This window comes from Rhinatrema bivittatum, chromosome 5 (genome assembly GCF_901001135.1).
Source record: "Rhinatrema bivittatum chromosome 5, aRhiBiv1.1, whole genome shotgun sequence".
In the NCBI taxonomy this organism is placed as follows: domain Eukaryota; kingdom Metazoa; phylum Chordata; class Amphibia; order Gymnophiona; family Rhinatrematidae; genus Rhinatrema; species Rhinatrema bivittatum.
The window spans coordinates 3,904,774-4,048,600 of record NC_042619.1 but is presented as its reverse complement, the minus strand read 5'-3'; the positions used below and the strand labels follow the sequence as shown (position 1 = coordinate 4,048,600).

General features: G+C 47.5%; 1 protein-coding gene across 2 annotated transcripts; it reads left to right on the top strand.

Moving 5' to 3' along the window:
* The first annotated feature begins 65,511 nt into the window (after positions 1 to 65,511).
* On the top strand, positions 65,512 to 140,860 carry SMPD1 (sphingomyelin phosphodiesterase 1). 2 transcript variants are annotated; one of them, XM_029601914.1, is made up of 7 exons: positions 65,512 to 67,236; positions 90,431 to 91,194; positions 95,907 to 96,078; positions 97,641 to 97,717; positions 116,571 to 116,716; positions 117,504 to 117,569; positions 135,830 to 135,966. In XM_029601914.1, the coding sequence occupies exons 1-6, from the start codon at positions 67,033 to 67,035 to the stop codon at positions 117,560 to 117,562; spliced, it is 1,422 nt and encodes a 473-aa protein (XP_029457774.1). In that variant the 5' UTR covers positions 65,512 to 67,032; the 3' UTR covers positions 117,563 to 117,569; positions 135,830 to 135,966. The 2 variants fall into 2 exon arrangements, with proteins under 2 accessions (XP_029457774.1, XP_029457773.1); XM_029601913.1 differs by lacking the exon at positions 117,504 to 117,569 and having other exon boundaries at positions 135,830 to 140,860.
* The last annotated feature ends 2,967 nt before the right edge of the window (positions 140,861 to 143,827 follow it).

The window sequence follows — 143,827 nt, the reverse complement described above, 5'->3', positions numbered from 1 at the left end:
TAAATAAATAAATTTTGATGTACAGCATTGTACGATATTGCCGTACATCAAAATGGCGCCATCCACTGGATCTCAGGACCATTGCTGCAGTGATCAGACTTGTAACCTTGGGAGGGGGAAAATCCCTGGATAGCTGCAAATAAAGGCTCGTGGCATAAACATCTGACTGAGATGGAAGTAAAAGAAGAAAGGAAGAACTACCAGGCCAAAAACAAAATGTGTCCTCTGGCTTTTCCACAACAAAAGCTGCAAAAAGTTGGGGGAAATGGTTGAAGCCCTTCCCTTTTTTCCTTTCAGTGTTGCTAGGGCAAGTACTACCAGGTTTGCAAACCGTGCGCCAATATCTGATTGCAATAATAAGAAGTAATCACCACACAGAAGCCTCAAGCCCCTCGATAATAACAGCATACAACCAAAGAGAGGAAACAATTCGTTTGTTATCAAACTATCCTTGTATTTTATTTAAACCAAGAGAACATCATCATCAGAACTTGGTGCAGATATTTTAATCCACTGGCTCTCGCCACGCAATGGGCCACAAACAGTATCGGCCGTTTATTCAGCACTTTACTGTAATCATTTGACGACGTATCTCACAACTCACCCCCACATTTATTTTATTAATTTAAGAGACCCAATTACCCTTTGCCCAAAGAGAATTTTATTAATTTTATTACTAATTACTCTGAATAAAAATACTTAGCTCCCACTGTAGCGTTCTAAACATCGCCCCAACATGGACCATGTTTCGGCTGTCACGAACCTTCATCACCTCATAGTAACAGATCCTTAAGACGCCTCTGTTGTTCATGTGTTAATCCTAAAATAAACACAACATTTAAAAACATTCTCACTTCACTCAAACCCACTACACAACACATCCCACATGGTAGTTTACAATCCTGTGCAAATACTCACTATGTTGACCTTGATTCTTTAAGGAGAATATTTCTATTTTCTTTTTTCTTTTCTCAATTTATACGTCATTCCCTTTCACAGCAACAATGGCGCCACAGAGTTCAAACTAACGCCTTCACTTCCTCCAAGGCTATTTATATCCATTCCCCACCCCGGAAGTGTAGCCTGTCAATCACTTTAGAAAAAACTCAACCACCCACAGCAAATAGTTTTATTCAAAAAACCAATCGACCGTCTTGAAAAAATATATACACTTTTGTTCTTTCTGTAAAAGGAAATTATCAAAATCCCCACCCCTTATTGATGGCTTTGGTTGTTCAATAACTGCAAACCTTAGGTCTGTAAACTCGGCCTCCTAAATAAACATTTAAACCCCCCACCCTCCTGACCCCCCCAAGACTTACCAAAACTCCCTGGTGGTCCAGCGGGGAGTCAGGAAGCCATCCCTGCACTCGTTTGCGGTTTCCTCACGGCGCCGATAGCCTGTGTCACAGGGGCTGCCGGTGCCATTGGTCAGCCCCTGTCACATGGTCACCGGCGCCATCTTGTGCTCCTACCACGTGACAGGTAGGTCATGTGGCAGGAGGTCGCTCCGGGACCCTCGTTGGACCCAACCGGAACTTTTGGCCAGCTTGGGGGAGCCTCCTGACCCCCACAAGATTTGCCAAAAGTCCAGCGGGGGTCCGGGAGCGACCTCCTTTCACGCCGTCCGTCCGATCCCAATACTCAAAATGGCGCCGATCGCCGCCATTTTGAGACTCAAAATCGCCATCCCGCCAATACTCAAAATGGCGCCGATCGCCGCCATTTTGAGTATTGGGATCGGACGGACGGCGTGAAAGGAGGTCGCTCCCGGACCCCCGCTGGACTTTTGGCAAGTCTTGTGGGGGTCAGGAGGCCCCCCCAAGCTGGCCAAAATTTCCGGTTGGGTCCAACGAGGGTCCCGGAGCGACCTCCTGCCACATGACCTGTCACATGGTAGGAGCACAAGATGGCACCGGTGACCATGTGACAGGGGCTGACCAATGGCACCGGCAGCCCCTGTGACACAGGCTATCGGCGCTGTGAGGAAACCACAAACGAGTGCAGGGATGGCTTCCTGACTCCCCGCTGGACCACCAGGAAGTTTTGGTAAGTCTTGGGGGGGGGGGTCAGGAGGGTGGGGGGTTGTAGTTAATTTAGTAGTAACGTATTTACAGATCGACAACTTATTGAATTCGCCATGCGTTCGCATTGAACGGAATTGACCCCCCACGAATACGTATCGCGTACGCAACGAAAACTTTTTGCCTGCACATCTCTAGAAATTGCCATGCTGGGTCAGACCAAGGGTCCATCAAGCTCAGCATCCTGTTTCCAACAGAGGCCAAACTAGGCCATAAGAACCTGGCAATTACCCAAACACTAAAAAGATCCCATGCTACTGACGCAATTAATAGCAGTGACTATTCCCTAAGTAAACTTGATTAATAGCAATTAATGGACTTCTCCTCCAAGAACTTATCCAAACCTTTTTTAAACCCAGCTATACTAACGGCACTAACCACATCCTCTGGCAACAAATTCCAGAGCTTAATTGTGCATTGAGTGAAAACAATTTTTCTCTGATTAGTCTTAAATGTGTTACTTGCTAACTTCATGGAAAGATCCCTAGTCCTTCTATTATCTGAAAGTGTAAATAAATGATTCACATCTACCCGTTCTAGACCTCTCATGATTTTAAACACCTCTATCATATCCCCTCTCAGCAGTCTCTTCTCCAAGCTGAAAAGTCCTAACCTCTTTAGTCTTTCCTCATAGGGGAGCTGTTCCATTCCCCTTATCATTTTGGTTGTCCTTCTCTTTACCTTCTCCATCGCAATTATATCTTTTTTGAGATGCGGCGACCAGAATTGTACACAGTATTCAAGGTGCGGTCTCACCATGGAGCAATACAGAGGTATTATGAACATAAGAGGAGCCATGCTGGGTCAGACCAATGTCCACTGAGACCAGCATCCTGTTCCTGACAGTGGTTAGTCCAGCTCACAAGTACCTGGCAGATCCCCAATACTTGATCCATTTATTGTACCTCACGCCCAGGGATAAGCGCAGCCTTTTCCCAAGTCTACCTGGCTAATAGCTGTTTAGGGACTTTCCCTTCAAAAACCTCGCCAATCCTGCTTGGAACTCCATTAAGTTAGGTGGCTTGGCCACATCCTTTGGCATCAGATTCCATAGCTTGATTGTGCGCAGAGTGAAAAAAATGCTTTCAACAATCTATTTTAAATTTGCTGGTTGCTAGTTTCATGGAGTGTTCCCTCGTTCGCGTAATGTGAAAGGGTTAATAACAATTTCCTATTTACTCATTAAGAACACAAGATACGCCATACTGGGTCAGACCAAGGGTCCATCAAGCCCAGCATCCTGTTTCCAACAGAGGCCAATCCAGGCCATAAGAACCTGGCAAGTACCCAAAAACTTAGTCTATTCCATGTCACCATTGCTAATGGCAGTGGCTATTCTCTAAGTCAACTTAATTAATAGCAGGTAATGGACTTCTTCTCCAAGAACTTATCCAATCCTTTTTTAAACACAGCTATACTAACTGCACTAACCACATCCTCTGGCAACAAATTCCAGAGCTTTATTGTGCGTTGAGTAAAAAAGAACTTTCTCCGATTAGTTTTAAATGTGCCACATGCTAACTTCATGGAGTGCTCCCCTAGTCTTTCTATTATCCGAAAGAGTAAATAACCAATTCACATCTACCCATTCTAGACCTCTCATGATTTTAAACACCTCTATCATATCCCCCCTCAGTCATCTCTTCTCCAAGCTGAAAAGTCCTAACCTCTTTAGTCTTTCTTCATAGGGGAGTTGTTCCATTCCCCTTATCATTTTGGTTGCCCTTCTCTATACCTTCTCCATCGCGAGTATATCTTTTTTGAGATGTGGCGACCAGAATTGTACACAGTATTCAAGGTGTGGTCTCACCATGGAGCGATACAGAGGCATTATGACATTTTCCGTTTTATTCACCATTCCCTTTCTAATAATTCTCAACATTCTGTTTGCTTTTTTGACTGCTGCAGCACACTGAACTGACGATTTCAATGTGTTATCCACTATGACACCTAGATCTCTTTCTTGGGTTGTAGCACCTAATATGGAACCCAACATTGTGTAATTATTGCATGGGTTATTTTTCCCTATATGCATCACTTTGCACTTATCCACATTAAATTTCATCTGCCATTTTGATGCCCAATTTTCCAGCCTCACAAGGTCTTCCTGCAATTTATCACAATCTGCTTGTGATTTAACTACTCTGAACAATTTTGTATCATCTGCAAATTTGATTATCTCACTCGTCGTATTTCTTTCCAGATCATTTATAAATATATTGAAAAGTAAGGGTCCCAATACAGATCCCTGAGGCACTCCACTGCCCACTCCCTTCCACTGAGAAAATTGTCCATTTAATCCTACCCTCTCATGATTTAATAAATCTCAGTGCTATCCCCTCTCAGCCATCTCCTCTCCAAGCTAAAAAGCCCTCATCTGTTTAGTCTTTCTCCATAAAGGAGCTTTTCCATACCCTTGATGTTTGGGTAATTGCCACGTTCTTATGGCCTGGATTGGCCACTGTTGGAAACAGGATGCTGGGCTTGATGGACCCTTGGTCTGACCCAGTATGGCATGTTCTTATGTTCTTATTTCATGCCTAAAACACTTCACCAGAATCTCAGAGGGTGACAATACTCATGGGTTTCTCCCATTGTAATCTCAAGAGCTGTGTGGATTCATGTGATGCTTCCTGTGTAAGGTCATTTGATTGTTTGAAGGCATTTTACCTATTTATGATGGTGCTACAGGGGGCTACAGGGGGCATTGTGTGATCATAAATGTGGGAGTGAACTCAGGCCCAGCTACTGTTTGTGGAGGGGCCATGTACAGGCCTGCTCCTGCTGTGCTTGTGTGACACAGCTCATGCTTAACATTATGGGAAAAAAAGTTTGCAGTCTTGGATTCTGCATACACATTTCCAGCCATAAATATCAGATGAATCATATAATGTGAAGTCAGTGTTTCTTGCATGTTTCAATTGATTGGAACACGAATGATATCCCTAAAGTCTGTTTGTGTTGTAAGGCAATAAAGTGACTTTCCTCATTAGTGATTAAGATATGATAAAACCCACGGGAATACACAGCCTACAGTAAGTGTGACCAATGCAGAGTCCCATGGTGTGCGGCCCCCATTCATTAACACAAGGTTAAAGCTTGTCTTTCTAATTAGTCACCAGGCACCATCCTAACAAGTCTGACCCTTAACAGACTGATGTACTGCTAATGAGAAAACCTAACTCTGAGACAGCAATAATTGCTAATTGGAAAGCTAACAGACAAACACAAGTGTAAGGAATGTGGCATTCCCATCATTAAGTCCCAACCCAACACAAGGGTGGGTTCTCAGCAGAAAGAAGCAACATTACATTGCAAACTGTTTAAGAAGATTCATTAACCCTTTCTCATCCCACAAGTCATCGATAAGATTTCCTCTTAGATGACTTTCAGTCATTTCCAATATTTTAAAATGTTGTCTAATTTCTGATCCTCCATCTCAGGCCTGTCTGTGATCTCATCTCAGATGTTCATCTCCATTGTTCTGTAGGCCCAACTCTGACTCTACCATAGAAATCCTTTCTGATCTGTCTCCAGTCCCATATGGGACACTCAGAACCTTAGCTCTGATGTCTGCGGCCTCATTTCCAATCTTTCTAAAACCTCATCACTGACATCTGTGTGTTCCACTCTGACCTGTCTTTAACTTTGTCTCTAACCTCTTTCTAAGTCAGTTGCTAACTCACTTCAGAACTTCCTGCCAGAAATGTCTTCAAAACAAAAACTATGTCATCAAGCCTTATCCATAACTCATCCCCATATCCTCTGTACCCAAGTCTTATCAACAAGCATGCCTTATCCATAACCAACCCATTACATTTGACAGCTGTAGGGGTTGCCAACTTTTCCATAGACCAGGACTGGACACTTGAGGGCTTGGGGGGGTGGGGAATGGTACCCCCTCATTTGCATACATTTTAGATTCTGCTAGTAAATGGCCCATGTATCTGCAGAACCACTGGAAGCTGAGGGCTGTGCTGTCCAATCACAGTATGGGAAAGGAGGCAGTGATATGGCACAGCTCTCCTCCGATAGGCTCCGACCTGCCTTTCTCTTCCTCCAACTAAGAGGCTGTGGGAAAAAGGAGGATCCACCTGCAAAGCTGGACATTTAGCATCTGGTTGGTACCTCTGACTGGACACTGTGCAGAATGCCTGAAAACCTGGCTGTCTGGTCCAAAACTAGACAGTTGGTAACCCTAGGCAGCTCGCAGGATGGCTCTGCGAGCATGCTTTACTCATCCCCAATGACAGCAGATCAATTTTGCAGCAAGAACACCGTGCAGCACAGGATGCCACCAGCTGCTGCTACCATGGACATGCCATAAGCACGTATGCACCTGAACGGCCCGGCCTTAAAGGATCTGTAGCAGGAAACCTACACCAGTGCCTCCTGATGACATCATCAGCACTCTCATACATAAGGCTCCTCAGAGGAGCCTCAGACGCCTCAGCAACAGGTCCTCCTCACTTGACTAGTACATGTTGCCAACATCCTTCATCATCTCTCCAGAGTTATCTCTCCTCATCCAGCCTTGCCTTGTCTCTCCCCCGTGTCCAGTCTTGTCTTATCGAGTCTTCTCGTCCGCCTGCCTGTTCTGTATCGGTCCTCCCTGTCTCTTGTCTTTCTTTCAGACTGACCACCAGATCTAACCCTTTGCCTGGACTCTGACTACTCTAAATGCCGCCTATCTCTGACCCTTGCCTGGCCCTGGACTTCTGTCTATCTACAAAAGGCCATCGCCTAAGTCCAGCCAGCCCAAGGAACACAAGGCTGCAGGGAAAGAGGTTGGTGTAGGTCAAGCCTTAGACCATTCTCTTGCCAGCCAACTTTTACCAGCCTTTGGTGTGGACTATGGGGTTCGCCCAATAGGCTGCGTCAACCTCACTCCAACCCCAAGGTTCACAATGCTTACATAACTTTCAGACACATCCCCATATCTTCAGTACCCCTGTTCTATCATCAAACATGCCTCATTCATAACTAACCTCTAGAATCCAACCCTGCTTCTCCCTTCACTACCCCCAAATCCATTACTACTCAGGTCCTATTATCAAGCATACAATAACTAACCTTTAGCTTCATCCCACTGTACCCAGGTCCTATCATTCATCAAGCATGTCTCATTTACATTAAATATCTAGGGATGTGCATTCATTTAAAATGAATGTGCAAAATCTAATGAATAATGGGAATTTGTTTCATTCAGAGGGCCCTGCAAAAAATCAGTGCCCCCTCCCCAAATATAACAAACCTTATTTGTTGCACTCATTTTAAATGAATGCATCAGGCCTAGGTGTAGGCCCTAAAGCCGGAGCCTCGCTTTTGGCATAGACTGAGGCCCAAAGCAGGGGTCGCAGGCTAGGCCTGACCATGATGCTAGGGTCTCAGCTTAGGCCCAGGCCAATTGCAGGGCCTGAGCCAAGACTTGAGCCTCCCTCCAAACACTCACTTACCTGATCTCTTGGGTATCCATGGAAGCAGCCAGGCCGGGTCCTGATGCCAGGGCCTCGGCCCAAACCCAGGCCTTATGCTGGAGCCTGACCTAGAGGATGGGTCCTGATACCTGGCCCTCAGTTTAGGCCAGAGCCCGGGCACAGGCCCGATGATGTGGCCCAGCCCAGTTGCCAGGGCCTGGCCTGGAGACCAGATCAAGCCCAGGGCTGGACCCCAGGCCTCAGAGCAGATCCAAGGGATCTGGCCTGGCTCTGATCCTAGGCTGAGGCCCAGGTGTCAGGACCAAGTCCCCAGGCCAGGCTCTGGCATTGGGCCTGGGTCCAGGCCAAGACACAGCCATCATACCTGGGCCCAGGTTGTGGTCTAGGCTGAAGCACAGGAATTGAGACCCGGCCTCTGATCCAAGCCAACCACATCAGGACCCAGCCTCTGGGAATGGGCTCCATCCTAAACTGAGGCCCAGGTATTGGGATCTAGCATCAGGCCTGAGTTTGGGCCAAGGCCCCAGCATTGGGACCTTGCCTCCCGGGTGGGCCATGGCGTTGGGCCTGGGCCCAGGCTCTGGCCTAGGTCAAGGCATCAGCCTTGCATAGGCTAAGGTCAATTTTGCAGCGATCTATGATGTCCTCAGCCTACGCCAAGGCTTCGGCCTGGGCCTAGGCCTCACCGGTAGATCCCCTCTGAATCAGTGAAGTTAGGGCCGGGGGGGGGGGGGGGGAATCCTGGCCCCAGAATTTATCTGGGTGAATGGGAGGAATGGATAAAAGGCCTTGGAAGGCCCTATTTTCATTTTTTGTCTGTTTTGGGGTTGTTGTTTTTTTAACATCTTTGATTCATTTTTTTCACACAATGAAACGAATCAAATATTCCATGAACCGAAATTCATGCAAAAAAACTTGAAAATGAACCGAAAAACAAAAATGAAATTTTCTCCCTGTATATCCCTATTAACATCTACAATCACCCATAAGCTATCTCTCATCCTTGATCTACCTGTCTTTCATCCTATCCTCCCCTTTATTACATCTCATCCAAGACTCCACCTGCTCCCAGACATTGATCATGTAATGCTGAGCTTTAGTTAGACAGACTGCCGTGGGCGAGTAAGTGGCACTAGCACGAATATTGTCTCTTGAAATAAAGAGGTGACACAGGTGCACTAATTCAAATCCTGAAGGCCAAAGCACTAAAACCTGTGGTGCAGTTAAAATTTCCAGTCTGTGTTTCTTTGTTTGGAACATGTCCCATAGGGATGACTGAAGAAGCATCTTTCATGAGCAGACTGATAATGGGGCCATCAGGGCCAGGGTGTTTCCAGGGAACTCTAACATTAGGACATCAGCTCTTGGTAATATATTCTTTGGTGAATTCAGGTTGCATGTGTTGGCCACAGGCACAATAACTAATTGGTCACTGTGTGTGTTGAGTCTTTTGGGGAAAGGCCAGAGAGAAGTAAAAACAAACTTTTGTGATAATTAATTTTACCTTGTTCTGAGGAGGGGAAATGACCTTCCAAGCACAGGTATATGCTCACACACAAACATGCATGCACACGCATGCTGGCACACACAAAACATTAGAAGTGCAGTGCTGGGTCAGAGTACGTTCCATCAAGCCCAGCATCCTGTTTCCAGGTAATAAGTACCTGGCAGATCCTGTAAAGTAGCACTAATTCCTGTTACTCATTCCCAGGAATGGAAATAGCCTTCTTTAGTCTACCTGGCTAATAATGGGTTATTCGCTTTTCCTCCAGGAACTCGTCCAAACCTCTTTTAAACCCCACTGTGCTAGAGGTTTGGTCAAGCACCAGGAAGAAAAGTCCATAAATAATTATTAGCCAGGTGGATATCACAATCACGTGTGCACACATAAGGACACGCATGCCTATGCTCGCACACACGCAGCTATATTCATTATCATAAATAACAAACAGGTTCATTATCACAGGGTTTAGACTCTTCACTTTGGGATTTAGGATTTAAAATTTTTATCCACCTAACATCAGACCTGCAGTTGACCCATTCTAAGCTATCTGGCTAACATATAGGTCGATTTAATATCGTTGTGTAAAAAATGTGCGACCAAACCGGGTGCATGTTTTTTTGAATGCGCGCATATCCAACTCTCCTGGGCGATGCAATTCGCAAATGAGCTGCCGTGCTAAAAGGGACGCGCAATGGGCAATTTGTACATCCCTAGCGCTCTGCATTGGGTGCCCAGGAGTGTGGCTGTGCCGCCACAACAGCCTGGCCATAGCTCCCTCCCCATTACCCCATCAGGGCTGCTCCTGATTGGTCCTTTTCACTGAAAGGGGATTGGTCATTTCACTGCCGTGTGACAGTGAATGGACCAATCAGCAGTACGTGAAGGAGTGAATAAATTAATATTAAGTGCCCGACAAATGTTAATTTATTCACTCCTTCAATAGGGCCAGAACCTGAGGTTAATGCATTCTGTGGTTCTTCCTGCTGTATCACGACGATACAAATAGGAGGAATCCCAGAAAGCAGGATTTGGGGATTTTTTGTGAGCCCTTGTGCGCGGCATACTTTAACTCCAGCTTCCAGGCAGGCGTTGAATTTGCTTTGTTAAAATGGGCATCTTGGTCGCGCAACAATTTTTGCATTGCAGGGTGATAGCTAATAGCCTCATCTACATGGAATTTGCATGTGCAGAGAGCTATTAGCTATGAGCTTAATTGTATGCACGTTTTGGATGCGCTAATCTCCGTATTCATCAGGCATAAGTCTAGCGCATCCAAAACGAGCGTCCAACCACATCTTAAGGGGCGCGCTGACCTGAGCACCCTATATTGCATTGGCCTGATAGTCGGAAAAGCTTAAACATCGCTTCTTAACGCTACCTATTCTGCTTCTCCCTGAAACATCCATTTCCTGCCCACCAGATATTCAGTTGACACCATTTAGCCGGAAAAGTCCTTACTTATCCAGCTAAGTGGCACTTAAATATTGGCCTTTATATAGTGACGGGCTGCCATGGAGCAGAAGAAAAGGTGCTAACACTGTTTTCCATCCTAAATCCCATCAAAACTTGTAGTATTTCAAGTTCCAAATCTAGGTAAAAGAATAGCAGGCCTAAATTTAGGTGAATTTCCAGCTGAATAGTTAGGGATCTAAGTTGAGTTGCCGCTGGGTTTCTTGCTTATGGCCTCATTTCCTGGGCATTTTACCCATAGACACAGAATGGAAGATCAGGGCCTCAGGTGCCTGTTCCATTCCCTTTATCATGTTGGTTGCCCTTCTCTGTACCTTCTCCATCGCAATTATATCTTTTTTGAGTAGAGGAGGACTGGAAGGTTCATCTGCATACTGCTCCCAGCATCTCCTAGGAGAAGAGTCCAGAGGTCATCCAAGCGATCCAGGGATTGACATCCACAGCCCCAGCTTCTAGAGGCCCCACACCCTTTGCAGTAGAGGAGGACCAGAAGCGCGCCATTCAAACCCTTTAATTAACTGAGTGAAGATTAATTTAATGGTGGTTAAAGAGAATTGGTAAGTATAGCTTTCAGAAATTTTGGGGCTTATAAAAGTTTGGTGAAAGGTGAAATTAAGGGTTATATTCTTTAGAGTTTGTGTGTGTCTGAGGTAATAAGCAAGCCAGAGTTAGTTAATTCTAGTGTCTGTCTTTCCCACCCACTCAACTCTTGATTTTTAGGCACGAGACACTTTCTCATTAAAAATCAATCAGGGTCTTATCTAAATCATACTATTGTACCATCCCTTCTTGAAAGTTTAATCATCCCCTTGTAGGACACTAGCTGATTAATTAGTAAATTCACCTGTAAATTTAAAGTACTCTCATTCCAACTCCCTTAGTATCCTAAACTTAACTAGGAACTCAATAAAACTAAGATGAAGGCAGCAGTCCAGCAGCAAGAGGGGGGCTTTCCAGTCTTTTGCATTGAGTGTCACATGTATGATTTTTTACCTAACAGTAAGAGATTATACGTGTGCACTCGGTGCAAAGATCTCCCGGCTCTCAGAGAACGAATCCGATCTCTGCAGGCTAGAGTAGCAGTCTTGGAGGAGCTGAGGCAGAGAGAGAGGTACATTGATGAGACCTTCAGGGACATAGTAGCCAAGTCCCAAATCCAGTCTGGCAGCCCCAGTGCTGCCTTGGATCAGAAAGGTCTCCCGGTTGGAGAACATCACCCTGGTGTAGCAGGAAGTGATCCTGTAGCAAGGACCTGCTCTCCAGGTGATGTATTGTCCTCTCACACTGAGAACAAGTCTCCCAGGGCTACTGCCCAGGAGGGAAGGGTTAGGTCAGCCATCATAGTTGGTGATTCAATTATTAGAAATGTAGATATCAGGGTGGCTGGTGGACATGAGGACTGCCTGGTGGCAGACCTCCTGCATTACCTAGATAGGATTTTAGACAGTGCTGGGGAGGAGCCGGCTGTTGTGGAACATGTGGGCACCAACGACATAGGAAAATGTGGGAGGGAGGTTCTGGAAGCCAAATTTAGGCTCTTAGGTAGAAAACTAAAATCCAGAACCTCCAGGGTGGCATTCTCTGAAATGCTCCCTGCTCCACGCGCAGGTCCCCAGAGGCAGGCAGAGCTCCGGAGTCTCAATGCGTGGATGAGACGATGGTGCAAGGAAGAGGGATTCAATTTTGTAAGGAACTGGGGAAACCTTTGGGGAAGAGGGAGACTTTTCCGAAAGGATGGGCTCCACCTTAACCAGAATGGAACCAAGCTGCTGGCACTAACTTTCAAAAAGGAGATAGAGCAGCTTTAAACTAGAACAAAGGGGATTACCAGCTGACTAGCACCAACTTGCTGCCTGCAGCTCCGGTTCCCTTTCCCAGTGTTAGTGAGATTGTTCCAAGTAGAGAGGGCAGATTCTGCGTTTGATAGGTCGAGTTTATCAAGGGCACTAGTGAGGGAAGTAATTAAGTCATCTTTGTTGCAGGGTTTTCTGAAATGTATGGTATTGGTGTGTGGGTTGGGGTGTAGTTTATTTATTTATTTATTTATTTATTAACTTTTATTTACCGACATTCGTGCAGCACATCATGCCGGTTTACAATGAACTCAGGTGGAAAATACAGTGTAACGATAAAACAATATTTATAATAATGATAGTAAATAAATAACTGGCAATAACAATTAACAATGTGGGGATGGGGAAGAGAGGAGAACAAAGGCAGATAGAGAGATGAGAAGTAAAGGAATGAAAACTATAGGAATAGAGGGAAACTATGTACAGATGACGGAGTGCACAGGTCTCATTAACTTGAGTATAGGTATCAGTAACTTAAGTACAGGTTTTCCTTATGGATAGTTTGGTTTTTATGAGTGAGTGGTCAGACCAAGGGACGGGGTGCAGGAAGGAGTATCAGTGGAGAGTATGCATGAGAGTTTATAAAGATTAAATCTAGGGAGTGGCCTGCTTTGTGTGTAGGGGAGGTGATAATTTGTTTAAAGCCCATGGCATTAATAGAGTTTAGAAAGACTTTGCAGGTGGAAGACAAAGGGATGGAGTCTACGTGGAGGTTGAAATCACCAAGTATAATGGCTGGGATGTCTATATCTATATTGTCGGTTATGAATTCGATGAGGGGGAGAGGTTGTTATCGAGGAGACCTGGGGGGTGTAGACTAGGCATACTTGTAGTTGAGATGATTTGAAAAGACCAATTTCAATCTGGGTGAGATATTGACATTCTGGGATATTAGTCTAAGGTCTTTCTTAGCTGCTAGTAGGAGACCTCTGCCTCTTTTTTTGAGCCTTGGTATAGAGAAGATGTCATATAAGTGTGTAGGAAGTTGGTTTAAGAGAACTGAATCTGTTTGTTTGAGCCAGGTTTCAGTTATGGCACAGATGTCGGGATTGCAGTCTAGCAGGAGGTCATAAAGGATGGGAGACTTTTTAACTAGGGACTGCGAGTTGAAGAGTATAAGGAATAAGGCCGTGAGGCTGAGAAACAGTGTGAGCGGGGATACCATGATTGGTAGAAGGGATTTAGTGTATGAGGGTAGGCATAGATAAACGGGGTTTTCTATATTTGTGAGTGAGATGTTCAAGTATGGGGATAGAGTATGCTAGCATGGATTGGTTGAAGGGGGAGGTGTATAGACTGCGGAGGGGCTGTTAGTGAGGGTAGTATGGTGCGGATGAGGGGATGAGGATGAGTGGAAGGAGCTGGCTATAGCATGGGTTATTTTTCCTTATAAACATCACCTTGCATTTATCCACATTAAATTTCATCTGCCATTTGGATGCCCAATTTTCCAGCCTCACAAGGTCTTCCTGCAATTTATCATAATCTGCTTGTGATTTAACTACTCTGAATAATTTTGTATCATCTGCAAATTTGATTGCCTCACTCATCATATTCCTTTCCAGATCATTTATAAATATATTGAAAAGCACCGGTCCAAGTACAGATCCCTGAGGCACTCCACTGTTTCCCCTTTTCCACTGAGAAAATAGACCATTTAATCCTACTCTCTATTTCCTGTCTTTTAACCAGTTTGTAATTCACGAAAGGACATCGCCACCTATCCCATGACTTTTTACTTTTCTTAGAAGCTTCTCATAAGGAACTTTGTCAAATGCCTTCTGAAAATCAAAATACACTACATCCACCGGTTCACGTTTATCTACATGTTTATTAAAATTTATTTATTTATTTATGGAGTTTATATACCGTCGTTCGGTTTCGCCATCACAACGGTTTACAAAGTTTTGATGTTTAACAGAGTGTTCCAAAATTCATACGCTTAACATAGTTTTCTTAAACCCTTCAAAAAAGTGAAGCGGATTTGTGAGGCAAGACTTCCTTTGGGTAAAGCCATGCTGACTTTGTTAATTAAACCATGTCTTTCTTTATGTTCTGTGATTTTGATCTTTAGAACACTTTCCACTATTTTTCCTGGCACTGAAGTTAGGTTAATTGGTCTGTAGTTTCCCGGATCGTCCCTGGAGCCCTTTTTAAATATTGGGGTTACATTAGCTACTCTCCAGTCTTCAGGTACAATGGATGATTTTAATGATAGGTTACAAATTTTAAGTAATAGATCTGAAATGTAATTTTTGAGCTCCTTCAGAATGCTGGGGTGTATACCATCTGGTCCAGGTGATTTACTACTCTTCAGTTTGTCAATCAGGCCTACCACATCTTCAAGGTTCACCTTGATTTGGTTCAGTTCATCTGAATCATTACCCATGAAAACCTTCTCCGGAATGGGCATCTCCCGAAGATCCTCTTCAGTAAACATCGAAGCGAAGAAATCGTTTAATCTTACCGTGATGGCCTTATCTTCTCTAAGTGCTCCTTAACCCCTCAATCATCTACCAGTCCAAATGACTCCCTCACAGGTTTTCTGCTTTGGAAAGTTTTTACTGTGAGTTTTTGCCTCTACAGCCAATTTTTTTCAAATTCTCTTTTAGCCTGTCTTATCAATATCTTACATTTAACTTGCCAACATTTATGCTTTATCCTATTTTCTTCTGTTAGATCCTTCTTCCAATTTTTGAATGAAGATTTTTTGGCTAAAATAGCCTCTTTAAGCTCAGCTTTTAACCATGCCGGTAATCGTTTTGCCTTCTTTCCACCTTTCTTAATGTATGGAATACATCTGGACTGTGCTTCTAGGATGGTATTTTTTAACAATGTCCACACCTCTTCTACACTTTTTACCTTTTAGGGATGTGAATCGTTTTTTAACGATTAAAATTATCGTCCGATAATTTTAATATCGTCTTAAATCGTTATAGAACACGATACAATAGAAATTCTAACGATTTATCGTTAAAAATCGTTAAATCGTGTTAGTGCGCACTAACGGGAGTTAGTGCGCACTAACTCCGAGTTAGTGCGCACTAACTCGAGTTAGTGCGCACTAACTGAAAATGATACAAATTGACACTTTCCAGGTCAGTAAAGGTCAGTTAGGAATGAATATGTGTTCCTATTGGCTGGCTGCCCTCTTATCTATTGATGTTAACCAGGTTCCCACTGAGGTGATGGTTGGGGGGATGGGAAATGGAAATGGAAACTCAGGAACACTAACAGAAAATGATACAAATTATTGACACTATCCAGGTCAGTAAAGGTCAGTTAGGAATGAATATGTATTCCTATTGGCTGGCTGCCCTCTTATCTATTGATGTTACCAAGGTTCCAACTGAGGTGATGGTTGGGGGGATGGGAAATGAAAACTGTTGGTAGTTGACAAAAAAAGTAATGTGATCAGTCAATATGACTAGAACCTGTGCCCTATCCCTGATACCAGTCTGAGACAGCTCCCTCCCTGCATTACTAGTGAGAGGCTGGCTTCACAGCAGGGGGGAGCTGCCTGACCCTCACTCCTGACTTCCCCCATGTCCCAGCTAGTGAATGGTGTGTGGGTGAGGGGGGGGAGGATGGTGAAGTCTGAGACAGCTCCCTCCCTGCATTACTAGTGAGAGGCTGGCTTCACAGACAGGGGGGGAGCTGCCTGACCCTCACTCCTGACTTCCCCCATGTCCCAGCTAGTGAATGGTGTGTGGGTGAGGGGGGGGGGAGGATGGTGAAGTCTGAGACAGCTCCCTCCCTGCATTACTAGTGAGAGGCTGGCTTCACAGACAGGGGGGAGCTGCTTGACCCTCACTCCTGACTTCCCCCATGTCCCAGCTAGTGAATGGTGTGTGGGTGAGGGGGGGGGGAGGATGGTGAAGTCTGAGACAGCTCCCTCCCTGCATTACTAGTGAGAGGCTGGCTTCACAGACAGGGGGGAGCTGCCTGACCCTCACTCCTGACTTCCCCCATGTCCCAGCTAGTGAATGGTGTGTGGGTGAGGGGGGGGGAGGATGGTGAAGTCTGAGACAGCTCCCTCCCTGCATTACTAGTGAGAGGCTGGCTTCACAGACAGGGGGAGCTGCCTGACCCTCACTCCTGACTTCCCCCATGTCCCAGCTAGTGAATGGTGTGTGGGTGAGGGGGGGGGGGGAGGATGGTGAAGTCTGAGACAGCTCCCTCCCTTCATTACTAGTGAGAGGCTGGCTTCACAGACAGGGGGGAGCTGCCTGACCCTCACTCCTGACTTCCCCCATGTCCCAGCTAGTGAATGGTGTGTGGGTGAGGGGGGGGGGGAGGATGGTGAAGTCTGAGACCGCTCCCCCCCTGCATTACTAGTGAGAGGCTGGCTTCACAGACAGGGGGGAGCTGCCTGACCCTCACTCCTGACTTCCCCCATGTCCCAGCTAGTGAATGGTGTGTGGGTGAGGGGGGGGGGAGGATGGTGAAGTCTGAGACAGCTCCCTCCCTGCATTACTAGTGAGAGGCTGGCTTCACAGACAGGGGGGAGCTGCCTGACCCTCACTCCTGACTTCCCCCATGTCCCAGCTAGTGAATGGTGGGTGGGTGAGGGGGGGGGGGGAGGATGGTGAAGTCTGAGACAGCTCCCTCCCTGCATTACTAGTGAGAGGCTGGCTTCACAGACAGGGGGGAGCTGCCTGACCCTCACTCCTGACTTCCCCCATGTCCCAGCTAGTGAATGGTGTGTGGGTGAGGGGGGGGGGAGGATGGTGAAGTCTGAGACAGCTCCCTCCCTGCATTACTAGTGAGAGGCTGGCTTCACAGACAGGGGGGAGCTGCCTGACCCTCACTCCTGACTTCCCCCATGTCCCAGCTAGTGAATGGTGTGTGGGTGAGGGGGGGGGAGGATGGTGAAGTCTGAGACAGCTCCCTCCCTGCATTACTAGTGAGAGGCTGGCTTCACAGACAGGGGGGAGCTGCCTGACCCTCACTCCTGACTTCCCCCATGTCCCAGCTAGTGAATGGTGTGTGGGTGAGGGGGGGGGGGAGGATGGTGAAGTCTGAGACAGCTCCCTCCCTGCATTACTAGTGAGAGGCTGGCTTCACAGACAGGGGGGAGCTGCCTGACCCTCACTCCTGACTTCCCCCATGTCCCAGCTAGTGAATGGTGTGTGGGTGAGGGGGGGGGGGGAGGATGGTGAAGTCTGAGACAGCTCCCTCCCTGCATTACTAGTGAGAGGCTGGCTTCACAGACAGGGGGGAGCTGCCTGACCCTCACTCCTGACTTCCCCCATGTCCCAGCTAGTGAATGGTGTGTGGGTGAGGGGGGGGGAGGATGGTGAAGTCTGAGACAGCTCCCTCCCTGCATTACTAGTGAGAGGCTGGCTTCACAGACAGGGGGAGCTGCCTGACCCTCACTCCTGACTTTCCCCATGTCCCAGCTAGTGAATGGTGTGTGGGTGAGGGGGGGGGAGGATGGTGAAGTCTGAGACAGCTCCCTCCCTGCATTACTAGTGAGAGGCTGGCTTCACAGACAGGGGGGAGCTGCCTGACCCTCACTCCTGACTTCCCCCATGTCCCAGCTAGTGAATGGTGTGTGGGTGAGGGGTGGGGGGGAGGATGGTGAAGTCTGAGACAGCTCCCTCCCTGCATTACTAGTGAGAGGCTGGCTTCAGAGACAGGGGGGAGCTGCCTGACCCTCACTGCTGACTTTCCCCATGTCCCAGCTAGTGAATGGTGTGTGGGTGAGGGGGGGGGAGGATGGTGAAGTCTGAGACAGCTCCCTCCCTGCATTACTAGTGAGAGGCTGGCTTCACAGACAGGGGGGAGCTGCCTGACCCTCACTCCTGACTTCCCCCATGTCCCAGCTAGTGAATGGTGTGTGGGTGAGGGGGGGGGGGTGTGGGTGAGGGGGGGGGGAGGATGGTGAAGTCTGAGACAGCTCCCTCCCTGCATTACTAGTGAGAGGCTGGCTTCACAGACAGGGGGGAGCTGCCTGACCCTCACTCCTGACTTCCCCCATGTCCCAGCTAGTGAATGGTGTGTGGGTGAGGGGGGGGGGAGGATGGTGAAGTCTGAGACAGCTCCCTCCCTGCATTACTAGTGAGAGGCTGGCTTCACAGACAGGGGGGAGCTGCCTGACCCTCACTCCTGACTTCCCCCATGTCCCAGCTAGTGAATGGTGTGTGGGTGAGGGGGGGGGGGGGGAGGAGGATGGTGAAGTCTGAGACAGCTCCCTCCCTGCATTACTAGTGAGAGGCTGGCTTCACAGACAGGGGGGAGCTGCCTGACCCTCACTCCTGACTTCCCCCATGTCCCAGCTAGTGAATGGTGTGTGGGTGAGGGGGGGGGGGGGAGGATGGTGAAGTCTGAGACAGCTCCCTCCCTGCATTACTAGTGAGAGGCTGGCTTCACAGACAGGGGGGAGCTGCCTGACCCTCACTCCTGACTTCCCCCATGTCCCAGCTAGTGAATGGTGTGTGGGTGACGGGGGGGGGGGGGGGGAGGATGGTGAAGTCTGAGACAGCTCCCTCCCTGCATTACTAGTGAGAGGCTGGCTTCACAGACAGGGGGGAGCTGTCTGACCCTCACTCCTCCGGGGTATTGTGATCTTCCTGCACACAGTGCCCTATCCCTGATACCAGGGGTGTTGTGATCTTCCTGCATGCAGTGCCCTATCCCTATTAATACCAGGAGTGTTGTGATCTTCCTGCACGCAGTGCCCTATCCCTATTAATACCAGGAGTGTTGTGATCTTCCTGCACACAGTGCCCTATCCCTAATACCAGGGGTGTTGTGATCTTCCTGCACACAGTGCCCTATCCCTATTAATACCAGGGGTGTTGTGATCTTCCTGCACACAGTGCCCTATCCCTAATACCAGGGGTGTTGTGATCTTCCTGCACACAGTGCCCTATTCCTGATACCAGGAGTGTTGTGATCTTCCTGCACACAGTGCCCTATTCCTGATACCAGGGGTGTTGTGATCTTCCTGCACACAGTGCCCTATTCCTGATACCAGGGGTGTTGTGATCTTCCTGCACACAGTGCCCTATTCCTGATACCAGGGGTGTTGTGATCTTCCTGCACACAGTGCCCTATTCCTGATACCAGGGGTGTTGTGATCTTCCTGCACACAGTGCCCTATCCCTATTAATACCAGGGGTGTTGTGATCTTCCTGCACACAGTGCCCTATCCCTAATACCAGGGGTGTTGTGATCTTCCTGCACACAGTGCCCTATTCCTGATACCAGGAGTGTTGTGATCTTCCTGCACACAGTGCCCTATCCCTATTAATACCAGGAGTGTTGTGATCTTCCTGCACACAGTGCCCTATCCCTATTAATACCAGGGGTGTTGTGATCTTCCTGCACACAGTGCCCTATCCCTAATACCAGGAGTGTTGTGATCTTCCTGCACACAGTGCCCTATTCCTGATACCAGGAGTGTTGTGATCTTCCTGCACACAGTGCCCTATCCCTATTAATACCAGGAGTGTTGTGATCTTCCTGCATGCAGTGCCCTATCCCTGCTACCGGGATGTGTGCAAGAAGATCCCAACACCCCCGGTATCAGGAATAGGGCACTGTGTGCAGGAAGATCACAACACGCCTGGTATTAGGGATAGGGCACTGTGTGCAGGAAGATCACAACACTCCAGGTATTAATAGGGATAGGGCACTGTGTGCAGGAAGATCACAACACCCCTGGTGCCAGGGTTAGGGCACTGTGTGCAGGAAGATCACAACACTCCTGGTATTAATAGGGATAGGGCACTGTGTGCAGGAAGATCACAATACCCCTGGTATCAGGGTTAGGGCACTAGGGATGTGAATCGTTTTAGGACGATTAAAATTATCGTCCGATAATTTTAATATCGTCTTAAACCGTTATGGAACACAATACAATAGAGATTCTAACGATTTATCGTTATAAATCGTTAGAATCGTGAGCCGGCACACTAAAACCCCCTAAAACCCACCCCCGACCCTTTAAATTAAATCCCCCACCCTCCCGAACCCCCCCCAAATGACTTAAATAACCTGCGGGTCCAGCAGCGGTCCGGAACGGCAGCGGTCCGGAACGGGCTCCTGCTCCTGAATCTTGTTGTCTTCAGCCGGCGCCATTTTCCAAAATGGCGCCGAAAAATGGCGGCGGCCATAGACGAACACGATTGGACGGCAGGAGGTCCTTCCGGACCCCCGCTGGACTTTTGGCAAGTCTCGTGGGGGTCAGGAGGCCCCCCACAAGCTGGCCAAAAGTTCCTGGAGGTCCAGCGGGGGTCAGGGAGCGATTTCCCGCCGCGAATCGTTTTCGTACGGAAAATGGCGCCGGCAAGACTGCAGGAGGTTGTTCAGCGAGGCGCCGGAACCCTCGCTGAACGACCTCCTGCAGTCGATCTCCTGCCGGCGCCATTTTCCGTACGAAAACGATTCGCGGCGGGAAATCGCTCCCTGACCCCCGCTGGACCTCCAGGAACTTTTGGCCAGCTTGTGGGGGGCCTCCTGACCCCCACGAGACTTGCCAAAAGTCCAGCGGGGGTCCGGAAGGACCTCCTGCCGTCCAATCGTGTTCGTCTATGGCCGCCGCCCTTTTTCGGCGCCATTTTGGAAAATGGCGCCGGCTGAAGACAACAAGATTCAGGAGCAGGAGCCCGTTCCGGACCGCTGCCGTTCCGGACCGCCGCTGGACCCGCAGGTTATTTAAGTCATTTGGGGGGGGTTCGGGAGGGTGGGGGATTTAATTTAAAGGGTCGGGGGTGGGTTTTAGGGGGTTTTAATGTGCCGGTTTTGCGATTTTTTGATTTTTAGATTTTTCACGATTTTTCACGATTTTTCACGATATTTTACCCCCCCAAACGGCAACAATACGATTCCCTCCCCCTCCCAGCCGAAATCGATCGTTAAGACGATCGAGGACACGATTCACATCCCTGTAGGGCACAAGTTCTAGTCACATTGACTGATCACATTACTTGTTTTGTCAAGCTACCAACTGTTTCCATTTCCCATCCCCCATATACTGTCAGTGGGAAGCTTGGTAACATGAATAAATAAGAGGGCAGCCAATAGGAATACATATTCATTCCTTAACTGACCTTAACTGACCTGAAAAGTGTCAAATTGTATCATTTTCAGTTAGTGCGCACTAACTCCCAGTTAGTGCGCACTAATCGGAAAAAACGATTTTTAACGATTTTTTAACTGAAAAATCGTGCCTAACACGATTTTCTTGCCCTGCCACACGATTTCTATCGTTAAGACGATATGGAAAACGATTCACATCTTTATTACCTTTGTAGCTGTTCCTCTCAGTTTTTTCTATTTTTCTCATTTTATCAGTTTCCCTTTGGAAAGTTTAGCACGAGAGCTGTGGATTTACTTATTGTCCCCCTTCCAGTCATTACTTCAAATTTGATCATATTATGATCACTATTGCCAAGCGACCCCACCACCATTACCTCTCACCAAATCCTGTGCTCCACTGAGAATTAGATCTAAAATTGCTCCCTCTCTCATAGTCTCCTGAATCAATTGCTCCATAAAACTGTCTTTTATTCCATCCAGGAACTTTATCTCTCTAGCATATCCCGATGATACATTTACCCAGTCAATATTGGGGTAATTGAAATCTAAAACAAACAATGTGCAACCCAACAAATTTTTAAATTATAGCCTAAGAAGGTGTCAGCAAGCCTGACGTTGTGTGACTTCTAAATAAAAGACATCAACCGGTCTTCTAATCATTCACCTTCATCATCTTTTAATGCTTCAAAAATATTTTTATGACATTTTTTCAATTTTTCTTAAAATAGTCCTCCATCCATAGAGATTATCACAAACCAGACTCTTGAAAATGATTGTTTACATAGCCCAACACCGCCAGTGTTTCGCTTAATAGCTTCCTCAGGGGCATACGAAGAATGTTTAAACAAGAGTCTTTAACACTTTTAACGGGACGTAATGTCTCGACCATCCGAGCAGCAGATTTCCCTGATGAGCAGCAGATTTATAACAGTACCCCGGTATAGCACTGTCCCATTGGTTATCCTCCTTCCACCATTTCTCTGAGATGCCAGTTAAATCAATGTCATCATTCACTGCTATACACGCTAATTCTTCCATCTTGTTAGACTTCTGGCATTAGCATACAAACATTTCAAAGTGTGTTTTTTGTTTGTATGTTCATTCTGCTTTCTAATTGATATGTATAAATTGGAATTTTTTAGCTCAAGTGAGTTTTTAGTTAATTTTTCTAATTATTGGAACCTCACTGTCGGGGATGCCCTAATTCTAATGCATCATTAGTATCCTTTGAAGATACCTCCCTCCGAACCATGCGCTGCTGAGCGACTGTCGGCTTTCCCCTTTGTTCTAGTTTAAAAGCTGCTCTATCTCCTTTTTAAAAGTTAGCGCTAGCAGTCTGGTTCCACCCTGGTTAAGGTGGAGCCCATCCCTTAAAAGACTCTCCTTTCCCCAAAAGGTTCCCCAGTTCCTAACAAAACTGAATCCCTCTTCCTTGCACCATCGTCTCATCCATGCATTGAGACTCCGGAGCTCTGCCTGCCTCTGGTGACCTGCGCGTGGAACAGGGAGCATTTCAGAGAATGCTACCCTGGAGGTTCTGGATTTAATCTTTCTACCTAAGAGCCTAAATTTGGCTTCCAGAACCTCCCTCCCACATTTTCCTATGTCGTTGGTGCCCTCATGTACCATGACAGCTGGCTCCTCCCCAGCACTGTCTAAAATCCTATCTAGGTGACGCGTGAGGTCCGCCACCTTCGCACCAGGTAGGCATGTTACCAGGCGATCCTCACGCCCACCAGCCACCTAGCTGTCTACATTCCTAATTTTTTTTTTATTTAAAACTTTTTATATACTGACGTTCATACTTCACTTTCAATGCATATCCAGCATAGCTCTCTGCTTCAGCGGCAGGAGAGAAAGTCTGATACTTCACTTTCAATTCATATCCAGCATAACTCTCTGCTTCAACGGCAATGGGGAATGAAGAAAAGTGGCTCTATATACAGACAACAACCAACAAGGACTGAATTACATAGTCTGGGTAAACAAATAAGCATGGGTGTAGCTTGCTTATTGCGGTGGTTACTACCCCTAACTAATTAAGCTAGATGTTTCACTTAGATGCAGCTCCAACACTGCTCTCTGCATTAATGGTGGGGGTGGAAGGGAAATAGAACCAAAAGGTTATTTAGAGCCAAGAGTAACAGATAAGTATGAGGAAAAAAAACAAAAGTGCAAAACTTGCTGGGCAGACTGGATGGGCCGTTTGGTCTTCTTCTGCCATCATTTCTATGTTTCTATGTTTCATATACATATCACATCAGTTTACAAATAACAGGGGATAAATATATTGAAACTGAGAGGGAAATATAAAGTTACATGTAACAGGGGTATAAATAACTTGGAAGAGTTGAGGAAAATGGTCAGGTGACCTAGGCGAGAAGAGTTAAATAGATAGAACAATAACAATAATATCATTGTTTGTATAGTTCTGAAGGAGGGTGGTAGAGAGGGATGGAGCTATGGTTGGGGGAGCTAATTCAAGTGAAGGCTTGTTCGAAAAGCCACGTCTTAAGATTTTTTTTTTAAGGTGGCAGTGCAATGTTCTAGGCGGAGATCTGGTGGCATAGAGTTCCATAGAGTTGGACCTGCTACGGTTAGTGCCCGTTTTTTGGGCAGGAATGGCTAAGATTCCTTCGTAAGCAGTTCTGGAGGGTCTAATGGAAGTGCGGTATTGGAAGGCTTTATTTAGCCAGGTAGTGTTTTGATTGTTTAAGGTTTTGTGAATAATTGTAAGGCTCTTATAAAGGATTCTCGAAGTGATCGGGAGCCAGTGGAGGTCTTTGAGGATCAGAGTGATGTGTTCTGATCTGCGTGAGTTAGTTAGGATTCTTGCCGCTGCATTTTGCAGCATTTGAAGGGATCTGATTGAAGTTGCTGGGAGGCCTAAGAGAAGAGAATTACAGTAATCGATCTTAGAGAAGAAGGTAGCTTGGAGGACTGTTCAGAAGTCATTGTGGTGTAGTAAAGGTCTTAGTTTTTTTAGTGCCTGCAATTTGTGAAAACAGTCTTTGATAGTGTTAATATGTTTTTGGAGACTGAGGTGGTTATCAAGAGTAAAGCCTAAATCTCTAACTTGTTGGGAGAAAGTGAAGGGATGCACTGAGGGTGGTTGGTTAAAGCGAACTGTGGAGATAAAAAGCAGCTCTGTTTTCGATGTATTTAAGGCCAGCTTGAGATTGGTGAGGAGGGAGTTGATTGAAGAAAGGCAGTTGTTCAAGGTTTTAAGCGCATTAGATACAGAGTCTGTGACAGGGATGAGTATCTGTACATCATCAGCATAGATGTAATGTATGAGACCAAGGTTGGCAAGAAGTTGGCATAAGGGCAGCAGGTAAATGTTAAAAAGGGTAGGGGAGAGGGAGGATCCCTGTGGTACGCCATGTGTTAGATTAATGGGGTTCGATTTGTGGTTGCCCATTTTGACTTTATACTGGCGATTATTTAGGAAAGATGCAAACCAGCTTAGGGCTGTTCCTGATATACCTATGTCAGTGAGGCGTTCAATAAGAATATTGTGGCTGACAGTGTCGAAGGCTGAGGAAATGTCTAATAGGGCGAGAATAAATGATTGACCCTTGTCCATACTCCTAAGGATTGTGTCAGATAAGGATAGTAAAAGAGTTTCTGTATTGAAGAATTTCCTGAAGCTGAATTGGGACGGGTAGAGGAGGTTATTTTCAAGATGATCAATGAGCTGTAAGTTTACGACTCTCTCCAAAAGTGGTTGGATGTTGGATATTGGTCTAAAGTTAGCTGGGTCTGAAGTGTCTAGGTTTGGTTTTTTTAAGATGGGTTTGAGGATGGCTTGTTTCAGAGCAGAAGAGACTTGTCCTAGGGTGAGTGAATAGTTAATAATCTCCGATAAGGGTTTGGCAATTGTATCAGGAATGGAAAGGAGGGCTTTAGTAGGAATAAAGTCCTCTGGGTGTGTAGAGGGTTTCATTTTCTTTAGTAGGTTGGATATCTCTGAGATGGAGGTGGTGTCGAAAGAGTCTAGGGAGATGCAGATATTTTCATGTCTAGTATGTGGGGGAGGAGGGGAGGGTGGGAATTTTGCAATGAGGTTACTTATTTTGGTGTGGAAAAAGGTTGCTAGTTTGTTGCATTTGTTTTTTGCCTCATTATCTGAGAATGGAGTGGGGGTTGGTTTTGTGAGAAGCGAGACATAGGAAAAGAGAGCTTTGTCATCGTATTGGTAGTGATGGATTTTTTGAGAGTTGTAATCTTTTTTAGTTTGTAGGATTGAGATTCTGTAGGAGTGGAGGGTGTTTTTGTAGTCTGCTAGGAGGGAGGGGAAGGGTTCTTGCGCCATTTCCGTTCTTTGGTTCTTAGCTGTAGTTTGAGGGACTTAAGTTCTGCTGTGAACCACGGGTTTTTTGAATTATGTGGCTTCATTTCTCTAGATAAGATAGGACAGACTTTGTCCGCCACGTCTTTGGTTATTCTGCTCCAAGAGTGGTGGGCAGAGTCAATGTTGGTGAGGTCCAATTTTCCAAGTTCGGATGTGAGGGAGAGGGTTAGATCTTCTTGAGAGCATGGTTTCCTGTAATAAATGAGGTTGCTTTGTTTTATGTTGGGGCATGGATTTTTATTTAGGGTGAACTTGGAGGTTATAAGAGAGTGGTCAGACCAGGGAACTGGGGTGCAAGTGGGGGCTTCTGCAGTGATGATGTGGGAGTTAGTAAATATTAAGTCTAAAGTATGTCCGGCTTTATGTGTAGAGCTGGATATGGTTTGGGTAAATCCCAAGGCTGTGATAGCGGATAAGAAGGATTCACAAGTGGGAGAATGGGGAATGCTGTCCACATGGAGATTGAAATCACCCAGGATACAGGCTGGAATATCCATGTCTATCTTCTCTGCAATAAATTCAATGAGTGGGGAGGGGTTGCTGTTGAGGAGACCAGGAAGAATGTAAATGAGACAAATTTGAAGCTATGGGGATTTGAAGAAACCTATTTCATAATTATAGGGAGGGGTAACAACCTGGGGGATTAGTTTCAATTCTTTCTTTGAGGCCAGTAGACGACCTCCTCCTCTTTTTTTGAGTCTAGGAAGGGCGTGAATGTCGTAGAGGTCTGTGGGGAGTTGATTCAGAAGGGCTATGTCCGTTTGTTTGAACCATGTTTCTGTAATAGCACAGATGTCTGGCTGAGTATCTAGTAAAAGGTCATTAAGGATCGGGGTTTTTTTAGTTAGTGATTGGGAGTTGAAGAGGAGGAGTGATAGTGTGCCTAGATAGAGGAATTGTGTTGGGGGGGGAGATCATAATAGGTACTAGCGCTCTCAGATTGGAGGGAGCCGTAAGGGGGTAAATCCTTTTTTGGGTATAGGGTTGGTGGTTAAGTATAGGGATAGGGTAAAATTCCATGTTGAGAGGAGGGGGAGGGGGAGTTAAGTGCAATTTGTATGTATGCCTAGCTGGGCCTCGGCTTTTACCCCGGTGGGTGTGCACCGAACGCACGAGCCTTTGTATTAACAGATGCTGCTTCGTGGTGTTGGGTCAGTCCTTTAGACGGCAGTCCTGTCTGGTTGCAGTAAATTGGTCAGGTTGGGGCGCATGCAGGTGTTGTTGGTCTAGTTGGGTCGCTGGCCGGACGCAGGAGGATCAAATCACCAACTATGATGGCCAACCTAACCCTTCCCTCCTGGGCAGTAGGCCTTGGGGAGATATCCTCAGTGCGAAAGGACACTGCATCACCTGGAGAGCAGGACCTTGCTACAGGATCCTTTCCTGCTGCACCTGGTTGGGGCCCTCCAATCATGAGACCTTCTTCCTCCAAGGCAGCACCAGGGCTGCCAGTCTGAAGTTGGGACTTGACTACTATGTCCCTGAAGGTCTCATCTATATACCTCTCTGTCTCCCTCAGCTCCTCCAGGTCTGCCACTCTAGCCTCCAGAGATCGGACTCGTTCTCTGAGAGCCAGGAGCTCTTTGTATCGCATGCACATGTACAACTTCTCACCGGTGGGTAAAAAATCATACATGTGACACTCGATGCAAAAGACTGGGAAGCCCCCCTCTTGCTGCTGGACTGCTGCCTTCATCTCAAATTTGTTGAGGTCCTATTTAAGTTTTAGGTTGCTTTGGGAGCAGGAATGTGTCTAATTAATGTCCTTGAAATGTATTAATATATTCACTTTATGTCTGGTAGTGGCCTACAAGGGAATGATGAAACTCTCAATAAGGTGTGGGGAATTCGTGAAGTGAAGTTAAAAGGCTGATTTTTTTTGTGTGTGTGTTAAAGTGGCACATGCTTATAAATTAAAGGATGAGCTACGGGTGGGTGGGAGAGGGGTGGGAGGGTTGGGAAGCAAACACGCTAACTTGTTTATTAGCTGCTTTAATGACTATTTAGAAAACAAACACTAACTTCTGTTTATAAAGACACATGAGTACATGCACAGCCAGTCACGCACTCAACATAAAATACACTCTGCAGGCACTGGGTATAAATTTGTTTCTGCTAGACCTTTTGCTTTCCTGATTTATTTCTTCATCTCCCTCACTTTCACCAGATATTCTTCCCCGAGTTCCTCTTTTTGGGATCCTTTACATTTCTTCAACGCTGTTCTTTTTGTCTTTATTTTTTCGGTCACCTCCTTAGAGAACCAGATCGGTTTCTTACTTCTCTTTCTCTTGTTTACTTTTCTCACATAGAGATTTGTTGCCTTGGTAATTGCTCCTTTTAACTTGGCCCCACCTCTCCCATTTTCTCCAGTTCTTCCTCCAAGTACAGCCCCAGTTTGACAAAGTCTGTGGTTTTGAAATTCAAAACTCAGGTCTTCGTGTGACTTCTCCGTATCTTATTTGCAAAAGGGAAGCCCTGCGACTGATGATCCCTGGTGCTGAGGTGAGCTCCCACCTGAACATTGCAGACATTATCACCATTAATAAGCACCAGATCAAGTATCAAACCCCCTTGTGGGATCCATTGCCATCTGTTTGAGCAGAGCCCCTTGAAGAGCATCCACTATCTCTCTTCTTCTCGTAGATTTCATAGAAGGGATGCTCCAGTCCACATCCGGTGGATAACTAAAAACCTAACCAGCTGTGTCTGAATATCGCTGGCCAGGTGCTCAATGTGCCCGGATAGTGCACTACATTTCTGGCCCTCCCCTCCCCGTGGGGAAGACATATTTATGGGAGGGGATGGGGTTCAGGAGGGAAGAGGGGAAGGCAGGCTGAGCTCCTTTTAAAAGTTTAATTGAGATGGGGTCTGACTTCCAATACCGGGCAAATCGTGACATTTTTAAAAGGTTTAAGGATGGGGGGAGGGGTTTAAAGTATTATCTAGCGCTGTGATTATGCTTTGCTGGGAGGGAGGGAGGGAGGGGATGGCTCTTTTACTTTTGTAGATGACAGCGCTACTTAGCCAGATATCATTTCCAGATATCCAGCCACACAAGGCCGCATAATTTTAAACCCCTCCTCGGAATGCCCTCCTAACTCCCCTTTTCTATCCAGCTGTAATCTAGCCATCCAACTAATTACCTGGATAAGGGCTAAATATAACCAGGAAAGCTATTTAGACATAAGAACATAAGAAATTACCATGCTGGGTCAGACCAAGGGTCCATCAAGCCCAGCATCCTGTTTCCAACAGTGGCCAATCCAGGCCACAAGAACCTGGCAAGTATCCAAAAACTAAGTCTATTCCATGTTACCATTGCTAATGGCAGTGGCTATTCTCTAAGTGAACTTAATAGCAGGTAATGGACTTCTCCTCCAAGAACTTATCCAATCCTTTTTTGAACCCAGCTACACTAACTGCACTAACCACATCCTCTGGCAACAAATTCCAGAGCTTAATTGTGCGTTGAGTGAAAAAGAACTTTCTCCGATTAGTTTTAAATGTGCCCCATGCTGACTTCATGGAGTGCCCCCGAGTCCTTCTATTAACTGAGAGAGTAAATAACCGATTCACATCTACCCGTTCTAGACCTCTCATGATTTTATAGATCTCTATCATATCCCCCCTCATCCGTCTCTTCTCCAAGCTGAACAGTCCTAAATTCCTTCGCCTTTCTTCATAGGGCACCCATTCCGTGCCCCTTATTATTTTGCACAGATAACTATTAGGTTATTTATCAAAATTACTTTTGATTATCTACCCCTATTAAAGCAAGTCTTTCCTCCCAGTCCATGCATATTAATCTTTCACTTCCCAATCGCATGCAGCTCTTTTGCATTGCACCCCAGATGCATGACTCTATACTTCTTGGCATTGAATTCAGCTGCCAAATCTTCAACCACTCTTCAAGCTTTCTTAAATCTCTTTTCATTCTCTCTACTCCTTCCGGAGTATCCATTGTGTTGCAGATCTTAATATCATCCGCAAATAGACAAACTTTACCTTCTTTCCCTTCCGCAGTGTAACTCACAAAGATATTGAACAGAGCCGGTCCCAAAACTGATCCTTATGGCATTCTACTTAACATGGCTCTCTCTTTAGAGTAGGTTCAATTTACCATTACCTGCTAATTCCTGTCAGTCAACCAGTTTTTAATCCACACCATTTGGTGATCACTCCCAAGCTTCTCATTCTATTCACAAGCCTCCTATGCAAGACCGTATCAAAAGCTTTACTGAAATCCAAGTAGATCACATCAAGCGCTCTTCCTTGATTCAACCCTCTAATCACACATTCAAAAAATCAATCAGATTTGTCTGACAGGAGCTTCCCCTGGTGAATCCCTGCTGCCTCAGGTCCAGCAACCCACCAGATTATAGATAATTCACTATCCTTTCCTTCAGCAGAGTCTCCATTAATATTCCACCACCAAAGTGAGGCTAACCAACCTGTAGTTTCCATCCTCCTCTCTGCTCTCACTCATGTGAAGTGGGACATGCCACTCTTCTCCAATCCCGCAGCACCACTCCCGTTTCCAGGGATCTATTGAGCAGGTCATGCAGCGGACCCGCCAGCCCATCTCTGAGCTCCCTCAGTATCCTGGGATGAACCTCCTCCACCCCAGGGCTTTGTCCATTTTCAGTTTGTCTAGCTCCTCCCATACATTCTCCTCTGTAAATGGAGTTTCATCTACACCATCTCCATCTATGGTCTTGTCAACCAGCAACTGCCATTTCTTCATCTCTCTATCATATAGATTTGTTGTCTTTGTAATTGCTTCTTTTAATTTGCCCCACTGTTGATCCACCTTGCCCATTTTCTCCCAGTCTTCCAGTTCTTCTTCCAGGAACATTCCCATTTTGACAAGTCGGTATTACTGAAATTCAAAACTTGGATCTTTGTGAGACTTCTTTGTATCTTATTTATGCTATCAAACCATATTGTCTGATCACTGGTGCTCAGATGGGCATTTACGCGAACATTAGAGACATTATCCCTATTTGTGAGGACCAGGTCAATTATTGTACCCTCCTATGTGGGTTCCATCATCATTTGTTTGAGCAGAGCCACTTGAAGAGCATCCACTATCTCTCTACTTCTTGTAGGTTCTGCAGAAGGGACGCTCCATTCTACAACCAGCAGATTAAAATCTCCAACGTGCAACACGTCTCCCTTCTTTCCCATCTTTTGGATCTCTTTAACAGATCTCTGTCCAGTTCTTCTGTTTGAGTCTGAGGTCTGTAGACCACCTCGATGTAAATGGAAGCACCATCTTCTTATTTTAGGACCATCCATAATGCTTCTTCCCTTCCCCACATCCCTTGCAGTTCAGTTGCATGAATATTGTTTGTGACTTAAAGAGCTGCTTCTCCCCCTCTTTTGTCTTCTCTGTTCCTCCTTAAATTATAGCCTGGGATGACCGTATCCCAGTCATGAAGCTCAGTGAGCCACGGCTCCATGACAGCAACAATGTCCAAGTCTGCCTCCAACATTAGAGCCTGCAGGTCTGGGATTTTATTGCCCAGACTACGAGCATCTGTGGTCATTGCTTTCCAGCTTCTCTCCCTCGGGGCCTGATTCACTAAGACTTTTCTCCCATTTTGTGTCTATGGATCAGTGAATCAGACCCTTGGTTTTGCTGCTCTTCCAAGTCACGTTTTTCTGCTTTTTGGATCTGATTGATTTTTTTTATTTTCTCCTTCCACTTCCTGCATTGCTTGGAGGTGAGATGCTAGTTTCACTGAGCACCTCCTGCCACCCTGCTTAGTTTAAATGCTTGATAATGTGTGATCTGAATGTTTCACTTAGCATCCTCTTTCCTGCTATTGAAAGTGTAGGCCATCATTACTGTATGACCTTCTACTGCTCCAGTCATGGCCCTAGCCTTCAATGTATCCAAATCCTCATTCTTTACAGCAGGGTTTGAGCCATAAATTGAAGTTTTCTATACGGCTCAGCCTTTCCTTGGGCAGGTTTTTATTTATTATTGATATTCCACGTTTCAGCACTTCAAAGCAGCATGGCCCTCTCACCTCTCTGCAGTAACTCCACCTCCTGATTCTTCGTCTCTGGTGGTGGTAGGTTGCCAGCTCTGTCCTCGGGCCTCCCCTGGTGCCTCCAGCTCAGCTACAGTACCCTGGCGTTCCCGGTCCAGTCACCACTTCCATTGCTTCACGTCGGGCCTTTCCGTGTGGCCCGCAGAGAGACGCTGCTACTTGGCGCCGCGCCCCTCCCTAGGCGCGCGCATGCGTATCACCAATGCTTAAGTAGGGACCGCGGTGGGAACCGACCCGCAGCCCCAGATGATGACGTCAGCGGAGCACTGTAAGCTCGGGCTCCGCTCCCTAGTGTATGTTATATTATCCACTGACTTTCTGAAGTTCCTCATCTCTGCTGTATTCAAGAGACTAAAAAAAACAGAGGACTCTGCCTCCGTGCTGGAATGCAGCCAGCCAACACCCCAGACCCATTAGCTGATTGGTCTAAAACATTCTCAAATGAAATGCACTGCACTTAACTAGAATCAACACTTGACATATGCTCTGATTGGTCAGTATGAAAGGTATAAAAGATTATGCACCTCATGGGAACTTTGGGGTGGCTGGGTGATTGTACAGTTGTATGGACCTGTCGCCCCCCAGAACAAACTATTTCCTCGTGCTTTGTTCTGTTTCCTCTCCCTATTCCCTTTGTTTCTGTCTTTCCCTAATAAAGTCTCAAGTTACCTATTGCAGCTGTGTTTCCTTTAGAATTAACATTATTGGTAGCAGAAGGACAGGGTTTTCTTTTGCAGCTGTACTTTGACTCTCCTGACTGATTGGACCAGATAGTTGACCTTTTCCCTGTGCTAAGGCCCCCGGACCTGACGGAAGGGTCACCAGCCTCCAGATTGGAAAGTCTTAGGGACTTCGTTTGGTGCCTTTGCAACAGGGTCTCCTCACTGGTCGAGTACTCGTTGCCTCCTGAGAGATTCATCTCACTCCCGTGTTCCTGTTCCTCGCTGTTCCTGGTTCCTGATTCCTTGCTTCTACGTTCCTGCTCTTCACCTGTTTGCCTACATGGACTTTGACTTTGCTTCGCCTGACCACGCTATTGACTCTCTCCAAGCCCAGACCTCTACTTCGCCTGACTACGCTGTTGCCTCTCTCCAGACCCAGACCTCAGCATTATTTGACTACGCTTGACCATCTCCGTGTTCAGACTTCAGCCTTGCTTGCCACTGCTTCCAGATTGCTGCCAGCCCTGACTCAAGCCTGTTCTTTGATACCTCTTCAGCCTACTTCCTGGACTTGGTCTATTCAGTCTTCGACCTGCTCTTGCTCAGGCACCCCCTGTCTGCCTACGTTCCTTTGGCACCCAAGTCTCCAGGACACTACCTCATCCAGTGTAAGACAGTACCATCTCCCTTCTACTGTCTCTGGGCTAATCACCATCTCCTCATTGACGACATACAGAGGCCCACCTAAGTCCAGCCGACCCTGGCACCCAAAGGCTCAACCCACGGGGAACAAGGGCTGGTATTGGTGAAGCTCTAGCTGGTCTCTGTTCATCAGCCCACTCCACCTGCTTACGGTGGGAACCCGTAGGTCCCTACCTATGGGTTGCGTCAACCCCACCTTGGCGCAAGGGTCCACCTCCGGCACAACAGGTTGTAATGGCCATGGACTCAGCAGAGCCACGTGCCCTCCAGGCCATTCCTGGCCTGGCATCCAAAGTAAAAGAACAGCAGCAGTTTCTCGAGGCACTGGCCTCCTCCATTGAGCATCTCCACGCCTGGCTTGATGCCCTCACCAGCAATATGGTTCCAGTACTGGCTCCTTCTCATTCACAGCCATCATCTTCTACGCCGCGAGCCATGTTGGCCTTACCAGCGCCCCCACATGTCAACGGTGACTCCAAGCTCTGCAGAGGGTTCATCAACCAATGCTATATGCGGTTTGCTCTGCAGCCCTCCGTCTTCCAGGATGAATTAACCAAGGTCACCTTTATCTTGTCTCATCTTGAAGGGAAGGCGCTGACCTGGGCTTCTCCCTGTGGGAACGGTCAGACTCCCTCCTAAGGGAGTTGTCCCGGTTCATGGCTGTGTTTCGAAAAATCTTTGATGATCCAGGGCGGCACGCCGTGGCAAGCACTAGTTTGTTACACCTTTGTCAAGGTCAAAGAATTCTTTTTGACTGTACTATTGAATTGGACTTTGGCTTGTGAACTCACTTGGCAGGAAGACTGCCTACAAGCTATCTACATGGATGGACTTTCCACGCAGTTGAAGGATGAGCTGGCTGCACGGGAGCTCCCTTCCTCTCTTGAGGACCTTATAGACTTAACGGGCTGAATTGATTATCGTCTCCAAGAGCGTCACTGGGAGAGTCGAATGCCCAAGAAGCCCTCTCGGGTTCGATCCCGTTCACCACCAACCACCTGCCCCTGCCTCCAGTGGGGTCCCTATTGTGGCCAAGATGGAAGAGCCCATGCAGCTGGGCCATGGGCAGCTGACCCCGGAGGAGCGCCTCCGGCGGAGACAAACCAGTCTGTGTCTGTATTGTAGAGCACGTAGCCACCATCTACAGACCCATCCTGTCCGTCCAGGAAAATTCCTGGCCTAAGTTCAGTAGGAGTCCTGAACTTGGGTGCAACGTCTACGGCCCCTCAATTGCTGTACCAGTCACCCTGATCTGGGACTCCCGGTCCTTTCCAGTCCTTGCTCTGGTGGATTCCAGAGCAAGAGGTAATTTTATCCTCAAGGAATCTAGTTCAACTCCTGGGTATAAAGACCCATCCTCTGGAGACTTCCCTGTGCATAGCTTACATTTATGGGGAACCATTACCTGGTCGAATATTCCTCACTACAGAGCCAGTTCTATTATGCACTGGCGCTCTCCACACTGAAAAAAGTGAATTACTAGTACTGGAGAGGATCATCCGGTGGTCTTAGGACTACCCTAGCTCCAACATCACTCTCCCCAATTTGATTGGGGTTCACTTCAACTGGTGGAATGGGGATCCACCTGCCACCAGTTCTGTTTATGCAAAGTGGTTCCGCCACCTGTGGATCCTCTGGCTGCCACTTCTTCTGGTATACCCGCTCCCTATGCGGATTTCGAAGACATATTCTCCAAGCAAAAAGCAGACCTTCTCCTACCTCTTCGGAGGTTTGAATGTCCGATAGACTTCCTACCTGGGACCTTGCCTCCCAGAGGGCGTACCTATCCTCTGTCTCTTCCCGAGACAAAGGCCATGATGGAGTACATTCAAGAAAATCTTGCGAAGGGATTCATCCACCCCTCTACATCTCCTACCGGAGCAGGATTCTTTTTTGTGGTCAAGAAGGATGGGTGTCTCAGGCCATGTATCAACTACCGTGGCCTGAATTCCATTATCCATAAACACAAGAACCCTCTGCTGCTGATCTTGGAACTATTAGATCGCCTGCATGGAGCATCCATATTCACCAAGTTGGATCTACACGGGGCATACAACTTGGTATGAATCCGTCCTGATGATATTTGGAAGACAGCTTTTAACACCAGAGACAAGCATTACGAATACCTGGTGATGTCCTTTGGTCTTTGTAACATGCCCGCAGTTTTCCAACGAATGATGAATGCAGTTTTCAGAGATTTGCTGTATACCAAGGTTGTGGCGTACCTGGATGACATCCTTGTCTTTTCTAAAGATCTGGCAACACACTGCACTGATGTCCATACCATCCTCCAATGCCTTCATGAGAATCACTTATCTGCAAAGCTGGATAAGTGTTTATTTGAGAAATCCAGTCTGCCTTTCCTCGGGTATATTATTTCCCAATGAGGATTCTCTATGGACCCTGCCAAGTTAAAAAGAATCCGAGACTGGCCGCAACCTGTAGGTCTTAAGGCTCTCCAGTGGTTCTTAGGATTCTCAAATTACTATCGCCATTTTATTCCACACTATTCAACCTTGGCCGCCCCTCTGACTGCATTGACTTGCAAGGGCCAAGACACTCAAAATTGGACACCGGAAGTCATCACAGCCTTCCAATACCTTAAAGAAGCTTTCAAGGCTGGGTCTTGTCTTCATCACCCTGACCCAAACCGCCCCTTTCAGATAGAGGTGGATGCCTCTGTGATTGGAGCTGGGGCGGTCCTGAGCCAACGTACCACTTCTAGATCCATATTTCTATGTTTGTTCTACTCTCGCAAGTTCTCATCTGTGGAACAAAATTATAGTATCGGAGATCGCGAGTTACTTGCCATCCAACTGACCCTTGAAGAATGGTGCCCGTGGCTAGAGAGTGCTCAGCACAAATTCATAGTATTCACTGATCACAAGAACCTGGAACATTTGAGCCATGCCCAACGTCTCAAATGTTGGGCATTATTCTTTTCCAGGTTCAACTTTGACCTTCGATATCATCCAGCTGAGAAAAACCTCCGGGCACATGTCCTATCATGCTCTTTCGAGCCTGCGGATACTCCGGAAGAACCTGGCCATATAATAGATCCAGCTTGTATTTGCTTGTCCACTACTCACCCAGTCCCTACTGGGAAGACTGTTGTGCCCCGATGATTCTGAGAAAGAGTCCTCCAGTGGGTACATGACTCAAGTTTGCCGGTCACCCAGGGTGAGCACGAACCTTGGCGATTCTCCAGTGGTTCTTCTGCTGGCCCACTATGGTCTCTGATGCGAAAGCATACGTCAAATCCTGTAACATTTGGGCGCAACAGAATCCCCCGGTTGGTCGACCCTGGGGTTTGCTTCAGCCATTTCCAGCTCCCAAGGAACCATGGACCCACCTGTCTACGGATTTCATCGTGTACTTGCCTCCATCTAAGGGCCATACCATTATATGGGTAACCATAGATCGATTTTCAAAAATGGCCCATTTCGTCCCTCTACCGGGCCTACCATCTGCTCCTGAGTTGGCACGCCTATTCTTTCGTCACATCTTCAGATTACATGGCCACCTCAAGGACATTGTCTCTGACAGGGGTCCACAATTTGTTGCTAGATATTGGTGCACCCTTTGCTGAAAATTCGGCACTAACATCAGTCTAACAACCGCTTACCACCCTCAAGCCAATGGACAAGCTGAGCATATGAACCGCTCTTTAAAGGCTTTTCTCCGTACCTACATAAACGATCGCCAAGAAAATTGGTTTGAACTTCTTCTTTGGGCAGAGTTTTCTCACTACTCCCATATCGCCACTGCTACAGGCACGTCACCGTTTTCCATCGTCTATGGGAAGCAACCACGACCTCCATTGCCCATACCATTAAATAAACGTACTCTATCCACAGCAGGCCCCGCGCTATGGAACGCTCTACCACCATATCTCCGGAAAGAACCTTGCCCTATCACCTTTAAAAAGAGACTCAAAAACTTGGCTATTCGAACAAGCTTTCTATCCATAACAATAATTTTCCGCTTAATCTTTCCAAATATGTGCACCTTGTACCGTGACTCCTTTATTTTTAGCCAGGTCCTTCCTAGAACCTCATTTTTTATTGTATTCTTTGTTCTTTAATCCCCAGTTTACTTGATCCAAGTTTATCCACCTGTTCGATGTAATTGCATTCGGTCATGCCTGTTTAATGTTATAATGTAAACCGAATTGATATGTAACTTTGCTACATGAATTTCGGTATATAAAAATGTTAAATAAATAAATAAATAAATAAATAAATAAATAATCAGTACCTTCCCCTGTTGCGCAGGCTACAGCTGATGCCCTCAAGGCTTTATGGGAACAGACAAACCTTCACTTACGTCAAGCCGCTTCCTGGGCCAAGAGATCTGCTGACAGTCTGGTTGAGCTCTTGGTATATCGGACTCAAGATACCTTCTCAAAGGTTCGCTCCAAGGTACATTGGACCTTTTTCGGTCACCCAACGCATTGGACCATTTACATACCAATATTGGCTGCCACCTACACTGGGAACACACAATACATTTCACGTATCTCTTCTAAAACCAGTGGTCTTGTCCTGGCCTTCCCAAAAGGCTCCGGAACCACCTCCATTGGTGGCTGAGACTGATACGACCTACAAAATACATGAAGTCCTCGACGTCCGCCATAGGGGCCACCGCTGGGGAGGGTTACAGTCCTGAAGAAAACTCGTGGGAACCAGCTCGAAACATCCTGGACAAAACACTCCTCCTGCACCTTCATCGTGCCTATCCAGGCAAACCCTGACCTCCAAGGTGGGGGGTACTGTTATGCGTGCCATCCGTGGCAGACCCGCGGCACAGCCTTCTCACCTCTCTACAGTAACTTCAGATCCTGGTTCCTCGTCTCTGGCGGTGGTAAGCAACCAGCTCTGTCCTCGGGCCTCCCCTGGTACCTCTGGCTCAGCTACAGTACCTGGAGTTCCCGGTCCAGCCACCACTTCCATTGTTTCACGTCGGCCTCTCTGTTCTCAGCGCTGCCCCCCTCCCTAGGCGTGTGTGCATCACCAATGCTTAAGTAGGGCCCGCAGTGGGAACTGGGAACCGAGCCGCGGCCCCGGATAACAATGTCAGCAGAGCACCGGTACTTAAGCCCAGGGTCCGCTCCCTAGCTTTGCCTTTGCAACAGGTTTCCTCGCTGGTCGAGTACTCGTTACCTCCTGAGAGATTCGTCTCACTCCCGTGTTCCTGTTCCTCACTGTTCCTGGTTCCTGACTCCTTGCTTCTATGTGCCTGCTCTTCACCTTTCCTTGGTTTGCCTACACAGACTGACTTTGCTTTGCCTGACCACGTTATCGACTCTCTCCAAGCCCGGACCTCTGCTTCGCCTGACCAAGCCATTGACTCTCTCCAAGCCCAGACTTCTACTTCACCTGACCACGCCGCTGACTCTCTTCAAGCCTGTACCTTTGCATTGCCTGACTACACTGTTGCCTCTCTCCACACCCAGACCTTTGCATTGCCTGACTATGCTGTTGCCTCTCTCTAGACCCAGACCTTTGCATTGCCTGACTACGCTGTTGCCTCTCTCCAGACCCAGACCTCAGCATCGTTTGACTACGCTTGACCATCTCTGTGTTCAGACCTCAGCCTTGCTAGCCACTACTTCCAGATTGCCACTAGCCCTGACTCAAGCCTGTTCTTTGATGCCTCTTCAGCCTACTTCCTGGACTTGGTCTATTCAGGCTTCAGCCTGCTCTTGCTCAGGCGCCCCCCTGTCTGCCTACGTTCCTTTGGCACCCGAGTCTCCAGGACACTACCCTCGTCCAGTGTAAGACGGTACCCATCTCCCTTCTGCTGTCTCTAGGCTAATCACCATCTCTCTTCGATGACATACAGAGGCCCACCTAAGTCCAGCCGGTCCAGGCACCCAAAGGCTCAACCCGCGGGGAACAAGGGCTGGTATTGGTGAAGCTCCAGCTGGCATCTGTTCAACAGCCCACTCCACCTGCCAATGGTGGGGACCCATAGGTCCCTACCTATGTGTTGCATCAACCCCACCTAGGCCCAAGGATCCACCTCCGGCGCAACAGTATTTCTCTGTCTCCAGAGGGCTCACAATCAAACAGGCCGATACAGTATGGTGCTCTCGGCCGAGCGCACTGTTTAGCATGCGACTGGCTGCACATTTTTGTTGCACGTCTGTTACCCCTTATGCAGAAAGGGGGTTAGCACGTTGAAAATGCATGGCCAACCCCCCTCCCCCAATAACTAATAGCGCTGATCACATGCAAATGCACGTTGATGAGGCTATTAGTTAGTCCCCAGGATACTGAAAGTAAAATCCACGGCCAAGCTGCATCCCGGAAAAGTGTACAGAAAAGCGATATTAAGTCGGAGGAACCAAAAATTTAAAAAAAAAAAAAAAAAGCTGCCTACCGGTGCTTACAGAATGTGTGCTAAGAATGCCCATGAATTTTCTGGGCCTGATTTTCGGTTTTACACAGATAAAAGGGCTTTTAGAGACTTGCACGAGGGCTATGCATATAAGGCATTTCCCATGTCAATGTACTGTAAAGAGGAGCTGCTGGGCAGAGCTGAGGCAGGGAATCCATTTCTGTGCACACTTAGCATTTTTAAATCATGTGCACAAATGTCCATCTGAACATTTATACCTGCTCCCAAGTCGCACTGCATTCTGCATGCTCTCTGCTAATTTTCAATGAGGATTTATACGCACAAGTCTTCTTCGAAAATTCGGGCTGAAGTCTGTATACTTTCTACACATGGACATCAGCCCTATGCGGGCCGTTATAATATTTCAAAATGTCCCTCAGTATTTATAATTGTCCACAGCACTGTACAGTCATAGGGCAGTGAATATAGGAACCACCCTGCCCAGTACCTCCCCTCTGTACCTGAGTACCAGAAGCATGGAAAAAGGATGGAGTCACACGGCCTTGCAGGCTAATGACTCGTGCCTGCAGTTTCTGATTTCCTCACCAGGTGGCACTGCTGCTGCATGCATGGAAGTGACTGCTGAGCTCTGCCAGCGGAAAGCAAATTCTCTGCCAGGTTAGAGGGAAAGTAACAGGAGCGCAGTAATATGCGCAATTTTCAATAAATGCACTTTGGGCCCGAAGCAATACCTTGTGCAGAGGCTAGTGCATGATTTAACACATGATTGGACGCATAACCCCCCCGATGCAACACGGGGATTACTGCGTCCAAATCACCGCATAGCTAATAGTGCTCGTTACATGTAAAATCCATGAGGCTATTAGCTAATTCCCGCGATGCAAAAAAATCTCTTGCATGGCCAATGCACCCATTGCAACGTGGCAACGTTAATGCCAGCCCGGGACTGGAATAAAGGTGTGCCACATTCAAGAGTGCATTGAAAAAACGAAAAATCCTGCTTTTTGTGATTTCTCCTAATAGAGTCATAGTGATGCTAAATTAGAAGAACCAAATAAAGCAGATTTAGTTTAAAAAAAAAAAAGGTTTTGAAAAAAACAAATTCTGGATGCCGACTATACACACAGGCCGTGTATCTCGTGCGTCCTACGCCATGAAGCAGAAGAAAACGGATGCTCGTAGACTGAGCGCCCATTTTCCCAACCCGCTTGACAGCCCCCTCTCCTGTGTGCCTGATGCCGAGGAGCGCTAGGGACGCACACATTTTCCCTAGCGCCTCCTTTTTTGCACGACCCCTAATCTAAATATTGCTTTGCGCACCCAGGAGAGGTGGCTGGGCACTCAACACTGAGCGCCCGTTTTCTGCATTCAAATATTGCATCGTCCCCTTCGTGACTACTGGGCTAAGTTTAAAAAGGGTTGGTGATCTGTCAGATCTCATGTTTACTGGTAAGGCGTCATGGTCACTGGAAGGATGGTGAGATCATTTTATCCTGCACATGCATTTAAAAACAGAACTATAAATGAATAGGAAGTAACCAGCGTGACTGCAGAATGAAAACGTGGGCTTAGCAACCCAGTTCATCTCTGTACAGAACGCTTGCCCAAGAAATGGTATTGGTTCTGCTCCTTTCACAAACTGCACTATCTCAGTGGGGCAGGCCATGCTTTCGCTAGCTCTAGATAAATGGAAGGCACCTGCGCGTGTGGGAATTCACCATGGTTTAATGATAGTGCGAGAGAAAAACGTGTCAATTGTGCAGAGCTGAGCGACAGAAGTGCACTCGGCTATTTCCATCCTGAAAATCGCACCGTTTCCCCTGGCTGATAACCGGAACTAGAAAGAGAAATTCTTCCTGTGAATTATTTCACACTGTAAACAAAGTGCTGCCAGCGCCAGCCCTTCCAGTTACTGCGAGGATATTGACCTTAGTAGGAAGTGCGAGCAGCTTGCTGACTGTTGCAATCAGTAAGATCAGTGCCGGATTTCCTTCTGGTTGCGATGCGCTGCTCTGTACTCAGTGTGCGATGGGACAGTTACGCAGACGTGCCCTGTTCTGAAGTGATCCTATAGGTCTCCAGATTAAATAAATCCTGCTGCACATTAATATATCAAAAAACAAATCGGAAGCCGATCCAAGGTTGCTGTGTAGCAGTAATTGGGCTAATTTCAATAAAGGTCTCTTTTATATACACCGATCTCCACCATTAATATATCAGTTAATACATCAATACATCAATGCAATCAATAAGATCAATGCCGGATTTCCTTCTGATTGCAATGCGCTGCTCTGTACTCGGTGTGCGATGGGACAGTTACGTAGATGCGCCCTGCTCTGAAGTGATCCTAAAGGTCTCGAGATTAAATATGTTATTTATTTATTTGTAGAGTTTTATATACTGTCGTTCGGTATTGCCATCACAACATGGTTCCATTAAGTTAACAATTTTATAAACATGCTATGTGCAAAGTTTTGTTAGAGGAGTCATGGGGAAGTTAAAATTAACAGCGGTCTAACATGTTGTTGGTTAGGAGGAGGATTTGCATAGTAGTGTTGCTTTCATAATGAGCTCGAGAAGTTGTAGTCATGCTGTTATAAGAATGAAGATAGGGGTTAGATAACAGAGTTAACAGCGTAACTTAGATTATTAGTGGACTCACAAAATATCGATGTTTTAACAATAAGTTTGAGATCTATTTTCGTAGATATATGTTTGGAGTGTGGGTAGGGTAGATATCTGTGGATTTGCTCAGCTAACAAGAGAGTTGCGGGTGCTGGTTGAGGTTTATTGTGTGCCATGATAGGCTTTAGTAATCAGCCAGGTTTTGAGGTCCTTTTTAAATGTTTTCCGGCCGGGCTGTAGTCTTAGTTCTGTTGGTCGTGTGTTCCAGAGTTTGGGACTGGCAAGGGAAAAAGTGTGCTCGTTGATTGAGGTGAGTTGTGTGGAGCGATGGAGTCCTTTCTTGGCAGATTGTAAGTTTTTGTGAGGTACGTGGGGCTTGATAGACACGTCTAGCCAGTCGGTTTGTTCCTGGTGTATAACATTGTGTAGCAAGGTTAAAATTTTGTAGTCTGTTCGGAATTTTATAGGTATCCAGTGCAATGACGTAAGAATTGGAGTTATGTGATCGGATTTCTTTGTTCCTGTTAGTATTCTCGCTGCTGAGTTAATACATCAATGCAATCAGTAAGATCAGGGCCGGATTTCCTTCTGATTGCGATGCGCTGCTCTGTACTCAGTGTGCGATGGGACAGTTATGTAGATGTGTCCTGCTCTGATGTGATTCTGTAGGGCTTAAGAGTAAATAACTCTTGCTGGACATTAAGGGGCGTATTTTAAAAGGGATACACGCGTAATGTATGCGCGTAACCCTTTTAAACCCCTCCTGCGCGCGCCGAGCCTATTTTGCATAGGCTCAGTGACGCGCGCATGTCCCGGGGCTTGAAAAAAGGGGCGGGACCAGAGGCCTCTGAAGGCCCACTCGGCCGGCATGTACAACCTACACCTGCCCGGAGGCAGGCACAACTTAAATAATAAAGGTAGGGGGAAGATTTAAGTAGGGCTAGGGGACAGGTTAGATAGGGGAAGGGAGAGGGGGTGAAAGGAAAGTTCCCTCCAAGGCCGCTCCAATTTTGGAGCGGCCTTGGAGGGAACAGGAAAAGCCATTGGGGCTCCCCTTGTGCGCGCCGACCCCGGATTTTATAACATGCGCGCGGCTGCGCACGCATGTTATAAAATCGGGCGTAGATTTGTGCACGCCGGGTTGCACGCACAAATCTACGCTTGCACGTAGGTTTGAAAATCTGGCCCTAAGCTTCTACTCAATGGTGGTTATTAAATCGATTCATAATGAGATAGGGGAAGTGTAAATTTATCATTAACAGAAAGGTTCACTTCCATCACATCTCAAGCTAGCTTATAAAAACGCTGATTGCTGCCCACCCTGAACTCTACTTGGCCACAGACTCTCACTCCTTGCCCTGTGGGACCACTGCCTAATCCTGCAGGTCCCCCAGACTCCAAGTGCTCAACCTGCAGGGGAAGGGGTCGGCATAGGTGAAATTCCAGACCAGTCCCGTCCCAGGGTACGTCACCAGCTATTGGTGTGGGCTTAGGGGCTTGCTTTCTAGGCTACGCCAAGCACACTACAGTACAAGGGCCCACTTCCTTTACAGGGAGTCAGTTGGATTATTAGATGATTGAGGGGTAAAAGGGGCGCTAAAGGACGACAAGGCCATAACAGAAATATTTAATGAATTCTTCGCTTTGGTCTTTACTGAGGAAGATGTAAGGCAGATACCCATGTCATAAGTGATATTTAAAGGTGATGAATCAGAGGAACTGAAAGAAATCTCAGTGAACCTGAAAGATGTATTAGGGCAAATTGACAACTAAAGAGCAATAAATCACCCAGACCAGATGGTGTACATCCCAGAAATGAATTTGCAGACTATTGTTGGTACTCTATAACCTATCATTAAAATCAGCTATGGTATCTGAAGTTTGGAGGGTGGCCAATGTAACGCCAGATTTTAAAAAGGATTCCGGGAGAGGTCACGTGATGCGCTAGCCCGATAAGCCGCGCTTCTCAGGGCTCCGGGTGCTGGCCTGCAAAAAGCTAAAAATATACAGTGTCACACCACTCGAAATTGAGCAGGAAGGGTACTAAAAGGCAGCGGAGCAGCTCAGGACGCCAGCGAGCCAACTTGTAGGCTGCTGAGAATGTCGGCGAAAACACCCCGCAAGGAAAAGGAAAAACCTAAAGGCAACGGGGCTGAGCAGAAAATGGCGGACGGCGGGAAACTGCAGGACACAGCGAGCCTAGATGAGGCGGCGATCTCTCGCATGACTGCTGCGGTGGTAAAAGCGTTGGAGCCCAATTTTACCGGTATCACGGACAATTTTGCCACGCTTAAAGAATCGCTCATAGATATTGGGCAGCGGATTGACGGTACAGAGAGTCGCATAGCTGCAGTGGAGGAGGAGCAACAAGCCCTCGTGGCGAGAGTTACAGCCTTGGAGACAGCAGTAAAATCAGCTGATGCCAAATTGGAGGACTTAGAAAATAGAGCTAGGCGGAATAATTTGAAGTTCATGGGACTACCAGAAGAGATCCAGGAGGGTGAGATACAATCTATTCTTGAATCATGGCTACCTGGAGCCTTAGGTGTGGAATCCCTAGAGGGCCGGCTCACCATTGAAAGGGCACACCGGTTGGGCCTGCGGAGAGACACAGACACCCGTCCCCGCCTTGTGATCGCGCGCTTCATGAACTGGGCGCAGCGGGCTGCTATCCTTGCGGCATATCGGAAACAGAGAGACTTAAAGTATAAAGAACATAAAATAGTGATTTTTCAAGACTTTTCAGCGGCGGTGGCAGCTAAGAGACGGCGGTTTTCGGCTACGTGTAGCGATCTCTACAATAAGAACATCCGATTTGCGCTCCAGTATCCGGCTATACTGAAAATATGGCGGGACGGTAAGATGAGCACCTTTGATGCCCCGGAAAAAGTTACAGCTTGGCTGGGTCTGCCTGGTAATAATAAATAGGTGCAGAGGCCTGTGACGGGAGTGTTTCCAATGCTGCGGGAGGACGGCTGTTTTCTTGCACAGCGGCGGCTGCATGATAGCGAGTTGTGCAGAAGCGAGAAGTTTCATCTGTGGTGGATGACTATGGAGCAGCTCTTGTTTTGTTTTGTTTTTTTTTTTCTGGCTCCTGGAGGGGAGGACGATGACTACTATGGAATGGCTCTAGTACCCTAGTAACAGGCATGATTTCCGTATATAGGGGGTGGAGCCGCCAAAGAGGACACGAGCATAGGCCACGTGCACATGCTACATGGGTGATCCTGGCTGGTACCTAATAAGCTGAGCCTATGGCTGGACAGGATCTTATGAGTACATGGATGTCAAGTGACTGAGTCCCTTTCCCAGGAGCGGAACTCGGACCGAGTACAGCCAGGCCGTGGAGTCTTTTTATGTTGCTGATACTAGTTGGTTATGCTTCGTTTAATTACTGTATTTCCTACATAGGATTGTATGTTGGTTCTTGGGTTGCAAAAGGTTAATATGTATAACGTGTATTGGACTACCCATGTGATTAGGTGTCTTAGGCCTTTGGGATCTGAAGCTCGTTAGGAGGAACGTGGGCCAGCACCTGGTCGCATCGTACTACGGACCTCTAGCCCAGTGATGTGGGCCGGATGGAGTATACTGTGTATAGTAGTGGGGGGGATGCGGGGGGGAGGGACGAAGGGAAGGGGTAGAGGGTGGTGGGGGTATCAAAGGGGGGACATGCATCACACCAGAGTACAGGAATGGATAGGTAGAGTCATTACGGGACTTGAGGTGGGGGTGGTCCAGGCTGGGGGGCCGCTGCCCAGGCATTCAAAACCAAGGATTCATTGGTATGCGACCGCCCTTGCCACAGGATAGGTTACACAAGATATATATCCTGGAATGTCGGAGGCATTAGTACGCCGGTCAAGCGAAAGAAAATACTTAATGCCTTACAGAGACAAAAAGTGGGGATTGCTGCTTTGCAGGAAACGCATCTGTCCTCTGCTGAAAGTCTTAAATTAAAAAAGCAATGGGTGGGACAGTGTTTTTATAACCCAGCTCTAGGTCGTAAGGCGGGGGTTGCGCTACTAATCCATAAAAGCATTAAATTTGAATTAATTAAACAGGAATCTGATGCTCAGGGCAGATCTCTCATTCTGGTGGGCAAATTGAATGGCAGGGAGGTAACAATTTGTAGTATATATGCGCCAAATGCGTATTCCCATGCGTTCTTTCAGGAGCTGGTGGGACGGTTACTTGGCATGGCTAGGGGTGCTCTCATTCTATTAGGCGATTTTAATTATGTAGGTGACCCTAGTGTAGATCGCTCACGACCAGCCATACATACCCCTAACCTGTTGGGGAAAGGTGTTTCCTACCTCTGTGCCGAATTACAGTTGTTAGATATTTGGAGGACGCTCCACCCGACAGAGCGCGATTATACTCATGTGTCGAAGGCGCATGCGACTTTGTCCAGAATAGACTATGTGTTGGTCTCGTCCTCCCTACTACCCAAGATAGGACAGGCGACAATTGGTCCTATAGAAATCTCGGATCATGCAATTATTTGGGTGGACATTGGGGATGGCCTTGAGGAGCCGCCCTATCGGATCTGGAGGTTCCCTGGCCATTTACAAGGGGATTCTAAATTCCGGGATTTTCTAATAACTAAATGGGACGACTTTGCGCATCACAACAGGGAACATAAAACTGACCCATGGTTGTATTGGGCTACCAGCAAGGCCGTGATGAGGGGAGAAATTACATCTTACACAATAGCACAATCCAAAGCGATGGCTAAAAACATAGTTAGCTTGGAAACACAGCTGAAACAGGCTAGGCGCCGGCTGGCGCAAAAGCACTCCCCCCAGGCCCAAACGCATTATAATGAAATCTTACGTACACTGAATGGGCTACTCCATGAGAGAGCACAGAGGAGCTTGCAACGGGGGACACATCGGCTTTTCCGATTTGGAAATAAGTCGGGGAAGATCTTAGCGAATATGGTTCGCTTGGCCAGAGGGAGTACTGTGATTGATAAGCTGAGGAACGGAGGTGGAGTGCCCTTAACAACTGGGAAAGAGATATGTGCAGAGTTCAGGAGCTTTTATGAGAGGCTCTATTCCGAAGATAGAGGGGGGGGAACTGACCAGGAGGAGGAGTTTTTTCGGGATTTGCGCATCCCAAAAATAGATCCACTAAAACTTGCCATACTTAATAAGCCTATTCAATTAGAGGAATTAAGGAGCACTATTTTGGCTAGCAAGGCTAACAAGGCCCCTGGACCGGACGGCTTTAGTGCTGAGTATTATAAATGTCTAATCTCACGGGTAACTGAAGACTTGCTTCTTTTTTACAGAGAGGCTCAAAGGCGAGGGCGGTTCCCCGAAGAGACTACGAGAGCCGTCATTACGGTTCTTGAGAAGCCGGGGAAAGACTTAGCCTCCCCAGCGGCGTACCGGCCGATCTCCCTCTTAAACTTTGAAGCAAAGGTCTTTGCAAAAATAATGGCGGACAGGTTAAGTGAGGTTTTCCCGGATCTTATTACAGAAAATCAGGTGGGTTTTGTTAAGGGTCGGGCAATTAGTACTAATATTACAAAATTGATAATAGCGATGGAGGAGTGTCGTCGGCAGGGAACTCCGGCGCTTCTGGTGGGCTTTGACTCCGAAAAAGCCTTTGATAGGGTGTCTTGGGACTACATGTTTTCAGTCCTGGGACGATATGGCTTTACTGGAGAGATAGTACATAATATTAAGATGCTCTATCATGCCCCTAAGTCAGTTATTCGAGCAAACGGGCAGGTTTCTGATGACTTTAGATTACATCGGGGTGTCCGTCAGGGATGCCCCTTGTCGCCCTTATTGTACATTCTTTCCATTGACCCGCTCCTGAGGAAAATAGAAGCAGATCCGGCAATTCAGGGGTTCCGTCGGGGGAGGCAGGAATTTAAAGTATCTGCATTTGCCGATGACGTTCTGGTGTGTCTAACCTCCCCGCAAAGTTCTCTTGGCCAAGTGTTAGCACATCAGAGGCTGTTTGGGTCCTTTGCAGGGTTGAAAATAAATGTGGACAAATCTGAGGCTATGGATCTTGGGATGGCGGTCCGTAACAATTGGTCGGGGGCTTTTCACCTGAAATGGGCAGGTGACACCATGAGGTATCTGGGGATATTGTTGACCAGGGACGTGGCGAAGCTTCGAGAGACGAATATACGTCCCCTATTACAAAACATGGCTAAGAAATTACACATGTGGAGATCCTTGCCGCTGTCTTTATTAGGCAGAATTGCGCTGCTAAAAATGTTGGAACTGCCTAGATGGTTGTATGTCTTACAACAATTACCAATATGGCTAACTAAGGCAGAAATTGTAGGCATCAATAGAGTTATACGTACCTTCCTGTGGGGGGGCCGTAAACCTCGATTAGCCCTAGCAACGTTGCAGCTTCCAAGGTGTCAAGGTGGATTAGCATGCCCCAACTGGAGAGCATATAATCTGGCGTGTGTCCTACGTCATATCCAGGACTGGTTGGATGGCACTGGAAAGTTTACTCCACGTGCCTTTCTTTTGGAGTGGCTTCATCCCTATACGCCGGAGTCCCTGATGCAGGTTAGGGGAGCTCACTTCCCGGCTATGTATCGGGGATGCCTGCTTTTGATGTCGGGCCGAAAAGCTTGGTGGTTTCTCTGTACGCATACCCTTAGATTACCAAGTTATATTACTCCTTTCATGCCGTTCTGTGGCAATCCCATGTTTCCCAGTGGTATGATGGGAGCGGTTTTCAAACAGTGGGAGGCGAAGGGGATACGACATATATATAATATGTACGAGCCAGGGTCTCGAAATTTATGGTCTTTTCATGACTTCCAACATGTTTACGGGGTCCGTTCAAACGATTTTTTTGCATACCTGCAGGCACGACACTATGCGCATAGCCTAGTCGGCTCGTACACCATAGGATCGGTGTGGGATTCCTTGAGTGCATTTTTTATGCCCCAGGGCAAGTCAGGCCACTCCTGCTCCACCTTGTCTAGGGCTTTGCGAGAAATTTCTATTACGGAAGCAAAGATGGTAATCCAGAATAAATGGGTACGTACAGCGGATATTTATTTGGCAATGTCAGATATCGAGGATATTCTGGTAAACTGTAATAAAATATCAGAAAATGTTGTGCTTCAAGAGCTAGGCTTTAAAATACTAAATTGTATGTATATTTCCCAGGCGCAGAGATATGCAGCCCACCTTAGTGAATCTGCAATCTGTCTTAAATGTAAAAAGGACGTGGGGACATATCTGCATGGGCTATGGGAATGTTCTGAGTTGGAGGTTTTCTGGTCCGAGGTGTTGATGAGCCTGGAAAGGATACTTCGCACTTCTGTTCCCAAGGACTTGAGACTGTGCCTGTTCAGATTACCCTACGGTGCCCTGACAGAACTGCCGGAGGGTGAGGCGCGGTTCCTGGGAAAGGCACTGATGGTGGCGGTACAGACGATCATGTCCCAGTGGATATCTGAAGACCGGCCCTCGGGTGGGCAATGGCATGCTCGTCTGGTGTCGCTATTACAACATGAGTTTTGGACAGCACACACGCAACCGATGACAAAGCAGGCCCTGTGTGCAGGGGTTTGGAGCAAGTTTTGGTGGTCCCTACCTGGCTCTACAAGAGACTTGATTCTTAAGGTTACTGGATACAAATACCAATCTTCGGGTGCGACTGGGTGCTAAGTCTCGAAGGACACTGAAGGGTCAGTACTGGAGCTCTACGAAGCTTGTGACATGTTTATGGATTGTGGTGCATGTGGGGGGGGGGTTGGGATGGGGAGGGGGGAGGGAGCTTCCTTGTGTTCTAATGTTCTTTAGTGTTTGGTGTTTTCTTGTAAAATTCTAATAAAGAAAGAATTAAAAAAAAAAAAAAAAAAAGGATTCCGGGGTGATCCAGGACACTACAGAACAGTGAGCCTGGCATAACTGCCAGGAAAAATGGTTGGAACTTATCTGAAGAACAAAATTACTGAACATATAGACATAGTTTAATGGGACAAAGTCAACATGGATTTAGGCAAGGGAAATCCTCACTAATTTGCTACCTTTTCTTTTGAAGGCATGAACAAACATGTGAAAAAGCTGAGCCAGTTGATATAGCACTTCTGGATTTTTAAAAATGGCGCGGGCCAGCCAATGCACCTACCATGTGACAGGGGCCGACCAATGGCACCGATAGCCCCTGTCACATGGTAAGAGCAAAGGGCCATCGGCACCATTTTGATTAGTGGCAGCCAACGGCCCGAGCATGGGAGAATGCTCCCTGGACCCCCGCTGGACCACCAGGTATTTAAAAATATATTGGGGGGGGGGGCGGAGGGTGGGGGGATACTAACAAACTCATTTTAAAGGGTCAGGTTGTGTTTTTAGGTTGTGTCCTTTCTTCCCGCCCCCCCTCCCCCATAACAATAAGAAAACCCACTAAATTAATCATGGGGTTTCCTATCGCTATCGGGGACCCCCCGATATCTGACGATATTGAAAATAGCGGACGATATTTTCAATCATAGAAACATAGAAACATAGAAACATAGAAACATAGAAATGACGGCAGAAGAAGACCAAACGGCCCATCCAGTCTGCCCAGCAAGCTTCACACATTTTTTCTCTCATACTTATCTGTTTCTCTTAGCTCTTGGTTCTATTTACCTTCCTCCCCCACCATTGAAATATCTAGCTTGATTAGTTAGGGGTAGTAGGGGTAGTAACCGCCGCAATAAGCAAGCTACACCCTTGCTTATTTGTTTTACCCAGACTATGTTATACAGTCCTTATTGGTTGTTTTTCTTCTCCCCTGCTGTTGAAGCAGGGAGCTATGCTGGAAATGCGTGAAGTATCAGTTTATTCTTCTCCCCTGCCGTTGAAGCAGAGAGCCATGCTGGATATGCATCGAAAGTGAAGTATCAGACACATTTGGTTGGGGTAGTAACCGCCGTAACAAGCCAGCTACTCCCCGCTTTGTGAGTGCGAACCCTTTTTTCTTCTCCCCTGTCGTTGAAGCAGAGAACTATGCTGTATATGCATTGAAGGTGAAGTATCAGGCTTATTTGGTTTGGGGGTAGTAACCGCCGTAACAAGCCAGCTACTCCCCTCTTTGTGAGTGTAAATCCATTTTTCCACATTTCCTCTTGCTGTTGAAGCTTAGAGCGATGTTGGAGTCACAGTAAGCATGTGTATGTTTATTGAATAAGGGTATTGTCTCCAGGCAGTAGCTGTCATTCTGGTGAGTCACCCACTCTTCATTGGCGGCCTCTTGACTTTATGGATCCACAGTGTTTATCCCACGCCCCTTTGAAGTCCTTCACCGTTCTGGTCTTCACCACATCCTCCGGAAGGGCATTCCAGGCGTCCACCACCCTCTCCGTGAAGAAATACTTCCTGACATTGGTTCTGAATCTTCCTCCCTGGAGCTTCAAATCGTGACCCCTGGTTCTGCTGATTTTTTTCCTACGGAACAGGTTTGTCGTTGTCTTTGGATCATTAAAACCTTTCAAGTATCTGAAAGTCTGTATCATATCACCTCTGCTCCTCCTTTCCTCCAGGGTGTACATATTTAGATTCTTCAATCTCTCCTCGTACGTCATGCGATAAAGATCCTCCACCTTCCTGGTCGCCCTTCTCTGTACCGCTTCCATCTTGTCTTTGTCTTTTTGTAGATACGGTCTCCAGAATTGAACACAGTACTCCAGGTGAGGCCTCACCAAGGACCTGTACAAGGGAATAATCACTTCCCTTTTCTTACTCGATATTCCTCTCTCTATGCAGCCCAGCATTCTTCTGGCTTTCTCTATCGCCTTGTCGCATTGTTTCGCAGACTTCATATCGTTAGACACTATCACCCCCAAGGTCCCTCTCCTGCTCCGTGCACATCAGCTTTCCCCCCCCCCCCCCCATCGAATACAGTTCATTCGGATTTCCACTCCCCATATGCATGACTTTGCACTTCTTGGCATTGAATCTGAGCTGCCATATCTTCGACCACTCTTCCAGTTTCCTTAGATCCCGTCTTATTCTCTCCACTCCTTCCGGCGTGTCGACTCTGTTGCTGATCTTCGTGTCATCCGCAAAAAGACAAACCTTACCTTCTATCCCGTCTGCAATATCGCTCACAAAGATATTGAACAGGACCGGTCCCAACACCGATCCTTGCGGTATACCACTTAAAACCGCTCTCTCTTCAGAGAAGGTTCCATTTACCATCACACATTGTCTTCTGTCTGTCAGCCAATTTGCAATCCAGGTCACCACCTCAGCCCTCACTCCTAAGCTTCTGGTTTTATTCACCAGTCTCCTGTGCAGAACCGTATCAAAAGCTTTGCTGAAATCCAAGTATATGATATCAAGCGCTCTTCCTCGATCCAATTCCTTGGTTACCCAGTCAAAAAAGTTAATCAGATTTGTCTGACAGGATCTTCCCCTGGTGAATCCATGTTGCCTCTGGTCCATCAATTCTCCGGACTGTAGATAGTTCACTATTCTCTCTTTCAGCAGTGACTCCATTACTTTTCCCACCACCGAAGTGAGGCTAACCGGTCTGTAGTTGCCAGCCTCCTCCCTGTTCCCACTCTTGTGAAGCGGGACCACCACCGCTCTTCTCCAATCACTTGGCACCACTCCCGTTTCTAGGGATCTATTGAACAGGTCACACAGCGGAGCTGCCAGAACATCTCTGAGCTCCCTCAATATCCTTGGATGAATCCCATCAGGCCCCATGGCTTTGTCCACTTTCAGGTTCTTTAGCTCTTCCCACACATTTTCTACTGTAAAAGGATTTATATCCATTCTACTTCCCTCCAGTTTCTTGTTGTGTAGAGATGGTCCTTCTCCAGGGTCTTCTTTAGTGAACACAGAGCTGAAGTATTCGTTTAATATTTCTGCCATTTCTTCGTCTCTCTCCACACATTGATCATTACCACCTTTCAATTTCACTATACCACTTTGGACCTTTCTCTTTTCGCTGATGTATCTGAAAAATGTTTTGTCACCATTTTTTATCTCCTTGGCAATCCTACATAAGAACATGCCATACATCCCTACATAAGAACATGCCATACTTGGTCAGACCAAGGGTCCATCAAGCCCAGTACCAGAGGCCAAACCAGGCCACAAGTACCTGGCAAGTACCCAAACACTAAGAAGATCCCATGCTACTGATGCAATTAATAGCAGTGGCTATTCCCTAAGTAAACTTGATTAATAGCCATTAATGGACTTCTCCTCCAAGAACTTATCCAAACCCTTTTTGAACCCAGCTACACTAACTGCACTAACCACATCCTCTGGCAACAAATTCCAGAGCTTACCATCCCTCCTCCTGCTAATTCAAAACAATCTCAGGGCACCTGGATATCAAATGTTCCCAGGTATGGAGAGCAGAGCATTTTTTTGTATCCTACTGGGCCTTTGTGTCTGCTATTTTGAAATATTTTATTGGCATCCAGAAATTTTTGATATGAGTTTTTAATTGTTGGATATTTCATTCATCAGCTGTTTTGAAATAATCTGTTCTTTTTGTTAGGATGGTTTTGCTGCTATTGATTTTATATTTCTTGATTTGTTTTATGAGGACTGGTGATGTTTCTCTTTTTCCTTTGTTACACTGCATACAGTCGCTCTGGCTTGTTGCAGTTTCCAGTTCAGTTTTTGTCTGCATGCTTCTAGTTATGCGTTTTGGTCTCTTTCTTCTTTGTTAGGTGAGGGTCAGCACATGTGACTGAGGTGAGGTTTTCTGCTGGCGTGTAGTTTCTGTGTGGGGCACTAGAGCAGACTGGCTTGGTCCATTTTCCTAATAGGAGGTGTATTGGTGTCTTAAGGCCTGGTGTAATATTTTCAGTGTTGCCTTTTCTTAGGTAAGGTGGTTACTGTTTAAGTGCTGGAAATTGGTGCTGTTTTGGTGTGGGATGTTTACTATTTATGCAATTTCTGTTCAGACAGAATACGTATCTTTCCCTTGTGTCATTCTTAATAATAAAAATAATACTGGGCCTTTAATTTGTATTTCCGCCGTGAATTGTAATGAGCAGTGTGTCACACACGTGTGAGCGTGGCCTGTCAGGTGTGTCATGGTGGGAAAAAGGATGAGAACCGCTGCTTTAGAGCAGCGGTTCTCATCCGGTGTGTCGCGACCCACCAATGTGTTGCCAAGCACCGGCAGGTGTGTTGCAGCTGTGCTTCCCTTCTCCCCAGGGGCAGAGCCAAAGAATGGAGAGATACTGCGCACTGCTGCCGGTGGCTGAAGAATGGAGAGACACTGCACGCCACCGGAGGCCAGGCCAGCGGTGGCTGATAAGTGGAGGCCAGGCTTATTGGGCCAAACAATGAGAAGAGGCTCCAAGTGAGCTTGTGTGTGTGTGTGTGTGTGTGTGTGTCTGTGTGTGTGGTAGAATGGGTGCCTGGGTGTGTGAGTGGCACTTTGTGTGTGTGTGTGTGTGGGGTAGAATGCGTGCCTGGGTGCGTGAGTGGCAGCTTTGTGTGTGTGTGTGTGTGTGTGGTAGAATGGGTGCCTGGGTGCGTGAGTGGCAGCTTTGTGTGTGTGTGTGTGTGTGTGGTAGAATGGGTGCCTGGGTGCGTGAGTGGCAGCTTTGTGTGTGTGTGTGGTAGAATGGGTGCCTGGGTGCGTGAGTGGCAGCTTTGTGTGTGTGTGTGTGTGTGTGTGTGTGGTAGAATGGGTGCCTGGGTGCGTGAGTGGCAGCTTTGTGTGTGTGTGGTAGAATGGGTGCCTGGGTGCGTGAGTGGCATCTTTGTGTGTGTGTGTGTGTGTGTGTGTGTGTTAGAATGGGTGCCTGGGTGCGTGAGTGGCATCTTTGTGTGTGTGTATGTGTGTGTGTGTCTATGTGTGTGTGTGTGTGTGTGTGTGTGTGTGTGGTAGAATGGGTGCCTGGGTGCATAATTGGCAGCTTTGTGTGTGTGTGGTAGAATGGGTGCCTGGGTGCGTGAGTGGCAGCTTTGTGTGTGTGGTAGAATGGGTGCCTGGGTGCGTGAGTGGCAGCTTTGTGTGTGTGTCTGTGGTAGAATGGGTGCCTGGGTGCGTGAGTGGCAGCTTTGTGTGTGTGTGTGTGTGTGTGGTAGAATGGGTGCCTGGCTGTGTGAGTGGCAGCTTTGTGTGTGTGTGTGTGTGGTAGAATGGGTGCCTGGGTGCGTGAGTGAGAGCTTGTGTGTGTGTGGTACAATGGGTGCATGAGTGGCAGTGTGTGTGTGGTAGAATGGGTGCCTGGGTGCGTGAGTGAGAGCTTGTGTGTGTGTGGTACAATGGGTGCATGAGTGGCAGTGTGTGTGTGTGGTTGTGACAGATTATATGTGAGCTTATATGTAAGTGACAGAGCATGTGTGTGATTGAGAGAAACAGACTGGTCAGAGGTGATATTTTTCTGTGAGAGAGAGACTGGTCAGGAAGATGACTGGCTAAAAGACAGGAAACAGAGAGTAGGATTAAATGGACAATTTTCTCAGTGGAAGGGAGTAGGCAGTGGAGTGCCTCAGGGATCTGTATTGGGACCCTTACTGTTCAATATATTTATAAATGATCTGGAAAGAAATACGATGAGTGAGATAATCAAATTTGCAGATGACACAAAATTGTTCAGAGTAGTTAAATCACAAGCAGATTGTGATAAATTGCAGGAAGACCTTGTGAGACTGGAAAATTGGGCATCCAAATGGCAGATGAAATTTAATGTGGATAAGTGCAAGGTGATGCATATAGGGAAAAATAACCCATGCTATAATTACACAATGTTGGGTTCCATATTAGGTGCTACAACCCAAGAAAGAGATCTAGGTGGCATAGTGGATAACACATTGAAATCATCGGTTCAGTGTGCTGCGGCAGTCAAAAAAGCAAACATAATGTTGGGAATTATTAGAAAGGGAATGGTGAATAAAACAGAAAATGTCATAATGCCTCTGTATCGCTCCATGGTGAGACCGCACCTTGAATACTGTGTGCAATTCTGGTCGCCACATCTCAAAAAAGATATAATTGCGAAGGAGAAGGTACAGAGAAGGACAACCAAAATGATAAAGGGGATGGAACAGCTTCCCCACGAGGAAAGACTAAAGAGGTTAGGACTTTTCAGCTTGGAGAAGAGACGACTGAGGGGGGATATGATAGAGGTGTTTAAAATCATGAAAGGTCTAGAACGGGTAAATGTGAATCGGTTATTTACTCTCTCAGTTAATAGAAGGACTCGGGGGCACTCCATGAAGTTAGCATGGGGCACATTTAAAACTAATCGGAGAAAGTTCTTTTTTACTCAACGCACAATTAAACTCTGGAATTTGTTGCCAGAGGATGTGGTTAGTGCAGTTAGTATAGCTGTGTTTAAAAAAGGATTGGATAAGTTCTTGGAGGAGAAGTCCATTACCTGCTATTAAGTTCACTTAGAGAATAGCCACTGCCATTAGCAATGGTTACATGGAATAGACTTAGTTTTTGGGTACTTGCCAGGTTCTTATGGCCTGGATTGGCCACTGTTGGAAACAGGATGCTGGGCTTGATGGACCCTTGGTCTGACCCCAGTATGGCAATTTCTTATGATCTTATGACATTGCCACCTATCCCATGACTTTTTACTTTTCCTAGAAGCCTCTCATGAGGAACTTTGTCAAACGCCTTCTGAAAATCCAAGTATACTATATCTACCGGTTCACCTTTATCCACATGTTTATTAACTCCTTCAAAAAAGTGAAGCAGATTTGTGAGGCAAGACTTGCCCTGGGTAAGCCATGCTGACTTTGTTCCATTAAACCATGTCTTTCTATATGTTCTGTGATTTTGATGTTTAGAACACTTTCCATTATTTTTCCTGGCACTGAAGTCAGGCTAACCGGTCTGTAGTTTCCCGGATCGCCCCTGGAGCCCTTTTTAAATATTGGGGTTACATTTACTATCCTCCAGTCTTCAGGTACAATGGATGATTTTAATGATAGGTTACAAATTTTTACTAATAGGTCTGAAATTTCATTTTTGAGTTCCTTCAGAACGTGTGTGTGTGTGTGTGTGTGTGTGTGTAAGAGATACTAATTAGGGAAGTTACTGGTCTGTGTGAGACAGAGACTGGTTGTGGGCCCTAAGGAAGAGGACTGTGAGGACAGAGCTTCAGCAGCCCTTGCTGCTTCTGGTGAGTGCCATTGGCCTGGAAGGGAAAGGAGTAGGAGAGTTGCTGGAGAGGGTAAGTAAAGGTGGCTTTTTAAGTTTATTTTTCTTGATTGGCTGCCATTTTAATTATTGGGTATTATGTGATGTGTCTGCTGTTTTGAAATATTTTATTGATATTTGGATAATTTTTATGAGTTTTTAATTGTTGGCTGTTCTGATCATTCGTTGTTTTGTAACATTTATTAGTATAATTTTACAATTATTTCTGAGTGAGGATCTATCTATAGCAGCTTGGCTTGCTCTGTTTTCCTAATAGGAGGTATATTAGTGTTTAGGGCCTGGTTAAATATTTGTAGTGGTAAATTACTGTATTTTCATAAGGAGGGGTATTGTGCCTGCCAGTAAAGAAAGTTTGTTTTGCTTTTACTGAGATGTCATCAGAACCAGAATATCTTGTACGGTGAGTTCTACGGGTAATGCCCTAGTTTTTATTTTATTTATTTAATGTGTTTTGTATACCGTCATTCAGTTTCGCCATCAGAACAGTTTACAGTAGTCAAGAAATAATACATTGGCTACAAACATCAATGCAGCAAACTTTCATATTGAAGGAAAGTTTGGGGTTTGAAAGGTTAGTTAATTACACATAAAATTATTATTACATATTATCAATCTTATATAGCAGCAGAGTTACTACATACGTTAATGTTGATACATATATATAATAAAAAAAAACTGTTGTTATATATAGGTTAGGGGTAATAAGTGAGGTCAGTTGCACATTATCTTAACTGTTCACATGGTGGGCATTATTTAATTAATAGAGGGACGGAGCATTTATCTTGGTGTTGAGTTGCGTGGTTGATTGCTGGTCTGGTTGACTGAGTGGGTTTGAGTAGGCTCTGGTGAATAACCAGGTTTTCAGGTCTTTTTTTGGAAATGTTGATATTTGGTTGATTTCTTATTTCGATTGGTATTGAGTTCCATAGAGTGGTGCTGCCGATAGATATGGCTCTCTCACGTGTTGAGTTCTGGCGTGAGGGATTTTGAGGAGGCCTTTGTTCACTGAACGTAGGTTCCGTTTAGGAGCGTGGGTTACGATGAATTTGCTTAGCCAGTTGTTTTGCTGTCCTTGGATTATTTTATGCATGATTGTAAGTACTTTGTATTCTATACGGTATTTTATTTGGAGCCAGTGTAACGAGATGAGGGTTGGCGTGATGTGCTCATGTTTTTTTGATCCAGACTGAATTCTGGCGGCTGTGTTCTGCAGGATCTGTAGAGGGCGGATGGTAGCAAGTGGTAGGTCAAGGAGTAGAGCATTGCAGTAATCCAGGTTCGAGTTCTCCTCTGCACCCATTTTTGGGGGGCGAGGGGGTTCCTGAGGATGCAGAATGTACACAGTATTTAAATTTTGCCCCGTGATGGTCACATGTTCAGTGTGTCACACATGTGAGAACCATCTGTCAGGTGTGTCCTGGCCAAAAAAAGGTTGAGAACCACTGCTGTAGAGGATAGGGGAGCTAGGACAGACATTAAGAACATGAGAACATAAGAAATTGCCATGCTGGGTCAGACCAAGCCCAGCATCCTGTTTCCAACAGAGGCCAAAACCAGGCCACAAGAACCTGGCAATTATCCAAACACTAAGAAGAACCCATGCCACTGATGCAATTAATAGCAGTGGCTATTCCCTAAGTACAATCGATTAATAGCCATTAATGGACTTCTCCTCCAAGAACTTATCCAAACCTTTTTTGAACCCAGCTACACTAACTGCACTAACCACCTCCTCTGGCAACAAATTCCAGAGCTTTATTGTGCGTTGAGTGAAAAAGAATTTTCTCCGATTAGTCTTAAATGAGCTACTTGCTAACTTCATGGAATGCCCCCTAGTCCTTCTATTATTCGAAAGTGTAAATAACCGAGTCACATCTACTCATTCAAGACCTCTCATGATCTTAAAGACCTCTATCATATCCTCCCTCAGCCGTCTCTTCTCCAAGCTGAACAGCCCTAACCTCTTCAACCTCTCCTCATAGGGAAGCTGTTCCATCCCCTTTATCAGTTTGGTTGCCCTTCTCTGTACCTTCTCCATCGCAACTATATCTTTTTTGAGATGCGGCGACCAGAATTGCACACAGTATTCAAGGTGTGGTCTCACCATGGAGCGATACAGAGGCATTATGACATTTTCCGTTTTATTCACCATTCCCTTCCTAATAATTCCTAACATTCTATTTGCTTTTTTGACTGCTGCAGCACACTGAGCCGACGATTTTAAAGTATTATCCACTATGATGCCTAGATCTTTTTCCTGGGTGGTAGCTCCTAATAAGGAACCTAACATCGTGTAACTACAGCAAGGGTTATTTTTCCCTATATGCATCACCTTGCACTTGTCCACATTAAATTTCATCTGCCATTTGGATTCCCAATCTTCCAGTCTTGCAAGGTCCTCCTGTAATGTATCACAGTCTGCTTGTGATTTAACTGCTCTGAATAATTTTGTATCATCTGCAAATTTGATTACCTCACTCGTCGTATTCCTTTCCAGATCATTTATAAATATATTGAAAAGCACCGGTCCAAGTACAGATCCCTGAGGCACTCCACTGTTTACCCTTTTCCACTGAGAAAATTGACCATTTAATCCTACTCTCTGTTTCCTGTCTTTTAACCAGTTTGTAATCCACGAAAGGACATCGCCTCCTATCCCATGACTTTTTAGTTTTCGTAGAAGCCTCTCATGAGGGATTTTGTCAAACACCTTCTGAAAATGCAAATACACTACATCTACCGGTTCACCTTTATCCACATGTTTATTAACCCCTTCAAAAAAATGAAGCAGATTTGTTAGGCAAGACTTCCCTTGGGTAAATCCATGTTGACTGTGTCCCATTAAATCTATATGTTCTGTGATTTTGATCTTTAGAATAGTTTCTACTATTTTTCCCGGCACTGAAGTCAGGCTCACTGGACTATAGTTACCCGGATCACCCCTGGAGCCTTTTTTAAATATTGGGGTTACATTGGGCACCATTCAAACATCCCCAAGGTTTCCATGCAGAGGCGGGGAGCATTTTTCAATGAAAGGAGACTCTAGAATGAGGGGTCATGAGATGAGGGTGAAAGGGGGCAGACTCAGGAGTAATCTTAGGAAATATTTCTTTACAGAGAGGGTGGTGGATGCATGGAACGGCCTCCCAGTGGAGGTGCTGAAGATAAAAATAGCATCTGAATTCTTGAAAGCAGGGGATGAAAACAGAGGATCTCTGAGGGAAGAGATGGGAATTGTAAAGCTGATATGGATTGCAGATTAGATAGGCTATGCGGACGTTTTCTGCTATCACATTCCTATGCTTCTATTTCAGGGAGATAAAGGCACTAAACCCTGTAATGATGAAATGATAATTATCTTTAAAAGAAACTGCAAAATATCATCCAAACAAATTCTTGACCAAATTCTCTGTACAAGGGAGAAGATATCCCAAGGTAGCTTAGGTTTTGCACGCGTCAACAGTTAAGGAGAGGACGGAAATGCTTCTCACATTCAGTACTTCTGTGCTTACTGAATTAAATATTGTTAAAACTTCCCCAGCCAAAACAACCTTTGTTTCTCCAAATCTCCAAACTCTTGACTGTTAGCGATTCCTTTAAATATTTTCCTGCAATAACTTCACTTCCTAATGATTTCCTTGCTATTGAAAACATTGCCCTTTTCCTCTTGTCTGCTTTATTAAGGGCAGTATAAGAATTCTACTTCATCTTCGAAATCTCCTTTATAAAATGTTTTCTACTGCAGCACAGGGCTGTAGTACCAGGGAGCACTGCAGAGAGTGGGGGATCCTCACTTAGGGTTGTAGTACCAGGGAGCGCTGCAGAGAGTGGGGGCCCTCACATAGGGCTGTAGTACCAGGGAGCACTGCGGGGAGTGGGGACCCTCACATAGGGCTGTAGTACCAGGGAGCACTGCAGAGAGTGGGGGATCCTCACTTAGGGTTGTAGTACCAGGGAGCACTGCAGAGAGTGGGGGCCCTCACTTAGGGTTGTAGTACCAGGGAGCGCTGCAGAGAGTGGGGGCCCTCACATAGGGCTGTAGTACCAGGGAGCACTGCGGGGAGTGGGGACCCTCACATAGGGCTGTAGTACCAGGGAGCACTGCAGAGAGTGGGGGATCCTCACTTAGGGTTGTAGTACCAGGGAGCGCTGCAGAGAGTGGGGGCCCTCACTTAGGGTTGTAGTACCAGGGAGCACTGCGGGGAGTGGGGACCCTCACATAGGGCTGTAGTACCAGGGAGCACTGCAGAGAGTGGGGGATCCTCACTTAGGGTTGTAGTACCAGGGAGCACTGCGGGGAGTGGGGACCCTCACATAGGGCTGTAGTACCAGGGAGCACTGCAGAGAGTGGGGGATCCTCACTTAGGGCTGTAGTACCAGGGAGCACTGCGGGGAGTGGGGACCCTCACATAGGGTTGTAGTACCAGGGAGCACTGCAGGGAGTGGGGACCCTCACTTAGGGCTGTAGTACCGGGGAGCACTGCGGGGAGTGGGGGTCCTCACATAGGGTTGTAGTACCAGTGAGCACTGCAGGGAGTGGGGACCCTCACATAGGGCTGTAGTACCAGGGAGCACTGCAGGGAGTGGGGGATCCTCACTTAGGGCTGTAGTACCAGGGAGCACTGCAGGGAGTGGGAGATCCTCACTTAGGGCTGTAGTACCAGGGAGCACTGCGGGGAGTGGGGGCCCTCACATAGGGCTGTAGTACCAGGGAGCACTGCAGGGAGTGGGGACCCTCACTTAGGGCTGTAGTACCAGGGAGCACTGCAGGGAGTGGGGACCCTCACATAAAGCTGTAGTACCAGGGAGCGCTGCAGAGAGTGGGGGCCCTCACATAGGGCTGTAGTACCAGGGAGCACTGCGGGGAGTGGGGGATCCTCGCTTAGGGCTGTAGTACCGGGGAGCACTGCAGAGAGTGGGGACCCTCACTTAGGGCTGTAGTACCAGGGAGCACTGCAGAGAGTGGGGGATCCTCACTTAGGGCTGTAGTACCAGGAGGCACTGCAGGGAGTGGGGACCCTCACATAGGGCTGTAGTACCAGGGAGCACTGCGGGGAGTGGGGACCCTCACATAGGGCTGTAGTACCAGGGAGCACTGCGGGGAGTGGGGACCCTCACATAGGGCTGTAGTACCAGGGAGCACTGCAGAGAGTGGGGGATCCTCACTTAGGGCTGTAGTACCAGGAGGCACTGCAGAGAGTGGGGGATCCTCACTTAGGGCTGTAGTACCAGGGAGCACTGCAGAGAGTGGGGGATCCTCACTTAGGGCTGTAGTACCAGGGAGCACTGCGGGGAGTGGGGACCCTCACATAGGGCTGTAGTACCAGGGAGCACTGCAGAGAGTGGGGGATCCTCACTTAGGGCTGTAGTACCAGGAGGCACTGCAGAGAGTGGGAGATCCTCACTTAGGGCTGTAGTACCAGGGAGCACTGCGGGGAGTGGGGACCCTCACATAGGGTTGTAGTACCAGGGAGCACTGCAGAGAGTGGGGACCCTCACTTAGGGCTGTAGTACCAGGGAGCACTGCAGAGAGTGGGGGATCCTCACTTAGGGCTGTAGTACCAGGAGGCACTGCAGGGAGTGGGGATCCTCACATAGGGCTGTAGTACCAGGGAGCACTGCAGTGAGTGGGGACCCTCGCTTAGGGCTGTAGTACCAGGGAGCACTGCAGGGAGTGGGGACCCTCACATAGGGCTGTAGTACCAGGGAGCACTGCAGAGAGTGGGGACCCTCACCTAGGGCTGTAGTACCAGGAGGCACTGCAGGGAGTGGGGACCCTCACATAGGGCTGTAGTACCAGGAGGCACTGCAGGGAGTGGGGGCCCTCACATAGGGCTGTAGTACCAGGGAGCGCTGCAGGGAGTGGGGACCCTAACATAGGGCTGTAGTACCAGGGAGCGCTGCAGGGAGTGGGGGCCCTCACATAGGGCTGTAGTACCAGGGAGCACTGCAGGGAGTGGGGACCCTCACATAGGGCTGTAGTACCAGGGAGCGCTGCAGGGAGTGGGGGCCCTCACATAGGGCTGTAGTACCAGGGAGCGCTGCAGGGAGTGGGGGATCCTCACTTAGGGTTGTAGTACCAGGGAGCGCTGCAGGGAGTGGGGACCCTCACATAGGGCTGTAGTACCAGGGAGCACTGCAGAGAGTGGGGGACCCTCACATAGGGCTGTAGTACCAGGGAGCACTGCAGACAGTGGGGGATCCTCACTTAGGGTTGTAGTACCAGGGAGCACTGCGGGGAGTGGGGACCCTCACATAGGGCTGTAGTACCAGGGAGCACTGCAGAGAGTGGGGACCCTCACATAGGGCTGTAGTACCAGGGAGCGCTGCAGGGAGTGGGTACCCTCACATAGGGCTGTAGTACCAGGGAGCACTGCAGAGAGTGGGGACCCTCACATAGGGCTGTAGTACCAGGGAGCACTGCAGAGAGTGGGGGACCCTCACATAGGGCTGTAGTACCAGGGAGCACTGCAGACAGTGGGGGATCCTCACTTAGGGTTGTAGTACCAGGGAGCGCTGCAGGGAGTGGGGACCCTCACATAGGGCTGTAGTACCAGGGAGCACTGCGGGGAGTGGGGGCCCTCACATAGGGCTGTAGTACCAGGGAGCACTGCGGGGAGTGGGGGATCCTCACTTAGGGCTGTAGTACCAGGGAGCGCTGCAGGGAGTGGGGACCCTCACATAGGGCTGTAGTACCAGGGAGCACTGCGGGGTGTGGGGACCCTCACATAGGGCTGTAGTACCAGGGAGCACTGCGGGGAGTGGGGACCCTCACTTAGGGCTGTAGTACCAGGGAGCACTGCGGGGAGTGGGGACCCTCACATAGGGCTGTAGTACCAGGGAGCGCTGCAGGGAGTGGGGACCCTCACATAAAGCTGTAATACCAGGGAGCACTGCAGGGAGTGGGGACCCTCACAGAGGGCTGTAGTACCAGGGAGCACTGCAGAGAGTGGGGACCCTCACTTAGGGCTGTAGTACCAGGGAGCACTGCAGAGCATGGGGACCCTCACTTAGGGCTGTAGTACCAGGGAGCACTGCAGGGAGTGGGGACCCTCACATAAAGCTGTAGTACCAGGGAGCACTGCAGGGAGTGGGGACCCTCACATAGGGCTGTAGTACCAGGGAGCACTGCAGGGAGTGGGGACCCTCACATAGGGCTGTAGTACCAGGGAGCACTGCAGAGAGTGGGGATCTTCACTTAGGGTTGTAGTACCAGGGAGCGCTGCAGGGAGTGGGGACCCTCACATAGGGCTGTAGTACCAGGGAGCACTGCAGGGAGTGGGGACCCTCACATAGGGCTGTAGTACCAGGGAGCACTGCAGGGAGTGCAGATCCGTCTCATACAGTCTTGGTTGTATGCAGTGCATTTCACTATCTCTGCTGTATCCTGCAGTTTGGTCCCGCAGCACTTTGCATTTAATTCTTTTCCTGAAACAGCAGCTTTATGCCTGAATATGTCCAGGATCCTCCTGCAGTCCTGGAGGGGAAGGTGTGAATGAAGCTGTGGGCTGGATCCCCCTGCAGTCCTGGAGGGGAAGGTGTGAATGAAGCTGTGGGCTGGATCCCCCTGCAGTCCTGGAGGGGAAGGTGTGAATGAAGCTGTGGGCTGGATCCTCCTGCAGTCCTGGAGGGGAAGGTGTGAATGAAGCTGTGGGCTGGATCCCCCTGCAGTCCTGGAGGGGAAGGTGTGAATGAAGCTGTGGGCAGGATCCCCCTGCAGTCCTGGAGGGGAAGGGGTGAATGAAGCTGTGGGCTGGATCCTGCTGCAGTCCTGGAGGGGAAGGGGTGAATGAAGCTGTGGGCTGGATCCTGCTGCAGTCCTGGAGGGGAAGGTCTGAATGAAGCTGTGGGCAGGATCCTGCTGCAGTCCTGGAGGGGAAGGTGTGAATGAAGCTGTGGGCTGGATCCCCCTGCAGTCCTGGAGGGGAAGGTCTGAATTAAGCTGTGGGCTGGATCCTCCTCTAGTCCTGGAGGGGAAGGTGTGAATGAAGCTGTGGGCTGGATCCTGCTGCAGTCCTGGAGGGGAAGGTCTGAATTAAGCTGTGGGCTGGATCCTCCTCTAGTCCTGGAGGGGAAGGTCTGAATTAAGCTGTGGGCTGGATCCTCCTCTAGTCCTGGAGGGGAAGGTCTGAATGAAGCTGTGGGCAGGATCCCAGCTGTTTGCTACTTCCTGGCCCTGCCCCCTCAGCTGATGCATCACATGAAGAGGAAGTGAAGGGAGCAGCAGAGGCAGAGAGGGATCCCCAGAGCTGGTGGAGCCGCTGACAGGAGAAGGGCATCGTCCCAGCTGGGACAGACAGGAGAGCGGAGAGACAGGGATGCTGACAACCGGACAGAGAAACAGGCAGAGAGAGAGACTCGGAGCTGAAAAACTTTGTTGGCTTGCGAATTTAACGTTTTGTCTCAGCACTAGATAATTAATACATTAGATGATGAAAATAAATAAGGGGTATAAATTTACATAGACCACAAGACAGGGAGACCGTCAGAGAATCAGAGAGAGAAAGAAACGAGAGACAGGCAGGAAGATAGGCCGGGGTTAGAGAGACCTGCACATAATCAGAGAAAGAGGTGAGAGAGACAGGCAGGAAGATAGACCAGGGATAGAGAGACCCTCAGAGAATCAGAGAGAGAAAGAAACGAGAGACAGGCAGGAAGATAGGCCGGGGTTAGAGAGACCTGCACATAATCAGAGAAAGAGGTGAGAGAGACAGGCAGGAAGATAGACCAGGGATAGAGAGACCCTCAGAGAATCAGAGAGAGAAAGAAACGAGAGACAGGCAGGAAGATAGACCGGGGTTAGAGAGACCTGCACATAATCAGAGAAAGAGGTGAGAGAGACAGGCAGGAAGATAGACCAGGGATAGAGAGACCCTCAGAGAATCAGAGAGAGAAAGAAACGAGAGACAGGCAGGAAGATAGACCAGGGTTAGAGAGACCTGCACATAATCAGAGAAAGAGGTGAGAAAGACAGGCAGGAAGATGGACCAGGGATAGAGAGACCTGCACATAATCAGAGAAAGACAGGCAGGAAGATAGACCAGGGATAGAGAGACCCTCAGAGAATCAGAGAGAGAAAGAAACGAGAGACAGGCAGGAAGATAGACCGGGGTTAGAGAGACCTGCACATAATCAGAGAAAGACAGGCAGGAAGATGGACCAGGGATAGAGAGACCTGCACATAATGAGAGAAAGAAAGAGGCGAGAGAGACAGGCAGGAAGATAGACCAGGGATAGAGAGACCTGCACATAATCAGAGAGAGAAAGAAACGAGAGACAGGCAGAAAGATAGACCAGGGATAGTGAGACCTGCACATAATCAGAGAGAGAAAGAGGCGAGAGACAGGCAGGAAGATAGACCAGGGATAGAGAGACCTGCACATAATCAGAGAGAGAAAGAAACGAGAGACAGGCAGGAAGATAGACCAGGGATAGTGAGACCTGCACATAATCAGAGAGAGAAAGAGGCAAGAGACAGGCAGGAAGATAGACCAGGGATAGTGAGACCTGCACATAATCAGAGAAAGAGGCGAGAGAGACAGGCAGGAAGATAGACCAGGGATAGTGAGACCTGCACATAATCAGAGAGAGAAAAGAGAGACAGAAAAGGGACAAACAGGAAAAGAGGAGAGGCAGGAGAGGTAGAGAGAGAGAGCCAGGCTGTGGGAGCTCTGAGTTTCCCCTGATTCGTGTCATGAGTGCCTGTGAGGCTTAGGGGACTGTGCAAGGTGCATGATGGGGTCTCTGGCCGGTGCCTGGCTGACTCTGGCGCTCTCCTGTCTGCTCACCCTGCCCTGTGCTGGAACCGCACACCCGGCCATGGAATACCAGCAGCTGCACCACGTCCTGCCCAGACTGGGAATGCAACTCGGATGGAGGAATCTCAGCTGCCCGGTGTGTAAAATCATCTTCACCGTCATCGACATTGGACTGGAGGTAAAACCTTAGGGGCAGAAAAGGGACTCATTTGCAGTGAGGGAACTGACCCCATCGGGGAGAGCTGAGCTACTGCTGTGCGACTTTAATCCCAGCCCATGCTGGCGGTATCGGGTCATCCGGAAACAGAGATCCAGCCCTGTGTGACTCCTATCCCAGGCCATGCTGGTGGTATCGGGTCAGCAGGAACCAGAGATCCAGCCCTGTGTGACTCCTATCCCAGCCCATGCTGGCGGTATTCGGTCAGCCGGAACCAGAGATCCAGCCCTGTGCGACTCTAATCCCAGCCCATGCTGGCGGTATCGGTTCAGCCGGAACCAGAGATCCAGCCCTGTGCGACTCCTATCCCATCCCATGCTGGCAGTATCGGGTCAGCCGGAACCAGAGATCCAGCCCTGTGTGATTCTAAGCCCAGCCCATGCTGGCAGTATCGGGTCATCCGGAACCAGCGATCCAGCCCTGAGTGACTCGTATCCCAGTTTATGCTGGCGGTATCGGGTCAGCCGGAACCAGAGATCCAGCCCTGTACGACTCTAATCCCAGCCCATGCTGGCGCTATCGGGTCATCCGGAACCAGAGATCCAGCCCTGTGCGACTCTAATCCCAGCCCATGCTGGCGGTATCGGTTCAGCCGGAACCAGAGATCCAGCCCTGTGCGACTCCTATCCCATCCCATGCTGGCAGTATCGGGTCAGCCGGAACCAGAGATCCAGCCCTGTGTGATTCTAAGCCCAGCCCATGCTGGCAGTATCGGGTCAGCAGGAACCAGAGATCCAGCCCTGAGTGACTCGTATCCCAGTTTATGCTGGCGGTATCGGGTCAGCCGGAACCAGAGATCCAGCCCTGTACGACTCTAATCCCAGCCCATGCTGGCGCTATCGGGTCATCCGGAAACAGAGATCCAGCCCTGTGTGACTCCTATCCCAGGCCATGCTGGTGGTATCGGGTCAGCAGGAACCAGAGATCCAGCCCTGTGTGACTCCTATCCCAGCCCATGCTGGCGGTATTCGGTCAGCCGGAACCAGAGATCCAGCCCTGTGCGACTCTAATCCCAGCCCATGCTGGCGGTATCGGTTCAGCCGGAACCAGAGATCCAGCCCTGTGCGACTCCTATCCCATCCCATGCTGGCAGTATCGGGTCAGCCGGAACCAGAGATCCAGCCCTGTGTGATTCTAAGCCCAGCCCATGCTGGCAGTATCGGGTCATCCGGAACCAGCGATCCAGCCCTGAGTGACTCGTATCCCAGTTTATGCTGGCGGTATCGGGTCAGCCGGAACCAGAGATCCAGCCCTGTACGACTCTAATCCCAGCCCATGCTGGCGCTATCGGGTCATCTGGAACCAGAGATCCAGCCCTGTGCGACTCTAATCCCAGCCCATGCTGGCGGTATCGGTTCAGCCGGAACCAGAGATCCAGCCCTGTGCGACTCCTATCCCATCCCATGCTGGCAGTATCGGGTCAGCCGGAACCAGAGATCCAGCCCTGTGTGATTCTAAGCCCAGCCCATGCTGGCAGTATCGGGTCAGCAGGAACCAGAGATCCAGCCCTGAGTGACTCGTATCCCAGTTTATGCTGGTGGTATCGGGTCAGCCGGAATCAGAGATCCAGCCCTGTACGACTCTAATCCCAGCCCATGCTGGCGCTATCGGGTCATCCGGAACCAGAGATCCAGCCCTGTGCGACTCCTATCCCAGCCCATGCTGGCGCTATCGGGTCATCCGGAACCAGAGATCCAGCCCTGTGTGACTCCTATCCCAGTCCATGCTGGCGGTATCGGGTCATCCGGAACCAGAGATGCAGCCCTGTGGGACTCCTATCCCAGCCCATGCTGATGGTATCGGGTCAGCAGGAACCAGAGATGCAGCCCCCATGCTGTTACTGTTGGGTCAGTAGGAGCTGGAGATTGGCTCTGTTTGTCTGCTATGGCAGAACAGGAGTTGGGATAGGAGTCGCTGGTGGTATCGGGTCAGCAGGCAGCAGGCATCCAGTGCTATGTGACTCCTGGGAAATGTATATTTCTGGTACTGTTGGGCTAGAATCCAGTTGAATGAATAAGCTGAAGGTTTAGGACAGGCCCTGCTTGAAGTCTCAGCTGCTTTCTTTGTGCTCCTCAGACTGGTTAAGGGCTGGGGGTCCCAGGAGGACATGGCAGTTCTCGGGTGTCTGCTAGAAAGCAGTGGATGATGCTCCCAGCACCTGGATCAGGCCCTGGGGTCTGCAGTACCTGCCACAAGGTGTTACCCTGCTTCCTCATGCAGATGGTAACATTAGCACAGGTGTGGGCCTTGCTTGCAGGAAACAGAAGGGCTGGCACTTGCTGGACAGTAACGATGCAAGTGTTTTATTTATTCGGATACACAGGGTGGAGCTTACTTTTATCTTTTGCTTGCTGTAGTACTAAACCCAGTTCAGTAACGAGTGCAGGTCCCATCGTACCAGTTTAGTTTACCAGTATCCCAGCTCAGTAATGAGTGCAGGTCCCATCGTACCAGTTTAGTTTACCAGTATCCCAGTTCAGTAATGAGTGCAGGTCCCATCGAACCAGTTTAGTTTACCAGTATCCCAGCTCAGTAATGAGTGCAGGTCGCATCGAACCAGTTTAGTTTACCAGTATCCCAGTTCAGTAATGAGTGCAGGTCCCATCGAACCAGTTTAGTTTACCAGTATCCCAGTTCAGTAATGAGTGCAGGTCCCATCGTACCAGTTTAGTTTACCAGTATCCCAGTTCAGTAATGAGTGCAGGACCCATCGTACCAGTTTAGTTTACCAGTATCCCAGCTCAGTAATGAGTGCAGGTCCCATCGTACCAGTTTAGTTTACCAGTATCCCAGCTCAGTAATGAGTGCAGGTCCCATCGAACCAGTTTAGTTTACCAGTATCCCAGCTCAGTAATGAGTGCAGGTCCCATCGAACCAGTTTAGTTTACCAGTATCCCAGCTCAGTAATGAGTGCAGGTCCCATCGAACCAGTTTAGTTTACCAGTATCCCAGTTCAGTAATGAGTGCAGGTCCCATCGAACCAGTTTAGTTTACCAGTATCCCAGCTCAGTAATGAGTGCAGGTCCCATCGAACCAGTTTAGTTTACCAGTATCCCAGTTCAGTAATGAGTGCAGGTCCCATCGTAACCAGTTTAGTTTACCAGTATCCCAGTTCAGTAATGAGTGCAGGTCCCATCGTACCAGTTTAGTTTACCAGTATCCCAGTTCAGTAATGAGTGCAGGTCCCATCGTACCAGTTTAGTTTACCAGTATCCCAGCTCAGTAATGAGTGCAGGTCCCATCGTACCAGTTTAGTTTACCAGTATCCCAGCTCAGTAATGAGTGCAGGTCCCATCGTACCAGTTTAGTTTACCAGTATCCCAGCTCAGTAATGAGTGCGGGATCCCATCGTACCAGTTTAGTTTACCAGTATCCCAGATCAGTAATGAGTGCAGGGTCCCATCGTACCAGTTTAGTTTACCAGTATCCCAGATCAGTAATGAGTGCAGGTCCCATCGTACCAGTTTAGTTTACCAGTATCCCAGATCAGTAATGAGTGCAGGACCCATCGTACCAGTTTAGTTTACCAGTATCCCAGCTCAGTAATGAGTGCAGGTCCCATCGTACCAGTTTAGTTTACCAGTATCCCAGCTCAGTAATGAGTGCAGGTCCCATCGAACCAGTTTAGTTTACCAGTATCCCAGCTCAGTAATGAGTGCAGGTCCCATCGAACCAGTTTAGTTTACCAGTATCCCAGTTCAGTAATGAGTGCAGGTCCCATCGAACCAGTTTAGTTTACCAGTATCCCAGCTCAGTAATGAGTGCAGGTCCCATCGAACCAGTTTAGTTTACCAGTATCCCAGTTCAGTAATGAGTGCAGGTCCCATCGAACCAGTTTAGTTTACCAGTATCCCAGTTCAGTAATGAGTGCAGGTCCCATCGTACCAGTTTAGTTTACCAGTATCCCAGATCAGTAATGAGTGCAGGTCCCATCGTACCAGTTTAGTTTACCAGTATCCCAGTTCAGTAATGAGTGCAGGACCCATCGTACCAGTTTAGTTTACCAGTATCCCAGCTCAGTAATGAGTGCGGGTCCCATCGTACCAGTTTAGTTTACCAGTATCCCAGCTCAGTAATGAGTGCGGGTCCCATCGTACCAGTTTAGTTTACCAGTATCCCAGCTCAGTAATGAGTGCAGGACCCATCGTACCAGTTTAGTTTACCAGTATCCCAGATCAGTAATGAGTGCAGGTCCCATCGTACCAGTTTAGTTTACCAGTATCCCAGATCAGTAATGAGTGCAGGTCCCATCGTACCAGTTTAGTTTACCAGTATCCCAGCTCAGTAATGAGTGCAGGCCCCATCGTACCAGTTTAGTTTACCAGTATCCCAGTTCAGTAATGAGTGCAGGACCCATCGTACCAGTTTAGTTTACCAGTATCCCAGCTCAGTAATGAGTGCAGGTCCCATCGTACCAGTTTAGTTTACCAGTATCCCAGCTCAGTAATGAGTGCAGGCCCCATCGTACCAGTTTAGTTTACCAGTATCCCAGCTCAGTAATGAGTGCGGGTCCCATCGTACCAGTTTAGTTTACCAGTATCCCAGCTCAGTAATGAGTGCGGGTCCCATCGTACCAGTTTAGTTTACCAGTATCCCAGCTCAGTAATGAGTGCGGGACCCATCGTACCAGTTTAGTTTACCAGTATCCCAGCTCAGTAATGAGTGCGGGTCCCATCGTACCAGTTTAGTTTACCAGTATCCCAGCTCAGTAATGAGTGCAGGCCCCATCGTACCAGTTTAGTTTACCAGTATCCCAGCTCAGTAATGAGTGCAGGCCCCATCGTACCAGTTTAGTTTACCAGTATCCCAGTTCAGTAATGAGTGCAGGACCCATCGTACCAGTTTAGTTTACCAGTATCCCAGCTCAGTAATGAGTGCGGGTCCCATCGTACCAGTTTAGTTTACCAGTATCCCAGCTCAGTAATGAGTGCAGGCCCCATCGTACCAGTTTAGTTTACCAGTATCCCAGCTCAGTAATGAGTGCAGGCCCCATCGTACCAGTTTAGTTTACCAGTATCCCAGTTCAGTAATGAGTGCAGGACCCATCGTACCAGTTTAGTTTACCAGTATCCCAGCTCAGTAATGAGTGCGGGTCCCATCGTACCAGTTTAGTTTACCAGTATCCCAGCTCAGTAATGAGTGCGGGTCCCATCGTACCAGTTTAGTTTACCAGTATCCCAGCTCAGTAATGAGTGCGGGCCCCATCGTACCAGTTTAGTTTACCAGTATCCCAGCTCAGTAATGAGTGCGGGTCCCATCGTACCAGTTTAGTTTACCAGTATCCCAGCTCAGTAATGAGTGCGGGTCCCATCGTACCAGTTTAGTTTACCAGTATCCCAGCTCAGTAATGAGTGCGGGTCCCATCGTACCAGTTTAGTTTACCAGTATCCCAGATCAGTAATGAGTGCGGGTCCCATCGTACCAGTTTAGTTTACCAGTATCCCAGATCAGTAATGAGTGCGGGTCCCATCGTACCAGTTTAGTTTACCAGTATCCCAGCTCAGTAATGAGTGCGGGTCCCATCGTACCAGTTTAGTTTACCAGTATCCCAGCTCAGTAATGAGTGCGGGTCCCATCGTACCAGTTTAGTTTACCAGTATCCCAGATCAGTAATGAGTGCAGGACCCATCGTACCAGTTTAGTTTACCAGTATCCCAGCTCAGTAATGAGTGCGGGTCCCATCGTACCAGTTTAGTTTACCAGTATCCCAGATCAGTAATGAGTGCAGGCCCCATCGTACCAGTTTAGTTTACCAGTATCCCAGCTCAGTAATGAGTGCGGGTCCCATCGTACCAGTTTAGTTTACCAGTATCCCAGCTCAGTAATGAGTGCAGGCCCCATCGTACCAGTTTAGTTTACCAGTATCCCAGTTCAGTAATGAGTGCAGGACCCATCGTACCAGTTTAGTTTACCAGTATCCCAGCTCAGTAATGAGTGCAGGTCCCATCGAACCAGTTTAGTTTACCAGTATCCCAGCTCAGTAATGAGTGCAGGCCCCATCGTACCAGTTTAGTTTACCAGTATCCCAGATCAGTAATGAGTGCAGGTCCCATCGTACCAGTTTAGTTTACCAGTATCCCAGCTCAGTAATGAGTGCAGGACCCACCGTACCAGTTTAGTTTACCAGTATCCCAGATCAGTAATGAGTGCAGGTCCCATCGTACCAGTTTAGTTTACCAGTATCCCAGATCAGTAACGAGTGCAGGCCCCATCGTACCAGTTTAGTTTACCAGTATCCCAGTTCAGTAATGAGTGCAGGACCCATCGTACCAGTTTAGTTTACCAGTATCCCAGCTCAGTAATGAGTGCGGGTCCCATCGTACCAGTTTAGTTTACCAGTATCCCAGCTCAGTAATGAGTGCAGGCCCCATCGTACCAGTTTAGTTTACCAGTATCCCAGCTCAGTAACGAGTGCAGGTCCCATCGTACCAGTTTAGTTTACCAGTATCCCAGCTCAGTAATGAGTGCAGGCCCCATCGTACCAGTTTAGTTTACCAGTATCCCAGCTCAGTAATGAGTGCAGGTCCCATCGTACCAGTTTAGTTTACCAGTATCCCAGCTCAGTAATGAGTGCAGGTCCCATCGTACCAGTTTAGTTTACCAGTATCCCAGATCAGTAATGAGTGCAGGTCCCATCGTACCAGTTTAGTTTACCAGTATCCCAGATCAGTAATGAGTGCAGGACCCATCGTACCAGTTTAGTTTACCAGTATCCCAGCTCAGTAATGAGTGCAGGCCCCATCGTACCAGTTTAGTTTACCAGTATCCCAGATCAGTAATGAGTGCAGGTCCCATCGTACCAGTTTAGTTTACCAGTATCCCAGCTCAGTAATGAGTGCAGGACCCACCGTACCAGTTTAGTTTACCAGTATCCCAGATCAGTAATGAGTGCAGGTCCCATCGTACCAGTTTAGTTTACCAGTATCCCAGATCAGTAACGAGTGCAGGCCCCATCGTACCAGTTTAGTTTACCAGTATCCCAGTTCAGTAATGAGTGCAGGACCCATCGTACCAGTTTAGTTTACCAGTATCCCAGCTCAGTAATGAGTGCGGGTCCCATCGTACCAGTTTAGTTTACCAGTATCCCAGCTCAGTAATGAGTGCAGGCCCCATCGTACCAGTTTAGTTTACCAGTATCCCAGCTCAGTAACGAGTGCAGGTCCCATCGTACCAGTTTAGTTTACCAGTATCCCAGCTCAGTAATGAGTGCAGGCCCCATCGTACCAGTTTAGTTTACCAGTATCCCAGCTCAGTAATGAGTGCAGGTCCCATCGTACCAGTTTAGTTTACCAGTATCCCAGCTCAGTAATGAGTGCAGGTCCCATCGTACCAGTTTAGTTTACCAGTATCCCAGATCAGTAATGAGTGCAGGTCCCATCGTACCAGTTTAGTTTACCAGTATCCCAGATCAGTAATGAGTGCAGGTCCCATCGTACCAGTTTAGTTTACCAGTATCCCAGATCAGTAATGAGTGCAGGTCCCATCGTACCAGTTTAGTTTACCAGTATCCCAGATCAGTAACGAGTGCAGGCCCCATCGTACCAGTTTAGTTTACCAGTATCCCAGTTCAGTAATGAGTGCAGGACCCATCGTACCAGTTTAGTTTACCAGTATCCCTGCTCAGTAATGAGTGCGGGTCCCATCGTACCAGTTTAGTTTACCAGTATCCCAGCTCAGTAATGAGTGCAGGCCCCATCGTACCAGTTTAGTTTACCAGTATCCCAGCTCAGTAACGAGTGCAGGTCCCATCGTACCAGTTTAGTTTACCAGTATCCCAGCTCAGTAATGAGTGCAGGCCCCATCGTACCAGTTTAGTTTACCAGTATCCCAGCTCAGTAATGAGTGCAGGTCCCATCGTACCAGTTTAGTTTACCAGTATCCCAGCTCAGTAATGAGTGCAGGTCCCATCGTACCAGTTTAGTTTACCAGTATCCCAGCTCAGTAATGAGTGCAGGTCCCATCGTACCAGTTTAGTTTACCAGTATCCCAGCTCAGTAATGAGTGCAGGTCCCATCGTACCAGTTTAGTTTACCAGTATCCCAGATCAGTAATGAGTGCAGGCCCCATCGTACCAGTTTAGTTTACCAGTATCCCAGATCAGTAATGAGTGCAGGACCCATCGTACCAGTTTAGTTTACCAGTATCCCAGATCAGTAATGAGTGCAGGTCCCATCGTACCAGTTTAGTTTACCAGTATCCCAGCTCAGTAATGAGTGCAGGTCCCATCGTACCAGTTTAGTTTACCAGTATCCCAGCTCAGTAATGAGTGCAGGTCCCATCGTACCAGTTTAGTTTACCAGTATCCCAGCTCAGTAATGAGTGCGGGTCCCATCGTACCAGTTTAGTTTACCAGTATCCCAGCTCAGTAATGAGTGCAGGTCCCATCGTACCAGTTTAGTTTACCAGTATCCCAGCTCAGTAATGAGTGCAGGTCCCATCGTACCAGTTTAGTTTACCAGTATCCCAGCTCAGGTTCTCAGCACAACCCAAGGCTCTGGAGCTTCACCTCCTGCAGCCCTTAGTCATCAAGTTGCCAGAACCTTGGGCCTTTTTTCAACCTCCTGAGGACCTGTCCAGATCTTCCTGGCTGGGGCAATGTCCAAGGCTAACCCAGGTCTGAGTCTACATCAGTTTAACTCCCTCTGTGGCCTCACAAGCAGGGCACAAGCCGCTGACTCCAAACTACCTTTTTTGTCCGGACATTTGCTGGGGGTCATTGTGTAACAGGAAGCTAGAAAGCCCTGCGTTTTAGGGTATGGAGGAGTGAGAATGTGCCGTGTGTGCCCATGAGCGCTCAGAGGGCAGGCTGGGGGCAGCTTCTCACTGCCAGCGCATAGGCAGAGGGACGATTGCAGTTGTATTTCTGGTAGAGGAAGTGGTTTCCAGATTAAAGACCGTCAGGCTGTTGCAGGAAATGCTTCTCACTCAGATAGAAAGGATCGATGTGGAATAGGCTAAAAGTGTGCAGTGGGGTCTCTGGAGGTGTGAGATTCGGAATAGGAAACGAGAGTGCTGCTCTTCTTTGAATAGGGCTCAGTATTCAGCTAAAATGTAAGAGTTCTCAGGGAGCAGAGAGGGGCTCCCGGGTTCTTTCCTTCTGGATTTTCTTCCTTCCTCCCCTTGTGAGGTCACACTTGCCAGTATCCTCCGTCTCCAGCAATTTGTGGGCGAGTGAGAAGTTTCTGCTCCGCTCCCAGGGCCTTGCTCGGCCTTTGGCCCGTTGCCTGCCTTGGGGCTCCTTTGGCGCCTGTCCTTAGGGAACACTTCCTGGAGTAGTCGCGCGCGCCCAGAGAAGGAGAAATAACTGAAGGCCTCTTGCTTTGTCTCTATGCTTGAGCTCCCTCGGGTCCCACTCCTAATACTCCTAGGGGTTTTAAGTGAGCTGCCTGTCATTAGATTTGGGAAGAGAGGAATTTTGGGAGGGTGGCAGATGGGCTTCTCCCCTCGGGTCCCTTCCCTCTCCGGCTCATGGCCTGGGCTGGATAAACCGAAAGCTTCTTTTCAGTAAAAGAAAGTGAGGAAGAGGGAAAGCCGGGGAAGAGGGAAAGCCATGGAAGAGTAAAGCTGCGTGCATCAGAGGTGGCACAGGGGAACCACAGGACCGTTTCTTCAAGGAGAATGGTCCTACCTTCATTTCTCTCGTTTTTATTCTCACCTCCACGTAAATAGTGACCTCTAACTTGTGTTATTGAACATATTAATATTATAACTCTTACTTAATTATTTCTTCTTTACTGAATATGTAAATTTATTTATTTATTTATTTCGGATTTTTATATACCGACATTCTCAATACAAGTATCGAATCAGGTCGGTTTACATATAACAAAACTTTCGCAAAAAAGGCGTTACATTGAACAGCGTTTCTTAACATATAGCATATAGCATATAGCATATAACATATAGCATATAGGTATAAATAATAGAATTAAATATTACATAGATAATAATAATAATAACTCATCAACAGGATGTGGGTAAATGTTCGGCATGTTTAAAGCGAGAATAAATATCTAGAAAAATTAAAGGGGTAGACTAAATTGGGATATGAGGGAACATAGACCATGTTGATGTGCAAAAAATGCGAGATATGCATGAGTTAAGGAAGACTGATGAATCAGAGACGAAGTCTTAAACAGGTGTGTAGTTCAGATCTTGTGATATATGCAGTTTATGTAAACCGTGGTGATCATTCACTGGAACGACGGTGTATCAAAAGCACAAATAAAATGATCTGCTTAGAACAAATTTGGATTTGAATTGGGCGGGCTAGAAAACAACTTAATGAAATGCACACATCAGCAATACACCACCACCACCCGGATTTAACTAGGGGTTGAGTAAGAAACCACAGGGACATTACGCTAAGTTGTTTGCAAGCATACTCCAGGAAACCAAGCAGAGAAAATCATTAAATAGTGGAAGATCGGAATATTCCTAATGTGTCAGTAACCTCTCCAGAGGGGGAAGAAAGCAGATGGAATCTTTCTATTAGCGAATGGAGAAGTAGAAATTACAATCTTCTGGATCCAGGCAAGGGCAATGAAAGGAGGAAGTGCAGGGCTGGGATTGTAAGACTGAAATGAGAACAAAGAAAAGCAGAAACACTAAATGTTTTTGTTCAGCGTTCACCGAAGGGTCACGGATATCTGGCAAGTGGGGGCAGAAGTCACCCTGTTTACAGGAGAGAAGGTTTGCATGGAACTAGCAAAACTTAAGTGGGGCCAGAAAAGATCTCTCTCGGGATGAGATAAAAGAGCATCTGCCGTGGCTCAGTTGAAAACGTTTACAGATGGGAATGGCCCTGAGAATTGGAGGAGGTCGATAAATACAGGCTGGTTACTCTTATCTCACTGTCCTGTAAATGAATGGAGAATCTACGAAAGAATGCATAGTGGAATATCTTGAGTCCCAGTGAGTTATAGGGTAGGATCCAAGACAGGATAATTTTACCAGAAGATCTTGTCAAACAAATCTGATCATTTTAACTGGGTGACCAGAGAATTAGATCAAGGCCATGCATTTTAGGTACTGCCTCATACAGGAGGCTCATAAATAAATTGAGCAGCCTATCAGTGGGAACCAAGATGGTTGACTAAGTTGGACAACAAACTAGTGTTAAGTGGAGATCATGCCAAAAAACGAGGGGTTATCAGTGGAGTGTCTCAGGGATTGATTCTGGGACTGGGATACTTCCATACTGTCAGTGATAATGCGGTGACATTAATAGGAAAGGTTTGTCTTATTGCAGATGACACTAAGATCTGCAACAGATTGTACTTTCCTGATGGAGTAAACTAATGGGTGAATTTTCAAAGGGCCGCATGCGTAAAAATTGGGACTTACGCTCAACGTGCTGGGCCCTGTAAAAGGGGCGGGCTGGGGAGTGTGGTCGGGGCAGGGCAGGAGAGAGGTCGGCCATTAGCTATCGTTCTGTGGAAATGTGCACCGGCAGCCAGCCGGCGCGCAGAAGTTGCTTCTCTTCCGACGGAGCAGTAAGTAAAAAAACAAAAAAAATGGGGGTAGTTAGGGTTAGGTTAGGGGTCGGGGTGGAGAGGGGAAGAGGTAGGAAGAGTAGGGTTAGGGATTGGAAAGTTCCCTCCCAATCTGTTCCTTAATTGGAGGGAACTTGCGTCGCCACGCGTAATTTACTAAAATTCACCCGCCCCGCGCACCACCTGCGCACATGGATTTTAATAACTGGCGCGCCTATGGACGTGGCCAACGGATTGTATAACATGCGCGCGCCGGGAACCACACACACACGCACTCCTTTTAAAATCTACCCCTAAATGAAGAGCGACTGTACAAAGCTTGGAGTGGTCAGGAGTTTGGCAAATACAATTAAATGTGAAATGTATGGAACAGTGGTTCCCAATCCTGTCCTGGGGACCCCCCCACACCCAGTCGGGTGTTCAGGATATCCTGAGAGAAAATTTGCATGCATATCCTGAACACCCGACTGGCTGGGGAAGTCCCCAGGGCAGGGTTGGGAGCCACTGGCATGGAATCATTCAGTTATGGTACATGGGACAGTGTATAATGGGAGTGAGCAGTGATGGATTTAGGATTTTGCTTCTCCAAGGCACAATTGGCACAGCCTCTCCGCCCCCCGCCCCCCCCCCCCCCAATACATAGACCTGAATTCTTAGAGAAGGCTGGGGATGGACGCATGCTGGACTATAGGCATTGAGCACTGATATTCAGCCCTACGTGGGTAAAGTTAATGGTTAATCCTGCTCAGAAAAACACCTGTCCTGAAGTTCCCAGGGTCATGTTATTCAGCCAAATACTGGCAGAGTACGTTCCCCTGAATTTCTGGGTAAAGGGTTCGCAGGTAACTTTCCTGCTTACTGTTTGGCTGAATATCTACCTTTTTGTTTTTGAATTGAGCAGAACAGAACAAATGTAAATTAAAGAAATGCACACATTTTAAATGGGGATAATGTCTGTAATGTCCCAGTGGGTGCCCAGCTGAGCAGCAGTGACCATCAGACCGTATGATTCGATATCGCAAATAAGATGCAGAGAAGTCACACAAAGTCCCAAGTTTTGAATTTCAAAAATACAGACTGTGTCAAACTGGGGACGTACCTGGAGGAAGAACTGGAAGACTGGGAGATGTGGAACAACAGTGGGGCCAAACTAAAAGGAGCAATTACCAAGGCAACAAATCAATAAGTTAGAAAAATAAACAAGAGTAAGAGAAATAAGAAACCGATCTGGTTCTCTAAGGAGGTGACCGAAAAAATAAAGACAAAAAGAACAGCATTCAAGAAATATAAAGGATCCCAAAGGGAGGAACAGAGGGAAGAATATCTGGTGGAACAGAGGGAGACAAAGAAAGCAATCAAGAAAGCAAAAGTTTAAGCAGAGAAAGGATGGACAAAGAGGTAAAGCGAGGTGACAAAACATTTTTCAGATACATCAGAGAAAGGTCGAAGTAGAATAGTGAAATTAAAAGGTGGCAATGATCAATGTGTGGAGAGAGATGAAGAAATGGCCGAAATATTAAACAAATACCTCAGTTTATTGATCACTAAACAAGACCCTGGAGAAGGACCGTAGATGGGGGTGAGGAAGACGAAACTCCATTTACAGAGGGAGAAGGTATGGAAAGAGCTGGGGAAAACTGAAAGTGGACAAAGCCATGGGGCCGGATGAGGTTCATCCCAGGATACTGAGGGAGCTCAGAGATGTCCTGGCGGGTCCACTGTGTGACCTGTTCAATAGATCCCTAGAAATGGGAGTGGTGCCGAGTGATTGGAGAAGAGCAGTGGTGGTCCTGCTTCACAATTAATTTAGCACTATAATTCCCATCACTTCCTTAGAGATGCCCTGTATTTATCTCAATCGTTCCTGAATTCAGATGCTATTTTTGTCTTCACCACTTCCACTGGGAGGCATCCACTGCCCTCTCTGTAAAGAAATATTTCCTAAGATTACTCCTGAGTCTGCCCCCTTTAAACCTCATCTCTAGTGCCTCCTTTCCGTTGAAAGAGGTTCACCTCCTGTGCATGGAAAACTTCAAGACATTTGAATGTCTCTATCTTATCACACATTTTTCAGTGTTTCCTCATCCTGGCCAGGCAGGCGGTAATATTTACCTACTACTATACTCTTCCCTTTTAACCTTGGAATTTTTATTCATAACAATTCAAGGTGCATTTTCTTGCCTACAAAACTATTATCCTGCTTGACTCTATGCCATCCATAAAATATCGTGCCCACTCCCACCCCCCATCAGTTTTATCTGTCCTGATATGTTGATATAATTTGTACCCTGATATCACAGTGTCCCATTGGTTATCTTTGTTTCCCCAAGTCTATGAGATGCCTTTTATATCTATATCTTCATTTAGTTCTCAGGTAACCCCCTGCCTGGATGTTAGAAATGCTTTCTCTGCTCTTAAGTACCAAATCCCATATTGTCTCTTCCTCACTTGCAGTAACCAAGCAAAGCTTTTAGTATATCAGCCCCAAGAAGGTATCGCTAGGAGAAAGGAGAAAGTAATATTACCTCTCCATAGATGTCTGGTGAGACTCCACCTTGACATGTTTCATTCTGGAGACCACATCTACAAAAAGACATTGACTAGGTCAGTGCTTCTCAACCTTTTTTTTGGCCGGGACACATCTGACAGATGGTTCTCACATGCGTGACACACTGAACATGTTACAGTCACGGGGCTATATGTAAACATGCACTCTGCATCCTCAGGAATCCCCTCAACCCCCAGCAATGAGTGCAGAGCAGATCTAGGGCATTACCCTGTAAATCTCACCATACAAAAAAGATATTCTAGTTCTGATGACATCTCAGTAAAAGCAAAACAAACTCCCTTTACTACCAGGCACAACAGCCTTCCTTATGAAAAGGCAGTAATTTACCACTAATGCATGTCCTATTGAGAAAACACAACAAATAAGATTGATACAAATGCCTACATGCTAGTAAAATACCTCACCTCGGTCACACAATCAGAACTGACCTTCACCAAGTACAGAAAGACCACAAATTATAAATATGGAGACAAACTGGAATGGAAAACCAAAAAAGGCCACTCTGCATTCTGTGCGAACCTGGAGAAATGGAAAGAGAAATATAGCACCTAACAGACTCTCAGGATTTGCAATAATGCACACAAACTAACCTGCTCAAAGTTACACCTGTATTATGGAACACACTCAACAGTAACAATCCTTTCTAAGAAATACAACTATTAAACCAGGCCCTAAACACTAATACATTTCCTATTGGGAAAACAGAATAAGCCAAGCTGCTATAGAACCCCACACAGAAATAATTGTAAAGCTACACTAAAAATGTTACAAAACAGCTGCTGAACAGAATAATATCCAACAATTAAAAACTCATAAAAATTATTAAAACATGTCCAAATATCAATAAAATATTTCAAAAGAGTAGACATCGCATAATACCCAATAGTTAAAATGGCAGTCAATCAAGAAATATAAATTTAAAAAGCCACCTTTACTTACCCTCTCCAGCAACTCTCCTACTCCTTTCCCTTCCAGGCCAATAGCGCTCACCAGAAGCAGCAAGGGATGCTGAAGCTCTGTCCTCAGTCCTCTTCCTTAGGGCCCACAACCAGTCACTCACACACACACACCCCCAATTAGACCTCACGACCAGTCTCTCACACCAGTCATCTTCCTGACCAGTCTCTCTCACACAGAAACACATCACCTCCCTGACCAGTCTCTCTCTCAATCACACACATGCTCCCCCCTCTTATGTATAAGCTCAAAATCACACACAAATGCTCTTGCACCCATTCAAACCCACACCCACCAGCACTCACCCAGGCACCCATTCACACCCAACAGCACTCACCCAGGCACCCATTCACACCCACACCCACCAGCACTCACCCAGGCTCCCATTCACACATGCATGCACCGGGCCTCACCGCCAAATCCTTCGCTGCAGGGATCAGCTCCTTTGGTGACCTTGCTTGGCCGGGGTCGGGCTTCCTCTTCACCGCCACGGGGATGGGCTCCCATGGCAGCCTTGCTTGGCTGGGGTCGGGCTCCCATGGTGGTCTTGTTTGGCCGGGGTCGGGCTTCCTCTTCGCCGCCACAAGGATAAGCTCCCTTGGCGGCCTTGCTTCAACACTGCCACTCCTCCCATCCCCTGCCCCTATACCCCTTCTTCCTGCCTCACTGGCCAATCAGAGGCTTCCTCCCTTCTTCCTACTCCCACTGGCAGGTAGAAGGGAGGAGGCTTCCGATTGGCCTGCGCGGGGACAGGAAGAATGGAGGAGACTTCCCATTGGCCCACAGGGGCAGGGAATGGGGAAGCACAACCAGGGCAGTGGGACACTGGGAGCCGCGACACACCTGCCGGTGCTTGGTGACACACAGATATGTCGCGACACACCGACTGAGAATCGCTGGACTAGGTAGTAGTATTCAAAGAAGGGCCACCAATTTTTCAGACATTAATTGGGACATCCCAGTTGCAGTGTCTTCTAGAAGCAGGGACATCTTGGATTCTCTGCAAGGAGAAATGTTCTGTCAACTGGTAATGGAACCCACATGGGAGGGGGCGATACTGGACCTGGTGGATGATCATCTGGAAACCAGGGCTCACCAGATGGTGTGAGTCGGTATTACAGCGCAAGAGATGATGAAGTTTCATTCTACGGCGAGGGACCTAAATGGAGGAGCACCTCAAGGAGACATTAACTGGATGAGAAAATCTAGGGGATGTAGAAGGGCAGTGGGCAAAACTAAAAGGAGATATAACAGCAAGTAATCTTTTTGTTAGGAAAGTAAATAAAGGAAAGAGGAAAAAGACACCATTATGATTTTCTAAAGAAGGAGCTGAAGAGGTTAGCATTCCTGAACTTCAAGGGATCGCAGATAGAGGAAGACACTGACAGAAGATAATATCTGGAAAGATTAAGAGAAGCTGGGAAAGTAGTCAGGAATGTAAAGATTCAAACAGAAGAAAAAATAGGAAATACGATAAAATGGAAGCCAAAACTTTTTTTATTTAGATATGTTAGCGATAGAAGGAAGTGCAAAAGTGTTATTGTGAGACTCAGAGGTGAAGGAGAGGAAGATGTAGAGGCTGAAGAGGAAAAAACATAATTGCTTAACAAATATTTCTGTTCAGTGCTCACTGTGGGAAGGGCTTGGAGCAGGATCACATAAAACAAACACAAGTAAGACTGGAAGTCAGATAAACCTCAATCGATTTTCAGAACAGTGAGCTCGTGAGGAACTAACTAAACTTCAAGTAGATAAGGTGATGGGGCCGGATGGGACACATCCGAGGGCACTAAGGGAACTTAGAGATGTCCTGGCAGCTCCTCTGGTGACCTTTTCACTGCTTCCTTAGAGTCTGGAGTAGTTCTGGAGGACTGGGGATGGGCGGATGTGGATCCTATTCACATAAGTGGAGGTAAGGAGGAGGCTGGGAATCACAGACCAGTTAGTCTGACCTCTGTTATAAACAAACTAATGGAACTGATGCTAAAACAGAGGAATCCATGGATTGCAAGATCTGAGGCAGCCTGGGTTTACCAGAGGTAAAGCTTGTCAGATGAATCTGATCAATTTCTTTGATTGGGTGACCAGAGAGTTGGATCAAGGAAGATGTATGTAACTGGATTCCAGCGAGGCCTCTGACACGGTTCTGCATAGGAGACATAAATACATTGTTTGCCCTTGGTCTGCATCCTAGAGTGAGCGACTGGGTTAGAAACTGGCTGAGTGGGAGGTGAGAAGGGGCAGTGGTAAATGGAGATTTCTCCGAGGAGGGGGTTGTTACTAGCAATGTGTCTCAGGGATCGATGCTTGGACCAGTGCTTTTCAACATTTTTGTAAGTGATATAACAAAAGGGTTATTGGGAAAAGTTTGTCTCTTTGCTGATGATACCAAAATTTGTAACAGGGTGGACAGCCAGGGAGGAGTGGAAAAAATGAGGAAGGATATAGCAAAGCTCGGGGAATGGTCTAAGGTCTGCCAGCTAAGATTTAATGCTAAAACATACAGAGTAATGCACTGAGAATGCATAAAACCAAGGGAGAGGTGCAGTATTGGAGGTGAAATTCTTCAAAGCACAAAGGAACTGGGACTAATTGTATCTGATGATCATAAGGAGGCCAAACATGGGGATAAAGTGATGGTAAAAGCCAGAAAGCTGCTCAGATGCATAGGGAGAGGACTGGTCAGCAGAAAAGGGAGGTGATATTGCTCCTGTATAGATTAGTGAGACCTCACTTAAGAACATAAGAAATTGCCATGCTGGGTCAGACCAAGGGTCCATCAAGCCCAGCATCCTGTTTCCAACCGAGGCCAAACCAGGCCACAAGAACCTGGCAAGTACCCAAACATTAGACAGATCACAAGCTACTATTGCTTATTAATTACCGTAATAGCAGTTCATGGATTTTTCCTCTAGGAACTTATCCAAACCTTTTTTAAACCCAGTTACACTAACTGCTGTAACCACATCCTCTGGCAATGAATTCCAGAGCTTAACTATGCACTGAGTAAAAAAGAATTTTCTTCAGTTTCTTTTAAATTAGCTTCTTGTTAACTTCATGGAGTGCCCCCTGGTTCATCTATTATCTGAGAGAGTAAATAACCGAGTCACATCTACTCGTTCAAGACCTCTCATGATCTTAAAGACCTCTATCATATCCCCCCTCAGCCGTCTCTTCTCCAAGCTGAACAGCCCTAACCTCTTCAGCCTTTCCTCATAGGGCAGCTGTAACATGCCCCTTATCATTTTGTTTATCCTTCTCTGCATTTTCTCCAGTGCAGTTATATCATTTTTGAGATGCGGAGGTGCACACAATTCTCAAGGTGCGGTCTCACCATGGAGCGATACAGAGCCATTATGACATTTTCCATTTTATTCACCATTCCCTTCCTAATAATTCCCAACATTCTTTTTACTTTTCTGATCATCACAGCACACTGAGCCAGTGATTTCAATGTGTTATCCACTATGATGCCTAGATATTTTTCCTGGATGGTAGCTCCTAATATGGGACCTAACATTGTGTAACTACAGCAAGGGTTATTTTTCCCTATATGCATCACCTTGCACTTATCCACATTAAATTTCATCTGCCATTTTGATGCCCAATCTTCCAGTCTCAGAAAGTCTTCCTGCAATTTATCACAATCTGCTTGTGATTTAACTACTCTGAATAATTTTGTATCATCCGCAAATTTGATCACCCCTTTCCAAATCATTTATAAATATAGTAATAAGCACCGGTACAAGTACAATTCTGGAGACCGCACCTTCAAAATGATATAAACAGGATGAAGTCGGTCCAGGGGGAGGCTGCTAACATGGTCAGTGGTCTTCATTCTATGGCACATGGGGATAGACTTAAAGATCTAAACATGAATACCCTAGAGGAAAGGCGAGATAGGGGAGATAGGATCGAGACATTCAAATATCCCAAAGGTTTCTATGCACACGAGTTGAGCCTTTTTCAATGGAAAGGAGACTCTAGATCATGGGATGAGGGTGAAAGGGGGTAGACTCAGGAGTAAGCTTAGAAAATATTTCTTTACAGAGAATTACAGCTTCCCCGTGGAAGTGGTGGGGACAAAACTATCTCAATTCAAGAAAGCATGGGATAAATACAGGGGATCTCGAAGGAAGTGATGGGAATTATAGTGCTAAATTATTTGGACAGATGGGCAATTGGATGGGCCATACAGACTTTCTGCCATCATGTTTCTAAAATGGTCCATAGCATAGAAACATAGAAATGACTGCAGAAAAGTACTAAATGGTCCATCCAGCCTGCCAGCAAGCTTCTTATGGTAGTATCTGTTGTGCTATGTAGGTTACTCCCTTGCTTATCCTTTTCCCAGACCATAACATTCAGGGCCCTTGTTGGTTGCTGTGTGAATCCAATTCCCCGTTATGGCTTGCCATTGAAGCAGAGAGCAATGCTGGGAGTTGCATCTGAAGTATCAGGCTTATTGGTTAAGGGTAGTAACCGCCACATCAGCAAGTTACCCCCTTGCGCTCCTTTCCTTATCTCCATCCTCTAACCTTTAGGGATCCACAGTGGTTATCCCATGCCCCTTTGAAATCTTTCACAGTTTTCGTCTTCACCACCTTCTCCGTTAGCACATTCCAGGCATTCACCACCCTCTCTGTGAAGAAGCTAACGATGCTCTTTCTGGAAGAATGGAGGGAAATGAATGATAAAATCATTTGAATATCCATCAGACTTCAAAGGACTGTCTGAAGGCAGTATTCCAATAAAACGCAGAGGTCAAGGACGAGGGTCATCACATGAAGCTGAAAGGAGGGAGGCTCAAAAGGAACATGAGAAAACAGTTTTGTCACGAAGAGTTTAGTTTATTAGTTTATCTTAATACACTGTCTTTTGTAAGATAAATCAAAGCAGGGTACCGCTTCCAGGGGTAGACACCTGGAGCACAATTCCAGTGCAGGTTACAGGAGCTACAAGAGTGACAGAATTCAAGCTTTCATGGGACACTGGGGACAAAAGGGAGGGACTGGGAGGAGCACAGGCCAGGCGAGATCTGCGATAGCACAGTAGGTGGGTACACTGGGCAGACTGGGTGAACCAAATGGTCTTTATCTGCCGACATTTTCCCTAGTTTGGATACCTGCATCCTTACTGTCTTTGGTTTCTGATTACTTTATGATCCCATATGGCTCTCTGGTAACAGGATGGCCTGACCTGGAAACATACACATGTCCCTTCCTTCTACTCCATGTTATGCCCCACACAATGCAAAGTAATCAATCCAGCCAACAACAGAAAGAAACCTTGGTACACCCCTGAACTCAGAGCCATGAAAACGAAACTCGGAAAACTTGAAAAAAGATAGCACAAAGAACAACTCCCTGCCTTACAATCGAAGTTCCAAAACTTACTTCACACCTATAGTAAAGCCACGGACAAAGCCAAAAAAGACTTCTACTCTCAAAGAATTCACCAGTTCCAATTCAACCCCCGAGCCCTCTTTCAATGTGTATCCAACCTTATCACCTTCCCCCTAACATTCTTCCCAACAATGATGACCAATCCAAATGTGAAAAACTCGCCTTATGACACGCTTCTCTCCCCCCCCCCCCCTACACCCAACTATTCCCTCATACCCACCAACACTTCCCCCAAGAACTCCATGTATAACATCCTTTTACACAAATCCTCTGTATCTGCAAACACCACAGCTACACTTACCTCATTCGAGAATACATCGCCTTTAGAAATAGAGTCCACACTCAAAAAAAAAAAAATTAAAACCCGCAGTGCATTTCTCAGACACTATCCCTACTAAGACACTCCTCACCATACCCAATATAATAGCAAAACCCATAGCCAATATCATTAACAAATCCATTTCCCTTGGCTTGGTTCCAATGCAACTCAAAAAGGCCATTGTAAAATCTATCCTCAAAAAACCTGAACTTGATCCCGCGGAACCTGCTATCGCCCAGTATCTAACCTCCCCTTCTTATCAAAAATTCTGGAAAAAATCATCAACCAGCAGCTGACTGACTACCTGATGAAAATCATATTCTATTCCCATCGCAATATGGGTTTCGTAAACATCATAGCACCGAAACCCTCCTTATCTCCCTCTCGGAATGCATACTCAAAGCCCTAGACAAAGGAAAATCCTATATTCTTGCTCTATTAGATATTTCAGCCGCATTTGACACTGTCAACCACTTTTCTGATCACCACAGCCTCCTAAAGCGCCTTAAAGAAATTGGCATCTCTGGTACCCCCCTCCTATGGTTCCAATCATACCTTAACGACAGATATTACAGTGTAAAAATCGGACACTATGAATCAAAACCTATCAGACTATCACAAGGAGTGCCACAAGGCTCCTCTCTCTCCTCCACACTATTTAACATTTACCTCCTCCCTTTCTGTCAACTACTCTCCAAACTTGGTCTCCCACACTTCATCCACGCTGATGATGTGCGCAGATCCTTATCCCCATTACAGACTCTCTCACGAACGCCTTAAAAATTTGGAACTCAGCCCACACTGACATTAATAAAACTCCTCTTAGACAACTTCCTGGCTCTTAACGCTACCAAAACAGAGCTTCTCATCATATCACCCCACAATATCTCCTTCCACACCCCATTGTCCCACTCACAATCCCCCCCTTACACCACCTCTCAACATGTCCGCAGCCTCGGCGTAAATATTGACAACCACCTCAATCTGAAAACGTTCATCTCCTCCACCATCAAAAATGGCATCTTCAAACTCCACACTCTAAAAAGACTCAAACCCCTCCTACACCCCTATGACTTTCGCACAGTACTCCAAGTCATCCTGTCAAGTATCCAAGTGTCCAAGTATCCTGTCAAAACTTGACTACTGTAATGCGATCCAATAGGCCTTCCAAAAAACTCAATACAACCATTGCAGATGCTACAAAATGCTGCTGCCCACTTACTCACCAACACCCATCGTCATGAACATATTACACCGGTTCTCCAGTTCCTACACTGGCTTCCAATCTCATACAGGATAATATATAAAACCCTTACACTTAAAGTCCATACACAATCACAATATGCAATGGTTCTCTGAACAATTCATCTTCAGCAACCCGAATAGACCTACCAGAACGCATCATCAGGCGAAAGTTATTACACCATCACCCAAAACATACAAACTTATATCCACAAGAGAACGCTCTCTTACTATTGCAGGAATAGCCCAATGGAACAAAATGCCCCCAAGTCTTCGCCAGGAATCATGCCACAGGAAATTCAAACAAAACCACAAGACCTGGCTATGCAAGCAGGCATACTCTTGATCGTTTCTCTACTTTACCCACCTTCAGGGCGTTCTCCCATAATCCACATAATCCCAGCCTCACACAAGACTTTTCCCTTACAATTCCTCCTCCTCTTCATCCTCCCCATTCCCATTGCACAACACTTCATTTATACCCTGATAGTTCTGTATATATGCTCAACTGCTTTTATGTTCATATATATTTATGCTCTTCTGTACTTATGATCATTTTATGCTTATATATGCTCATATATATCTATGCTCTTCGGTCCTTATGCTTATACATGCTTATATATGCTCATATATTTCCTTGCTCATTGGTACTTATGCTCAGCTGTCTGTAGGCTGATCAGCTGTTTGTATGCTTATCCGCATCTTTTTTCAATTGTATTGGTGATTACCCATAGTCATGCTCATGTTGCACTCATGGTTTAGTTATTAAGTTTTGTTTACCTACCTCCCCCCTTTCCAATTATATTTATCTTATACCTGCTTCCGTTTATTATGTTCTCGTGTTTTATGTAAAGCCTGTTGCTACATTATGTTTCATTGTGAACAGAGGTGATGTTCTAAACGTGCCGCGGTATATAAAATCCCTTAAATAAATACATAAATGTTGTGTTCAGGTTGCATCTGTGGAGGTCCTGTGCTTAAGATTTCATATTCCCCAGAGACCTGTTGTGTAAGTTTTCGGGCCCCATGTTACACACACCCTGCTGACTGAAGCTCTCATTGTATCCATCACCTCTAATTGAGTTTCTTTCTCTCTCTCTCTCTCTCTCATTGCTCTCCTATCCCTCTGCCATGACTGTTTCCCTTCCCTCTCTCCACCACCCCACAGACCGAGGATAACATGGAGCATGTAGCGGATCTAGCTGCCTGGGTGTGCATGAAGCTGAAGCTGGAGGAGAGGCAGATATGTGTTGAAGTTGTGCAGCTCTTCAGGGATGACATGATATCTGCCTGGATCAGCTCTGTCCTCAGGCCCATTGAGATCTGTGGCCTGCTCCTGGGTAGTTCTTGTGGACACTGGGACATCTATTCAGACTGGAACATCACACTGCCGAACACGCCCAAGCCACCAGTCAAACCACCATTGCCCCCGCACCCTGGCTCCCCCACGAGCCGTGTGCTGTACCTGACAGATGTGCACTGGGACCGGGCCTACGTCCCAGGAAGTAACCCAGACTGTAAGGAGCCACTCTGCTGCCGCAATGGGAGTGGGATAGGCCACCGTGGAGCTGGACACTGGGGGGAGTACAGCAAATGTGACCTGCCACTGCACACCATCGAGAATCTGCTTCAGCATCTGGCCACGTCTGGCCCCTTCAACTATGTCTACTGGACTGGAGATATCCCAGCACACAACATCTGGGAGCAAACTCGCACAGATCAGCTGCTGGCACTCAGAAATATCACTAGCCTCATCCGCAAGTATCTGGGTCACTTACCAGTCTACCCAGCTGTGGGCAACCATGAGAGCACACCTGTGAACAGCTTCCCACCACCCTACATACATGGAAACCAGTCTTCACAGTGGTTGTATGAGGCTATGGCTGAAGAGTGGAAAGACTGGCTGACTCCGGAGGCTCTGCGCACCCTCAGGTGAGTCTGAAGTGACCCTGCACACCCTCTGGTAATCTCAAACACACTCAGGTGAAGCTAGTGGCCCTGCATACTCTCTCAAGTAAGATCAGTACCCCACCCACCCATCACTGAAGACATAGCTGCTCACAAACCCATCTGAACCCAAGACTACACTTACACCAAAGGCCCCAAGTCCTATTCAGGTGAGCCTGTAGAGCCTGCACACCTTTATGTGAAATCGAAGGCCCCACCTCCCACAGGTACAGACATGGCTGCTCCCATTCTTAGATGCTGGCCATCTTTGTCTGATCTGGAGGTCCTGTGCATTCTCAGGTAATGCTGAAGCCCCAAGTGAAACCAGAGACCCTACACATGCTTAGATGAGGCCAAGATCCTATGTACATACAATTATACCTGAAGACCATCCCTATAATAATTCAGGTGAACTCAGAAACCCTGCACGCTCATTTGAAGCCAGTGTTTGCCAACACACACTTGAGGCCATGCTTGTACATGTGCTCAGGTGGGATCAGAGAACTCACCCACCCTCAGGTGACCCTGGAGGCTCCACACACTTTCAAGTGAAGCTGAGACCCCAGACAATCTGCCACATAGAAATGTCATGGCAGAAAAAATGTACCTTATTTAGTCTGCCCATCCACACAATCCCTACCACTAGTAAGAGTGGGGGAACAGAAACGTAGAACATAACAAGAGATAAAGTCCATCTACATCTCCCATTCTGCTTTATAGTCCCTTCCTCTACCTCGGTGATCCCCTGCATTTATCCCTTGCTTTCCTGAATTCAGATACTGTTCTTGTCTCCACCAATTCCACTGGAAGGCTGTTCCACACATCTACCACCCTTTCTGTAAAGAAATATTTCCTAAGATTACTCTCGAATCTGCCCCCTTTCACCCTCATCTCATGACCCCTCGTTCTACAGCCTCCTTTCCATTGGAAAATGCTCATCCCCTGTGCATGGAAACCTTTGAGATATTTGAATGTCTCTAACCTATCTCCCCTATCTCCCCTTTCCTCTAGGTATTCATCTTTAGATCTTTAAGTCTATCCCCATGTGCTTTAGAGCAAACACCACTGACCAGGTTAGTAGCCTCCCCCTGGAGAGACTCCATCCTGTTTATATCCCTTTGAAGGTGGAGTCTCCAGGATTGTACTCAGTATTCCCAGTGAGGTCTCACCAGGGACCTATACAGGGGCAATATCTCCTCCCTTTTTCTGCTGACCCTTCCTCTCCATGTGCAGCCAAGCAGCTTTTTGGCTTTTACCATCGCTTTATCCACCTGTTTGGCCACCTTAAGATCATCAGATAGTTATCCCCAGATCCTGCTCTTCCTTTGTGCTTAGAAGAATTTTACCTTCAATGCTGTAGCTTTCCCTTTGGTTTTTGCATGCTAAATTCATTACTCTGCATTTTTTAGCATTAAATCTCAGCTGGCAGACCTTAGACCAGGGAATGGTGAACTTCCAGCTCTCACAGAGGAAGGATTAAAGTTAGCAACATTAGAATCAGGACTGGAGAATTATTCTAAGTACAAGAAACAGTTCAATCAAAATCCAGAGAGGTAAAGAAGCAATTTCTTGCACAAGCCACCTTCCCTAGGGTAGCATAAGCTCTGCTGAAATCAGCCCTAAATCCTCATCACAAGAGCTGCTTGTGTTCTCAGTCACCGATGTTAAGTGTTCCTTGTGCACAGGAAGGATTGAAAAAAGAGCCTTTATGGTACAATACTAATTGTATATAATAGCAAAATCTGCAAGGGGGGGAGAGCCAGGAAGATTTGGAAAACATTAGGAGGGATCTGGCAAACTCAAGCAATGGTCTAAGGCAGGGATGGCGAACTCCAGTCCTCGAGGGCCGCAAACAGGCCAGGTTTTCAGGATATCCTCAGAGAGCACGCATGAGAAGGATTTGCATGCAGTGCAGGCAGTGCATGCTGCAGGTAAATGCTAAACTAGCCAATAAGGGAGGTCCTTGTGGCACACCACAGTCCAAAGAGTTCCAGCGTGAAACGTGCTGCCCAACCCTAATCTGAAAAGATCTTCTAGTGAGGAATGCCCTGTGTCATGAGAATGTAATCTGTTAAAAACTTCACGTGAAGCCATATGAAAAGCGGAAGAAATGTGCAATAATGCTTTTAATAAAGACTTATTGTGATCACAATCAGAAAGGATAGCATTCTGGATAGATGCAAGCAACATTTTAGTATTGTGTGTTTTCCTGGAACCACACTAATAAATAATAACAGAACATCAAACACACCAACAGAACATCAAACACACTAAACAGAACATCAAACACACCAACAGAACATCAAACACACGAACAGAACATCAAACACACGAACAGAACATCAAACACACCAACAGAACATCAAACACACTAAACAGAACATCAAACACACCAACAGAACATCAAACACACTAAACAGAACATCAAACACACCAACAGAACATCAAACACACTAAACAGAACATCAAACTCACCAACAGAACATCAAACACACGAACAGAACATCAAACACACGAACAGAACATCAAACCCATCAAGAAAACGCTCAGGCTCTACTGGGGCACATTTATCTAGCAGTTTAGCTAAAATTGGGTCAAAAGCTGGAGGGCTTCCTCTTAACTGCCTGTCCTGAGGCCACGATTACAGGCTTCAGCGAATACTCCCTCAGAAAACATGCATCATTAAAATGTTCACAGACTTTCATACTGCATAAGCTCCAGAATGGGTGTTCATTGAGAGGATAAGCTGTAAGCTTTAAACGGACCACCTTCCTGGAGTGGAGCTGAAAACAGGGGGAGATGGCACATTTCCAGTGTAATCAGAGAGTTAAGAACAAGACATACTGGGTCAGACCAAGGGTCCATCAAGCCCAGCATCCTGTTTCCAACAGTGGCCAATCCAGGCCATAAGAACCTGGCAAGTACCCAAAAACTAAGTCTATTCCATGTTACCATTGCTAATGGCAGTGGCTATTCTCTAAGTGAACTTAATAGCAGGTAATGGACTTCTCCTCCAAGAACTTATCCAATCCTTTTTTAAACACCGCTATACTAACTGCACTAACCACATCCTCTGGCAACAAATTCCAGAGTCTAATTGTGCGTTGAGTAAAAAAGAACTTTCTCCGATTAGTTTTAAATGTGCCCCATGCTAACTTCATGGAGTGCCCCCTAGTCTTTCTAAAATCCGAAAAAGGAAATAACCGATTCACATCTACCCGTTCTAGACCTCTCATGATTTTAAACACCTCTATCATATCCCCCCTCAGTCGTCTCTTCTCCAAGCTGAAAAGTCCTAACCTCTTTAGTCTTTCCTCATAGGGAAGTTGTTCCATTCCCCTTATCATTTTGGCCACCCTTCTCTGTACCTTCTCCATCGCAATTATATCTTTTTTGAGATGCGGCGACCAGAATTGTACACAGTATTCAAGGTGCGGTCTCACCATGGAGCGATACAGAGGCATTATGACATTTTCCGTTTTATTCATCATTCCTTTTCTAATAATTCCCAACATTCTGTTTGCTTTTTTGACTGCCGCAGCACACTGAGCCGACGATTTCAATGTGTTATCCACTATGACGCCTAGATCTCTTTCTTGGGTGGTAGCACCTAATATGGAACCTAACATTGTGTAACTATAGCATGGGTTATTTTTCCCTATATGCATCACCTTGCACTTATCCACATTAAATTTCATCTGTCATTTCGATGCCCAATTTTCCAGTCTCACAAGGTCTTCCTGCAATTTATCACAATCTGCTTGTGATTTAACTACTCTGAACAATTTTGTACCATCTGCAAATTTGATTATCTCACTCGTCGTATTTCTTTCCAGATCATTTATAAATATATTGAACAGTAAGGGTCCCAATACAATCCCTGAAGCACTCCACTGCCCATTCCCTTCCACTGAGAAAATTGCCCATTTAATCCTACTCTCTGTTTCCTGTCTTTTAGCCAGTTTGCAATCCACGAAAGGACAACGCCACCTATCCCATGACGTTTTACTTTTCCTAGAAGCCTCTCATGAGGAACTTTGTCAAACGCCTTCTGAAAATCCAAGTATACTATATCTACCGGTTCACCTTTATCCACATGTTTATTAACTCCTTCAAAAAAGTGAAGCAGATTTGTGAGGCAAGACTTGCCCTGGGTAAAGCCATGCTGACTTTGTTCCATTAAACCATGTTTTTCTATATGTTCTGTGATTTTGATGTTTAGAACACTTTCCACTATTTTTCCTGGCACTGAAGTCAGGCTAACCGGTCTGTAGTTTCCCGAATCGCCCCTGGAGCCCTTTTTAAATATTGGGGTTACATTTGCTATCCTCCAGTCTTCAGGTACAATGGATGATTTTAATGATAAGTTACACATTTTTACTAATAGGTCTGAAATTTCATTTTTTAGTTCCTTCAGATCTCTGGGGTGTATACCATCTGGTCCAGGTGATTTACTACTCTTCAGTTTGTCAATCAGGCCTACCACATCTTCTAGGTTCACCGTGATTTGATTCAGTCCATCTGAATCATTACCCATGAAATCCTTCTCCAGTACGGGTACCTCCCCAACATCCTCTTCAGTAAACACCGAAGCAAAGAAATCATTTAACCTTTCCGCGATGGCCTTATCTTCTCTAAGTGCCCCTTTAACCCCTCAATCATCTAACGATTTCTCTAATCTGACTCTCTCCTTACAGGCTGGGTGGCTTCTACACGCTAAAGCTGAGCCCAGGGCTGCGCCTGGTGTCTCTCAACATGAACTTTTGTGCTCTTGAGAATTTCTGGCTTCTGATCAACTCCACAGACCCGGCTGGGCAGCTGCAGTGGCTGGCAGGAGTCTTACAAGGAGCAGAAGATCGCAAGGAGAAGGTAAGACAGAACCCTGACCTCTAGCAAACACCCTTCAATAATGGGTAACCCCTGACCAATGATTAAACCTCTAGCTCAGAAAGAGCAAGTTTGGGCAGAGCATGAACCCTGACCCCTCAGTTCACAGAAACTCTGCCCTAATTCTCCACCTCAGAGTGATTGGTCGGGTGACCACATTTTCTGTAGATTAGGATTCTCATGATCAGAAAGAAAGAAAAGTCAACCAGAAATTCAACCTGATCCATGGTAAGGAAAGCTTTCAGTGCCAGCTTCTCAACTCACATAATGTAGAGCACCCCACCCTCCACCCCAGCAGTACATAGGAGGAAGAGCCTTACCCTCAGCACCACACAGAAATAAGAGGGGAAGAGTGTCCCCCCACACCATGCTGGGCGGGTCCTGACTCAGAGGAAGAGTGCCCCCCCCCCACACCGTGCTGGGACGCTGGGTCAGAAGGAAGAGTGCCCCCCCCACACCGTGCTGGGACGCTGGGTGAGAGGGGAGAGTGCCCCCCCCCCACACCGTGCTGGGACGCTGGGTGAGAGGGGAGAGTGCCCCCCCCCCACACCGTGCTGGGACGCTGGGTCAGAGGGGAGAGTGCCCCCCCACACCGTGCTGGGACGCTGCGTCAGAGGGGAGAGTGCCCCCCCCCCCCACCGTGCTGGGACGCTGAGTCAGAGGGAAGAGTGCCCCCCCCCACACCGTGCTGGGACGCTGGGTCAGAGGGAAGAGTGCCCCTCCCCCACACCGTGCTGGGACGCTGGGTCAGAGGGAAGAGTGCCCCTCCCCCACACCGTGCTGGGACGCTGGGTCAGAGGGAAGAGGGCCCCCCCCCCACACCGTGCTGGGACGCTGGGTCAGAGGGAAGAGTGCCCCCCCCCCACACCGTGCTGGGACGCTGGGTCAGAAGGAAGAGTGCCCCCCCCCACACCGTGCTGGGACGCTGGGTCAGAGGGGAGAGTGCCCCCCCCCACACCGTGCTGGGACGCTGGGTCAGAGGGGAGAGTGCCCCTCCCCCACACCGTGCTGGGACGCTGGGTGAGAGGGAAGAGTGCCCCTCCCCCACACCGTGCTGGGACGCTGGGTCAGAGGGGAGAGTGCCCCCCCCCCCCCCCACCGTGCTGGGACGCTGGGTCAGAGGGAAGAGTGCCCCCCCCCACACCGTGCTGGGACGCTGGGTCAGAGGGAGGAGTGCCCCCCCCCCCACACCGTGCTGGGACGCTGGGTCAGAGGTAGGAGTGCCCCCCTCCCCCACAGTTTGCTGGGATACTGGGTTTATGTTGAATGAGTGGGGAGGAGTCTCCTCTCACCTATATAAATCGTCTATATCTTTATTCTGACTCCCATAACCTCCAGTTCTTATTCAAGGGTGTGGCAATATAAACTCCCTTGCCTGCCAGTGGGACTCCCTGTGCGTGGATCTGTGAGGTGCCAGCATGGTGCGAGCCTGGTCCTGCAGGCTCTGTTATAAGCAGTGGCGGCTTGGGGGTGGATAGAAGAAAGGAAGGGAGCGAGACCCTCTGAGATCAAGGAGCTTTAAGTGCTGTGCTGTTTCCTGGCAGGTTCATATCATTGGTCACATCCCACCGGCCTACTGCATAAAAAGCTGGAGCTGGAACTATTACCACATTATCAGCAGGTAAGAGGGAGAGGGAAACATTATCAGCAGGTGAGAGGGAGAGGGAAGCATTATCAGCAGGTGAGAGGGAAGCATTATCAGCAGGTGAGAGGGAGAGGGAAGCATTATCAGCAGGTGAGAGTGAAGCATTATCAGCAGGTAAGAGAGAGAGGGAAGCATTATCAGAAGGTGAGAGGGAGAGGGAAGCATTATCAGCAGGGGAGAGGGAGAGGGAAGCATTATCAGCAGGTGAGAGGGAGAGGGAAACATTATCAGCAGGTAAGAGGGAGAGGGAAGCATTATCAGCAGGTAAGAGGGAGGGGGAAGCATTATCAGCAGGTAAGAGAGAGAGGGAAGCACTATCAGCAGGTAAGAGAGAGAGGGAAGCATTATCAGCAGGTGAGAGGGAGAGGGAAGCATTATCAGCAGGTGAGAGGGAGAGGGATGCATTATCAGCAGGTAAGAAAGAGAGGGAAGCACTATCGGCAGGTAAGAGGGAGAGGGAAGCATTATCAGCAGGTAAGAGGGAGAGGGAGAGGGAAGCATTATCAGCAGGTGAGAGGGAGAGGGAAGCACTATCAGCAGGTGAGAGGGAAGCATTATCAGCAGGTGAGAGGGAGAGGGAAGCACTATCAGCAGGTGAGAGGGAGAGGGAAGCATTATCAGCAGGTGAAAGGGAGAGGGAAGCACTATCAGCAGGTGAGAGGGAGAGGGAAGCATTATCGGCAGGTAAGAGAGAGGGGGAAGCACTATCAGCAGATGAGAGGGAAGCATTATCGGCAGGTAAGAGAGAGGGGGAAGCATTATCAGCAGGTGAGAGGGAGAGGGAAGCACTATCAGCAGGTGAGAGGGAGAGGGAAGCATTATCGGCAGGTAAGAGAGAGGGGGAAGCACTATCAGCAGGTGAGAGGGAAGCATTATCGGCAGGTAAGAGAGAGGGGGAAGCATTATCAGCAGGTGATGGGGGGTGAGCGGTAGAACCAAACAGGTGTTCCCTGTACGTACCAGGATCAGACCAGACCGCTGGGTTATGCCTCCCTTCCAGCAGATGGAGTTAGAGAAAAGCTGAAAAGGCACCCCCCATATAACCTGGTGTGCACCTGCGATCCCTCAGTATTTCTCTGACTCCAGCAGATTGAGAGAGCATAACCTGCGGTCCTGATCATCTCTAAACTGGGAGGGTTCCTCTCACAGGTTTGGTTTAAATTTAATGGGGAATCCTCTGACTAGATCAATTCTTAAAAAAAAAAAAATAAAGGAGCAAAGGACACAGGCAGGCAAGGCAGGGCATTGCCCTATAGCCTTTTGCCGGAGTAACTTTTGGTCCCCTGCCCAGTGAGCTATCAGGGGGAGGATTCACCGGTGGGCCGGTCACTCTCCCCCTCCTCCAGAGAAGCAGCATACCTCGGAGACACAGCTATTCCAGAGAAGTCCAATTCCTCTGATGGGCCAGTATTTTTCTGGTTCAGGAAGGATTTATTTATTTATTTATTTTATTTATTTAAGGTTTTTATATACCGGCAATCATGAGCACATATCTTGCTGGTTTACATGAAACGGGAGTGCATTAAATACATCAACTAGAACTGTGGTGATCGAAGGAGCAGTTACAAATAACAAGGGTAGCAGAACTTGGATAAGAAGGAAGAGATAGGAAAGAATAAACGGTTGAACGGTATACAAATAAATTAAATGCTATGTAAAAATGGCATGATTAATGGCTGAATATTTGAAGTCCTTGGTTTGTATCTATGACGTGATATTAGATTGTGTCTGGGAAAGCTTGCTTGAATAACCAAGTCTTAAGTCCTTTCCTGAAAGTTAAGAGGCAAGGTTCCAGTCTGAGATCTGTGGGAATGGAATTCCACAGAGAAGGGCCAGCAGTGGAGGTGGCACGATCTCTTAGAGTGATGTGTTTGGTCATTTTCGCAGGAGGAACTTTGAGGGCGCCTCGGTAGACATTTCTGGTAGGTCTTGTCGAGTTGTATACTTGGAGGGGGATTTGTAGATCGAGGGAGATGCGTTGATGAATAGTTTTGAAGATGACACAAATGGCTTTGTACATGATACGGAAGTGGACGGGTAGCCAATGTAACTCTTTCAGAATGGGGGATATGTGGTCTCTCTTTCTTGCGCCTGTTAGTAATCGAGCTGCTGAATTTTGAACCATCTGTAGTGGTTTGGAGTAGGAAGAGGGCAGACCTAGCAATAGGGAATTGCAGTAGTCTAATTTTGCAAAAATGACTGCTTGGATGATCGTTCTGAAGTCTTGGGCATGGAAAAGAGGTCTTATCCTCTTCAGAACCTGGAGTTTATAGAAGCAGTCTTTGGTTGTTTTGTTGATATGGGCCTTGAAGTTTAGCCGGTTGTCTATTATCACTCCTAAGTCTCGAACTTGTGTGGTAGGTAGGTTGGTGGGAAGAGTAGTGGAGATGTTGGTTTCCGGAGAAATGAGAAGGATTTCTGTCTTAGAAGAGTTTAAGATGAGGTGTAGGTTGTTTAGTAGTTGTTTGATTTTCAGGTGGCATGATTCCCAGTAGTCAAGAGTTTCAGAATATGTATCTTTGATGGGGATGATGATTTGGATATCGTCTGCATAAAGGAAGTACTTTAGATTGAGGTTGGTGAGAAGTTGGCAGAGAGGAAGAAGATAGATGTTAAATAGGGTCGGAGATAATGAAGAACCTTGAGGGACTCCTATGACAGAGTCAAATCTAGAGGATTCCTTGTTTTGGATTTTAACTTTGTAACCTCTGTTATTGAGAAAGGTTTTGAACCAGGATAGGACGGTGCCGCTGATTCCTATAGACGAGAGTTGGTTTAGGAGGATGGCGTGGTTGACCGTGTCGAACGCTGCTGAGAGGTCTAACAAGATCAATAGGAATGAGTTTCCTTTGTCAAGGCCCATTAAGATATAATCTGTCAACGAGGAGAGGAGGGATTCTGTGCCTCGATTTTTTCTGAAGCCGTGTTGTGGGGTGAAGAGAAGATTGTTGTCTTCGATGAAATCTGAGAGTTGAGAGTTCACTAGTTTTTCCATGATCTTGGCGATGAATGGGAGGTTAGCTATGGGGCGGAAGTTGTTGGACCATGAGGCATCCTGAGGCAAGATTTATTACTAACTCAGGATGTTCCCCTGAGTTAGTAATAAAGTTAAGAAAAAAAAAAGTTAATAAAGTTAACTCAGGATTCATCTTGGCGATGAATGGGAGGTTAGCTATGGGGCGGAAGTTGTTGGACCATGAGGCATCCTGAGGCAAGATTTATTACTAACTCAGGATGTTCCCCTGAGTTAGTAATAAAGTTAAGAAAAAAAAAAAAAAAGAAGACAAAGCAATTTCTTTGAGAGAGAGAAGGTTTTTTTTAATTTAAATACAGACCTTTTTGGCCCCCGCCTGCCTTGATCTCCCGGGCCTCCGGACGGGGTGGCCTGTCACCCGACAGCGTTTTCACGCCTTTCTTATGCCGCGGGGAGCCGGTGTACCGGCTCTCCCACGAAGGCCACTGCTCCTGGTGTATCCCCGGGGGGGGTGGAGGGGCCTTCGCAGCGGCCGATTTCTAGCAGGGGAGCAGCCCTGCCGCACCCGAGGGGACACAAAAGTGCACCGCTTTCTCGGAGGCAGAGGCCCGGCACGCTCCCAATCAGCACGGGGTCGGTGGCTATCTTGCCTCCTTCTGATCCCGCGGTGGCCATCTTGCCTCAGGCAGATCGCGATGTCGATTCCATAGGGGAGGGAAAGGAGCTTCCTCCTCTGTCCCCACTGGCACTCAGCTCTCAGAGACCACACGATTTTCAGCGGGACTCGGGTCTGCCCCCGTTTCCCATCGGCGGGGGGGGGGGGGGCCCTTAAAGAGACCTCACCCATTTTCTTCCCAGTTTGTCTTGCTTCTACATAAAGCTTATGTGGAAGCTGAAACACTGGGAAAAATCGGTCTCCTGCCCAAGCTAAGTATTTTAAGGGCACAGCAGACCAGGAAAGCCCTGGGTCGGAGCTGCCTTGCATGGTCCAGGGTGGTGGATCTTCTATCCCTGTCTCATCTGCTGATCTCATGTCTCAGGACCCTCCCACTCATGATCTGGGTGATGATGTGGGCAGTGCCGATGCGGTGGAGGGGGATGATCCGCAGATACTCCGCTTGTTCCGCAAGGAGGAGCTGGACCCGTTAATTTCACATGTACTTCAGGTAATTGAGATCCCAGTTCCACAAGCAATTCTGGATACTTCACCGGGAGACTCAGTGTTATCGGGACTTCGCGCTCCGCCGCAAACATTTCAATTCCGTCCAAAACTTTTCCAGCTCGTGTCCCGGGAATGGAATACTCCTGAAGCTACCCTGCGAGTCAGCAGAGCCATGGAAAAGCTTTATCCACTTCCTAATGAGTCCTTGGAGCTTCTTAAGATCCCCAAGGTGGATTCGGCAGTCACGGCCATTGCCAAGCATACTACCATTCCCGTAACAGGAGGTACAGCGCTCAAGGACCTTCAGGATAGGAAGCTGGAAGTCTTCCTTAAGCGGATTTTTGAAGTTTCGGCTTTAGGAGTGAGGACCATGGTTTGCAGCAGCATGATGCAGAGGGCCACCCTCCATTGGGTCTAACAAATGCTTACGGCACAGGATCTTCCTCCTGAGGAAGCTGAACAGGCGAACTTCAGCAGTTTCCGCAAGGCAGCTCCCATGGCTATGTAACTGGTCGGCGGACGCCTCCTCTAAGTCACAATTGGGTTCCTTTCCTTTTTGGGGCAAGCTTTTATTTGGAGACGAGCTAGAGCAGCTGGTTCGTTCCTTGGGGGAGAACAAAGTTTACAAGCTACCGGAGGACAAGCCCAGATCATTTTGTTCTCCCGGCACATTTCGAGGACAGTGCCGCTTCCACTCGGGGAGGGGCTCTTCCTCCTACACCCCTCGGCAGCCGCCCACAAGGTCTCAAGCATGAGCACATTCCTTTTGTGGCAGGCGGCCTCAGCAAACTGGAACCTCTCATGTCTTTAACAACAACAAAGCGTCCCAATGAAGGGACGCTGGCCCATCCTTCAGTTCTGGAGATCGGGGGGCGACTCTTCCACTTTCGGGAGGAATGGGCCAGGATAACCTCAGACCAGTGGGTTCTCGACATTATAAATCACGGCTACGCTTTGGATTTTGCACAACCCCTTCGCGACCTGTTTCTAATTTCTCCCAGCGGATCTCAGACGAAGCAGCAAGGGGTTTCGCAAACACTGGCTCGATTGCAGGCCCTGGGAGCCATTGTTTCAGTTCCCGCAGCTGAGCAGCGGACTGGTCACTACTCCATTTACTTCATCGTTCCCAAGAAGGAGGGCTCCTTCCGCCCGATATCGGATTTGAAGCAGGTCAACAAGGCGTTGCGTATCCCTCGCTTCCGAATGGAGACGTTGAGATCCGTCATTGCGGCTGTCCACAAAAGCGAATTTTTGGCTTCTTTGGATCTCACAGAGGCTTATTTCCATATAGGGATACAGGAGTATCATCAGAAATTTCTACGGTTCATGATCATGGGGAACCATTACCAGTTTTGTGCCCTACCCTTCGGGCTAGCGATAGCTCTGAGGGTTTTCACCAAGATGATGATGGTGGTAGCAGCGAGTCTTCGGAGAGAAGGCATATTAGTACATCCCTACTTGGAAGACTGGCTCATACGGGCGAAGTTGGAGATCCTCTGTGAGAATGCAGTACAATCAGTTTTGAGTCATCTGAGTTCCCTCGGCTGGGTTGTCAACTATACCAAGAGCCAGCTGGTTCCATCCCAGGTGTTGGAATTCCTGGGAGCACGTTTCGACATCGGTTTGGGCAAGGTTTCCCTGCCACTGGTGAGGATGGAGCGACTAATGTCTCAGGTTCGTCGCCTGTTAGCTCTTCCCTTACCCATGGTGTGGGATTATTTGCAGGTTCTTGGTTTTATGGCATCTACACTGGAGTTGGTCCCTTGGGCCTTTGCTCATATGCGACCTTTGCAGAGGGCACTACTTTCTCGTTGGGACGCCAAGTTGGCGGAGTTCCAGCTGCCATTACCGCTCCTCGAACCGGCCCGGTCCAGTCTGGATTGGTGGTTGATTCCAGATTACTTGCTTAGCGGCGTGGACCTGGAACCTCCTCAATGAATAATCGTGATGACGGATGCCAGCCTGACAGGTTGGGGGGCGGTCTGTCAGTCGCAGTCCGCACAGGACCAGGTGGTCCATCAATCATTTGGAAACCAGGGCGGTTCGCTTGGCACTGCGCCAATTTCTTCCACTGGTTCACCACCAGGCGGTTCGGGTCCTATCCGACAATGCGATCACCGTGGCTTACATAAACCGGCAAAGGGGCACAAAAAGTCAGCTAGTAGCCTCCGAAGTGGACAGGTTGATGGATTGGGCAGAACGCCATCTGTCTCACATAGCGGCATCCCACATAGCCAGGGAAGACAACGTACAGGCGGACTTCCTAAGCCAGCAGAAGATAGATCCCGGAGAATGGGAGCTATAAAACGAAGCACTGCGGCTCATCATCAGACGGTGGGGGACTCCCCGATTAGACTTGATGGCAACTCATTTGAACGTGAAAGCATCTCGTTACTTCAGTCGCAGAAGGGAGCACGGCTCAGAAGGCGTGGACGCTCTGGTTCTTCCTTGGCTCCCACATATTCTCCTTTACGTGTTTTCTCCATGGGCGCTGGTGCGGAAGGTTTTGCGCCGGATCGAATCCCACAGGGGACAGGTTGTTCTGGTGGTCCTGGAGTGGCCAAGAAGGCCGTGGTTTGCAGATCTGATCAACCTGGCGGTGGACGGCCCCTTAGGCCTCGGCCATCTACCACACCTACTTCGGCAGGGCCCAGTATTTTTCGATCAGGCCGATTGCTTTTGTCTAGCGGCTTGGCTTATGAGAGGAGGCAATTGAGAAAGAAGGGTTACTCGGAGGCGGTTATTACTACCCTCCTACATGCTCGTAAAACCTCTACTTCTGTTACCTACATTCGGGTATGGAAGGTGTTTGACTCATGGTGCCATGGGTTGAATGTGTCCCCGCAGCAGGCCGCCATTAGTCAGATTCTTGCCTTCTTGCAGGACGGCCTAAAGAAAGGTTTGTCGTACAGCTCGTCTAGGTAGCAGTCCTGGGCTGTTTTCGAGGTAAGGTTGATGGTACTTCCATCGCCCTTCACCCGGATGTGGCCAGATTTTTGAAGGGTGTCAAGCACCTAAAGCCGCCGGCACGTTCGATCTGTCCATCATGGAGTTTGAATTTGGTTCTTCGGGGCCTGTGTAGTCCCCCTTTTGAACCTTTGAAGCGAGCGACGCTAAAGGATTTAACACTTAAGATGGTGTTTCTCGTGGCTATCTGCTCAGCTAGAAGAATCTCAGAACTTCAAGCATTGTCCTGTAGGGAGCCTTTCCTGCACATCATTGACTCGGGAGTTTCCCTTCGAACCGTTCCTTCTTTCTTGCCTAAGGTGGTATCGGCTTTTCATGTCAACCAGATGGTTGAATTGCTGGCATTCTCAGATGAGGATAGGAATGCTCATCGGGCGCAGGATCTCAAGAGGCTGGATGTTCGAAGGGTCCTCTTGCGGTACTTGGAAGTTACTAATCCTTTTCGATTGTCTGACCATCTTTTTGTTTTGTGGCGTGGTCCTAAGAAAGGGACTAAAGCTTCTAAGGCTACTATTGCTCGCTTGTTGAAGAACACTATTGCTTCAACTTACATTTGTCACGGGCGTCCCGTTCTGGAGGGGCTTAAGGCACATTCTCTTCAGTCACAAGCGGCATCCTGGGCGGAGAGCGAATGTGTCTCGCCTCAAGAGATTTGCCGGGCAGCTACTTGGAAATCTTTGCACACGTTTGCCAAGCATTACCGCTTGGACGTGTGGGATCCAAAAATGGATTCGTTTGGCAGCAGTGTGCTTTGAGCGTACGTACAGGGAAAGGAAAATTAGTTCTTACCTGTTAATTTTCGTTCCTGTAGTACCAAGGATCAGTCCAGGCGCCCGCCCAGAGGAAGGTGAGTCCTGCTCATCTGTTTGTATTGTTTCTCTTTTACAGATTTCTCAGAACATCTTTTCAGCTACGAGATACTTCTTTTTGTCAACCGTTTATAGTTGTTTCAGAGGTTACTGTTTGACTTGATCTAGTCATTGGTTGTTACCATACGTTACATTCATTCTACTTTGATATCGATTATACTGAGGGATCGCAGGCGGCACACCAGGGTATATGGGGGGTGCCTTTTCAGCTTTTCTCTGACTCCATCTGCTGGACGGGAGGCATAACCCAGCAGTCTGGACTGATCCTTGGTACTACAGGAACGAAAATTAACAGGTAAGAACCAATTTTCCTTTGTCTGTAGGGTCAGACATAGAGGGGGAAGGTGAGAGTGATGGAGGAGCAGGGTTAAGTGAAGGTGAGAGAGGCATCATCAACTAGCAGGTGAGAGGGAAGCTACAAAATGTACCCTGAGGGGCAGGAGGGGCTTCATCAGTAGGTAGGTGGGAGGGATGGGGCAGGAGGGGCATTATCAGATGAGAAGGAGGGGGAGAGGGGTAAAAGGCTGCCGGTGTGGGAGGAGGAGAAAGAGAAGCATAGAATGTGAGGAGCACAAGCTCCAAGTCCATGCACAAGGTCTGAGGTTCTTCAAAGCAACAGCTTCAAGTCCCAGAGAGTTAGGACGCAACCACTTCTCAGCAAATTAAAAGCAAAATAAAAACCATTTACTGATGTGCAAGATGTAGTTAAATCCAGCAGTAAGTGATACATATCCAATGGCAAAATGCAGTACAGTCAGTCCCAAAATATCAGCCAGGGACTTGCTCGGAGAGGTTTCAGCCAGCGCTAGGCCCTCAGGTTTCAGCCACTCCCAGTTCTCTACCTGAATCAACGGCTGAAAGCATAGAAATGATGTCAGAACAAGAGGAAGTGCTGCCTGCAGACTGCGCAGCATGATGGAAAGAGCCACTCTCTGCAGGCTTCCCCAAACCATAAAGAAAACATTTGAGCCTTCTTGAAACTTCGGTGCTCGCTTATGCACTTGTCCTGTGCTTTTTACCTTGTGTGTGCACATCAGTACCCCAGAGCATGGAAGTCTGGCCTCTCACTTCTTGTCTGAATCCAATTCCTCTTTTCCCTCTGCCACCTAAGCAGACAGCAATGTTGCAGGTGCATTTAAGCATTAAGGCTTATCAGTTAAGGATAGATAGCAATCCCATGCCTTCTGCTAAGGGTAGTAACTTCTGCACCAGCAAATTACCTCATTCACATCCTCTAGAGAGCCACAGTGTTTATCCCACGCCCCTTTGAAATCCTTCACAGTTTTAGTCTTCACCACCTCCTCTGGAAGGGCGTTCCAGGCGTCCACCACCCTCTCAGGGAAGAAATACTTCCTGACATTGGTTCTGAGTCTTCCTCCCTGGAGCTTCAAATCGTGACCCCTGGTTCTATTGTTTTCTTTCCAGTGGAAAAGGTTTGACGTTTGTCCATCATTAAAACCTTTCAAGTATCTGAAAGTCTGTATCATATCTCCCCTGCTCCTCCTTTCCTCCAGGGTGTATATACTCAGGTTCTTCAATCTCTCCTCATAAGTCATGCGATGAAGACCCTCCACCTTCCTGGTCGCCCTTCTCTGTACCGCCTCCATCCTGTCTCTGTCTCTTCGGAGATATGGTCTCCAGAACTGAACACAGTACTCCAGGTGAGGTCTCACCAAGGACCTGTACAAGGGGATCATCACTTCCCTTTTCTTACTCGATATTCCTCTCTCTATGCAGCCCAGCATTCTTCTGGCTTTTGCTATCGCCTTGTCGCATTGTTTCACTGACTTCACATCGCTAGACACTATTTATATACCGACAATCTTTTGGTACATCTTATCGGTTTACAGACAAAGTAATGCAGCAACAATCTTTACAGAGAACAAGGAACATTGAGTAAAAAATACAACCGAGGGTAAAGCAAGGAACAGTGGGATGAGCCATCTAAGGGATGCTTAACTGATGGATAAAACACATGTAGAACGGTGATGTGTGATTGTGAGGTATCTTTACAGTGAGCATGGCTGTGAGGCAGGGTGTAAGAGAGGACTGTGGGAGCCGTGAGGCGGAGGGGTCCCTCTCTCTCTCCGTGCACTGCAGCCCTTCCCTCCTCCCCCCTTTGGATAACTGCACCCCAGGTGCAGGACTCTGTCATTCTGCTACAGAGACTGAACTCTTCTAGAGCAGGATGGCATTTTACATACCAACATGAGAAGTGCTGTGCCGGACCAAAGGTCCCTCGGGGTCAGCATCCAGTCTCTGACAGTAACCAATCTGGGTCCCGAGCACCCAGGCAGGATCCACTCCCAGGGATAAGCGCTGGCTTTATGGAGCGTGTTCAGACCTCCCAGGAGTCCTGCTGTGCATGGATTGTGCATTTGTGGGGGAAAAGATACTTTCTCCAACTGTTTTCAATCTGCTGTTACTTTCATGGAGCATCCCCTAGTCTTATTTGAAAGGGTAAACAACCTTTCCTTATTTACCCGACTCTCCAAACTCTCCGATGTCCTCTCAGTCACCTCTGCTCCAAGCATCGTATAAAATGCAGCTCTGAGTGCCCCGGCCTGTTTGGCCTTTCTCCATACGGGAGCTGTGTCCTGCCTTTATCTCTGCCTCTTTCCTAGTTTTGCTTTATCTTATTTGAGATGGGGCACCCAGAACTGCATGCAGTGCTGAAGGTGCACGTGCAGCACTATCTATCCGGAGCTCTTGTCGTACTCATTGTTTCATTGTCTATTGTTTTCCTAATAATTCCTGTTTGTATTATCGAGTGGCCTTCGCTGCACACTGCGCTGAGCATCTCAATATGATATTCTCAAGGTCCTTCTCCTGGGAAGTCATTCCCACTGCAGAACCCGGCATTTTGTACCTGTGCTCAGAATCTTCTCTCCCTTTCTGCATCGCTTTGCACTTTTCCACATTAAATTATTTCACCTGCCATTCAGAAGCCCAGCCTCCCCCTACAGTCGCTCACGGTGCACTGCTCCCTTTTCCAGATCATGTTAAATAGCAGCAGGTCAGAGCCCCGGGGCACTCTCTGCAGCGCTTCCCGAGCAGGGTGCCTGGGCGTGGGGAGCGAGGAGCTGAGGAGAGGAGGAGAGTCCCTCTATAGCGAGGAGCTGGGGAAGAGCAGAAGGTGCAGAGCATCTGCAGGGTGAGGAGCTGGGTCGGGTGGGTGATGCGAGAACGAGAGGCGTGGGTCCAGGGCAAGGCAAGAGAGCCAGCCGGGACTGAAGCCCAGCGAGTGAAAAGTAAACGGAGGCTGTGCCGTCTGCAAGGGGGTGAGAGGAGCCATTCCTGGGTAATGAAGGCCAGCAGCCGGTCTCTGCACACCTGTCTGTCTGTCTGTCTGTGCACTGTATGTAACCAGGTGCTGCAGGGTGGCTGATGCAGCCTTTCCAGACCTGAGGCTCAGGGCAAGCTGTATTCAGGGGCTGTAGATATTTCCCTAACCCCAGCTGTTTTTCGTATGGTAAATGCCCTAACTCAGGGATAACCAAAGATGTTTGAAATATCTCGCATTACATCCGCCCCAGCACCTCACGTATTAGCCTGCAAATGCCTATTGCCCTGAACTACGTAAATCAAATCACTCAGCTTGTAGATAACGTCCCCCAGGAGCCTCAGGACATTAAGGCACATCCCTAGGCTGCCGGAGTACACCCGCCCCCCTCAAAAGTAATAAAAGCCCTGGGGGTCTGCCTGGACTCCCTGTACCCCCACAGAAACACGTTTCAGGCAGAGTGCAAGCCCCAGCCCCCTCCTGTTTCTGGGGGGAAAGGCCCTGATTTTCAGAACTGGTGCTGCCCCGACTTTGCCCTGTGGCTCCCGGCACCACCAGCTGACCTTGAGGGTCAGGGATCCTTCAGTGTGGAAGGGACGTCCGGGGAGTGGACCATCAGGGCAGATTTTTTTCAAACAGAGGGGAGGTCTGGGGGGATGGGGGCTCAGGATTCTGGATTGTGTGGGGCTTGCGTCATATTTGAAAAATGTATCTGTTTTTAAATTTACAACAGGCTGCCTGTGGGGGGGGGGGGGGGGTCTAAGCACACTCCCCGGTGTGGGGGGGGGGGGGGTGTTACTAGTTTTTGGAGGGCCCGACAATCCCAGGGCCACCATTGCCTGTTGTTCAGGGGACTTTCGCCATCACGGTATTTTCTACGGTGGAAAACACCGCGTGGGTCACTTTCTGGGGCTCTCTGACTCCTGCGGGATTCCTTTGCTGCTCCTCCTTCCTTCAGCTGCGTTGCCCGGGCACAAGGAATTAGGAGTGGGAGAAGTGGGATTTGAATGCCGCACCCAGGCCTCTGACCATTAGGCCACGCCCCTACGTGGCCTAATGGTCAGAGGCCAGGGTGCAGGATTTAAGGAAGATGGAAGAGTGGTCGAAGATATGGCAGCTGAGATTCAATGCCAAGAAGTGCAAAGTCATGCATATGGGGAGTGGAAATCCGAATGAACTGTATTCGATGGGGGGAGAAAGGCTGATGTGCACGGAGCAGGAGAGAGACCTTGGGGTGATAGTGTCTAATGATCTGAAGTCGGCGAAACAATGTGACAAGGCGATAGCTAAAGCCAGAAGAATGCTGGGCTGCATAGAGAGAGGAATATCGAGTAAGAAAAGGGAAGTGATTATCCCCTTGTACAGGTCCTTGGTGAGACCTCACCTGGAGTATTGTGTTCAGTTCTGGAGACCGTATCTCCGGAGACAGAGACAAGATGGAGGCAGTCCAGAGAAGGGCGACCAAAAAGGTGGAAGGTCTTCATCAAATGACTTATGAGGAGAGATTGAAGAATCTAAATATGTACACCCTGGAGGAAAGGAGGAGCAGGAGTGATATGATACAGACTTTCAGATACTTGAAAGGTTTTAACGATCCAAAGACAACGACAAACCTTTTCAGAAGGAAAAAAATCAGCAGAACCAGGAGTCACGATTTGAAGCTCCAGGGAGGAAGATTCAGAACCAATGTCAGGAAGTATTTCTTCACGGAGAGGGTGGTGGATGCCTGGAATGCCCTTCCAGAGGAAGTGGTGAAGACCAAAACTGTGAAGGACTTCAAAGGGGCGTGGGATAAACACTGTGGATCCATAAAATCAAGAGGCCGTCAATAAAGAGTGGGTGACTCGCCAGAATGATGGCTACTGCCTGGAGACAATACCCTTATTCAATAAACATACACATGGTTACTGTGACTCCAACATCGCTCTAAGCTACAACAGCAAGAGGAAATGTGGAAAAAAGGATTCACACTCACAAAGCGGGGAGTAGCTGGCTTGTTACGGCGGTTACTACCCCAAACCAAATAAGCCTGATACTTCACTTTCAATGCATATCCAGCATAGCTCTCTGCTTCAACGGCAGGGGAGAAGAAAAACTAATACTTCACGCATATCCAGCATAGCTCCCTGCTTCAACGGCAGGGGAGAAGAAAAACTGATACTTCACGCATATCCAGCATAGCTCTCTGCTTCAACGGCAGGGGAGAAGAAAAACTGATACTTCACACATATCCAGCGTAGCTCTCTGCTTCAACGGCAGGGGAGAAGAAAAACTGATACTTCACGCATATCCAGCATAGCTCTCTGCTTCAAAGGCAGGGGAGAAGAAATACTTCACGCATATCCAGCATAGCTCCCTGCTTCAACGGCAGGGGAGAAGAAAAAAGGATTCGCACTCACAAAGCGGGGAGTAGCTGGCTTGTTACGGCGGTTACTACCCCAAACCAAATAAGCCTGATACTTCACTTTCAATGCATTTCCAGCATAGCTCTCTGCTTTAACGGCAAGGGAGAAGAAAAACTGATACTTCACGCATATCCAGCATAGCTCCCTGCTTCAACGGCAGGGGAGAAGAAAAACTGATACTACACGCATATCCAGCATAGCTCTCTGCTTCAACGGCAGGGGAGAAGAAAAACTGATACTTCACGCATATCCAGCATAGCTCTCTGCTTCAAAGGCAGGGGAGAAGAAATACTTCACGCATATCCAGCATAGCTCCCTGCCTCAACGGCAGGGGAGAAGAAAAACTGATACTTCACGCATATCCAGCATAGCTCTCTGCTTCAACGGCAGGGGAGAAGAAAAAAGGATTCGCACTCACAAAGCGGGGAGTAGCTGGCTTGTTACGGCGGTTACTACCCCAAACTAAATAAGCCTGATACTTCACTTTCAATGCATTTCCAGCATAGCTCTCTGCTTTAATGGCAAGGGAGAAGAAAAACTGATACTTCACGCATATCCAGCATAGCTCCCTGCTTCAACGGCAGGGGAGAAGAAAAACTGATACTACACGCATATCCAGCATAGCTCTCTGCTTCAAAGGCAGGGGAGAAGAAATACTTCACGCATATCCAGCATAGCTCTCTGCTTCAACGGCAGGGGAGAAGAAAAAAGGATTCGCACTCACAAAGCGGGGAGTAGCTGGCTTGTTACGGCAGTTACTACCCCAAACCAAATAAGCCTGATACTTCACTTTCAATGCATTTCCAGCATAGCTCTCTGCTTTAACGGCAAGGGAGAAGAAAAACTGATGCTTCACGCATATCCAGCATAGCTCTCTGCTTCAACGGCAGGGGAGAAGAAAAACAACCAATAAGGGCTGAATAACATATTCTGGGTAAAACAAATAAGCATGGGTGTAGCTTGCTTATTGCGGCGGTTACTACCCCTACTACCCCTAACTAATCAAGCTAGATATTTCACTTGGATGCAGCTCCATCACTGCTCTCTACATTAATGGTGGGGGTGGAAGGGAAATAGAACCAAAGAGCTACGAGAAACAGATAAGTATGAGAAAAAATGTGTGAAGCTTGCTGGGCAGACTGGATGGGCCGTTTGGTCTTCTTCTGCCGTCATTTCTATGTTTCTATGTTACGTGAGTTAGGCTGAGAAGTCACGAGGACACTGCTGCACTGGCGGGCCGATTCAGTAAAGTCCACGGGAGAGCGGGCAAACGCCCACTCTCCTGGGCGCGCAATTCTGTATGCTAATTAGGCCCGGCGGTAGAAACGGGCAAAAGGAGGCGCAAGAGTCACTACCGCGTCCCTAGCGCCTCCTTTTTGACAGGAGCAGCGGCTGTCAGTGGGTTTGACAACCGCCGACCGACTTCAAATTTTTTTTTTATTTTTTTTTTTTACTTTTGGAAAGTGTCGGGACCTCCGACTTAATATCGCCATGATCTTAAGTCAGAGGGTGCACAGAAAAGTAGTTTTTACCTTTGGGTAGGCGCTAATTTCTGAAAGCAAAATGTGCGGTCTGGCTGCACATTTTACTTTCTGTGTCGCGCGGGAATAACTAATAGGGCCATTAACATGCATTTGCATGTTGCAGGCGCTATTAGGTTTGGGGGATTGGACACGCGTTTTCGGCCCCTTACTGAATAAGGGGTAACGCTAGCGCGTCAAACGCGCAACCAATGGCGCGTCCAATTGTGGAGTGCACTGTAGTGTATCGGCCTGTGGGATAGGTCCATGTCTCCTCCCCTCCCTCCCCTTTACTGACAAATCTGGAAATCAGCCTGGTGGGGTTTCAGGGCTTCCCCGAGGAGGCACTAGATGGCGCACTTGCTCTTTGTGTTATTAGGCCCGTGTGGCAGAGTTTGAGCTCAGAAGTGCATGCTCTTGTTGGCATGGCGTTGTTTTCTGTGAGTGTCATTAAGAGGCCAAGAGGAATGGCTAGTGGTGGGGGAGGGGAGGCATTTACGTAGCCTTTCACTTAGGAAGATGTTATGTGTGGGATGTTTCTAAAATTTTAATTTTTCCTTATACTGGGAAGATTCCAGGCAAGTGTTTCAAGGGACGGTCCCAGTGGGAGCGGGATAGCGTGCGAGTGGCATGAGTGGCAGTAGCCAATGAGAGAGGGACCGACCTTTGCAAAGGGCCGGTCACTGATGGAGGACCTCATGGAGTGAGACCATCGGGAGGCTCCAGGCCAGTGTGTGTGAAAGGAGAACCACATGTGAGCGGGGAGCATTGAAATATCACCTGAATGAGAGGACATTGGCAGTGCACAGAGAAGAGGTTTGAGCTTGGAGATTGAACGCGATCACAAATCTTCACAGGGGCCCAACTTCATACAAATTGTCTCGTTTCTCTTCTATTCTCCCCCTTCCCAAGAGGGCTCTTGGTCAAAATCCTCCCCTCTCTCACACAAATGTACTCCTGCTTTAGAAACTGTTCAGATTTCTGACATCCCACGTCAAGAGCAGCTCCAGGGACAGGTGGTAACGCCTAAGATGGAACCTAACATCGTGTAACTAGAACAAGGGTTATTTTTCCCTATATGCATCACCTTGCACTTGTCCACATTAAATTTCATCTGCCATTTGGATGCCCAATCTTCGTCTTGCAAGGTCCTCCTATAATGTATCACAATCTGCTTGAGATTTAACTACTCTGAATAATTTTGTATCATCCGCAAATTTGATAACCTCACTCGTCTTATTCCTTTCCAGATCATTTATAAATATGGAAAGGGGAGAAATGAGTGAGCTGATCAAATATGCAGAAGACATAATTATTTCAAGTTCTTAAAATCTTGAGTGCTGTGAACAAGTAAATGCAATTGGTTGTTTATTTTTTCAAAAAATAAAGTCCAATATTCACTAAGCCAATGAGCCAATTAATTATCCAGCAAAACAGAAAGATTGGGCATCCAAATGGCAGATGAAATTTAATGTGGACAAGTGCAAGGTGTTGCATATAGGGAAAAATAACCCTTGCTGTAGTTACACGATGTTAGGTTCCATATTAGGTGCTACAACCCAAGAAAAAGATCTAGGCATCATAGTGGATAACACATTGAAATTGTCGGCTCAGTGTGCTGCGGCAGTCAAGAAAGCAAACAGAATGTTGGGAATTATTAGGAAGGGAATGGTGAATAAAACGGAAAATGTCATAATGCCTCTGTATCGCTCCATGGTGAGACTGCACCTTGAATACTGTGTACAATTCTGGTCGCCGCATCTCAAAAAAGATATAGTTGACTCGCGCCTCAGGACCCAAAGCTTGTCCTCTTCATCCGTAGGAGCTGGGAGACAGGGCCGCGCAGCCGGCGCCGGGACCCATCGGGGTAAGACCTCTTAAGTTCTCGCCCCTACCACCGATAATCGCCATTTATCCAAATATTGGCCTGTGGTTTTGAATAAATTGTATTGAGAAAAGATACAAAGAGGCCTTGGAAACCATAGTGATGGAGGGTTTCAAAAAGAATAGTCCAGTTCACCCTGTCAAATGCCTTTTCGGCGAAGCTTACAAGAAGAAAGTTTAATTTATCTTTTTTCAAAAAAGCTATGGAGGCCAAGAAGCGTTGGACATTGGTCACTGCTTGCCGCCCCCGGACAAATCCCACCTGAGAGAGAAAGATAAGTTTGTACATAAAAGAAGCCAGGCAGTCTGCCATGATCTTGGCCATTAACTTCAAATCGCAGTTAATAAGAGAAATGGGCCTGTAGGAGCCCGGAGATTCAGGGTTTCGCCCCGATTTAGGGAGGACTATAGTTGTAGCTCTATTCGCTTGCCATGTCTGGAAGTCAGCTGATGCCAATGTGCCATATACCTGCTGTATAGAGGGACTGACTTGATCGGAAAGAATCTTGTAAATCTCATTCGTAAGGCCGTCGGGACCAGGGGATTTACCTAGAGCTGTAGATTTAATTGCCATTTCCAGTTCAAGTTTACCCATCGGAGCATTTAGGAGTTGTAAATCTGACTCATGTACCATAGGAAGCTTCAGTTTGGAAAGATAGGTTTGTATGTCCGGGTGGCTGCACAGGTCAGCTGTATAAAGCTGTTGATAGTAGTCAGTGAATATTGCACCAATATCTTTGGTCGAGGTTTTTAGCTGACCCTTAATGTCTCGTAAGCCCTTAGGTGATTATTTATTTATATTCTAGTTTTTGTCACTTCAAAGCAGATTACATTCAGGTACTGTAGGTATTTTCTTGTCCCCAGAGGGCTCACAGTCTGCGTTTGTATCTGAGGCAATGGAGAGTAAGGCGATTTGCCCAAGGTCAGAAAGAGCGCCAGTAAGATTTGAACCCTGGTTTCCCTGGTTCATAGCCCACTGCTCCAACCACCAGGCTACGCCTCCACCTAGGTGCGATATCTGATGTAGAGGGTATGGAGGATGGGGAGGGGTGATATATCTGATGGTGGGATATGGAGGATGGGGAGGGGGTGATATATCTGATGGTGGGATATGGAGGATGGGGAGGGGGTGATATATCTGATGGTGGGATATGGAGGATGGGGAGGGGTGATATATCTGATGGTGGGATATGGAGGATGGGGAGGGGTGATATATCTGATGGTGGGATATGGAGGATGGGGAGGGGTGATATATCTGATGGTGGGATATGGAGGATGGGGAGGGGGTGATATATCTGATGGTGGGATATGGAGGATGGGGAGGGGGTGATATATCTGATGGTGGGATATGGAGGATGGGGAGGGGGTGATATATCTGATGGTGGGATATGGAGGATGGGGAGGGGGTGATATATCTGATGTGGGATATGGAGGATGGGGAGGGGTGATATATCTGATGGTGGGATATGGAGGATGGGGAGGGGGTGATATATCTGATGGTGGGATATGGAGGATGGGGAGGGGTGATATATCTGATGGTGGGATATGGAGGATGGGGAGGGGGTGATATATCTGATGGTGGGATATGGAGGATGGGGAGGGGTGATATATCTGATGGTGGGATATGGAGGATGGGGAGGGGTGATATATCTGATGGTGGGATATGGAGGATGGGGGAGTGTAGCTGGGGGACAGCTCCCTGCTTTCTGTCTGTTAGGGGTCTCATTGCTGATTTCGCGTCTCTGCTCTTCTTTGCTCCCTGCAGGTATGAGAGCACCGTCTCTGCCCAGTTCTTTGGTCACACTCACGTGGACGAGTTTGAGATGTTTTATGATGAAGAGACCCTAACCCGCCCCGTGTCCGTGGCCTTCCTCTCCCCAAGTGTGACCACTTACATCCACCTGAACCCCGGTGAGCTGATCTCCTGCAGGTTCTGCCCAGCCCCTCTGCCCCCGCTGCCATCTCGTCCCCTCTGACTCCCTGTAACCATTCCCCATTTCTAGCAACAGTGAGGTACGGGTGGAAGCAGGGGACCCCAGGGGGCGCCCGGACGCTGAGCCAGGTCTCATCTTCAGAATCGCTGGATCATCTCGGGTCCCAGGTCCCAGTCACATCCAGAACTTGTGCTACCGAGAAACTGCTGCTGCTCAGTTTTCTCCCACCTACACTCCCCCTGTCCCTCCTTCCCCTCCTAATGCCACTGTCACTCAGACCCAGCTCGCACCTGCACTCTTTCCTTTCCTCCCTCCACCAGCGCTTCTCCCTTCCTCGCTGCACCCCTCCCAGTGTCACCACTGTTCAGACACCCTCCTCCCATCCACCTTCTTTCCCTCACCGCTCAGCTCGGTCTCCTACCTGCATTGCATCCCTCCCACTTCCAGCTCCAGTTTCACCTTCTGTATAACCCGACCAGTGCCACTGGGGCCCAGCTCCACCTTTCCTGCCTGCTCTCTCCATCCCTCCCTCCAGATACCACCACTCATCACCATGACTCCTCGCTAGCGCTACGCTGTCTTCTGGGTTGAAACCAGCTCAGTTTCTCTGGCAAGTAAGCAGGTTTCCTAGCTTTTAGAGTCCAAAATGTTAAAATAAGCACTTAAAATTGGTTTGTACAGCTATAGGCCCTGGAGTGACTCTGACCTTGCGAGATTTTCCCTGCATGACCTTCACTGTGGGACTTTGTTCAATATTTTTACAGCAGCTCATTACAAAACTGTAATGCAGATAAAACCAGAGCGAGGAGCACGTTTGCAGTGACTTTAAGGTAAATAAGGACCCAATCCCAGGCTGTAACCATTACATGCATCCCTCCATGGGCAGCCCACTTCTTAATCTCTCCTCTCTTCTTTTTGCCTGAATCGTCTCTCCCATTACTGCCGCTGCTCATCTCCCCATCTCCCCTCCTCCTTCCCGATGCTGCAGCTCCCCGTCCCCCATCCTCTCTCCCCATGCCGGAGCTCCCCGTCTCCCATCCTCTCTCCCCATGCCGGAGCTCCCTGTCTCCCCTCCTCCCTCCCGATGCCGGAGCTCCCCGTCTCCCATCCTCTCTCCCCATGCCAGAGCTCCCCGTCTCCCCTCCTCCCTCCCGACGCCGGAGCTCCCCGTCTCCCCTCCTCCCTCCCGACGCCGGAGCTCCCCGTCTCCCCTCCTCCCTCCCGATGCTGAAGCTCCCCATCTCCCATCCTCTCTCCCGATGCTGGAGCTCCCCATCTCCCATCCTCCCTCCCGATGCTGGAGCTTTTAACCATGCCGGTAATTGTTTTGCCTTCTTTCCACCTTTCTTAATGTGTGGAATACATCTGGACTGTGCTTCTAGAATGGTATTTTTTAACAATGACCACGCCTCTTGGACATTTTTTACTTTTCTCATGAAAGTTTAGCATGAGAGCCATGGATTTGCTTACTGCCCCCCTTCCAGTCGTTAATTCAAATGTTATCATATTATGATCACTATTGCCAACCGGCCCCACCACCGTTACCTCTCTCACCAAATCCTGTGCTCCACTGAGAATTAGATCTAAAATTGCTCCCTTTCTCGTCGGTTCCTGAACCAATTGCTCCATGAAGCTACCATTTATTCCATCCAGGAACGTTATCTCTCTAGCGTGACCCAATGATACATTTACCCAGTCTATATTGGGGTAATTGAAGTCTCCCATTATTACTGCACTACCAATTTGGTTAGCTTCCCTAATTTCTCTTAGCATTTCACTGTCCGTCTCACCATCTTGACCAGGTGGATGGTAGTATACCCCTATCACTATAGTCTTCCCCGACACACAAGGGATTTCTACCCATAAAGATTCAATTTTGTATTTAGTCTCATGCAGGATGTTTATCCTGTTGGACTCTATGCCATCCCGGACATAAAGCGCCACACCTCCTCCCGACTGCTCCTCTCTGTCATTGCGATATAATTTGTACCCTGGTATAGCACTGTCCCATTGGTTATCCTCTTTCCACCATGTCTCTGAGATGCAGTCTAACTTCAGTTAGTCAGCCAGAGTGACTCACTGCTCCCTTGATTAACAAATGTTGATACCTAATCAAACCAAATCACACTACCTCAACACCTTTCCAAGGTGAGTAACTGAGCTGAACTATTCAACTTTTTACTTAGGTGTACACTGCTCCTAGCTTATTTCTAGCTTCTGGCTACATTTTTTTTTTTTTTTAAATACAAGTACTCCGTTTTGCTTACTAGCTGCCTTACAGACTTTTAAAAATAAAACACACTAACTACTGCTTACTAGCTGCCTTATTGACTATTTAAAAATACAAACAGTCTAACTTGTTTATTCAGTCTTACTGACTATTAAAAGCACAAACACACTAAATAATATTCCCAAATAGTTAACTTTGCCCCAATACTTTTAAGAAAGACAATGTCCCAAGCAAAAACTTACTGATTCCTTTCAGCCACAAGCAAGGTGATCCTCTCCTCTCAGTGTTCCCACTGGAATGCCTCCCGATGCTGCCTCTGCTCAGCTCCCCATCTCCCATCCTCTCTCCCGATGCTGCCTCTGCTCAGCTCCCCATCTCCCCTCCTCCCTCCCGATGCTGCCTCTGCTCAGCTCCCCATCTCCCCTCCTCCCTCCCGATGCTGCCTCTGCTCAGCTCCCCATCTCCCATCCTCCCTCCCGATGCTGCCTCTGCTCAGCTCCCCATCTCCCATCCTCCCTCCCGATGCTGCCTCTGCTCAGCTCCCCATCTCCCATCCTCCCTCCCAATGCTGCCTCTGCTCAGCTCCCCATCTCCCATCCTCTCTCCCGATGCTGCCTCTGCTCAGCTCCCTTCCTCTCTCCCGATGCTGCCTCTGCTCAGCTCCCCATCTCCCATCCTCCCTCCCGATGCTGCCTCTGCTCAGCTCCCCATCTCCCATCCTCTCTCCCGATGCTGCCTCTGCTCAGCTCCCTTCCTCTCTCCCGATGCTGCAGCTCCCCATCTCCCATCCTCCCTCCCGATGCTCAGCTCCCCATCTCCCCTCCTCCCTCCCGATGCTGCCTCTGCTCAGCTCCCCATCTCCCCATCTCCCCTCCTCCCTCCCGATGCTGCCTCTGCTCAGCTCCCCATCTCCCATCCTCCCTCCCGATGCTGCCTCTGCTCAGCTCCCCATCTCCCCTCCTCCCTCCCGATGCTCAGCTCCCCATCTCCCCTCCTCCCTCCTGATGCTGCCTCTGCTCAGCTCCCCATCTCCCATCCTCCCTCCCGATGCTGCCTCTGCTCAGCTCCCCATCTCCCCTCCTTCCTCCCGATGCTGCCTCTGCTCAGCTCCCCATCTCCCCTCCTCCCGCCCGATGCTCAGCTCCCCATCTCCCCTCCTCCCTCCCGATGCTCAGCTCCCCATCTCCCCTCCTCCCTCCTGATGCTGCCTCTGCTCAGCTCCCCATCTCCCCTCCTCCCGCCCGATGCTCAGCTCCCCATCTCCCCATCTCCCCTCCTCCCTCCCCCCTCCCAATGCTCAGCTCCCCATCTCCCCTCCTCCCTCCTGATGCTGCCTCTGCTCAGCTCCCCATCTCCCCTCCTCCCTCCCGATGCTCAGCTCCCCATCTCCCCTCCTCCCTCCCGATGCTCAGCTCCCCATCTCCCCTCCTCCCTCCCGATGCTGCCTGTGCTCAGCTCCCCGTCTCCCCTCATTTCTGATGCTGCCACAGCACCAGCTCTCAGCAGTGCTGGGACCAGTTTATTCTGTACCCAGTCCGATATTTGGAATCAGACCCCCCCTCTTGAGGTAGCAGTGGCTTTTCCAGCACAGCACTTTCTTCTTTGGCAGGAATGGCACAGCTGCCCCTCTGGTGGCAATAGCCCTCCATCTCTCCCCCCCCTTACCCAGCATCTCCATCCTTTTCATCCTCCATCGCTTGTTGAGCATCACCCCCTCTACTCTCCCTACTCTGCTCTGTCCCTGCATCACCCCCCACTCCCGCACACACACCCTCCCCAACCCTCTGCTCAGGAGGAGTCCCTACTTTGGCTCTCCCCTTTATCTCCCAAGCTGTGGCAGCCCCTATACTACTTCTGAACATTTCTATGGTGCTACACAACATACACAGCACTGTACAATCCTACAAAAAAAGACAGTCCCTGCTCAATAGAGCTTACAATATGATAAGAGAAATATTCAGAACAAGAGACTTGATTAAAAGAAAAGAAAGTTACAAGACTAAAAGCAGACAATCAGGCATAAGATTTAAAAGCTATTTCAAAAAGGTGGGGCTTTAGAGGGGATTGAAATATAGAAGAAAGGGAGCAGGACACATCAGCTCAGGAAGACTATTCCTAGCACAGGGTGCAGCCAGACGGAGTCTGGAATTGGCAATAGAGGAGAAGGGGACAGATAGGAGTGACGTATCTGATGAGCAGTGTGCACAGAGGAGGAGTTAGAGAGACATAAGTGAGGAGAGGAAGTGAGGAGCTGCAGAGTGAGAGTATTGTTAGGTGAGAAAGAGGAGCTTGAACTATATGCAGGAGCGGATAGGGAGCCAATGCTGTGACTTCAGAAGAGGGGTTATGTGAGTGCAGCAACTTTGTTGAAAGATAAGTCGTGCAGCTGAATTTAGGACAGATTGTAGGGGAGAGAGATGGATCACTGGGAGACCTGTGAGGAGCAGGATTTAATAGTGTAAGAGGAGGAGATGAGAGAGAGGAAAGGGTTCTGGTATGGGTGTAGTGATTTTGGTGAAAGATAAGTCATGCAGCTGAATTTAGGACAGATTGCAGGGAGAGAGATGGATCACTGGGAGACCTGTGAGGAGCAGGATGTAATAGTGTAAGAGGAGGAGATGAGAGAGGAAAGCGTTCTGGTATGGCTGTAGTGACTTTGGTGAAAGATAAGTCGTGCAGCTGAATTTAGGACAGATTGCAGGGGAGAGAGATGGATCACTGGGAGTCCTGTGAGGAGCAGGATGTAATAGTGTAAGCGGGAGGAGATGAGAGAGTGGAAAGGGTTCTGGTATGGGTGCAGTGACTTTGGTGAAAGATAAGTCGTGCAGCTGAATTTAGGACAGATTGCAGGGAGAGAGATGGATCACTGGGAGACCTGTGAGGAGCAGGGTGTAATAGTGTAAGCAGGAGGAGATGAGAGAGAGGAAAGGGTTCTGGTATGGGTGCAGTGACTTTGGTGAAAGATAAGTCATGCAGCTGAATTTAGGACAGATTGCAGGGAGAGAGATGGATCACTGGGAGACCTGTGAGGAGCAGGATGTAATAGTGTAAGAGGAGGAGATGAGAGAGAGGAAAGGGTTCTGGTATGGGTGCAGTGACTTTGGTGAAAGATAAGTCATGCAGCTGAATTTAGGACAGATTGCAGGGAGAGAGATGGATCACTGGGAGACCTGTGAGGAGCAGGGTGTAATAGTGTAAGAGGAGGAGATGAGAGAGAGGAAAGGGTTCTGGTATGGGTGCAGTGACTTTGGTGAAAGATAAGTCATGCAGCTGAATTTAGGACAGATTGCAGGGAGAGAGATGGATCACTGGGAGACCTGTGAGGAGCAGGGTGTAATAGTGTAAGCAGGAGGAGATGAGAGAGTGGAAAGGGTTCTGGTATGGGTGCAGTCACTTTGGTGAAAGATAAGTCCTGCAGCTGAATTTAGGACAGATTGCAGGGAGAGAGATGGATCACTGGGAGACCTGTGAGGAGCAGGGTGTAATAGTGTAAGCAGGAGGAGATGAGAGAGTGGAAAGGGTTCTGGTATGGGTGCAGTCACTTTGGTGAAAGATAAGTCCTGCAGCTGAATTTAGGACAGATTGCAGTGAGAGAGATGGATCACTGGGAGACCTGTGAGGAGCAGGGTGTAATAGTGTAAGAGGGGGAGATGAGAGAGAGGAAAGGGTTCTGGTATGGGTGCAGTGACTTTGGTGAAAGATAAGTCGTGCAGCTGAATTTAGGACAGATTGCAGGGAGAGAGATGGATCACTGGGAGACCTGTGAGGAGCAGGATGTAATAGTGTAAGCAGGAGGAGATGAGAGAGAGGAAAGGGTTCTGGTATGGGTGCAGTGACTTTGGTAAAAGATAAGTCACACAGGTGAATTTAGGACAGATTGTAGGGGAGAGAGATGGATCACTGGGAGACCTGTGAGGAGCAGGATGTAATAGTGTAAGCAGGAGGAGATAAGAGAGAGGAAAGGGTTCTGGTATGGGTGTAGTGACTTTGGTGAAAGATAAGTCGTGCAGCTGAATTTAGGACAGATTGCAGGGAGAGAGATGGATCACTGGGAGACCTGTGAGGAGCAGGGTGTAATAGTGTAAGAGGGGGAGATGAGAGAGTGGAAAGGGTTCTGGTATGGGTGCAGTGACTTTGGTGAAAGATAAGTCACACAGCTGAATTTAGGACAGATTGCAGGGAGAGAGATGGATCACTGGGAGACCTGTGAGGAGCAGGGTGTAATAGTGTAAGAGGGAGGAGATGAGAGAGAGGAAAGGGTTCTGGTATGGGTGTAGTGACTGGTGAAAGATAAGTCGTGCAGCTGAATTTAGGACAGATTGCAGGGAGAGAGATGGATCACTGGGAGACCTGTGAGGAGCAGGATGTAATAGTGTAAGAGGAGGAGATGAGAGAGATGAAAGGGTTCTGGTATGGGTGCAGTGACTTTGGTGAAAGATAAGTCGTGCAGCTGAATTTAGGACAGATTGCAGGGAGAGAGATGGATCACTGGGAGACCTGTGAGGAGCAGGGTGTAATAGTGTAAGGGGGAGGAGATGAGAGAGAGGAAAGGGTTCTGGTATGGGTGCAGTGACTTTGGTAAAGATAAGTCACACAGGTGAATTTAGGACAGATTGCAGGGAGAGAGATGGATCACTGGGAGACCTGTGAGGAGCAGGATGTAATAGTGTAAGAGGGAGGAGATGAGAGAGTGGAAAGGGTTCTGGTATGGGTGCAGTGACTTTGGTGAAAGATTAGTCGTGCAGCTGAATTTAGGACAGATTGCAGTGAGAGAGATGGATCACTGGGAGACCTGTGAGGAGCAGGGTGTAATAGTGTAAGAGGGGGAGATGAGAGAGAGGAAAGGGTTCTGGTATGGGTGCAGTGACATTGGTGAAAGATAAGTCATGCAGCTGAATTTAGGACAGATTGCAGGGAGAGAGATGGATCACTGGGAGACCTGTGAGGAGCAGGGTGTAATAGTGTAAGCAGGAGGAGATGAGAGAGTGGAAAGGGTTCTGGTATGGGTGCAGTGACTTTGGTGAAAGATAAGTCATGCAGCTGAATTTAGGACAGATTGCAGGGAGAGAGATAGATCACTGGGAGACCTGTGAGGAGCAGGATGTAATAGTGTAAGAGGAGGAGATGAGAGAGTGGAAAGGGTTCTGGTATGTGTGCAGTGACTTTGGGGAAAGATAAGTCATGCAGCTGAATTTAGGACAGATTGCAGGGAGAGAGATGGATCACTGGGAGACCTGTGAGGAGCAGGGTGTAATAGTGTAAGCAGGAGGAGATTAGAGAGTGGAAAGGGTTCTGGTATGGCTGTAGTGACTTTGGTGAAAGATAAGTCGTGCAGATGAATTTAGGACACATTGTAGGGAGAGAGATAGATCACTGGGAGACCTGTGAGGAGCAGGATGTATTAGTGTAAGCAGGAGGAGATGAGAGAGAGGAAAGGGTTCTGGTATGGGTGCAGTGACTTTGGTGAAAGATAAGTCGTGCAGCTGAATTTAGGACAGATTGCAGGGAGAGAGATGGATCACTGGGAGACCTGTGAGGAGCAGGATGAAATAGTGTAAGCAGGAGGAGATGAGAGAGAGGAAAGGGTTCTGGTATGGGTGCAGTGACTTTGGGGAAAGATAACTCATGCAGCTGAATTTAGGACAGATTGCAGGGAGAGAGATGGATCAGTGGGAGACCTGTGAGGAGCAGGATGTAATAGTGTAAGGGGGAGGAGATGAGAGAGAGGAAAGGGTTCTGGTATGGGTGCAGTGACTTTGGTGAAAGATAAGTCATGCAGCTGAATTTAGGACAGATTGTAGGGAGAGAGATGGATCACTGGGAGACCTGTGAGGAGCAGGATTTAATAGTGTAAGCAGGAGGAGATGAGAGAGAGGAAAGGGTTCTGGTATGGGTGCAGTGACTTTGGTGAAAGATAAGTCGTGCAGCTGAATTTAGGACAGATTGCAGTGAGAGAGATGGATCACTGGGAGACCTGTGAGGAGCAGGATGTAATAGTGTAAGCAGGAGGAGATGAGAGAGAGGAAAGGGTTCTGGTATGGGTGCAGTGACTTTGGTGAAAGATAAGTCGTGCAGCTGAATTTAGGACAGATTGCAGTGAGAGAGATGGATCACTGGGAGACCTGTGAGGAGCAGGATTTAATAGTGTAAGCAGGAGGAGATGAGAGAGAGGAAAGGGTTCTGGTATGGGTGCAGTGACTTTGGTGAAAGATAAGTCGTGCAGCTGAATTTAGGACAGATTGCAGGGAAAGAGATGGATCACTGGGAGACCTGTGAGGAGCAGGATGTAATAGTGTAAGAGGAGGAGATGAGAGAGAGGAAAGGGTCCTGGTATGGGTGCAGTGACTTTGGTGAAAGATAAGTCATGCAGCTGAATTTAGGACAGATTGCAGGGAGAGAGATGGATCACTGGGAGACCTGTGAGGAGCAGGATGTAATAGTGTAAGAGGAGGAGATGAGAGAGAGGAAAGGGTTCTGGTATGGGTGCAGTGACTTTGGTGAAAGATAAGTCGTGCAGCTGAATTTAGGACAGATTGCAGGGAGAGAGATGGATCACTGGGAGACCTGTGAGGAGCAGGGTGTAATAGTGTAAGCAGGAGGAGATGAGAGAGAGGAAAGGGTTCTGGTAAGGGTGCAGTGACTTTGGTGAAAGATAAGTCATGCAGCTGAATTTAGGACAGATTGCAGGGAGAGAGATGGATCACTGGGAGACCTGTGAGGAGCAGGGTGTAATAGTGTAAGCAGGAGGAGATGAGAGAGAGGAAAGGGTTCTGGTATGGGTGCAGTGACTTTGGTGAAAGATAAGTCATGCAGCTGAATTTAGGACAGATTGCAGGGAGAGAGATGGATCACTGGGAGACCTGTGAGGAGCAGGGTGTAATAGTGTAAGAGGAGGAGATGAGAGAGAGGAAAGGGTTCTGGTATGGGTGCAGTGACTTTGGTGAAAGATAAGTCATGCAGCTGAATTTAGGACAGATTGCAGGGAGAGAGATGGATCACTGGGAGACCTGTGAGGAGCAGGGTGTAATAGTGTAAGAGGGAGGAGATGAGAGAGAGGAAAGGGTTCTGGTATGGGTGCAGTGACTTTGGTGAAAGATAAGTCGTGCAGCTGAATTTAGGACAGATTGCAGGGAGAGAGATGGATCACTGGGAGACCTGTGAGGAGCAGGGTGTAATAGTGTAAGAGGAGGAGATGAGAGAGAGGAAAGGGTTCTGGTATGGGTGCAGTGACTTTGGTGAAAGATAAGTCATGCAGCTGAATTTAGGACAGATTGCAGGGAGAGAGATGGATCACTGGGAGACCTGTGAGGAGCAGGATGTAATAGTGTAAGAGGGAGGAGATGAGAGAGAGGAAAGAGTTCTGGTATGGGTGCAGTGACTTTGGTGAAAGATAAGTCGTGCAGATGAATTTAGGACAGATTGCAGGGGAGAGAGATGGATCACTGGGAGACCTGTGAGGAGCAGGATGTAATAGTGTAAGAGGAGGAGATGAGAGAGAGGAAAGGGTTCTGGTATGGGTGCAGTGACTTTGGTGAAAGATAAGTCATGCAGCTGAATTTAGGACAGATTGCAGGGAGAGAGATGGATCACTGGGAGACCTGTGAGGAGCAGGATGTAATAGTGTAAGAGGGGGAGATGAGAGAGAGGAAAGGGTTCTGGTATGGGTGCAGTGACTTTGGTGAAAGATAAGTCGTGCAGCTGAATTTAGGACAGATTGTAGGGGAGAGAGATGGATCACTGGGAGTCCTGTGAGGAGCAGGGTGTAATAGTGTAAGAGGAGGAGATGAGAGAGTGGAAAGGGTTCTGGTATGGGTGCAGTGACTTTGGGGAAAGATAAGTCATGCAGCTGAATTTAGGACAGATTGCAGGGAGAGAGATGGATCACTGGGAGACCTGTGAGGAGCAGGATGTAATAGTGTAAGCAGGAGGAGATGAGAGAGTGGAAAGGGTTCTGGTGTGGGTGCAGTGACTTTGGTGAAAGATAAGTCCTGCAGCTGAATTTAGGACAGATTGCAGGGAGAGAGATGGATCACTGGGAGACCTGTGAGGAGCAGGATGTAATAGTGTAAGAGGGAGGAGATGAGAGAGAGGAAAGGGTTCTGGTATGGGTGTAGTGACTTTGGTGAAAGATAAGTCATGCAGCTGAATTTAGGAGAGATTGCAGGGAGAGAGATGGATCACTGGGAGACCTGTGAGGAGCAGGATGTAATAGTGTAAGGAGGAGATGAGAGAGAGGAAAGGGTTCTGGTATGGGTGCAGTGACTTTGGTGAAAGATAAGTCATGCAGTTGAATTTAGGAGAGATTGCAGGGAGAGAGATGGATCACTGGGAGACCTGTGAGGAGCAGGGTGTAATAGTGTAAGAGGGAGGAGATGAGAGAGAGGAAAGGGTTCTGGTATGGGGTGTAGTGACTTTGGTGAAAGATAAGTCATGCAGCTGAATTTAGGGCAGATTGCAGGGAGAGAGATGGATCACTGGGAGACCTGTGAAGAGCAGGATGTAGGAGATGAGAGAGTAAAGGGTTCTGGTATGGGTGCAGTGACTTTGGTGAAAGATAAGTCACGCAGCTGAATTTAGGACAGATTGCAGGGAGAGAGATGGATCACTGGGAGACCTGTGAGGAGCAGGATGTAATAGTGTAAGCAGGAGGAGATGAGAGAGAGGAAAGGGTTCTGGTATGGGTGCAGTGACTTTGGTGAAAGATAAGTCATGCAGCTGAATTTAGGACAGATTGCAGTGAGAGAGATGGATCAGTGGGAGACCTGTGAGGAGCAGGATGTAATAGTGTAAGCAGGAGGAGATGAGAGAGTGGAAAGGGTTCTGGTATGGGTGCAGTGACTTTGGTGAAAGATAAGTCATGCAGCTGAATTTAGGACAGATTGCAGTGAGAGAGATGGATCAGTGGGAGACCTGTGAGGAGCAGGATGTAATAGTGTAAGGGGGAGGAGATGAGAGAGAGGAAAGGGTTCTGGTATGGGTGCAGTGACTTTGGTGAAAGATAAGTCATGCAGCTGAATTTAGGACAGATTGCAGGGAGAGAGATGGATCACTGGGAGACCTGTGAGGAGCAGGGTGTAATAGTGTAAGCAGGAGGAGATGAGAGAGAGGAAAGGGTTCTGGTATGGGTGCAGTGACTTTGGTGAAAGATAAGTCATGCAGCTGAATTTAGGACAGATTGCAGGGAGAGAGATGGATCACTGGGAGACCTGTGAGGAGCAGGGTGTAATAGTGTAAGAGGAGGAGATGAGAGAGGAAAGGGTTCTGGTATGGGTGCAGTGACTTTGGTGAAAGATAAGTCGTGCAGCTGAATTTAGGACAGATTGCAGGGAGAGAGATGGATCACTGGGAGACCTGTGAGGAGCAGGATGTAATAGTGTAAGCAGGAGGAGATGAGAGAGAGGAAAGGGTTCTGGTATGGGTGCAGTGACTTTGGTGAAAGATAAGTCATGCAGCTGAATTTAGGACAGATTGCAGGGAGAGAGATGGATCACTGGGAGACCTGTGAGGAGCAGGATGTAATAGTGTAAGCAGGAGGAGATGAGAGAGAGGAAAGGGTTCTGGTAAGGGTGCAGTGACTTTGGTGAAAGATAAGTCATGCAGCTGAATTTAGGACAGATTGCAGGGAGAGAGGTGGATCACTGGGAGGCCTGTGAGGAGCAGGATGTAACAGTGTAAGCAGGAGGAGATGAGAGAGAGGAAAGGGTTCTGGTATGGGTGCAGTGACTTTGGTGAAAGATAAGTCATGCAGCTGAATTTAGGACAGATTGCAGGGAGAGAGATGGATCACTGGGAGACCTGTGAGGAGCAGGGTGTAATAGTGTAAGCAGGAGGAGATGAGAGAGAGGAAAGGATCCTGGTATGGGTGCAGTGACTTTGGTGAAAGATAAGTCATGCAGCTGAATTTAGGACAGATTGCAGGGAGAGAGATGGATCACTGGGAGACCTGTGAGGAGCAGGATGTAATAGTGTAAGAGGGAGGAGATGAGAGAGAGGAAAGGGTTCTGGTATGGGTGCAGTGACTTTGGTGAAAGATAAGTCATGCAGCTGAATTTAGGACAGATTGCAGGGAGAGAGATGGATCACTGGGAGACCTGTGAGGAGCAGGGTGTAATAGTGTAAGCAGGAGGAGATGAGAGAGAGGAAAGGGTTCTGGTATGGGTGCAGTGACTTTGGTGAAAGATAAGTCATGCAGCTGAATTTAGGACAGATTGCAGGGAGAGAGATGGATCACTGGGAGACCTGTGAGGAGCAGGGTGTAATAGTGTAAGAGGAGGAGATGAGAGAGAGGAAAGGGTTCTGGTATGGGTTGCAGTGACTTTGGTGAAAGATAAGTCATGCAGCTGAATTTAGGACAGATTGCAGGGAGAGAGATGGATCACTGGGAGACCTGTGAGGAGCAGGGTGTAATAGTGTAAGAGGAGGAGATGAGAGAGAGGAAAGGGTTCTGGTATGGGTGCAGTGACTTTGGTGAAAGATAAGTCATGCAGCTGAATTTAGGACAGATTGCAGGGAGAGAGATGGATCACTGGGAGACCTGTGAGGAGCAGGGTGTAATAGTGTAAGCAGGAGGAGATGAGAGAGGAAAGGGTTCTGGTATGGGTGCAGTGACTTTGGTGAAAGATAAGTCATGCAGCTGAATTTAGGACAGATTGCAGGGAGAGAGATGGATCACTGGGAGACCTGTGAGGAGCAGGGTGTAATAGTGTAAGAGGAGGAGATGAGAGAGAGGAAAGGGTTCTGGTATGGGTGCAGTGACTTTGGTGAAAGATAAGTCATGCAGCTGAATTTAGGACAGATTGCAGGGAGAGAGATGGATCACTGGGAGACCTGTGAGGAGCAGGATGTAATAGTGTAAGCAGGAGGAGATGAGAGAGTGGAAAGGGTTCTGGGTATGGGTGTAGCAACTTTGGTGAAAGATAAGTCATGCAGCTGAATTTAGGACAGATTGCAGGGAGAGAGGTGGATCACTGGGAGGCACCCCTAACACTTCTCTCACCCTCAGGCCTCGAGACATCCCCAACACACCTTGTTTTGCCCTGTCAGAGACCAATCTTTCTGCTATTGAATGGTTTATTTTGGTTGTGAATATCAGGGTTATTACGCAATCTACTTTTTTTGGGTACTTGCTGGGATAGGGTCCAGCGGATGGATCGTGGATTTCATTTTAGTGAAAATTTGGTTTATTTCGAATTTAGATAGTGGATCAATTGAGTTCCATTTCGCTTGATCAAGTTTTTCTTCCAGCTATTTTGTTGGTGGGCAGGTAAATAATTGTGATTTAAGTGTATTGATTTTGTTTAATAACAAATTAGCATATTAATTGCATGAGTTATTTGTAAAGTCGTAGTTATTTGAGATGGAGGAGGATGGGTCCTTGATTAGGTTGTTGTTTTTTTTTTACTGTTTCAAAGAGTAGTTTTGAATTAAATATTACACCATGAATCTATTTTGCGTAGTATTCTTTTTTTGCTTTACTGATTTGTTCACGATATTTTGTTAAGAGGGATTTGTATTTTTCTCAGGATTCCATAGAATGGCATTTCCTCCGTTCTTTTCAGATCTTCTCAGGGTCTGTTTAGTGTGTCTTAGCTCCTCGTTTTAGCAAGACTTCTTTTGTTTAGTTGTGTTGCCTTCATTTTGGAATTTTTTTCTGGATTGGGCATAGGGTATGCACTATTTCATTGATGATTTTATCCCAGGAATCAGAAGATGAGGCGGCATTATTGTGATCAAATTCAGATATTTTGTTTTTAATAGTTTGAGTGTTTCAGGTTCTCTCTTTTTTCTGTATGTGAAAGACTGATTATTATGTGTGTTTATTTGTTATGTGGTGAGGAGAGTTACTTCTGCCTTTATTAGCTGGTGATCAGACTAGGGTAATATTTTGTGAGAAAAATTGAATACCCATTTATTGCGATTGACGAAAATTAGGTCAAGGATGTGTCCTGCTTTATGGGTGGGGGATGTTTACAAATTGTGCCCACCCCATAGCTTCCATAGTATCAAGAAAGATTTTGCATGCTATAGGTTTTGGTCTGTTGTCTACATGAAGGATAAAGTGATAGATCTGCATGCTCTGCCTCCAATGTATGCAAAACTATCTCATGCATATTCATTGTGGTTATTCTGAAAACCTGGCCTGTTTGTGGCCCTCGAGGACTGGAGTTCTCCATCTCTGGGCTAGGCCCTTTGACAAGCCCTGTTGGAGAAAAGACAAAATGTGAGAGACTCCCACCAACAACAGTTCCAGACTCTGTTGTAGGCACCAGGATTCAAACACCTTCCAAACCCTACCATACGCCATAGACATAGGTGGTCTCCTAGCCTGGAGCATAGTGGAGATCACTGGTTTGAAATATCCCTTCAGATGCAAGTGAAAGACAAAAGTGATCCTCCCGATCTGAAAATATGGGTCCTTGCCACAGAAGGCCTGGCAGATGAGCCAACCAAAGAGGCCCGTCAATTGCCAGATACACCAGATCTGCGAACCATGGACATCGAGGCCACTAGTAACACCTTCCCTGCCTGCGACTCTATGCATTGCAACACTCGACTGATGAGTGGCCATGAAGGAAACACATACAGAAGAATCCCGGTTGGCCACGGGCACACCAGAGCATCTAGTCCAACCGAACCAGGCTCCCTTTCGGCGACTGAAGAATCTTGCTGTCTTTGCATTAGCCTGCATCACCATGAGGTCCAACTGAGGACCCCACCTAGCACAAATGTGATTCTAGGCTTCTGGGGACAGTTCCCACTCCCCAGGATCTAGATGTTGCCTGCTGAGGAAATCCGCCTGCACGTTGTCCACTCCTGTGACGTGTGAGACTGCAATCTCCTGGAGATGACGCTCCACCCATACAAACAATAGCTGAGTCTCCCGAGCCACAGCACAACTCTTCGTCCCTCCTTGGCGATTGATGTATGCCACTGTTGTCGCACTGTCTGAAAACACTTGAACCATCCGTCCCTGGACCACAGGCAAGAACGCTTCTAGGGCTCTGTGTACAGCTCTCGCCGCTAGACGATTGATTGACCAGGATGCTTCTGCCGCTGACCAAAGACCCTGGGCAGAACGACTGAGGTACACTGCCCCCCAGCCCTTGAGGCTGGCATCTGTGGTCACTATCACCCAGGTCCAGGGCCTCCAGGTCCACTCCCTTCTCCAGGTTGCTCCTCGATATCCACCACGAAAGACTGGATCTGGATTCTCCTAGAAGAGGAAACAGCAGATGATACTCCTCCAACAAGGGATTCCACCTAGACAAAAGCACTCTTTGTAAGGAACCATGTGAGCAAAGGCCTATGGAACCAAATCCAATGTCGAGGCCATGGAGCCCAGTAACTTTAAGTAGTCCCAGACCTTTGGCACTGACAAACTCAAGAGCCGCGTCACCTGCGCTTGCAACCTGTCTGCCCATCAGGAACACCCTGCCCTGCTGGGTATCGAAGCGGGCACCTAGATACTCCAATGACTGGGATGGAACCAGGTGACTTCATCATATTGATCACCCACCGCAGAGAACCGAGGGTGTTCATCACTCGTTGCACTGATCGTCCACACTCCTCCTCCATCTTTGCTCAAATAATCTAATCGTCCACATGTGGATGTACCAGGATCCCTTCCTGTCTCAAGGCTGCCGCATTCACCACCATCACCTTAGTGAAGGCTCCAAGAGCCGTAGCCGACCTGAAGGGAAGAGTCTGAAACCGGAAATGTCGCCCCAGCACCATGAATTGGAGAAAATTCTGATGGTCATTTCAAATAGGAACATGAAGGTAGGCTTTGGTCAGATCCAGGGACTCAAGGAACTCCTTTGTGGACCATTGTTATTACTGTATGCAGCATCTCCATCTGGAAACTTGGTACCCGCAAGGCTACATTTACCTTTTTCAAATCCAAAATGGGACGGACGGAGCCCTCCTTTTTTGGCACCACAAAATAAATGGAGTACCTTTTCCACTCTGCTCACTCTGTGGAACCGGAATGATGGCCTCTAGGCTTTACAACCTTTGCAGAGTTCTCCTCTATTGCATCCCTTTTGCAACCTGACCAGGCATAAAAATTCTAAGGCATAACCCTCTCTTATAACCTTCAGAACCCACCGGTCCACGGTGATCTTGGTCCACTCCTCATAAAAACAGGACAACCTGCCCCCTGTTGCTTCCAGCGAGCAGTGGATGGGCCTGGCTTCATTGTGAGGCCTTACCCCCTCCAGAACAGCCTCTGGAGGAACTGCTGGAGCCCTGAAAGAGCCGCTGACGTCCTGATGACTGATTCGACCCCAAGGTTGTGGCCCATCTTCTGGAACGAAACCTCCTTGAATCCCGAAACCGAGACCACGGTGGAAAGACCTTCTTAGTGCTCTTCTTATCCTCGAGCAGCCTGTTTCCTTTGGATTCCCTAAGAGACTTTATCAGCTGATCTAGCTCCTCCCCGAACAGCAGTTTCTCCTTAAAAGGGCGACTGCAAAGCTAGGCCTTGGATGACATGTCCACTGACCAATTGCATAACCACAGAAGCCGGCGCGCCGCCACCACTGAGACCATACTTCTGGCGGATGTACGCACCAGCATGGTGCAACCCCGGGCGCTTTAGTAAATCCACAGAACCATCCACCGATGCCATCCTTGGCCTTTTGGGCGAGACTGGATGATGCACCCTGGATCTCTGGACTCCTGCACCTTTCCTAGCCAGGAAGGCTCTGTGAAGCAGAAGGACAAATTCCGGGGAAAACTCCTCCAGATCATCGGTTCCCTGCGCAAGGAGACTGTCCCCCGACTTTTCTCCCTCCTCATGGCCATCCTCAGTATCCTGCACCGCAGGGGAGAGAGGAGGGGAATCGCTGGCATCCCAGCCAGGAACAACTACCTAATAATGATCCTCCGCTGGCCTGGCTGAAAGGGAGGTCCCCCCATACTACCTGTGCAGCTCCTGAGCCGTGGGAGGCCTTCCTGGCCTTTGTATCCCCCGAGGAGGATCCCTCTGCTCCCAAAGCACAGACCAGAGCCCGCAGACACTGCACGCCTGCTATACGTGGGTTCACTGCCATGAAGCCATGCGGTCGCACCACGCCGTTGCAAAGCAGGCCGCACCACGAGGGAAGCTCTTCTGCACTGTACAATTGCAAGCGGTGTATGGGAGCCACGGCAGGCTGAGCAACACACACCAAAAATCTAGCTGTACAGCACAAGTTTCCCCACCGGGGAAAAAAACCAAACCGCGGCAATTGCGCCCTCCTCCTCCTGTGGCCCCCAACAGCTCCCAGTGTTCCGCCATCCCAGCTACTGAGCCGTTGACCAAATCTCCTGGCTCACGAGCACTGTCTGTTCCCTGTCTTTTTTTTTTTAAACTACTAAAACAGAACAAACAAAAATGATACTTCCCTTTTCTGAAGAAGCAGCTGGCAGGAGGGGACTACGGAGACTAAGAGGGAGCAGGTCCCTGGCTATCAAGGTCTCCAGCACTGCGGGCTACCACCGCCAGGGGTACCCAACCCCCTTATTCACCCGGCTCCACCTGAGGGATGGCCCACAAAGGAAACTAACACCTTGGGGAGCTGCTCCAATGTCATCTCCAGGACTGCAGGGCTGCACCTCTACCATCTGCTGGAGACCAAGAAATACAGAGGGGACTGCAGGTGGCGCTCTCAGTTACGTAGCAGGGCCTCAAAGCTTTTGTTCTCTGCCTCCATCTGCTGGTAGGGATGAAAAACCCACTTGTCTGGACTGATCTGGGTATGTTCAGGAATGCATTTAAATTATGTGGTCACCTCAGTAAAAGTGAAACAAAATTCCCCTATTATCAGGCACTAAAACCCTGTAAAAAGCCACTCAGAACGTATAGAGCAATCTTGCCATACCAAAATAGCACTAATTCCCAGAACTCAAACAGCAACACCGCAAATATTCCACCTGGCCCTAAAACACCAGTACCTCTTCTGATGGGAAAACAGAGCACACTGGATTATTAAACATCGCTACACTAGCAGTATCCTTCATCTTGGTTACACATACAGAACACCGAACCTCAACAAATACAGAATAAATGATTATAAATTAGAAATAGAAACATGCAGACAAAAAATGAATTATTTTTTCTGCTATCCACCCCAGCTTCAAACCCACTCCTCCACTCCATATTTCTTTCAGACCAGGAGAGGAGGGTGGGAACTGCCTGGTTCTGGGTGCAAGGGACCTTCTTTGTTTTTCCCTGTGCTCACTCTGCGCCAGGTGCCATCCTGCTCCTTGCATGCTGCCTGGGCGGAGAAGAGCTGGAGCAAGACACAGAGGGCACTGGCCGATAGTCATTAGGGCAGAGCCTTGTCCTGCTGAAGACGCCCCCTTAGGCCTGACACCCGGGGGCAAGTGCCCTCTTTCATTCCCCGAACCCCTAGTCAGCTCCACATCTCTCCCCCTTTTCTCCTGATGCTGCCGCTGCTCAGCTCTATAAGAAAATGATCTGTTTATTAAACACTTAACATATTGTCAGAGTTTGATCCCAAAAGATCCTGATCAAGGTGACTGTTCAGAAACAAAATGCTCCAAGAATTCAAAATCTCAGCTTCAGTGATGATCGCCCTGGGGCTTAGTGCTTAACTCCCATTAAGAAGGGTGTGCACAGGAAGTATTATGTGCTTGATTTCTTTTTGTTTTTGTTGCATGTTTTAATTTGTTTTTTGTTTCATTTTATTGCTTATGTGCAACAAGCTTAGATATTTGCATTTTTACATAAAATCGATTTTACTTAGAGAAAACTAAACAAAACTATGCCACGCTGATATTAAATCTTTGCTGATTCACCATGCTCTGCCATTGCTAAGCTTTTCCCCTTCTTCATTAGAATTGTTCTTTCCCCAGGATACCGGGTTTTCCAGATTGATGGTAACTACCCAGAGAGCTCCCACATGGTGCTGGACCACGAGACCTTCATCCTGAATCTGACCAAGGCCAACATTAACCCCAGGAAGCCACCAGTCTGGGAGCGGCTGTACGGCGCCCGGGAGGCCTTCGGCATGGAGACTGCCTTCCCGGCTGACTGGGACAAGCTCCTACAGAGATTCCTGCAAGAGGAGGACCTTTTCCAGAGGTTCTGGTATTTGTTCCACAAAGGTCATGTGCAAGAAGTCTGTGAGACTGTCTGCAAAACCGCCCTGCTGTGCCGGCTGCGCACCGGACGATCTGCCGATCCCAACCTCTGCAAGGACCTGCAACTCAAAGCACAGCCAAGCCCACCCCAGCGACCCTGGAAATATCCAAGGTTCTGCTGACATCCCCCCTAGCGATGACTGTGATTCTAATGAATTTTCATCTCAGGGGCCCAGCCCTATCCTGGAGATACACCTAACTGCTCTTATTTTTAGAATATACATGGAGTAATTTTCAAAATCTTTTATATGCCTCAGTAGGCTCTTTGAATATCACCCCAGGGCTGTACATGAAAGTATGCGCGAAAGCGATTTTGCAGGGACTTTTCCACGTACTGCAAAAAGGGGTCCCTAGGGCAAAGCGGTGGCAGGGAAATCATTTATACGTAGACTTTTCATTTTCAAAAGCATGCCTGTAAATGTTTGCATAAACAATTACACCTATTCCCTGGCTAGTGCAAATGTGCGCGCCTACGCCGCACAGTCCTGCTAATTTTCAGAAACAGATTCATTCATGCAAGTCTGCTCTGAAAATCCAGGCAAGCCTAAGCATGCTGTTATATAATTCAACTCAATGAATAAGAATATAAGAAATGTCATACTGGATGACACTAAAGGTTCAGGAAGCCCAGCATCCTCTCTCCAACAGGTTTCAGAAGTACCCAGTAGGATCCCAAAGAATAGATCCAATCCTTCTTGCTGTAACCAGGGTGAGCATGACTTTCCCAAGTCTACATGGCTAATAATGGTTAATGGACTTTTCCTTCAGAACTTGTCAAAACTTTTTAAACCAAGCTTTGCTAGCTGCTTTCACCACATCCTCTGGCAACAAATTCCGCAGTTCAATTTTTCACTGAGTGAAAAAATACTCTCTCTGAATTGTTTTAAAGGTTCTACCCATTAGCTTCATGGAATGTGTCCTGTAGTCCTAATATTACTGGGAAAGGGTAAATAACCTTTCCTTATTATCTGTTCCACACCACTCATGATTTTATAGATTTATATCATATCTCCTCTCAGCCCTCTCTTCTCCAGGCTGAAAAGCCCTAACTTGTTTATTCTTTTCTAATAAGCACCCCATTACCTCTATCATTTTGGTCACCTCTCTCTACACCTTTTCTACTTCTGCGGCGATCAGAACTGCACACAGTACTCAAGGTGCATTTGCAGATGCATTATACCATCTTCCATTCCTCTTCTTATAATACATAACATTTCTATTTGCTTTTGACTGTTGCTGTACATTGAGCTGAGAATTTCATCGTCTTGTCAACAGTGACTCCAAGATCCTTTTCCTGGGTGGTGATGCCTAATATGGAACCCAGCAGCATCTCAAACTATACTCTGGATTATTCTGCCCTATATGTATCACTTTGCACTTGTCCACATTAGGTTTCATTTGCCATTCAGATGCCCAATCTCGCATTCTTGCAAGGTCCTCTTGCAATTCTTCACAATTAGCTTATAATTTAACTACACTGAACACATTTACATCATCTGCAAATCTGATAATCTCACTCTTCACTCCCATTTCCAGAACATTTATAAATATATTAAAAAGAGGCCAAGATGGCACAGTAGAAAGAACTTTGTGTACCCAGAGGTCTAGACTTCCGCTGCTTTTTGGTTATTTTGCCTTTTGTAGGTTTGTTACAATGGTGAAAAGAGAAGGGAGAACCAGGACTTACCCTGCTGCCCCCAAAATCTCTCGTTGGTAGTGGGATTGATGAATTCCTTTGGACTCAGGGTTAATGGGAAGGGGCAATGGTGCACCCTGTGCCTCTGAGGAACTCCATGGAAGATCAGCCATTGCCGCATGCTCTGGTGTCCTCAATGCCAAACGATAGCATCACTGGGCTATCGGCATTGTGCATGGAAAGCTATGGGAGAAGAGCTTGCAGGAGCTGTTTCCAGTGCCCTGGACATTGAGAAGCAAAGGAAGCATATTACAGTGGCTGGAGAGGACCAAATATCTACATGGGTATTTAATAGAATCGTTTGTGGGCTTTTCATCTGGAGAGGTCTTTTGAGCTCTCTCTGGAAAATATTTGGAAGGTGATTTTTGGGCTTGGTAAGTCCCTGACTGCCCAAATTTCTATAGTTATGAATAAGACTCTGGGCTCTGGAAAATGAACTTGCAGGAAGCTCAGCAGGAGGATATTACAAAACGTGAAGTGGTAGTTATAAGTCATGTTGAAAATCTTAGGGGGATTGAAAGAAGGTCTTATATAGAATAATCCGTATCTCCATTCTAAAACAGAGAACCATGAGAATCTGATTAGATGAAATTTGAGTTTCATACATTTTCCTGGGTTAGCTTTTGGAATATTCAAGCATTGTTTGCTGGAGATTCCCAAAGTTCCTGCTAAGTCAATACCCCCAATTTCAAGAGGTTTTTTTTTATGTTCTACAATGAAGGGGAACGAAAGAGACCAAAGATGGTCAGAAAGATTTATCTTTAATGTCTGATGACTGCTTGAATCTTACAGCCCTTCTGGAAACGTCAGTCTTTCCGAACAAATCCAAGGAAAATCAGAAAAGGCGAAAGCAGCTCCTGCTGATAAGACCTGGAGTTCTTCAGTTGGAAGCTATATTTATTATAAAGTTTCCCTAATGTTTTGTGAAATATAATAATCTTGCCTATTTATTCTTTGAGCCTTCTCAACTTAGTTCTTTCTTAAATTTTAGGCTTGGGCCCTTCACTTTTTTGTCTTTTCTAATTTCTGTTAGAATTTCACTGCCTGCGCCTCTTCATCCTGGCCAGGTAGATGGTAGTATATCCCCACAGCTATACTTTTCCTTAACACACAGAAAATGTACATCCATAGAGATTCTGCATTGTATTTTATTTCCTGTAAGACACTTATCCTGCTTGATTCTGTGCCATCCTTAACAAATAGCGTCACCCCTCCAATTTGACATGGCCTATCATTTCGATATAATTTGTACCCTGGTATCACAGTGTCCCAATATCATCCTTCCAGCAGGTCTCCAAGATGCTTATTATGTCTGCATTTTCATTCAGTGCCATACATTCTAACTCTCCAATCTTATGTTTTAGTCTTCTGGTATTCACAGACAGACAATTCAAAATATAATTTTTAATTATATTCACTGCCTGCCTTGCAGTTGAAATGACCAATTCAGAATAATTTCTTTCTCTCTGCTCTTGATTTGGTTATGATTTATTTATGTATGTATATACCGCTTATGCATATGTCCTAAGTGGCTAACAAAATAACATACTTTATACGATCAATAAACAACCATATCATACAACCCAAAATAAATGCTGTAAAGTATTAAAAACATAAAATAATCTTTCATTACAATTGAATTAAATCTTAATCAGGAAAGAATCTTAAAATCATCTCTAAACATAATAAAAATAGGACCCTTAAAACAGTTCAGTCAATAAAAGTATCCTAAGAATCAGCATCAATAAAAAGAAAAGTTTTTAATTGTTGTTTTTTGTTTGTTTTTTTTAAGTTTTACTACATAAAATGGATCTCAAGTCAGAGGGGACTTATTCCAAAGATCAGGGGCTGCAAGTGAGAAAGTACATTGGCAAGTCTCAGAGAGACTGTGAGGAACGTAATGATCTTGAAGGACATAAGGTTGCATAAGGGCATTAATTCAAGGAAAATAATGTAGTGATATGTACTAGAAGGGCAATTACATTTAATTCTGGATTTCACGGGAAGTCAATTGAAATCTGAAAGCCCCAGGCTGATATGATCCTGATGTGAACAGCCTGCAATGAGCCTAGTGGCAGCATTTTGAACTAGTTGCAGTGATTTAATTGTGCTGTATAGAAGTCCACAACACAAAGCATTACAGTAGTCATGCAAAGGAATAATCAGAGCTTGAAGTACTGATTGGAAGTCATTAGGCTGAAGCAATAGAACAAGTGAATGTAACAGACGTTGTTTATAAAAAAAACCTGCTCTTAACCATGGATTTCATTATGTGAATAATAATTTGGAGTCAATAATGAAATCCAAACTCTTTGCCTTGTCAACTATCTTAGCATCCCATTTGTCAATAAAAAGAGCTGGAGGTATTGATACAGGCTCATGATGGTGAATAAATAGCATTTTGGTTTTTGATAGGTTAAGAGAAAGCTTATTTTGGGATAGCCATGATTTAATAACTGCTATTCAATGTGAAACCACCAGGGTAATCTTGACCTAAGAATTAGCAAATGGAATGTAAAATTGAATATTGTCTGCATAAATTCAGAAGTCCTAGCAATCTGGCTACTTCTGTCTTTATTACAATTTCTCTATTGGGATCCAACTTCCCCATTATGCCAGTATCCTTTGAAGATACCAAGCTCCAAAACATGAGCTCCTGAGCAACTGTCGGCTTAAAATGCATAAATGTATAGATGATATAGATTTGCAGCAGTGACTGCAAATCTATCTATTCTACTCTATGATTAGTGTTGATAGCCAGAAATCCTGATGGGTGCCTCCAGGATAGAGTTGGGAAACTCTGCCCTAGAAGTATTTGATGTTATCAAGGTCCCCTGGAATGTTCAAAAGCCCCTGGAGCTGTCTCTGAAGGTCTAACTAATGCCCTTTGACCCATGCACTTTCATAATTAACTGTTAATAGTAATTCAAGTATTCTTGTTGGGGTTAAAAAACATTGTGTACCCGATAACTATGTAACTCCATGAACGTGAGAGATTAATTCACTCCCAGATTCTCACTTATTAAATGTTAATAAGGTCAAACTTTTCTTGGAGCCACTTTGTGAATTTCAGACATGAAAGAAGGGCTGATGTGTCTCTGGTCTTGCCTAGTATATGTTACTATAGTCTGATGGTGGCAAGCAGTACCTAGCTCTGAGGAACAGGGTGGCAAATACTGTCTACACAAGGAGAAAGGCAATACTGAAAGCAATCTCCTTTCAATTAGCAGGAGGTACATAGCTTCTGAAGGGTCCACGTTGAAGTCCAAGATTTTGGGATAATTACTTGTGTACACAGATTCATCAGACCCACCAGGAAAGAGCACAGAGTTTGGCTTTTGTATAATCATGGGCTGCTGGAAGGGGGTCACCTTCCAATCTTCACCCCTGTCAGTTCTGTGTTCACTAAAGAGGACCCTGGAGAAGGACCATTGCTAGTTATCAAGAAACTGGAGGGGGATGGAGTAGATGTAACTCCATTTACAGAGGAGAATGTGTGGGAAAAGCTGGGGAAACTGAAAGTGGACAAAGCCATGGGGCTGATGAGGTTCATCCCAGGATACTGAGGGAGCTCAGAGATGTGCTGGCGGGTCCGCTGTGTGACCTGTTCAATAGATCCCTGGAAACGGGAGTGGTGCCGAGTGATTGGAGAAGAGCGGTGGTGCTCCCACTTCACAAGAGTGGGAGCAGAGAGGAGGCAGGAAACTACAGACCGGTTAGCCTCACCTCGGTGGTGGGAAAAGTAATGGAATCACTGTTGCAAAAGTCCAGCGGGGATCCAGGAGCGACCTCCTGCACTCGCGCCGTATTGCCAATATTCAAAATGGCGCCGGCGCTACCTTTGCCCTATGTCATACGGGTCCGTATGGTGCCGGCGCTACTTTTGCCCTCACTATGTCATACAGGTCGTATGACATAGTGAGGGCAAAGGTAGCGCCGGCACCATTTTGAATATTGGCAATACGGCGCGAGTGCAGGAGGTCGCTCCCAGACCCCCGCTGCACTTTTGGCAAGTCTTGTGGGGGTCAGGAGGCCCCCCCAAGCTGGCCAAAAGTCCCTGGGGGTCCAGGAGCGATCTCCTGCACTCATGACGTCTGGTGACAGGAACCAAAATGGCACCGGCGCTACCTTTGCCCTGTCATATGGTAAGGGTAAAGGGCCACTGGCGCCATTTCTATTAACGCAGCCGTGGCCCGAGAGCAGGAGATCGCGCCGGGACCCCCCCCCACTGGACCCCAGGTAATTTAAAACATTTGGGGGGGGTTCGGGAAGGTGGGGGATTTGTTTTAAAGGGTCGGGGTGGGTTTTAGGGTTGTTTTGGTGTGCTGGTTTTCCCGCCCTCCCCCCTCCCCTGATTTACGATTTTTTGACGATTTAAAATATATCTGAGGATTGTTTTAAATAGTCAAAAAATGATTCACATCCCTAAAATGGACTTTCTGTGTTGTGTCGGGTATCTGTCAGAGACAGGGTGCTGGGTTCAGTGCAATGTCTGTTTGGCTGGGGTAGGGAGATACAGATCAAGCAAATCAGCCCAAATACTGTCTCCAATTCCATTCCCAGCTCCCACTGCCCTTCTACTGGGTTTACCATACACCACGATTAGACCACTCCAGATACTACAAAACACGGCTGCAAGAATTCTGACTGGTAAAAGTAAAAGAGACCATATTACCGAAACCCTAGCTGAACTACACTGGTTACCCATTGAACAAAGAAAATGTACAAAACACTATGCACCATACATAAATTAATACATGATGAAAAAGCAGAATGGCTGATCACAGCTCTTCGCATACACGTACCTCACAGGAACCTGAGATCAGCAAACAAAGCACTACTAACTATTCCCTCAGTCAAAATAGCAAGACTAACCCAGATGAGAGAAAGGGCGCTATCCTTAGCAGGACCCATACTATGGAACACCATGCCCTTAGAAATCAGATTGCAAAGAGACGTCAAAACATTCAGAAAAAGTTTAAAAACATGGCTATCTAAGCAAGTGTATCACAAAGAGAATGGAGAGTAGAATCCAGGGAAGTGTAGGATGTGGTCAGTAAGACACCCACACACATCCCCTTACTCATTATGTGTGTATTTTATTTTATATTTCCGCTGGACCACCAGGGACTTCTGGCAAATCTTGGGGGACCCTCCTGACCCCCCCCCCCAAGACTTGCCAAACGTCCAGCGGGGGTCCAGGAACGACCTCCTGCACTCGGGCTGTCGGTTGCCAGTACTCAAAATGGCGCCAATAGCCTTTGCCCTTACTATGAGGGCAAAGGCTACATCAATAGTGAAGAATAGGCTGAGCAGACAACCAATAATTCCCAGACACCTCTGCTGTACTTTGGCTTGTCAAGAGGTGAATGAACTTTGAGTGCTTTTCTGAGCATGACTTGCAGAAAATCTCTGAGACAGATTTGCTGGCAACAACAGGAGAGAGGCCTATTTAATGGCACATTTACTTCACAATGCAGGGATACTTGTTTTGCAGGAAAACCAGGATGCAAGCTTTTATCTTGCAGATGTATGATTTCAATGAACAGAAACCAATTTGAAAAGGAGATCCTGTGAGGTGACAGTTTTTAATTAAACCCTGGTGCCAAGAAATGGAATCCAAGCCTAGCTCTATTCAAGACCCAGACTGCGAATTGTTTACACAAACAAAGAAGAACAAAAGAAGAACAGAAGAGAATACATTGCATCAAAGCCAGAATGATACAGGAACTTTTATCATGGGAGGAGGGTTCAGGAAAGACTAGTATGGAATGATTTTTACAATTGAATGGGGGGTGTCATCACAAGCATTTCCTATACAGGATAGATTGTCATGACAACAGTATCATGTGTTTGTGGGCGGTTACACCTTTCTGGAAGTTTCGGCAATACTGTATGTTTTAATTATAAAAGAAGGCTCTCTTCCTGTGTTGGATGAGATGCTACTTATTACAGATAGAGGGCATATTGCATCTCACAAGAACACTTGTCTTTGCCTCTTCTTTAAAAAGCCA

Bases quoted from the DNA above. Each gene is read 5' to 3' on its own strand.
- SMPD1 (XM_029601913.1), top strand. From the start codon at position 67,033: ATGATGGGGTCTCTGGCCGGTGCCTGGCTGACTCTGGCGCTCTCCTGT. The intron at 91,195-95,906 runs GTGAGTCTGAAG...CTCTCCTTACAG, and splicing joins GAGGCTCTGCGCACCCTCAG to GCTGGGTGGCTTCTACACGC. The intron at 116,717-135,829 runs GTGAGCTGATCT...TTCTTTCCCCAG, and splicing joins TTACATCCACCTGAACCCCG to GATACCGGGTTTTCCAGATT.